This window comes from Ornithorhynchus anatinus, chromosome 6, assembly GCF_004115215.2.
Source record: "Ornithorhynchus anatinus isolate Pmale09 chromosome 6, mOrnAna1.pri.v4, whole genome shotgun sequence".
In the NCBI taxonomy this organism is placed as follows: Eukaryota; Metazoa; Chordata; class Mammalia; order Monotremata; family Ornithorhynchidae; genus Ornithorhynchus; species Ornithorhynchus anatinus.
This window is the reverse complement of record NC_041733.1, coordinates 3,643,162-3,787,340: the sequence shown is the minus strand read 5'-3', so window position 1 is coordinate 3,787,340 and position 144,179 is coordinate 3,643,162.

The window sequence follows — 144,179 nt, the reverse complement described above, 5'->3', positions numbered from 1 at the left end:
AAGCACGCAGGATAGTTCAACAGAGGTTGAAGGTATAGTCACAAAGTCTCATCTCCTCCAAGAGGCTTTCCACCAACCCCTATTTCACATCCTTCCTCTAGCCTGAAACTCCCTCCCCTTGCCCGTGCTCCAGAACACCATTCTCTCCACCTTCGAAGCCTTATTAAGGTCACCGCTCTTCCGTGCGGGCATCTCACCCCCTCCAAGAGAACTTCCCCGATTAAACCCTCTTCCCGACCCCACTTTTCCCCACTTGCTCTCCCTTCCTTGTCACCCGTTGTGCAGTTGAGTCTGTACCCTTGAAATACTTGATATGCGCCCCGCCCTCAGCCCCACACCACTTACGTACATGTGTCCAGAAAAACAGCGTGGCCTAGTCGAAAGAGCATAGGCCCGGTAGTCACAGGACCTGGGTTCTAATTCTGGCTGTGTGACCTCGGGCCGGTCCTTCAACTTCTCGGACCCTCAGTTCCCTCATTTGCAAAATGGGGATTCAATACTTGTTCTCCTTCCCTACGTGCATTGTGAGACCCCCACGAGGGACCCGATTACCTTGTATCTCCCCCAGTGCTCAGTACGGTGTTACGTACTTACGGTCGACAGTAAGAATTTAACAGATACATAATTAGAATATTTTTATCATCATTATTATCCCTAATTTACTCGTGTATACTAATGCCCGTCTATCCCTCTTTACCAGAAGCTCCTTGTGGGCGGGCAACATGTTTTCCAACCCTGTTGTAAGATCTGCTCTGAAGTGCTCAATACAGCTCCCTGCATTCCGTAGGTGTTCAATAAATATGACTGGCTGATTGATTCGTCTCTGCTCTTGCAAAGCATGCAGTATAAGTTTAAAATGTGTCAGAACCGTTCCCCATTATTATTGATTTCTGTCCTTTCCTGAACTAAAAGCACCGTTATTAGATGAAAACTGATGATGATGGTGATGATGATGAAGTGCTTTATCACTCACTGTATGTGTGTGTGGTTGTCCCTCTCAGGATGGCACCTGGAGAGTTTGCAGTACTCCGCCAGTCTCGCTACGGGAGGGAGAGTCAAGCAGGGGCCTTCCCGTTCCATTCCTAGCTTGGCCAGTGGCTAGCGAGTGGAAGGCCATCGGCTGGAAGTCAAAAGTCACCTGTGCTGGGCAGCAGCAGCACGGGAGAGAGTCGAGGGCGGAGACTCTGTCCACGGAAGAAGGCGATGGTAAACCACCTCCATATTCTTACCAAGAAAATCCTACAGATAACAATAATAATAATAATGATGTTGGTATTTGTTAAGCGCTTACTATGTGCAGAGCACTGTTTTAAGCGCTGGGGTAGGTACAGGATAATCAGGTTGTCCCCCGTGAGGCTCACAAGTCTTAATCCCCATTTGACAGATGAGGGAACTGAGGCGCAGAGAAGTAAAGTGACTTGCCCACTGTCACACAGCTGACAAGTGGCAGATCTGGGATTCGAACCCCTCACCTCTGACTCCCAAGCCCGGGCTCTTTCCACCGAGCCGCGCCATACACTGCCGGAACGAATGCAGACGGAGGCCGGGGGTTCCGCGACAGATGTGTCCATGGAGATGGATCGGAAGCTACTCAACTGTGTAAGATAAGTACGTGTAGTTGTTCTTCTTGGTGAAATACAACATTGTAGTAGGAACGTTTGCCTTTCGCATGATGAAACCTGGATTTAAGCTTTTAATGGGTGAAAGGATAATGGGGACATCTGGAGGACAACGGTCTCAGTCTGGCCAAAAGCTGAGAAATTCATCTTCCCTGGCTGGGCTAACACCAATTTAAGTCTTCTCCCCCCGTTGATCGCCTGTGGGTGCAAATCCGATGGTCTGTTTGATGACTTGTCCTGGAGCTGGTCTTCGAATTGCCATTCATCCAGGGTTGTGTCATCGTCATCACTGTTGGTATTTATGACGTGCCTATCGGGTGGGAAGCAATGGGCTAAGCACCTGGAAGACTACAACGGAAGCCAGCCACGAAGAACTGTCCTCCAGGAACTTCCCGTCTATTGGGACGGAAGGATAACCCATACAGAGAAATTATGGGCGATGAATCGGCTACTCCCGGACGGGTCCACTTTTAATTTATAGCCGCTTTGCAAAATGGGATATGGGATCAACATCGCAATGACCTTCGTGGAAAAGGATTTATGATGTTACTTTAAAGCTCTCCAATATATTATGAAAGGTGAGGGTTTGTCTCAGTCAAAATATATGATCTGAGCTGAGGTTTGTCCCATATTCTTTATTTCTGTCTCCATGCCGGAAGGCAAAGAGATGACGGAGGGTTGGACTGGGTGAATAGTGTGCGTTTTGAACCATCTCAGCACACGAACTTAATATTCTAGGTTGGGCCATAGGAGATCATTTCCAGAGTTGATTCACATTGGCTCTATTGAAATAAAGGAAAGGATCCCAGTCTCTTTCCATTAGATTCCAATTGCCTTTTCTTGTCTAGACTTTCCATTTCCTCTGGACTCTAAGCTGTTTTGAGCGGGGAATGTGTCTGTCAAGGCTGTTAGATCGTACTCTCCCAGTGTTTAGTACAGTCCTCTGCATAGAGTAAACACTCAGTAAATATGATTGACTCCCTCCTCCATTCAATAAAAAGCTGTGTATGACACTGATACATACATAAGTGACACGTGATACATAAGTGACACTTCAGTATCATTTTCCTCTTGCTCACCCCAGTACCTTTGGCCTTTTTAAATAACAAAGTTGCTTTGCTAATCCAAATTCAGCGTCTGCGCAAACAACCCTAACCAGAAATGCGTATTTTGGGGTAGATTTAATAATAACAATACTTAAGGTATTTATTAAGCGCTTACTATGTGCAGAGCACTGTGCTAAGCGCTGGGGTAGACACAGGGTAATCAGATTGTCCCACGTGGGGCTCACGGTTTTCAATCCCCATTTTTTCAGATGAGGTAACTGAGGCACAGAGAAGTTAAGTGACTTGCCCAAGGTGACAGAGCAGACCAGTGGCGGGACCGGGATTAGAACCCACGGCCTCTGACTCCCAAGCCCGGGCTCTTTCCACTAAGCCACGTTGCTTCTCGATCATCGATCTAAGCCTAATCAGTCTTCTACCTGCCCATTATTTTACCCAATAAAATGTTACCCACTGTATGAAAACTCGATCTGAGTTTTTAATATTAAAATCAAGGCTTAAATCATGTCTTATTTTTGTTTAAGTAAGAAAATGAAATATTATGCCGTGGATGGTTGTGCTTTTATTTCAAACTTAAAAAACAACTGGAGTAGTTTTGATTTGGGACTCAAATCACTAAGGTTGTGTACGCCTTGTGAATCAGCAAGGAGAGACTCATTCACCCTGAAATCCTGGATGGCGATAATCTGCTGGTGTCTAAAGAGTTTAAAAATTCACCCGTGTGAGAAAAGAACTGGGTCTGATGTAACTGTATTGTTTCCTACTTCAGGGCTTAGTACAGTGCTTGGCACATTGTAAGAGCTTTAAAATATTAATATTGTTATGTGGTTTGGACAAGTGAGAGGGAAAGACCATCCCTCTTCAGCAACTCGAGTTGCTTGTATCCACCCCAGCGCCTAGTTCAGTGACTGGCCCATAGTAAGCCCTCAACACATGCCATCATCGTCATCATTATCATCCTCACAAGAAGGTTGTACCATATTTTGTTGTCATGTTTAACGCCTGTGGCCTCTGGCTCTGTTTTCTCTCTTTGCTTACTTGTCTCCCTTTCCTTATGAAACTTTACTTCAGTAAAGTACCAGCTGAACTTTTTATTTGTTGTCATCCTTCACATCTGTGAATTGACCCAAATAAAGTTAGGGGACAGGGTCCAATACACAATAAGAGACATGAATTAACTATTGTCTAAATGCGATACATTGACTTATTTCCTCCAATCTATAAACCTGAGGTTATTTTAGAAAGACAATCGGTTCTGTGCTCTGCTTTTATTTTTTTGAAATCACATTTGTTAAGTGTTTACTATGTATCAGGCACTACTGTCCTAAGTGCCGGGGTAGATACAAGCTAATCAGGTCGGACTCTATCCACGTCCCACGAAGGGTTCGCCGTCTTATCTCCACTTTACAGAAGAACTAACTGAAGCATAGATAAATTAAGTGACTTTCCCAAGGTCTCACAGCAGACAAGTGGTGGAGCCAGGGTTACAACCCAGGTCAGTCTGACTCCCAGCCCTGTGCTCTTTCCATCAGGCCATGTTGTTTCTCGTTTATGAAAGCTAAACCAAAATGGGGTTAGAGAAATATGTAAACCAAATAGAATGTAAGCCGTACTATATAGTTACCTTTGTATTGGTTATCGGAGAAGCAGCATGACCTAGTGGAAAGACTGTAAGCTCATTTGGAGCAGGGAATGTGTCTGTTAATTGTTATATTGTCCTCTCCCAAGCATTTAGTACAGTGCTCTGCACACAGTCACCGTTCAATAAATATGATTAAATGAACGAATCTTCAAGTCTGAGAGTCAGGGTACTTAGGTTCTAACTCCGTTTCTGCCACTTGCCTGCTCTATGACCTTGGACCGCTAATTTCTCAGTGCCTCAGTTCCTTCATCTGTAAAATGGGGTTCCGATACCCTTTCTCCCTCCTTCTTAGACTGTGAGCTCTGTGTGGGCTAGGAACTCATTCATTTTTGTTACCCCAGTGCTTAGAACGGTGCTCAGCTAATCATAATAATATTTGTTAAGTGCTTACCGTGTGCCAAGCTCTGTACTAAACACTGGGGTAGATGCAAGAGAACTGGGTTCCACAAAGGAACATTTATCAAGTATCCCAATTGTTAGTATTGTTTTAGAAAAAGTCACCAGTGATGATAAACTTCACCTGTGATGACATGTATGACAGAAAAGGTCCGCGTGGGGCCCGCGATCCCAGCGTGGCCTACAGGATAAAACACGGATCTGGGAGTCACAGAGTCATGGGTTCTAATCCCAGCTCCCCCTCTTGTCTGCTGTGACAATCTGGGCAAGTCGCTTCTCTTCTCTGGACCCCACTTACCTCATTCGCTAAGTGGGGAACGAGACTGTGAGCCTCAGATGGGACGGGGACTGTGTCTAACTCGAGTTGCTTCTATCCACCTCAGCGCCTAGTGTAGTGACTGGCACAGAGTGAGCACTCAACAAATACCATCATTGTCATCATCATCACCCTCACAAGAAGGTTGTACCCTATTTTGTTGTCATGTTCGATGTCTGCGGCCTCTGGCTCTGTTTTCTCTCTTTGCTTCCTTGTCTCCCTCTCCTTATGAAACTTTTGCTCATCGAGAGCCTCGCCTTCCATGCTGCCGAGAAATGCACACACCCGCATCATATAAGCTGTGTACAGATTTACACGTGTGCATAGATCTACATCTTTTGCAAGTGGAAATGAAGCTTCTGATGGTGTGGTTTTTGTCGGCGTGTGTGTGTGCGCGTGTGTGCTAGGTTACGAACAACTTGCAAGCTTTGAGGTGTTTCTTCTCTTTTCGCCACTGTACCTGTTACCTCCAATCAATCGGTCGATCAATCGGTCGTCTATATTGAACGCGTACTAGGTGCGGAGCACTGTGCTGAGCGTTCGGGGGAGTACGATACAAGAGAATTAACGGACACGTTCCCTGCCCACTACGAGCTTACGGTCTAGAGGTACCTCTAGTACTTGGGCTCTGTTGTTTCTTCCCCTTGGCAGCCCAGTCCTTCCCAAGTCTCCGCTTCAAATCGGAAGGTCCCGTCTTTGGCCGCTTTCTCCCGAGTCTCCTGCTGAGATTTGGCTTTTTTCTGGTTTTTTTAAACCATTCCTTCCTCGTGCTTGTGGTTATTCCAGTGGAGATCAGAGCTGTAGCTTGGATATCCTTTCACGGTCTAGTCTCCTCACTTAACCTGCCTGCTAAAGTGCAGCAAGCATTAAGGCCAACGGGAGAGTCGGGTTCCCAGCATCTCACTGTCGATCGATCGATCGGTCGTATTTATTGAGGGCCTACTATGTGCAGGACATTGTACTAAGCGTTTGGGGGCATCCAATGCAATTAGCGGACGTGTTGCCTGCCCACAGCGAGCTTACAGTCACTGCCTGGAATGCAGTCTGCGCTGTCAAGTTAAACAGCAGCGATAGAGTTTCTCTTGTCTTGCCTTATGCCGTCGAGTCATCCGCAGGGGAAGCGGCGTGGCTCAGTGGAAAGACCCCGGGCTTCGGAGTCAGAGGTCATGGGTTCGACTCCCAGCTCTGCCACTTGTCAGCTGTGTGTCTGTGGGCGAGTCGCTTCACTTCTCTGTGCCTCAGTTCCCTCATCTGTGAAATGGGGATGAACTGTGAGCCTCACGTGGGACGAACCCATTACCCCGTATCTCCCCCGGCGTTTAGAACAGCGCTCTGCACACAGTAAGCGCTTAACCAAAGCCAAATACCAACATTATGATCTGCGACCCGCAGCGACGCCCCAGACGCATCTCTCCCAGAGCGCCCCCCTCCATCTGCGTTCGTTCTGTTAGCCTCTCCATAGGGTTTTCTTGGGGAAAATACCAAAGCGGTCTTCGACCGCTTCCTTCCACACAGTAGACCCGAGTCTCCGCCCTCGACTCTCTCCGGCCCCGCCGCTGCCCAGCACAGGGGAGTTTTGACTTGTAGCAGACGGCCTTCCACTCGCTAGCCGCTGCCCAGGCTAGGAAGGGCATGGCCATCCCTCTGCTTGACTCTCCCTCCCGTGGTCGAGGCTGGTGGAGTACTGGAAACCCTCCAGGTGCGACCCCGAGAGGGGATAATCTCTCTAGAAGACCGATATGGTGTCTGAAGTAGGTTTTGGCCCTTCGAGACTTAAGATATGTCGCTCTGATTGATCCAGTCGACCTTCAGCCGCTGCCGCATCTCAACGGCCCCTCAGCTCCACATCCCTTCGCTCTCCCGAAAGACACACTCGATTTCTTGATTTGTTTCCTACCACCTCGATCATCCTCTCTTCATCAGACAGTGGTTGCCTAGGTGACAGGTAAAAGCTAAATGATTGTCGTCAACCTAGGCTCAATGTCTGAGGGGGCCCTCGTTGTTTATGGCTGTATTCGCTTGCCTGTCATCTTTTTATAAAAACGTGCTTTTACCCCTCCCCCCCCCCCCGCCCCGCATCCAAATGGGTAATTTCATGTGCATTCAGGCAGCTAACTACCTTTTTCTTCCTGCAATTATTCAATTTCATCCCATTACATCCCAGGAACGGTCACAGTTCCCTGCAGCCGATTCACTTGGGTCAGTTCGACGCGTCCCTGAGGTTTTAAGAGTTCGAGCTTCGGGACGGCCTTCGCTGACCCGTGCTTCCTGCGGGTGGTGGGATCCTTGGCTGAGTCGGCAGAGTTCCGCGGGCCACACGTGTAGCAGACTGTGTCCGAATCAGGTTGAGAAGCAGTGTGACCTAACGGATAATAAATAATCATAATAATGTTGGTATTTGTTAAGCGCTTACTACGTGCCGAGCACTGTTCTAAGCGCTGGGGGAGATACAGGGTCATCAGGTTGTCCCACGGGAGGCTCACAGTCTTCATCCCCATTTTACAGATGAGGGAACTGAGGCCCAGAGAAGCGAAGTGACCCGTCCACAGTCACACAGCTGACAAGCGGCAGAGCTGGGATTCGAACCCGTGACCTCTGAGTCCCAAGCCCGGGGTCTTTCCACTGAGCCACGCTGTCTGGCCGTTAAAAGAACCTGGGTTCTAATCCTGTTTCTTCGTCTGTTCTGTAATGTCGGGCAAGTCACTTCACTTCTCTGGGCCTCAGTTCCCTCATCTCTGAAATAGGGATTAAGACTGAGAGTCCCATGAGGGACGTGGACTGTGTCCAACCTGACTGGCTTATATCTACCTCAGGGCTTAGTACAGTACCCGGCGCATAATGAGCGCTTAGCAAGTGCAGTGAAAAGAAAAACAAAACAGAGCAAATACAGAGCGGTGTAGTTCAAACCCAAAGCTAAAGCAAGTCATCTCCTGGTTGGCGCGTAAATTTTTAGAGAAGTAGCATGGCTCAGTGGAAAGAGCCTGGGTTTGGGAGTTAGAGGTCATGGGTTCGAATCCCAGCTCCGCCACTAGTCAGCTGTGGGACTGTGGGCAAGTCACTTCGCTTCTCTGGGCCTCAGTGACCTCATCTGTAAAATGGGGATTAAGACTGTGAGCCTCACGTGGGACAACCTGATGACCCCTTTTCTGCCCCAGCGCTTAGAACAGTGCTCGGCACAAAGTAAGCGCTTAACAAATGCTAACATTATTATTATTAGTATTAAAATGGGGACTTTTTAGAATCAGTGAATAAAATTTACTGATTGCCTACTGTACTTTGAGCTCATCACGGTCAGGGCTTGTGTCTTTATATTGTACTCTCCCAAGTGTTTAGTATAGTGCCCTGCACACAGTAAGAGCTCAATAAAAACAACTGATTGATTGCAGAACAGTAGCACTTAGCAAACGCCAGACATTCATCTCCAGGTTTACACCTGAATGATATATTTTTTAACACCTAAAGTTCAGGGATGATTTGCTTGTGTAAAAGAAACTGCACAGAAGCGTTTGAAGCGTGTCTGTGTGGATGTGTCCGAATGTGTGCTTTTCCCTTCGATTTAATTCCGCACTGTATTGTTTACACACGACGGATTTAGAGCATGAATCCTGGGAAAATTTCACGCGTGCATTTGGTAACAAGTCATACGTTCAAGACCATTCCTTATTCCCCTTCGAAACAAATATTCCTAAAAGCAGATTTTCCGAAGAATCTTATGCCCACACTTGTAAATTTTGGAGAGGGATACTGTATCTCTACTCTTAACTTCTGGATTGACTTACAGTACTCTTTCCAAATTACACTTCGAAGATGTTGTTTAAAAACTTTTATCAAACTCAAAAATTTCCCCAGCAAATCTCCTCCCGAAAGGCTTTCCAAGTGATCCGAATGTTTTTGATGGATGCTTTCCCACAGCCCACCTCTCTCCAAAATCATCCTGGATTCTTGGACCAGCTTGCCTTCTCCCCATCACTGCTCTGCATCCTTTCTTGCCCAGTGTTGGCTAAGTTTCCAAGGAATTTGGCTGTTCCAAGCCATGACAGTGGAATACCTTGACTACATTTACGTCCAGGACTGCACCTGGAAAATTACTTGCTCATAATTGCACAGAGAGAGGAGAAGACTTGGTATTGACTCAAGCGGACCTGGTCTCCATGGCTATTCTAAGAACACTGCGTTTCCACTCTCAGCTTGTACATAAATCATATTAAAGGTCACTGAAAGATGCCTTGGTTCCTGTTTTCTCACTGAGCAAAGGGATGTTCTAAGTATCTTTTTTTTTTTTTAATGTGGGAAAAATAAACACCCTCAAGAAAGAATGTGAATCCATTCAATAAAATAGAGTTTGAGACGCCAAATAGGCAGACACAGAGACTGATATTCAAGTCTACCATTTCAAAAGCTACTCTAATTTTTTGTTCTTTGGAAGATGAGGTACACAAGACAGCCCCTCGGATGGATTTACTGATCTCCAGGCTGGTGTCAAGCCAAGACGAAGCCATTCAAGAAGTGGGTCTTTGCCAAATGAAGATGAATAAACTGAAAAACACTCATTTACACCTCCGAAAGGAGGCAAGGGTGGCACTATATCATGCCGCTTCCATTCCTTGGAGCGATGAAAGGATAAAGCGTCTTCGACAACTGATAATGATATTTCAATATTGCGTCTTTAGAAACTCTTCTGGTTTCCACCTTTGCGGAACACCAGCATTTTCTTTAAAATCCTTAATCTCGAATCCATATCTAGAAGGAGGTCGTGGGTTCTAATCCCCGCTCCACCACTCGTCTGCCATGTGACCTCGGGGAAATCACTTCACTTGTCTGCGCCTCAGTTACCTCGTCTGTAAAATGGGAATCGAGACTGTGAGCCCCACGTGGGACGGGGACTGCGTCCAAACCCATCGGCTTGTATCCATCCAAGGGTTTGGGACAGTGTCTGGCACACGGTAAGCACTTAAGAAATACCATAATCATTATTATCATGATCATTATTACTATAATTGGACAAGTTGGGGCAATACAATCAGGACCAAAAGAAGCCACACATATGAGCCGTTAGACCTAATGGTAAGGTAATTCTTCGGGAAATGTTTTCTCCAACAAAGAGGGAGAGAGAGCGTGTGTACGTGTGTGTATCGTGTGTCAGTGGGTCTGTCCGGTGCGGGCAAAATTCAGACTGAAAGCCACATCAGGTTCACAGGTTGATTTATTCTTCCCAACCACTGAAAAGGAAGAACTGATCTAATCTTATCATTGCACAAGAGGCTGATCAATTCAAGTTTTTGGCTTGCTTATAGGAGTTGTAAATTTAGATGGAAGCAAGCAGAAAGCGTTCATTAAACAGAAAAGGTCGTAGTGATTCTTGAAAGGAACTCTGGGCGGTCAGTATTTATATTTGCAGCTCTCGGGGACTGACTCAAAGTCATCAAGGCACCCGCCAACTTCATAATCACCCATCCCCACTGCCGTTGCTTTGCATTTTCCTTGCGGTTTCATTTTGTATCATAACCAAGCAGCTCCAGGGGGTCATTTTCTGGGAGCATATCTTGTACTGGATCGGCTTTCTGTGTTGTGCTCAAGACACCGGTGTTATTCATTCAATTGCATTTATTGAGCGTCTACTGTGTGCAAAGCACTGTACTGCCTGTTTGCTACAACAAAAGAGTATAAACAAAAGTTTATACTGCCAATTCCAAGACAAAGGCACTTTTTACTATCCTCAGACAACTTTCTAACACTCACGTTTTTTTATTTATTTTTATTTTTTTAGTGGTATTTCTTAGGCATTTACTCTGTGCCAGGCACTGTTCTAAGCTCTGGGTTAGACACGGGCTAATAAGATTAGACGCTGTCTCTGTTCCGCATTCATTCAGTCGTATTTATTGAGCGCTTACTGTGTACAAATAATAATAATAATAATAATGTTGGTATTTGTTAAGCGCTTACTATGTGCCGAGCACTGTTCTAAGCGCTGGGGTAGACACAGGGGAATCAGGATGTCCCACGTGGGGCTCACAGTCTTAATCCCCATTTTACAGATGAGGTAACTGAGGCACAGAGAAGTTAAGTGACTTGCCCACAGTCACACAGCTGACAAGTGGCAGAGCTGGGATTCGAACTCATGACCTCTGACTCCAAAGCCCGTGCTCTTTCCACTGAGCCACGCTGCTTCTCTACAAAGCACAGTACTAAGTGCTTGGGAAAGTCCAGTTGCAACCATAAACAGTCACATCCCTTGCCCACAATGAGCTTACAGGCTACTTGTCAGCTGTGTGACTGTGGGCAAGTCACTTAACTTCTCTGTGTCTCAGTTACCTCATCTGTAAAATGGGGATTAACTGTGAGCCTCATGTGGGACAACCTGATTACCCTGTATCTCTCCCAGCGCTTAGAACAGTGCTCTGCACATAGTAAGCGCTTAACAAATTCCAACATTATTAGAGGGAGGGAGACAGACATCAATCCATCTAAATGAAATTACACACGGGGCTCACAGTCTTAACCTCCATTTTACAGATGCGATAACTGAAGCACAGAGAAGTGAAGTGACTTGCCCTCCGCAGGCCTGTGGTGGAGCTTGGATTAGAACCCAGATCCTCTGACTCCCAGGCCCGGGCTCTTTCCAGTAGGCCACACTGCTTCTCACTTCGTATTTCCACCTCCTGTGTATCTGTGAATGACTGTACTTGGCGGGGTATCATTCTGAAGACGCCCTGAGAAAGGAGAATGAACCACTCTCCGAAGCACCTCAGTTTAGACGAAAGCACCCTGCGAGCGGGGGTTGGGTATTCTGTCACTGATGTCCTCTCCCAACCATTTAGGATTATCATCATCATCATCATCAGAGTACTTTTTAAGTGTTCAATAATAATAATAATGATAATGTTGGTATCTGTTAAGCGCTTACTATGTGCCGAGCACTGTCGTAAGAGCTGGGGAAGATACAGGGTAATCAGGTTGTCCCACGTGAGGCTCACAGTCTTCATCCCCATTTTACAGATGAGGTGACTGAGGCTCAGAGAAGTGAAGTGACTCGCCCACAGTCACCCAGCTGACAAGTGGCAGAGCTGGGATTCGAACTCATGGCCTCTGACTCCCAAGCGCGTGCTCTTTCCACTGAGCCATGCTGTTACTATGTGCTTACTGTAGAATAAGTGCTGGGGTAGATACAAGATGATTAATCATTAATATTTACTGAGCATTTACTGTGTGCAGAGCACTGTACTAAGCACTTGAGAGAGAGCACTGATACAGAGTTGGTAGCCACACTGGCTGCTTATGATCTAGGGGTGGAGACTGTAACTGCTCAATAAATGTTCTTCATTCACATCAAGGCATAGCCCGATCGCAATTACCGCCGTTAAACAACGATGCGGACATCCATCGCTAGCCACGGAAGTCTCATCTTCTGTGCGTGTGTGCGTGTGTGTACGCAACTGTTTTCAGGAATAGACAGGAAATGTTCGAGAGAAGAAATCAAGATTGTCGAGCCACATAAAGTCGCTCCGAGGAGGCAAAGTCCAGACTATTTGATGCGATTCCAATAAAGCTATTCAGGTAAGAGGAAAAATGAAATCGAATGAAATGCCGGTCAGGTAAAAGCCTCCACACCTCAGGTATAATAGTGTTAAGTGAAAATCCGAGAACATCGAGGCCATTTGGATGGTGATTTTGTTTCCGAGGAGATAAATAGCAGCGCCCTCTTGTTGCATTTAAATTACGATGAGAAACATTTTCTAAATGCACTGCAATCAATGACACAGAGTCGGCCACGCTGTGGACTGAATTAATCTAAATCAGCCGTTTATTTGCTTTTCACTCCCACTGTGTAGGACTCTTGGTTTGGATCCCGGCTACCCGGAGTCTTTGATTGGAGCAGTGTTTGGTGTAAGGAGGTTTCCTGCACCTAGTGAAGCTATTATACTTCAGTCATTTGAAAACAACAATGTACTCTTTAATCAGCCCCATGCGAATAAACTGCTGCCGGAAGAAACTGGGGGGAAATAAGGCCAATTTATAGGGAAACTAACCGTTTCAGGATCCAAAGATCCCCTCCGTTCCTTTTGTGCTCGACTCCCTTGTGGCCGAAGGAATTGTCCTGCCTCTAAATCTGTTTAAAGAGCGGCTTGATAAGACGTCCCGAGAAGGGTGAATGCCGCCTTGAGAGACGGGTCAGAAATCGGTCCTTTCTAGAACAACGAAAGATCGTATTAAGAAAATGCCTTAAGACTATAAAATCCATCTCCCCTCTCCAGAAAAGTGCGCATAGATTGCGCTTCACGTTGTCCCCCAAGCGTCATTGGAACTGATCATTTCTTTTTTATTTTTAAGTCAAAGAAAGAAGCAGCTCGGCCTAGTGGATAGAGCACAGAACTGGAAATCAGGAGAGCTGGGTTCTGATCTCGCGTCTACCATCTGCCTGCTGTTTGACCTCGGGCAATTCACTGAAGATTGAGAGATTCGCCCCAGCTGAAACAGCGAATGAATGGCTGAGCTAGAGCCAGAGGACTATGATAGAGCCACCAGATTGTACGAGGATCCCAGGCTGGGGTTGCTTGGTACCCAACAGCCGAAATCAGCTGAGGACGCTGCGGTGTTGGACGCTACTTAAAGAAACCAAACTGTGAGTTAGAGGATTTGGGTCAACTGAAGGAAATGTCTGTGGCCGAATCATCGCCTGCTGCACGGCAATAATAATAATAATGTTGGTATTTGTTAAGCGCTTACTATGTGCGGAGCACTGTTCTAAGCGCTGGAGTAGATACAGAGTGATCAGGTTGTCCCGCGTGAGGCTCACAGTCTTAAACCCCATTTGACAGATGAGGTAACTGAGGCACAGAGAAGTGAAGGGACTTGCCCACAGTCACACAGCTGCCAAGTGGCAGAGCTGGGATTTGAAATCTCCTGAACGATTTGCAAAGCATAACAGAAATAAGCCACCAATTCCTATCCACAAGGAGTATACAACCTCCTGGGGAAGACCAAGGGGATGATATTTAAAAATTATCAGAATAACTCATTACTTGAACAATTCTTGAGATAGATATATGATCTGCAAGAAGCAGCATGATCGAGTGAAAAGACCACAGGCCTAGGAGTCAAAGGACCTGGGTTCTAATTCATTCATTCATTCAATAGTATTTATTGAGCACTTACTATGGGCAGAACACCGTACTAAGCGCTTGGCATGGACAAATCGGCCCCAGACAGAGACAGTCCCTGCCCGTTGACGGGCTTACAGTCTAGAGAAGCAGCGTGGCTCAGTGGAAAGAGCAAGGTCTTAGGAGTCAGAGGTCGTGGGTTCTAATCCCGGCTCCGCCACCTGTCAGCTGCGTGACTTTGGGCAAGTCACTTGACTTCTCGGTGCCTCAGTTCCCTCATCTGTAAAATGGGGATTAAGCCCGTGAGCCCCAAGTGGGACAACCTGATTCCCCTGTATCTCCCCCAGCGCTTAGAACAGTGCTCGGCACATAGTAAGCGCTTAACAAATACCAACATTATCATTATTATTATTATTATTATTAATGGGGTGAAAGATCTAAACCCAGCTCTGTCACGCACCTCCTGTGTGACCTGGGCCGAGTCACTTGACGTCCCTGTAAAATGGGAATTCAAAACCACTTCTCCCTCCTACTGAGTTTGAGAGCCTCATGTGGGAGATGGATTGTGTAGAGAAGCAGCATGGCTCAGTGGAAAGAGCCCGGGCTTGGGAGTCAGAGGTCATGAGTTCGAATCCCAGCTCTGCCACCTGTCAGCTGGGTGACCGTGGGCAAGTCACTTCACTTCTCTGGGCCTCAGTTCCCTCATCTGTCAAATGGGGATTAAGACTGTGAGCCCCACGTGGGACAACCTGATTCCCCTGTGTCTATCCCAGGGCTTAGAACGGTGCTCTGCACAGAGTAAGCGCTTAACAAATACCAACAATGTGTCTGACCTAATTATCTTGTACCTTCCCAGCACTTAGAACAGCGCTTGACACATAGTAAGTTCTTAACAAATGCCAAATGTGTCTCATGAATTTTATACACACTTGCGGAGGTTTTTTTTTTTTTTTTCCACACACGCACAAGTGCTTACTACAGTACTCCGCACACAGCGCTCAATAAGTACAACATATATAATATATAAGGTTATACAACGGATATATACATATGCACAAATATATAAAGTTGAGATTCATCGAGCGAGAGAGAGAGATCACTGCCGAAGAAGAGAGCTTCATTTGGACTATGTAGTTGGATATGAATCCGATAGGCTCTTCATTCGTATCTGTCAGCTTCACTGTACAAATTTAGGATGTAGCTGAACACAGAAATGCTAATGATGTTTTCCCCAAGAAATCTGATTTCTGCTTGATAAACTCTTTCAAATTAGTTTCAGATAATTGCTTTGTCAAAATCTTTTCACATGTATCTACCGTCAATCTTTGCGGCTCAGTGAGCTATCACAAATTACATCCGGTCGGATTCTCCGGTTAAAATAATTAAAAAGTCACCCTGAGGATGCTGGGAGTTAGGGCTGCTTGGCTCTCCACCACGTGTTCAGCGGGACGGTCCGCCGACGAATCTGACCACCGATGTGCTTTGTTCCCCCATCGTTCCTTTAATCCGTCGATCGATCAGTCGATCACATTTAGTGAGCTGTTTCACCTATCGTTCCTTTAATCCATCGATCAATCAGTCGGTCGCATTTAGTGAGCTGTTACTGGGTGCAGAGCACTATGCTGAGCGCTGGGGAGGGGCCAGTACCGCAGAGTTGGTAAACACATTCCCTGCCCGCAACGAGCTCACAATCTAGAGGAAGAGACAGACGTTAATATAAGTAAATAAATGATGGATATGCGAGTAAGCGCTGTGGGGCTGAGGGGGGTCGATGAATAAAGGGAGCAAATCAGGGTGACGCAAAAGGGCGTGGGAAAAGAGGAAGTGAAGGTTTAGTCAGGGAAGGCCTCTTGGAGGAGACGTGCCCTCCGTAAGACTCCGAAGTGGGAATAGTCGTCTATCGGATATGAACAGGGAGGGCACGGAGCGGGATGTGGATTAGAGGTCAGAGGTGAGATGGACGAGATCGAGTTACGTCGACCATGACCATGGACTCCCCAGGTTTCACGAGCGGAACAAGACTTGTCCATCGTTTATGAAGGACGGTTCCATCGGCAACATTCTCTGGGAAGAGAGGAAAGGCCCGGGATGGGGCAGACACAGGGTGCGGGGAAGAAAGCAAGGAGAATTCACCCACCGGGTTGTCAGCCCGTGCGTAACGGAGACCTCGCTACGGGGGTTTTCTCGGTGTTAAATAGATGGTGGGAGGGGAGCTCTCTGTGGGCTGGGAACGGGTCTCAGTCGACCCATCTTTCAGGAGTATGTACTGAGGATTTACTTCAGGCAGAGCATCGTACGGGGGACCTGGGGGTGTACGATGGCATTAGTAGACGCGACGCCTACCCGCAAGGAGTTTATAATCTAAGTTCCTAGTATATCTCTGTACTATCCCAAGCACTCAATACAGTGCATTATAATGATAATGCTGGTATCTCTTAAGCGCTTACTATGTGCCGAGCACTGTTCGAAGTGCTGGGGTAGATACAGGCTCATCAGGCTGTCCCACGTGAGGCTCACGGTTAATCCCCATTTTACAGATGAAGTAGCTGAGGCCCAGAGAAGTGAAGTGACTCGCCCACAGTCACACAGTTGACAAGTGGCAGAGCTGGGATTCGAACCCATTCCCTCTGACTCCCAAGCCCGGGCTCTTTCCACTGAGCCGTTATGCTCGGCGGGCACTCCATAAATACCGTTAATTACTACCCCTTATCCACTCAAACCACCATCTCACTGGGGCAGCTCCAAATAAAACCAGGTTGTGAAGATCTGTGGAAATTCTTGGAAAAATTCTAGAATTCTAACCCAGGGCTTCCTCGGCCAAGGCCCAGAACCTTTTCTGCTTTGAGATTTGCCTTGGCGATTTGATAAGAATGTTGGTATTTGTTCAGCGCTTACTCTGTGCAGAGCACTGTTCTAAGCGCTGGGGGAGATACAGGGTAAGCAGGTTGTCCCACGTGAGGCTCACAGTTAATCCCCATTTGACAGACGAGGTAACTGAGGCACAGAGAAGCTAAGTGACTTGACACAGCTGACAAGTGGCAGAGCCAGGAGTCGAACCCGTGACCTCTGACTCCGAAGCCCGGGCTCTTTCCACTGAGCCACGCTGCTTCCCTGTGATAATCCACATGACCTCAGTGTCTCAGGTTTCATATTAATGAGGATAACCTCCAGCGGCAAGAACATTTTCACTGCAAGCTGGCAGACCTGCCAGCATCTGGGCACGTTTGCATCTGTAATGATAGCCTCAGCAGGATGTGAAGAATTCCCACACCCGCTTGTCCAAGCGGATGTGTCCTCCAAGAGCAATTAGTCGGGGTTGAACTTGATTGATAGTGATACATCCCTGGAAAAAAAAAAAGCAACCTCTGCAGAGTGGGGCGGAAGACTACATTTCTGTTATCGCCTTGACCATCTGTTTAACGGTCTAGCTGGCATGCTGGGCATTAATAATTCAGCTACCCTCTCCAGAGAAATGCGGAGTATAATGTGGTTTTGCCCCCAGATACATTTCCCGCCCAAAATGAATTTCATAAAATTTGGTTGGTAAGCAGGCGTTCGGCCGGTTTGGGTCGAACCTCACAGTCGTAGATCCCGATCTGTTTCATTCTTACCCAAAGGTTCCCTTCCAGCCCCGTCAGGTAGAAAATGCTGAAGAATCCTCTTCCTCTTCAAATGTCCCATGCGGCAACTGGAAGGTCAGAGCGCAAGTTATTCCGTGGGAGCAGAAATCGAGACCCCCCCCGGACTATTCATTCATTCGTTCAATAGTATTTATTGAGCGCTTACTATGTGCAGAGCACTGTACTAAGCGCTTGGAACGAACGAGTCGGCAACAGATAGAGACGGTCCCTGCCGTTTGACGGGCTTACGGTCTGATCGGGGGAATGCAAACCTTGCTTTAGGAAATGGGATAAATGCTGGATTTGGGATTCTATGTTTCTGGGATTGTACGTCATCATCATCATCATCATCAAGAAGCAGCATGATCCAGTGGATAAAGCGGAGCCGGTGGAGTCACGAGGACCTGGGTCCTAATCTCGGCCCCATCGCTTCTCTGCTGCGTGAACTTGGACGAGTCACTTGGCTTCCTCTGTACCTCAGTTTCCTCATCTGTATAATGGGGATCAAGACTGTGAGCCCCATGTGGGACAGGGACTGCGTCCAACCCGATTTACTTGTATCCACTCCAGCGCTTAGGAAAGTGCCTGGCACATAGGAAGTGCTTGGAGAAGCAGCGTGGCTCAGTGGAAAGAGCGTGGGCTTTGGAGTCAGAGGTCATGAGTTCGAATCCCAGCTCTGCCACTTGTCAGCTGTGTGACTGTGGGCAAGTCACTTCACTTCTCTGTGCCTCAGTTCCCTCATCTGTAAAATGGGGATTAAGACTGTGAGCCCCACGTGGGACAACCTGATTCTCCTATGTCTACCCCAGCGCTTAGAACAGTGCTCGGCACATAGTAAGCGCTTAACAAATACCAACATTATTATTATTATTATTATTAAAAAAACACCACAGTTATTAGCATCATTATCATTATTTACTAAGCGCCTCCTGTGGGCAGAGCACTGTAGCTAGCGCTTGGGAGAGTTTAATACAGCAAAGTTGGTAGACACGTTCCCTGCTCGCGAGATGAGGAGGAAGCCAGTATTACAAATAAAGAATTTATAATATAGAATTTCTAATCAATCGATGGTATTTCCTGAGCACTTATTGTATGCAGAGCACTATACTAAGCGCTTGGGAGAGTACAATAGTTCAGAATTAGAAGCAGCGTGGTTTAGCAGAAAGAGCACGGTCTTGGGAGTCAGAGGTCCTGAGTTCTAATCCCGGCTCCGCCACTTGTCGGCCGTGTGACTTCGGGCAAGTCACTTAAATTCTCTTTGTCTCAGTTCCCTCATCTGTAATATGGGGATTAAGACCGTGAGCTCCGTGTGGGACGACCTCATTACCCTGTATCTCCCCCGGCGCTTAGAACAGTGCTTGGCACGTAGTAAGCTCTTAACAGAGACCAGCATTATTAATTAAGGATCCATTCCCTGCCCATAATGAGCTTATTCATTCATTCGCGTTAACTGAGCCCTCACTGCGTGCAGAGCACCGTACTAAGCGCTTGGAACGTACAATTTGGCAACAGATAGAGACAATCCCTGCCCAACGACGGGCTCACGGTCTAGAGGGGGAGAAAGACATTAGTATGAATGAATAAATAACTCTGCATTATTCTAGACGGTAATCTTGATGAGGGCAGGGCGTGTACCCGTTTCAAGGTCATATACTAATGATAATGTTGGTATCTGTTAAGCGCTTACTATGTGCCGAGCACCGTTCTAAGCCCTGGGGTAGACATAGGGGAATCAGGTCGTCCCACGTGGGGCTCCCGGTCTTAATCCCCATTTTACAGATGAGGGAACTGAGGCGCAGAGAAGCGAAGCGACTCGCCCACAGTCACACAGCCGACAAGTGGCAGAGCCGGGATTCGAACTCATGAGCCCTGACTCCGAAGCCCGTGCTCTTTCCACTGAGCCACGCTGCTTCTCCCAATTGCTTAGTACGGTGCTCCGCACACAGTAATCACTCAATATGATTGATTACTACATAAAAATAGGTAGACGTGTACATAGATAGGTACCTAAGTGGTGTGGGGTTGAGGGCGGGGTGATTATCAAAGGCCTAGATGTCACAGATTCAAGTGCCAAACCGGGATTTATTCTTTGTCGTCTGTCCGTAAAGAGTTCTGCGTCCCTCCCGCCGGTGAAATGGGAAGCTGTTTGCATACAGGAACGTGTCTTGTGGCTCGGTTTCGGTAAGCACTTAACAAGTACGACTGAATGAATGATTGAGTGAATGAATCTGACGTTTGCTTTCACATCCATCTAAGACACCTCTTCTTAAGCATTCTTCTAGGCTGAATGCGGAAGATGGGGAACGCAACGGAGACCTCCACGACAGCGGTGAGGATCATGCTCGTCGCGGGCAGGGAACGAGTCTACCAACCCTGGGGCGCTGTACTCTCCGCAGCGTTTGGCATAGCGTTCTCCACATAGAGGAGCGGCGTGGCTTAGTGGAAAGAGCCCAGGCTTGAGAGTCAGAGGTCGGGGGGTTCTAATCCTGGCTCTGCCATTTATCGACAAGTCACTTGGCCTCCCTGTGCCTCCGTTACCTCTTGCGTAAAATGGGGATTAAGCCTGTGAGCCCCATGTGGGACAACCTGATTACCCTATAGCTACCCCAGCACTAAGAACGGTGCTTGGCACCTAGTAAGTGCTTAACAAATACCATCATCGTTATTGTGAGCCCCGCGTGGGACAACCCGATCACCTTGTATCCCCCAGCGCTCAGAACAGTGCTCTGCGCGTAGTAAGCGCTTAACAGATTCCATGATTATTATCATTAAGGGGTATCTGGGAAACAAATATGGCAATATGGGGAATTAGAGCTCCACAAATCCCACTGATGATGATGTGATTGCGGGGAATATGATGAGCAGCAAACTATGGCCTCCTCATCCCCAAAACCGGTCCGGTGTGTCCCTTGGAGATTTCCAATCTGCTACGTTATAAAGGCTTCGAAGGCAGCAGGGTGTATTTACTAGTTCTATTGTTTTGTCCTAAGTGCTGATTCAGTGCTCTGTAATGAGCACTCGATAAATATTATTGATTGCTCTCAGGCCAGAGCAACTACTCTGCGCCAGAGACTCGGTTCTCTCACCTGTAAAATGGGAATTAAATCCTACTTAGATCGTGAGCTGGAAGTGGAGCAGGAACTCTGTCTGACCTGATTCCCTTATACCGGCGCTTAGAGCAGTGTTTGCCGCAGAGTAAGTGCTTAACAAACATCACCATCAAGTCACCTGACAACCCAGGAGCCTGGGCTGGTTCCAGGTTCGATCGGGACATCTGGGGTCAGATTCTGTGACGGAGCCAAAGAGTGTCAGTGGTCCAGACTACTTGCCGTCTTCAAGAGATGGTGTGCAACCTGATCAGCTTGTACTTAGAGCTTAATAATAATGATAATTACGGTATTTGTTAAGCGCTTACTATGTGCCGAGCACTCTTCTAAGCACTGGGGTAGATGCAGGGGAATCAGATTGTCCCACGTGGGGCTCACATTTTTAAATCCCCATTTTTACAGACGAGGTAACTGAGGCAAAGAGACTAATAATAATGTTGGTATTTGTTAAGCGCTTACTAGGTGCAGAGCACTGTTCTAAGCGCCGGGGTAGACGCAGGGGAATCAGGTTGTCCCACGTGGGGCTCACAGTCTTCAGCCCCATTTTACAGATGAGGGAACTGAGGCCCAGAGAAGTTAAGTGACTTGCCCGGGGTCACACAGCAGACAGGTGGCGGAGCCGGGATTAGAACCCGTGGCCTCTGACTCCCAAGCCCGGGCTCTTTCCGCTGAGCCACGCTGTGAATGCTTACCAAATACCATAAAAAATGATGCAGTCTGTTCTGTCACAGGTATCCCCAAACCTACTCTGGTGATGATATGGAAACAGAAACTCCATTCTCATGGCTGAGAGGAGAGAAAATATCTCAATTAAGTTGTTTGTGTCTTCCCTGAAGACACACTGTCTAGTAGACCAGTCTTACATCCAGATATTCGAAGGCTGTTCCAAAATTTTAGAAAGTATAAAATCATTCCAAAATACGGAGCCCCACTCTGAACTGGTCAGACTTCCCCGTTCACTCAGGAATTGTTTGGACGTCCAGGATGGAGCGTGCTTGGTTTTTGCTCCCCACTATTCTGAAGTACATAGTTTACATGTATTCTGAGAAGCAGCGTAGCGTAGTGGATGGTCGTGGATTCTAATCCCAGTTCCGCCACTTGTCTGCCGTGTGACCTCGGGCAAGTCACTTCCCTTCTCTGGGCCTCTGTTACCTCATCTGGAAAATGAGGATTAAGACTGTGAGCCTCTTGTGGGACAACCTGACTACCTTGTATCTACCGCAGAGCTTCAAACAGTGCTTGGTACATAGTAAGCGTTTAACAATTACCATAATTATTGTTATTACTATTTTACAATGATCAAAATAATCACAATCATCATAGGCATAGTTTTATTTGTTAAGCATTTGCTGTGTCAAGCACCGTACTAAACACCGAGGTAGATACAAGATAATCAAGTAAGCTCATTGCGGGCAGTGAATGTACGTGTTTATGGTTACATTGCGCTCTCCCAAACGCTTAATGCAGTGCTTCGCACACAGTAAACGCCGAATAAAAACGATTGCGTGAATGAGTGAACGTCAAGCCCAATTCCTGTCCCATATGGGACTCAGAGACTAAGAAGGAAGGAGAACAGCTATTTCATCCCCATTTTCTAGGCAAGAAAACTGAGACGTAGAGAGAGAAGTTTCGTGACTCACTCCAGATCACCCAGCAAGCAGCTGGTGGATCCAAGATTGGAAGCGTCTAATGCCTTTCGCCAAATTTGGTCTCCCGAATCAGCCTCGGCGGGAGGAAGTCTTTGATAAGGCCGACCTCGGTGTCCTTGTCAGCATCCTACCTCCCTCAATAAAAATGGTTTTATCAACCAAAGCTAAAGGAGAGATTTTCTTTAATGGCTAAAGGGAATCAATTTAATTGTCCAGAACCTCCCATTAAGAGTATTTTTTTTTTTAATTGCAAATCTTTACAAAGTAGGCTCGGATACCGAGGTTATAAATTACGTCGTATTCATCCAAATGCTATTGGAAATGAAAGAATTACATTCGACAGTGCCAGAAATCTTGGTTAAAAAGTGTAAAATTATTCTCTAATAAACTAACACAGTCAAATAGAGCAAATCGCTTCTGACCGCAGGGATACGGAAAACAATTAGCAAAATGTTGAGTTAATATAGTATACTCTTAGATCCCAGAAGTCAATCGTCTTCTTTATTTCTCTTTTGAGGGAGAAGCTTTTTCTGTTCTACTGATAAATAGCCCCCTAGATCTTAAAGCAGTGTAATAATAGTATTGCAATTACATCTTTATTTGCCCAGCCCTTAAGTGCTGAATAAATCTTGAAACTGCAATATAATTTCAAACGAATTTGGCCTGAGATAACTGTCCTGAATTATTTACCGCTGCTAATGTACCGTAGATTTACCTGACTAATTTTATATAAACAGTCATATCCAGCCCTGAATTCCTTATGAAGTAACACCCTTCCACGCACTCAGTCAAGCGATCAATCGGTGGTACTTCTTAAGTGCTTACCGGGTGCAGAGCACTGTTCTAAACACTTGGGAGAGTACAATATAGCCCTATAACAGACACATTACCCTATTTATTTTGTTAATGAAATGTCCATCGCCTCGGTTCTATTCAGTCGCCATCGTTTTTACGAGACGTCCTTCCCCTCGACTCTATTCATCGCCATCGTTCTCGTCCGCCCGTCTCCCCCGATTAGACCGTGAGCCCGTCGAACGGCAGGGACCGTCTCTATCGGTTGCCGACTCGTTCATTCCAAGCGCTTAGTACACTGCTCTGCACATAGTAAGAGCTCAATAAATACTATTGAATGAATGAACATTCCCTTCCTACAACAAGGTCAGAAGATATTGGCCACTGGCTCTGGAAACAGAGGGAATCAGAAAGATAAGATGTAAAGGAGCAAGCAGATTGTTTTAAAGACTGTGGTAAGGAGATCCTGTTGCTGAGGCGGATGGGCAACACTTGGAGATCTTTGAGCACAGGAGAAATGGGAATTGAATATTTTTTTTTTTCAAAATGACGTGAGCAGCTGACTGAAGGACTGTAAACTGCTTGTGGGCAGGAAACGTTTCTGTCCCTTCTGTTGAATTATATTCTCCTAAACTGTCACTAAAGCGCTCTGCACACAGGAAGCGCTCAATAAATACCACTGATCAATTTATTCATCCAGCCAACCTACTGTACTTCATTCTCATCTTTCTCTTGCCACCGTTCTCTCTCCCTCCCTTCTACCCTCGTCATGTAGGCCAATATTCTTCCTGTCGTCCAAGCCCTTCTAAAATCACACCTCCTCCAGGGAGCCTTTCCTGACTAATTCTCATATTCCCGCCCTCCATTCTTCCCTCCTGCTGTTTCAGCAAATCCTCCTCAACGATGGGGATGAAGACGGTGAGCCTCACGTGGGATAACCTGATTACCCTATATCTACCCCAGTGCTTAGAACAGTGCTGTGCACATAGTAGCGCTTAACAAATACCGGTTTTTTTTGGGTTTTTTGGACACCTATCCACCCAGTTGAGTTTATGTTCATGTATTCATGCTTTATACGCTATTGCTATCTTTAACTCATTTTAGTCTCCCTTTTATTTTCGAGAGCAAAGATTGCATCTACTAATTCTATTATACTCTTCCAGGATTTAGAAGAGTACTCTGCATGTAACGGGCAATCGATGAATACTATCGCCGGATCAGTTATCTGTCCTGATATTTGCCGCCTTTTGGAATGGCTGGGATTTTCCAGTTTCTTCTGAGTCTAGATAACTCAGCCAAGCTAAAGCTTGCTGCAAGTGCTTTTTTTAATGAAAATCATGCATTTCCCTAAAAAAAAAAACTATAAGCAAAAAGGATAATGAATAGGTCTTTTTCACAGTCTCCTTACAGGTGAGAATGGGCGGAAGAAAGGGATCTAATTTTGTTCCAGGACCCGAAGGCAAACTCTTCTGGTTTGCGACTCAGGGCCAACAGAGCTTGCAGAAAAAGCGAGAGGTCGCGGCAGGAGGAGGTGGGGGTGAGGGTTGCGTCCTTCCACCCTCCCCCTCCCGGCCCCCTGAGATTTGTTTTTTTGGCTTGTTTCATCGCTACAAATGCAGTAAAAAGAAGCAAGGAGCTTCTTGGACTGCAAGGAGAATAGCAGATGCACACATAGAACACAGAAGGTAGAAAGATAGAAGTTCCCCGTTCTCTCAAAGAGAGACGAACTAAGCCCACATACCCACATTCTCTCTCTCCGTCTCTCCCTCTTCCTCGCTCTAGCTCTCCCGCTCTCCCTCCTTCTTTTACTCTCTCTTGTTTCAAGGTATTTGTTAAGCACTGGCTACGTGTCAAGCGGTGTTCTAAATTCTGGGGTCGAAACAAGTGAATCACTTTAGACGCAGTCCCTGTCCCACATGGGGCTCACAGCCTAAGTAGGAGGAAAAACTGAGGCACGGAGAAGTTGAGTGGCTTGCCCAAGGAAACACAGCAAGCATTTGCAAAGCTGGGACTAGAACCCAGCTGCTCTGATTTTCAGGCCGGTGGTCTAGCCATTAGACCACATTGCTTCTCTCTCTGTCCCTCTCTGTCTCTGTCTTTCTCTCCATCTCTCTCTCCACCTCCTCTCGGGGTGGAAACCTTCTTATTCATCCCACCCCCAACCACACAACTCTTATGTTCATGCCTTTAAGTCGTTTATTATAAATTACTCATTTATTCATATTCATATCTGGCTCCCCCCTCGACTGTAAGCTCGTTATGGGCAGGCAATATGTTTGCATAACTCTATTTGCCCGTAAACACCCCAGAGCTTAGTATAGTGCCTGGCACATAATAAGTGCTTAACAAATACCGCTATCGTTATTATTATTATTTTTCTGTAGCTCACTTCTCTCATCTACAAAATGTAGAATCAATCCCTGGTCTCCCCGCTATTTGGACTGTGAGCCCATGTGGGAACAGTGATTCTGTATCTACCCCAGTGTGGCTCAGTGAAAAGAGCCTGGCTTGGGAGTCAGAGGTCATGGGTTCTAATCCCGGCTCTGCCACTTGTCAGCTGTGTGACTTTGGGCGAGTCACTTCACTTCTCTGCGCCTCAGTTACCTCATATGTAAAATGGGGATTAAGACTGTGAGCCCCACGTGCGACAACCTATTCACCTTGTATCCCCCCCAGCGCTTACAACAGTACTTTGCACATAGTAAGCACTTAACAGATGCCATCATTATTATTATTATTATTGTACTAAGCAGTGGGGTAGGTACAGCAAATAGGGTTGGACGCGGTCCCTGTCGCACGTGGGGCTCACGGTCTCACTCCCCGTTTTCCAGATGAGGTCACTGAGGCCCAGAGAAGTGAAGTGACGTGCCCAAGGTCACACAGCAGGTAAGTGGCAGAGCCAGGATCGGAACCCATGTTCTTCTGACTCCCAGGCCCATGTTCTAACCATTAGGCCATGCTGCTCTATGGCACTCTCCACCTCTCACCATCGCCTCCTCCTCCTTTTCCCACCTCCCCTGGCAGCCGGGATCTCCCCGACCCACCGCCGGCTCGCCCCCCACGGCCCCCGCCAGACACAAGCTCATCGTTTTGACCCGCCGCCCTCGGCCATATTATGTTTTTTCATTTATTGCTCTTCACTTCCTGAGGCAGGGCCAACCCCAACTTAGACCTTAAAGGCAAAACAACAGGCTACGCTTGTGAGTTCGGTACCAAATACGGATGGATCCGCTTGAGGTGAATTTCGCTTATCGCTTTCAGATTCGTTCCCACTTGCAATTCAAGGGGGAAAGGGGTGGGAGACGTGGGAGGAAAACCTTCCCTGCAAATTGCCACGCGCCACCGGCTTCGCCCGACTCCGAGCCACCGACAAAATACATCCTATTGTTAACGGGATCCTGAGTTTTGATTTATAAGAGTAAATTACCCAAAGTGGCACTTCAGCACCGTAGTTTATTAAGAGTTGTTATTTGCTACATTGAATTATCTCTTCTGTGCTGAGAGTGCCATTTAGAGCACTAGAATCAGAATCGATATCTTCTTAACATTTTATCAACATTACAATAGCTCGGAAGAGCCGGGTGAACAATACGGAGGCAACCTGTAATTTAAGCAAGTGAGCGCGGAAGGGATGAGTAATATTCCCTGTGGTTAATGGTCATTATCTTCATCATCGCAGCTTTTCTTTCTCCTGAAAGACGTGGGGTTACAGACAATGGCTCCCCCAAATACGGGCACCGTCATGCTGCTGCGGTTTCTCCCTCTGTCCTTCCGATCTGATCTTCCTCTTTGCTCCATTTACCGCCTATCGATCTCAGTTTTGTCGCAAGCCGGAGTTCCCCCCGTCCCGCCCCCTTCCTCTCCGTCTTCTTTTCTCTTTGAGGAAGCCGGATCGATAAATGTCACCCTCAGATGATCTTTCGAGGATCCCTACTCCCCTTTCAAAAGGGTGGGAGACGTCACTTCGGGAAGATTATCTAGTAGTGAATCCCTATATTTTTCTCTTTTCCTGTTGAACTACCTTGACTCATCACTTCTCTTGCTCTCCATCCCCTAACAACGTATGTAATAATAATGTCGGTATTTGTTAAGCGCTTACTATGTGCAGAGCACTGTTCTAAGCGCTGGGGGAGATACAGGGTAAGCAGGTCGTCCCATGTGAGGCTCACAGTTAATCCCCATTTGACAGATGAGGTAACCGAGGCACAGAGGAGTGAAGTGACTCGCCCACAGTCACACAGCCGACAAGCGGCAGAGCCGGGAGTCGAATCCATGACCTCTGACTCCCAAGCCCGGGCTCTATCCACTGAGTCACGCTGCTTCTCTTAACACAAACACACATATAAACACACACACACGTATACACATGTATATGCATATATATATATATATATATATATATATATATATATATATATATAGTATATATAAATCACACCTCCTCCCCATATATACATATATATATATAAATAATGTATATTGTATTTATTAAGTGCTATGTGCCAGGCACTATACTAAGCGCTGGGGCAGATACAAATTAATAAGGTTGGATATCGTCCATGTTTCTCATGGGGCCGACAGTCTTAATGCCCGCTTGACAGATGAGGTAACTGAGGAAAAGAGAAGTTAAGTTGACTTGTATAAGGTCACAAAGCAGGCAAGTGTCAAGCCGAGATTCGGTCTATAATCAATTGCCTTATGAAGCTTCAGTACTTCGGAGTTATTCATCAAATAACACGGAAGCAGCGTGGCTCAGTGGAAAGAGCCTCGGCTTCGGAGTGAGAGGTCACGGGTTCGACTCCCAGCTCTGCCACTTGTCAGCTGTGGGACTGTGGGCGAGTCACTTCACTTCTCTGAGCCTCAGTTACCTCATCTGTAAAATGGGGATTAACTGTGAGGCTTCGGTGGGACGACCTGATTACCCTGTATCTACCCCAGCGCTTAGAACAGTGCTCTGCACATACTAAGTGCTTAACAAATACCAACATTATTATTATTATCCAATATTGATACCAAAATTCACACGTCATCGGTCCGGAAAGCTCTCCTTGCCCTCTGTTTTCTTCTTATCTTTTAAATATACACATATATATATATATATTTTTGGTAGCAACTGAACTTTTACTGGGCCTCAAGGCTTCTAAGTATTTCAGAGCAGAGTTTATCTCCTCAGTGAGTTTGAATTGAATTGGAGGCAGTCATCTGGCTGGGAGAGGGGTGATATGACCCAGTAATAGAAGTCATAGTAAGAACAGTAGTATTTACTGAGTGCATATTTGATGCGATGAACTGTACAATCACTTGAAAAGAACATACGGAAGAAATGACACACTCCTTGTCCACGAGAAGTTCCCGTCGTAATGGAGGAGATGAACGTAAAAATATTTATAGGCAGAATTAGTAACAACTCGTACAATTGAATGAATGCAAGTACAAGAGTGCTGCGGGTGGGTATAGATGAATGTGTAAGTTCCCAGAGTTGGCTAACGGGTTTATGCGGCCTAAGGTGTAAAGAAATTCATCAGAGTAGACTTGTGGGAGGAGGTGTGATTTTAAAGGGTTTGGATATGGACAGGGCTGTGGGGGTCTCAGATTTGGAAAGGGACATTCCAATCCGGAGGGAACCGAGTCACAAGCAAAGAGCAGCTAGAGGATGGGCTTGGAAGACACTAAGCCAAGTTGGGGAGACGTGATAATAATAACCGTGGTATTTGTTAAGCGCTTACTATATGCCGAGGATTGTACTGAGAACGGGGGGGGGGGGCATACGGGAAAATCGGGTTGGTTACAACCCCCGCTCCGCATGAGACCCACAGTGTTAATCTCCATTTTCCAGATGAGGTCACTGAGACCCAGAGAATTGAAGTGGCTTCCCCAAAGGCACGCAGCAGACAAGCGACGGAGCAGGGATTAGAACCCATGACCTAGCGCTCATACATAAACTGGGGCAGGTCGGTGGAGACTCTTGAAGTCAACTGTGAGGAGCTTTTGTCTGATATGGAGAGTCCCAGGAACCCACTAGTGTTTTTGATGAGAGAGATGTGGGACAAGAGCGGGAAAACCGACCAGGGCCAGGGCAGGCGTGGGCGACGGAATTCATAGACAATAACGGGGACGTTAGAGAAGGATCACAGTCCGACATCAGGCAGGAACATCTTGGCTTAATGTGAAATGGAATCCTTCAAATTGTTCCAATATCCTTTGACTTCTCCGTTCTTTCCTAGCTGACCCTGACTTTCCTTGCAGTGCATTAACCTTTATCTTTGTTCTTTCACTCTTTTTAGCGTTCTAAATTAGAAAACTCCCATCTGCCGTGTTAAATTATATGCGGCCCTGTGTTGGGCCAGAAGCACATATTTCCTTTAGACAGAATAATAATGTTGGTATTTATTAAGCGCTTGCTATTTGCCGAGCACTGTTCTGAGCGCTGGGGTAGATACAAGGCAATCGGGTTGTCCCACGTAGGGCTCACGGAATTCAACCCCATTTTACAGATGAGGGAACTGAGGCACAGAGAAGTGAAGCGACTTGCCCAAGGTCACACAGCTGGGATTAGACATGTACAAAAAGCTTCCAGCTTTGGCCAAGGTGGCTAATTTAGTCTGCGCGCTGATATTGTGTGTTGCTAAGGACGTAATTAAGCACTCGAAAACGGGAGGCTTCAAGGTGCTGGTGGATGAGGGACACCACTCCAATGAAGAGTCCAGTGGATGGACACCCTTACTGAAAAAAAGAACCCATCACAATTAGGTGAGATATGCATGAGAATGATAACATTGGCATTTGTTAAGCACTTGCTGTGTGCAGAGCACTGTTCTAAGCCCCGGGGTGGATACAAGGTAATCGGGTTGTCCCACGTAAGGCTCACAGTCGTCATCCCCATTTTAGAGATGAGGTAACTGCGGCCCAGAGAAGTGAAGTGACTCGCCCACAGTCACACAGCTGACAAGTGGCAGGTCCGGCCTTCGAACCCGTGACCTCTGACTCCCAAGCCCGGGCTCTTTCCACCGAGCAGCGTGAGAGGCAGTGTGGCCTAGGGACAGAGGACCTGGATTCTAATCCCGGCTCCACTGCTTGCCTGCGAGGTGACCTTGGGCAAGTCACTTAACTTCTCAGTGCCTCAGTTCCCTTATCTGTAAAATGGGGATTCAGGGTGTGAGGCCTGTGTGGGATGGGAACTGTGTCCAACCTGATTCACTTCTGTCTACCCCAGTGCTTAGAGCAGTGCTTGGCACATAGCACTAAACACATACCATAATTATTATCCATGTAAAGTGTTCTCGTCCGTCCGTCTCCCCCGATCAGACCGTGAGCCCGTCAAACGGCAGGGACCGTCTCTATCTGTTGCCGACTCGTTCATTCCAAGCGCTTAGTCCGGTGCTCTGCACATAGTAAGCGCTCAATAAAAACTATTGAATGAATGAATATACTCACAAAACCGATGAGATCTGTAAAAAGAGTAGGGTAGAACTCAGTTTTGAACTAGGCTTTAAGTTGCTTGAAGGCAGAGATTGTGTCTTTCAGCTCCGTCGTCTTGCACACTCTCAACTGCTCATTACAGTGCTCCGCCCACATTAAGTGCTCAATAAATGCTATTGATTAATTGATAGAATCAGCCAATTAATTTTCCCCCTGTTTCAGTGTGAGATAAATGCTATAGATTGATTGTTGGTTTTTTTAAAGAAAGATCTAGTGTGCTTCTTCAAAAAGTAATAGTTTCCAGGCCATCGTGGAAGACTAGCTAGGCATTTTGTTGGGATTAATAACTCATTCACACCACAAGAAGACTGTGTTAAGGCGGCATTTAGGCGTCCGTGCTCCTCCCAAAGTGTAGAGCTCATTACAGAGGAGAGCCCTGCTTATCCTTAGCCCTCTTGAACACAAATAACAATTGATAATATTAGTATAAAAAGAGCTGAAAAACCAACATTCTTTTGAGGCTGGGGAATTTTGTGGATAATTTCAGAATTTCCGGTGGCTAAAGGGAGGGAAGATGTTTTGGTAATTGATAGACGATTATTTGAGAGCAGGGAAAAATCAATAGAACTGCATTCATAGTTGTTTGTTTTTTTCCAAAGGGATACTGAACTAAGATTTCTTGATGATCCCTGAACCAGACGTTTGTAAACGAGGTTTCCAGCCCTCTTAGCCAAGTCTGCGGAGGCCTCCCGCTGCGAAATCAACCCTCTGGTCATTTAGGAATACTAATTTGGGGAAGCACCCAAATCTGTATTTATAAAAAGGACTCGCTTCGCATCTTCGAGGAACCCGGTGAAAGGCCGTCGTGACTTCTACGCCGATCCAGTTTCTTCCCAAGTCACGCGGCTCCTTGCCTCCCGCCTTCCAGCACAGGGCTTCCTCCCACCGGGCCCTCAGACCTCAGAAACAGAAGATAAAAATGTGAAAGGTGATTTTTTAAGGTCACTCTGGTCTCTCCCAAGGAGTGCGTGTCTTGGGATTTTGACACTTAACTCGGTGTGGGGATTAGTAGAACCAAAGCTCTGCCTTGCAGTGGCTAAAATGAATGACTGTGATGAATGTCGTTCAGTCTCCCGACAAATCTATCTCACTCAGCGCCGCGCTGAAGGCGGGGAGCCTTGCCATTCATTTGCTTTTGTGCTCCGATTCTAGTGTTCTTCCTCCTACCTAGATTGTGAGTCCTAGGTGGAACGGGGACTCGGTCTGACCTGATTGTCTTGTCAGTCAAACCCCTCTGATGAAAACATATAATGATGATGATAACGATAATAGAGATCCTGACACTGTTTATCATTCCGATAAATAAGTGATGTTTATTGAACACTCACTCTGTGCAGAGCACTGCTCTGAGCACTTTGGAAAGGATGGTACAGCAGAATTGGCAGACGTGTTCTCTGATCGTAATGGGTTTACAGTCTAGAGGGAAAGACAGATGTTGATATATATATATATATATATATATATATATATATATATATATATATATGGCAGAGTATAAAATTTAAAGATATGAAGAAAAGTGCTGTGGGGTACGGGATGGAGTAAATGACAGGTGGCCAAAGGTCACAGACCAAGTGCATAGATGAAGTAAGATGGAGAGCCAGTTGGAGAAAAGAGGGCTTGAATTGGAGAAGATTAAATAATCCTAAAGCTCCGAAGACGCGGAGAGTGGTGGTCTGATGCGTATTCACTCATTCATTCAACCGTATTCACTGAGCACCTACTGTGTGCAGAGCGCTTTACGAAGAGCTTGGAAAGTACAGTATGGCAGTAAAGAAGCAGCGAGGCTTAGTGGAAGGAGCATGGGCCTGGGAGTCGGAGGTCATGGGTTCTAATCCCGCCTCGGCCACTGGTTTGCTGTGTGACCTTGGGCAAGTCATTATTGAATGAATGAATGAATGAAGTCACTGAACTTCTCTGTGCCGCAGTTAGATCATCTGTAAAAATGGGGATTTGATAAAGTAACAAAAAATGAGCCCAACGTGGGACAATCTGATTATCCTGTATCTACCTCAGCGCTTAGAACAGTGCTCAGCACATAGTAAGCGCCTGACAAATACCATTAATAACAAATAGAGACAATCCCTGCCCACAGTGGGCTTACAGTCTAGGCGGGGAGCTCCAGGGAGTGGGGAGGATGTGTGCAAGGAGTCGGCAGCGAGATCGACTAGACTGAGGGACAGTGAGCAATCAGGAACTGGAGGAGTGTGCAGTTGGGGGAGAGTGGTTTGGATCAGTAATAATAATGATATCGGTATTTGTTAAGCGCTTACTATGTGCCGAGCACTGTTCTAAGCGCTGGGGTAATAATAAATGGTAATGTTGGTATTTGTAAAGCACTTACTATGTGCCGAGCACCGTTCTAAGCGCCGGGGTAGATACAGGGTCATCGGGTTGTCCCACGTGAGGCTCACAGTCTTCATCCCCATTTGACAGATGAGGTAACTGAGGCCCAGAGACGTTAAGTGGCTGGCCCGAGCTGGGGTTCGAACCCATGTCCTCTGACTCCCAAGCCCGGGCTCTTTCCACTGAGCCACGCCGCTTCTCTACTCTCTCAGTTCTACTAATCTCAGTAAGGAGAGTAGGAGCCAAAAAGAATAGGAAGGGAACGCAATAATAATAACGTTGATTTTACTTGTTGTTCACTGTATGTCGTAACAGGTTATATCCATAAATTAGTATACCTATAATTCATTTTAATGTCTTTCTCCATCTCTAGGCTGTTAGCTCCTTGCAGGCAGGGAACTTGTCTACCATATCTTGCCCACCGGAAGGGCAGTGTGGTCTGGTGAAAAAGGTATGGGCCGGGGAGTCAGAGACCCGGAATTCTGTTCCCAGCTCTGCCACTTGTCTGCTGTGTGACCTGGGGAAAGTCCCTCAGCTGCTCTGAGCCTCAGTTTCCTCATTTGTAAAATGGGGATTTACTCTTGCTCCCTCCTACCTAGACTGAGAGCCAACTGTGAGACTGAGACTGTAGTTTCTCCAGCACATGGAACAATGCTTGGCACAAGGTAAGCACTCAACAAATACCATTGGTTTCATTGTTGATATCATTATTATTCTACTACTATTATTTCTGTCATTATTTCTGTTATATAGTGCTGCCCGAAGCACCAAGTACATTGCTTGGCACACAGGAAGTGCTCAATAAATATGACTGATTGAGGATAAATGCTAAGGTAGGTATATAATCAGTCTCTTGTCCGACATGGCCTCCACAGACTAGAGAAAGAACAAAGTAATCCACTAAAAGCCATAGTTCATATCTGGATTAGAACCCAGGTCTCCTGACTTCTACTTCCATGATATTTCTATTATTATTATCATTATTATTATTATTATACTATTTGTTAAGCACTGACTATGGGCAGCGTGACTCAGTGGAAAGAGCCCGGGCTTGGGAGTCAGAGGTCATGGGTTCGACTCCCGGCTCTGCCACTTGTCAGCTGGGTGACTGTGAGCGAGTCACTTCACTCCTCGTGCCTCCGTTCCCTCATCTGTAAAATGGGGATCAGCTTCCCCTGTATCTACCCCAGCGCTTAGAACAGTGCTCTGCACATAGTAAGCGCTTAATAACTACCGACATTATAATTATTATTATTATTACGGGCCAGGAACTGTACTAAGCCAGGGGTGGATACAAGCAAATTGGAGTGGACACAGCCCCTGTCCCACGTGGGGCTCACAGTCTTCTCTCCATTTGACAGATGAGGGAAACCGAGGCCCAGAGAAGCTAAGTGACTTGCCCAAGGACACAGAACAGGCCACTGGAAGAGCTGGGAATAGAACCCAGGTCCTCTGACCCCCAGGCCCCTGCTCACTCCACTACGCCATGCTGCTGCTTCACTTTCTCCCAGGCCACTCTGCCTCTGCGGCGGGCCGGGCCGAAGGAGGCGTTTGAATGAGTAACTGAACCACCAGAAAGGTTTAAACCACTAATTGGCCCAGTTAAATATTTCAAACATGTTCTTCATATTTGGAATTTGCAGGCTTTATTAAAAATCTTTAAGCATCATTTAGCTCATTGTGAGAGACTAATATATATTTGGAAAAGATAATATGGCTTAGTATGTCATCATGCCAAATAAACAGGGAGGGCGTACATTTAATATCCACTAAATGGAGAGTCTTTTTTTTTTCGCCCCCTGTGGAAAATATTGCTCATTCATTCACTAGGGATAATGAAGCCAGTTTTTGTTCTCCTTATGCTTATTAAAATCTAATAAATGGATTGGTAACAATGATCTGATTATAATTATGTAAGAATCATTTTAATTGGGATATTTAAATGCAGATTTGAGATTCGCTATTCATCCGTTGATTGTAGCAGACTGCTGATAATTTAAAAAGAGACCTCCATAAAAACCCAAAGCCTGACCCTTTCTTTTAATGCGAATTATTCACTAATGTTAAGAAGAAGAAGAATTGTGGTATTTGATAAGTGCTCGCTGTATGTTAAGCCCTCTGCTAAGTGACGGGGTGGATAAAAGTTCATCAGGTTGGACACCGTCCCAGTCCCAGAGGGGGTTTCTTTTGAGGCACGGCATAACGGATAGGCCCCGGGCCTGGGAGTCAGAAGGTCATGGGTTCGAATCCCGGCTCGGACGTGTGTCTGCTGTGTGACCTTGGTCAAGTCACTTTACTTCTCTGCACCTCACTTACCTCATCTGCAAATGGGGATTGAGACTGTGAGCGCCCTTTGGGACGGGGACTGTGCCCAACCTGATCTGCTTGGTACCCGCCCCAGGGTTTAGTTCGGTGCCCGGCACATGCTTAACAAATGCCATTATTATCATTACCATCATTATTATACCTTGCCAGGCAAAAATGAAATATGGAATCGGGGGAAATGATGACATCCAGAAATTCCTTTGAGACTAGCACCTGGGAATATACATTATTTCCATAGTGCTTTCCCAAGTGCTTAGTACATCGTTAAAATCCTCCCTTTCTTCTTCTTCCAGACTACTGACGTGGTTTGTTAGCAGTTTATTATGTCCCCCGCGGACCAGTGGATCCGGCATCTCCCCGCTCCAGTCCTTCCTTCGCTCTGCTGCCGGCATCTCTTTTCTAACAAAAAGTTGAGTCCACATTTCCCAGATCTTCAAAAACCTCCAAACAAAGCCCACCCGGCATTAAGCAGAAACTCCTTAAGATTTCAGCTTTAAACCTCTCGGCTTTAAACCTCTTATCCCCTTCCCCTCCCGCCTTACCTTTCTGATTTCCTACCACAGTCCAGCCCACGTCCTTCTCTCCTCTCCCACCAAACTACTCGCTTACCTCGTTCTCTTCTACCACGTTGCGGACTCCCGTCTACCCATTCCGTTATACCGTACTCTCCCAGGCGCTAAACGCGGTGCTCGGATACATAGGAAGTGCTCAATAAATATGATCGATCCATCGATTGACTGCCCACGACCTCCCTCGGGCCTGGAACTTCCTCCCCCGTCGTTTGTGATTGGCGATCACCGTCTCCATCTTCAAAACATTGTTAAAATCGCACAGTCTCCAAGAGGCCTTCCCTGGCTGACGGCACATTTCCCAAATTCCTTCTGCACCACTGTGCACTTGGAGAAGCAGCGTGGAGGAGTAAGAATCAGCACGGCCAAGTGGGTAGAACGTTCATTCATTCATTCATTCAATAGTATTCATCGAGCGCTCACTATGTGCAGAGCACTGTACTAAGCGCTTGGAATGTACGAATCGGTAACAGAGACAGTCCCTGCCCTTTGCCGGGCTTACAGTCTAATCAGGAATTATAATGTCGGTATTTGTTAAGCGCTTACTCTGTGCAGAGCACTGTCCTAAGCGCTGGGGGAGATACAGGGTCATCAGGTTGTCCCACGTGAGGCTCACAGTCTTCATCCCCATTTTACAGGGGAGTAACTGAGGCCCAGAGAAGTGAAGTGACTTGCCCAGAGTCCCACAGCTGACAAGTGGGGGAGCCGGGATTCGAACCCATGACTCTGACCCCCAAGCCCGGGCTCTTTCCACTGAGCCACCTGCTTCTCTAACGTCAGCCTGGGAGTCAGAAGATCATGGGTTCCAATCCCAGCTCCGCCATTTATCTGCTGTGTGACCTTGAGCAAGTCACTTCACTTTGAGAAGCAGCGTGGCGGAGTGGATAGAGCACGGGCCTGGGAGCCAGAAGGTCATGGGTTCTAATCCCAGCTCTGCCACCTGTCTGCTGTGTGACCTTGGGTAAGTCAATTCACTTCTCTGGTCCTCAGTGACCTCATCTGGAAAATGAGGATTGGGACTGTGGGCCCCCGGGGGAAAGGGACTGTGTCGAACCCGATCTGCTTGCATCCACTCCGGCACTTAGTACAGTGTCTGGCACAGAGTTGAGCGCTTAACAAATACCATAATTACTATTATTATTATTCTCTATGCCTCGGTTACCTCATCTGTAAAATGGGATTTGAGTCTGTGAGCCCCATGTGGGACAAGGGATTGTGTCCAACCTGATTTGTTTGTATACGCCCCAGTGTTTAGTACAGTGTCTGGTACATAAGAAGTGCTTAACAAACACCATAATTATTATTATTGTTATCATTATTCTTATTATTATTATCATTATCTATACCGTTTAAGACTTGAGAAGCAGTTTGGTGTAATGGATAGAGTGCGGGCCTGGGAATCAGAAGATCGTGGATTCTAATTCCGGCTCTGCCACTTGTCTGCTCTGGGACTTGGGCAAGTCATTTCACTTCTATGTGCCTCTTTTCCCTCATCTCTAAAATAGGGATTATTCATTAATTCATTCAGTAGTATTTATTGAGCGCTTACTATGTGCATGCACTGTACTAAGCTCTTGGAATGTACAATTTGGCAACAGATAGAGACGATCCCTGCCCAATAACTATCTAAACTGTGATTAATACTGCGAGCCCCTGGGACAGGGACTGTGTCCGACCCAATTTGTTTGTATCCACCTCAGCACTTAGTACAGTACCTGGCACAAAGTCAGTGCTTAACAAATACTATCATTATTATTATTATCGATATTCACATCACCCTTGGCCCCCCAGTACCTATGTAGATATCCATCATTTATTCATTTTAACGTCTGTCTCCCCCTCTAGACTATAAGCACCCGATGGACAGGTAATGTGTCTACCAACTCTGTTGTATTTATTCTCCCAGTCTTAATATTCATTAATTCATTCAATAGTATTTATTGAGCACTTACTATGTGCAGAGCACTGTACTAAGCTCTTGGAATGAATGAATCGGTAACAGAGACAGTCCCTGCCCTCTGATGGACTTACAGTCTAATCGGGGGATTAATACAGTGCTCTGCACCAAACGAGGACTTAATTAATACCACTGACTCATTAATCGACTGTAGATTGGTGAATTATCTGCCCCCAGCTATCAACGCCCCCAGCTGAGAAGCAGCGTGGCTCAGTGGAAAGAGCACGGGCTCTGGAGTCAGGGCTCATGAGTTCAAATCCCAGCTCTGCCACTTGTCGGCTGTGTGACTGTGGGCGAGTCACTTAACTTCTCTGTGCCTCAGTTCCCTCATCTGTAAAATGGGGTTTAAGACTGTGAGTCCCACGTGGGACAACCTGATTCCCCTGTGCCTACCCCAGCGCTTAGAACAGTGCTCGGCACATAGTAAGCGCTTAACAGATACCAACATTATTATTATTATTATTATTAATATGTTCCTTGCAAAAACCTATTTTGAAAATTTAGCTGGATCCTCTGAAGTTTAGACCAAGGCTGGGCAGCAGAAGCTGTTTATAAGCAGCGTGGCTCAGTGGAAAGAGCCTGGGCTTCGGAGACAGAGGTCAGGGGTTCGACGCCCGGCTCTTCCACTTGTCTGCTGCGTGACTGTGGGCAGGTCGCTTCACTTCTCTGTGCCTCAGTCACCTCCTCTGTAAAATGGGGATTAACCGTGAGCCTCCCGTGGGACAACCTGATTACCCTGTATCTCCCCCAGCGCTTACAACAGTGCTCTGCACATAATAAGCGCTTAACACATACCAATATCATCCTCTATTAAGTTCTAGAACTCAAACTTTTCTATTGTGCATGGGCCTTTAAGTAGAAACACTCCATACTATAGATAGTATCTCTGAATGGCATCTCTTGATGCTCTTGGCAACACTTTACTTTTTCAGAATCAGTTTCTTAATAGAGGTAGGTTTTATGCACTAAAGGTATTTCTGTTGCATTTCCTTAACGGTGATGAACTTATTTTCTGGAGAGATTAGCCCCCCAGGGCACTACGGAGGTAGCATTTGTGTTGGGGGGCTGGGGGAGAGAAGGAGAGAGAAATAAGGTTGGGTTTGAGACAATAATTAACCATAATCGATCGACAGTAGGGTTCATTTGCAGCCTCTACTGCTGGCTTAGTGGAATGTACAGAATTAATTCATTTCACCCAATAAATTAATAAATACGACTATTACTATCGCTATGACGACCCCAAGAAATGAATGATTTCCTTCTGTGTAGAAAAAAGGTTCTTTGGAGAAACTGTGCCTGCTTTTTTTTTCCCCAAACAATCTTTGAAATGAGAAGGCTCAGTTCAGTCTTCATTAATGCAATGGTTGCTTCTTCCTGGGATAGCTGCTGCAGAGTAAACTCTAAAGTCAGTGGATCTGCTGTGTTTATTCCTCTGTTTTCGGCTTCACTAATAAAGAAGCAGTGCCATTATTCCCAGGGAAAAAAAAAAAAAAGATCAACTTGAAGATGCTTCCCCAGAGTATCATTGTCCCTTAGGTTGGGCTAAATAATATAAACTTTAATGATTTTTTAACACACGCTCCGATGCTTATTCAGGCACAATTCAGACGCTCGCACTGGGATTGAAGAGAGAAAGTGATGCCCAGTGGAATTTTCATGACTGAGCATTATTAGAGAATACACAGTTCTTAGCTGATCTGATTCGGCCTCCATTTCCAGCAGATGGCAAATTTCAGTCTTTGGAATTCAATTACGGAAGTAGCTAATTAGAACTTTGAGATATTAAGAGCCCTCATAAAAAAAAAAAATTGGAGAGGAAAATAAGCTATTATAGAATACACGGGTTTATAATATTTTGTTTCACCCTTTTTAGAGAGCAGCCCGGACTATCTAAACAGAAAATGTTGCGTTGAAATATTTTCTGATTATTTTTCTTTTCACCAAGAAAGACAGGGAGCAAAGTTCTATTGGAAAGAAGGATTTGAGATCCATATCATTTCTTATAAAAGCTAATAGATTTAAAGTTGGAGGGGCAGCATTGTTTATACAATAGAAGTTAAAAAGAAGACCAAGTAGAGACAGAAATGCATATTATTAAACTAAATTGACAAACCTAACTTCCAACCTGCCCGTGGTCCCAAGTAGGGGAAAGATCTTTTATTGACCCTCCAAATTTCCTGCCAGTTAGGAAGGAAATATAATTGTGGCACTGCCTTTCAGAAGTGGGAGATTTGAGTTTATTTGCCGTTGTTTTTCTGAGATGTTCTTCCCCTTGACTCTATTTATTGCCATTGTTCTCGTCTGCCCGCCTCCCCCGATCAGACCGTGAGCCCGTCAAACGGCAGGGAATGTCTCTATCTGTTGCCGACTTGTACATTCCAAGCGCTTAGTACAGTGCTCTGCACATAATAAGTGCTCACTAAATACTATTGAATGAATGAGTTAAAGAGGAGGGTCAGTGGAGGGATATAGATAGATATAGATAGATATAGATATAGATAGATGATAGATAGATGATAGATGATAGATAGATGATGGATGGATGGATGGATAGATAGATAGATAGATAGATAGATAGATAGATAGATAGATAGATAGATGATAGATAGATAGATAGATAGATAGATATAGATAAAAAGTCTAGATAGAGAAAATATAAATAAAATAAATAAAATGTATAGATAAATATCTAGATTTAGATATGGATAGAGACCATAACAACGATAAGGGAAGAACCAATAGAAAGGTTGCGGATTATGGCAGAGGACAGGATGTTCTGGAGAATGTCTATCCATGGAGTCTCTATGAATAGGAAACGACTCGATTGCTCCACATAACTTTATATAACTATATAGATCCCGCAGTTGACATCCTAGTTTCAGCGCGGCTCAATGGAAAGAGCCCGGGCTTGGGAGTCGGAGGTCATGGGTTCGAATCCCAGCTCTGCCACTTGGTAGCTGTGTGACTGTGGGCGAGTCACTTCCCTTCTCTATGCCTCAGTTACCTCATCTGTAAAATGGGGATTAAGACTGTGAGCCTGACACGGGACAACCTGATTACCCTATATCTACCTCAGTGCTTAGAACAGTGCTCTGCACATAGTAAATGCTTAACAAATACCAACATTAATCCTAGTTCTGCCATTTTTAGGCTGTGTCACCTTGGACAAATCACTTAACTTCTCTGTGCCTCAGTTACTTTATCTGTAAAATGGAAAATGGAGATTAAGACTGTGAGGAAGTCACTTAACTTTTCTGTGACTCAGTTACTTTATCTGTAAAATGGAAAATGGGGATTAAGACTGTGAGGAAGTCATGTAACTTCTCTGTGACTCAGTTATTTTATCTGTAAAATGGAAAATGGGGATTAAGACTGTGGGGAAGTCACTTAACTTCTCTGTGACTCATTTACTTCATCTGTAAAATGGAAAATGGGGATTAAGACTGTGGGGAAGTCACTTAACTCTCGGTGTCTCCGTGAGGCCCACTGTGACACATAGACTGGAGCGGGGTGGCTATGGGAAGCAGCCTGGCTAGGTGGAAAAGAGCCTGGGCTTCGGTGTCGGAGGTCATGAGTTCGACTCCCGGCTCTGCCACTCGTCAGCCGTGTGACTGTGGTCGAGTCACTTCACTTCTCTGTGCCTCGCTTCCCTCATCTGTCAAATGGGGATTAACTGTGAGCCTCACGTGGGACAACCTGATGACCCTGCAGCTACCCCAGCGCTTAGAACAGTGCTCTGCACATAGTAAGCGCTTAACAAATACCAACATCATTATTATATCTACCCCGGCATCTGGGATGCTAGTACAAGGCCTGGAATAAAGCAATTGTGTAGCAAATACCACACACACACACAAAAAAAATTAGAAATTCAAAGTGCTAAACAGACAGTAAGGCCTAGCCACGCGGGGGAAAGAAAATAAATGCCTGTAGGGGAGACAGGAAGAAAGCTAAGGACAGACAGAGGGAAACTGTCCCACACGACAACTCCTTCCCTTTTCTTATCCCTCCTCCCTGCATCATTTTATGTCTGAGTCCTAGGCTGATCCTCCGGTCTCCGTAAGACCCGGATAATCCTTGCTCAGCCTCTGCCAAGTCCGGAGTGTAGCAGTGGGACCTGAATGCTCTGCACACAGTAAGCGCTCAATAAATACGATTGAATGAACGAATGGGGGTAGCACCCGAAGTAGAGCTCCGTCGCAAGGAGAAACCACCTTCATCACCTCTTTTCTGGCAAACCTCTTAGCAGTAACATATTAACAATGATAAGAGCCATTGTATAGGTAAAACAGTAATAAGGTTGGGATTTATTAAGTGCTTACTATGTGCAGAGCACTGTTCTAAGGGCTGAGCTAGATACAGGGTAATGGGGTTGTCCCACGTGAGGCTCACAGTCTTCATCGCCGTTTTCCAGATGAGGTAACTGAGGCCCAGAGAAGTGAAGTGACTCGCCCACGGTCACACAGCTGACAAGCGGCAGAGCTGGGATTCGAACCCATGGCCTCCGACTCCTAAGCCCGCGCTCTTTCCACTGAGCCACGCTGCTGCTCCGTATGTTGAGCACTTGCTCTGTGCCAAGCGACGATAAGGTCGGACACAGTCCTTGGCAAGGGTTCAGAGCAGCGTGGCTCAGTGGCAAGAGCACGGGCTTTGGAGTCCGAGGTCATGGGTTCGAATCCCGGCTCGGCCCCTTGTCAGCTGGGTGACTTTGGGCAAGTCACATAACTTCTCTGTGCCTCAGCTACCTCATCTGTAAAATGGGGATCAAGACCGTGAGCCCCACGTGGGACAACCTGATTCCCCTGTGTCTACCCCAGCGGTTAGAACAGTGCTCGGCACATAGTAGGCGCTTAACAGATACCAACATTATTATTTATTATAAGATCGAGGTCCAGAGAGCGTCAGCGTTAGAGGAGTAGACTGTGCATATAGGGCTGAGGTAGGAAATCAGTGAGGTAAGGTAGGAGGAAGGGACTGAGTATCTTCCCACCTACAGTAAAGAGGTCCTGTTTCAGTGGGAGAGAGATGGGCAGCCATTGGAGGTTTTTGGGGAATGGGGAAATGTGGAACGAGTGTTTTTTCGTTTTGTTTTTTCTGGAAAAAGATCTAGGAAGAGTAGTAGACATAATCTCTGTGGGAGGGCTTTCAGTCTAGGAGGAAAGACAGACGCTAAAATGATTTCCCAACAGGAGGAAGGGCGAAAGGGAATACGTGAGCGAGACTTTCAGTAATAGAGTAGATACGAAGGTGTCGCCGGCGATCGTGAGTACCTAAATTGGCTTGTCAGGAGCAAAAGCCCGGCAACGTCGAGCAATTGCAGCAGCTGCTGCAGGTTAAGCTTGAACTAGGGACAGGTCGTTGGGGATTTGGGGCCGAGGTAACTAGGAGAGTAGCGGATGCCAATCAAATACGTGCTCGGGACAGACCGGCCCCGTGGCGGTGGCTGAACCACAGGTGTGGCCCACGGAGGGCTAATCGCCGTTCCAGCTGGCAGGGCTCGGCCGACGGCAGGCCGGATCCCCTCACCGGGCCGTCAGGGGATGAGGAGGGCTTGGTGAGGGGCCTCGGTTGCCGAGGGGCTCTCGGGTGGAGGAGAAATGTGGGCACCTCTCCTCCCGTAGTCGAAGTTGTAACCACTTCCCTGAGAGGAGCACGCTTAAAACTCGCGTGACGTTGGGGAAGAGGATCGGACGGCCTTAGCCGGCAGACACGACAAGTAGAGTCGACGGACCGGGCTATCTGGAGAAGCAGTCTCCGAGGCGGGCTTCCCAAGAATGAGACCCGGAGGACTTCACCTGGTCATCTTGAGGAGGAACAAGCTGAGTCCGGAGCCCTGTGTCTTTCAACCCGTCTCTTCTATCTTGGTGGGTGCAAGTGTGCTTTGGCTAAGTAAGTTTTGTTTCCTTGATGTTGATAGTCCTTGAATTGGTGTCTCCATCTCCTCTCGATCTTCATAGCTTTGAGTGAGGGGTTCGGCTATTGCCTTGAAGGAGCCCCCCCGTGACTGTCACCAGTTTTGCCCACCCCTCTCTACTCTTCCCTCTCCACCACTTCACTCCCTTTCTTCACTCTTATTCTTGCTACTTCCAATAGCCATCTGAGAGGGGAGAAGGCAGAATCCTATCTGGGTATGTGGGGGGGGGGTGCGGGGTTACCTGGATTTAATAACAATAACGTCGGTATTTGTTAAGCGCTTCCTATGTGCCGAGCACTGTTCTAAGCCCCGGGGTAGACACAGGGGAAACAGGCTGTCCCACGTGGGGCTAGCGGTCTCGATCCCCATTTTACAGATGAGGTAACTGAGGCACCGAGAAGTGAAGTGACTTGCCCAAAGTCACCCAGCTGACAAGGGGCCGAGCCGGATATCGAACCCGTGCCCTCTGACTCCAAAGCCCGTGCTCTTTCCACTGAGCCACGCCGCCTCTCTGGATTTCCACCGGACACTGGAGTTGGCTCCCCCTGAGACTGGTCACTTTCTGAGATCAGGCGCATCTACAGAAAATCCGAAGCGGGCATCTCTAGCATCTACCTCTTAGACCCACTCTGCCCGGTCAACGCTAGCCGGTGTGATCGTCCCTCCAAGGAAGCTCTCGTATGACCTGCTCCTTTCCCTTGGCCCGTTCCACTCAAGAAATGCTATGGAATGAAAGGATGGATCCCCAGCGTGGGTCTAATCACGGAGGTTTTGTAAGCAACACCATTTCATCTCCCCCTCAGTTCCACCCTGCCTATTTGAGAATCTACACCCTCTGAGTCTAAATGAAGCCGCTCTGCGATAACTGACCCCAAGGCTCTGAATTCTCTTCCCTTTCTGTCTCTGTTCCTCTCTCCTGACTGCTCCACCACCTTCTTGTCATGACGCTATTCAAGTGAATTGAATGTCAGTCACTTTCCGTGCAAGCATCTGACGTCTCCTGGCATGATTAGGTGAACGTCAATATAGTCATTTTGTACACTGTTATTATGGCTTTTTATTCTAGAGAACCCGCTTTTTCTAAAAGCCCAATGCACATGAAAAGGGAAATGAAGTTTCCACAGACAAAAGGTTATGTCTAAAACTTTGTCAAGGTTTGAGATATATATATCTATATATATATATATATATAGATATATATATATAATATATATATCTATATATATATATATATATAGATATATATATATAGATATATATACATAGATGTATGTAAATATCTATAATTAATTAATGTTGGTATTTGTTAAGCGCTTACTATGTGCAGAGCACCGTTCTAAGCGCTGGGGGAGACACGGGGGAATCAGGTCGTCCCACATGGGGCTCACAGTCTTAATCCCCCTTTTACAGATGGGGTAACTGAGGCCCAGAGAAGTGAAGTGACTTGCCCACAGTCACACAGCTGACAAGTGGCAGAGCTGGGATTCGAACTCATGATCTCTGACTCCAAAGCCCACGCTCTTTCCACTGAGCCACGCTGCTTCTCATAGATATATGTATGTGTATATATATATATATGTATAGGCACACACTATAGAATACTTTTTAGAAAAAAAAATTCTCAAGTTAACAGCATTTTAATTTTAGCAAAGCAATGGATTTCAGATTCTCTCTTCTGGATTTAGAAAGCTAGATTAATTAAAGGATAATGAGCTATCAGCCGCGGGTCTGGGAGCCAGACAACCTGAGTTAATAATAACAGTGATGGTGTTTAAGTGCTTACTAGCTGCCAAGCACTGTTCTAAGCACTGGGGTAGATACAAGGATATCGGGTTGTCCCATGTGGGGATCACAGTCTTCATCCCCACTGTACAGGTGAGGTAACTGAGGCCCAGAGAAGTCAAGTGACTTGCCCAATGTCCCAGAGCAGACAAGTTGGAATTAGAACCCTACTAGGCGGATTCGGATAACTGCTCTCCATCCTATTTAGACCGTGAGCCCCGTGGGGAACCTTATTATCTGATAGAGAAGCAATGTCGCCTAGTGGTAAGAGCCCGGCCTTGGGAGTCAAAGGGTGGGGGTTCTGATCCCGGGTCTGCCACTTGTCTGTTTTTTGACCTTGGGCGAGTCACTTGACTTCTCCGGGCCTCAGATACCTCATCTGTAAAATGGGGAATGAGACTGTGAGCCCCACGGGCTTACAGTCTAATCGGGGGAGACGGACAGACGAGAACAATGGCAATAAATAGACAACCTGATTACCTTGTAATAATAATAATGTTGGCATTTGTTAAGCGCTTACTATGTGCATAGCACTGTTCTAAGAGCTGGGGGGATACAGGTTGATGAGGTTGTGAGGTTGTCCCTCATGGGGTTCACAATCTTAATCCCCATTTTGCAGGTGAGTTAATTGAGGCACAGAGGAGTTAAGGGACTTGCCCAAAGTCACACAGCTGACAAGCGGCAGAGCCGGGATTCGGACCCATGATCTCTGACTCCCTAGCCCGTGCTCATTCCACCGAGCCGCGCTGCTTCTCTGTATCTATCCCAGCGCTTGGAACGTTGCTTGACACATAGCAAGCGCTTAACAAATACCATAATTATTATTGTTTTTATCTTTTATCTAACCCAGTACTTAGTACAGTGCTTGGCACACATGCCACTGTTATCATCACCATCACCATTATGTATCGAGAAGGCTTTCCATGAGCTCGGTGAAGTGCTCAAACTTAGGATCCAAGAAAGAGGAAACTTTTTTTTTTTTCCTTTTCAATTACTTTGTGTAAACAAAAAGGGTGATGTTGCAGGCAAGAAACTAACAAAGCAAAAAATTGGTAGCTTTTTATAGCTCCAAGAATAGATAAACATTTTTCCACTTAACTGCATTTAAACCAACTTTTTTTTTTAAAACTTGTGACATTGACTCAACTTTCAAAGGTTTCTTTTGCTCTACCAAGTACTTAAAAAACCAGTATAATCCTTTTAAGAAAATTGCCTACTGAAAAGGGGAATAGTTTTGTTGTTTCCCCCGTTAAAAGAAATGTCACCCACAGACATTGAGTATCACATGTTTATTCTGGTGATGATGATGTTGGCATTTATTAAGCACTTACTATGCACTGTTCTAAGCGCTGCGGGAGATACAAGGCAATCAGGTTGTCCCACGTGGGGCTCACAGTATTAATACCCATTTTACGGATGAGGCAATTGAGGCACAGGGAAGTGATTTGCCCAAATTCACACAGCTGACAAGTGATGGAGCTGGAATTAGAACCCATGACCTCTGACTCTCAAGCCTGGGCTCTTTCCACTGAGCCACGCTGCTTCTCTATTCTCTGCCCATTGATCTCTGCCCGTTCATAGATTACTAATAATAATATTCGTATTTGTTAAGTGCTTACTAGGTGCAGAGCACTGTTCTAAGCGCTGAGGGAGATATAGGGTAATAAGGTCATCCCACGTGAGGCTCACAGTTAATCCCCATTTTCCAGATGAGGTAACTGAGGCCCAGAGAAGTGAAGTGACTTGCCCGCAGTCCCACAGCTGACAAGTGGCAGAAGCGGGAGTCGAACCCATGACCTCTGACTCCCAAGCCCAGGCTCTTTCCACTGAGCCACGCTGCTTCCCTGTTTTCCTTTAGTGATTTCAGATTAGTGTTTTCCTATTCAGACCTCACTACCCGGCAAGGATGCGCATGTATGTGGAGAAACCCCCATGCCGGTGTGGAGTGTCTAAGCTGTAGCCTCGTGTCCAGACTCATCTCACTGCCGTGTTAGACCAGGGAATAATCGATCCGTCAGTGGTATTTATTGAGCGCTTACTGTATGCAGTGCTCTGAGCACTTGGAGGAGTAAAACACCACACTCGGTAGACATATTCCCAGCACATAATTAATTTACAATCCGGAATAACCTGAGGGAGGCTTCTCACTCAGAGGTCACAGAGGTTTTAAAAAAGGATCTTCAGGGCAGTGACTCTGAGCCAGATAGGCTGAGGAATCCATTGGAACTCCCAACCAAGCAGGCAGGTTGAGTGAGGGTTGAAAACCACCTCAGAATGTTGGTTGGTATTTGTTAAGCGCTTACTAGGTGCCGAGCACTGTTCTAAGCGCTGGGGGAGACACAGGGGAATCAGGTTGTCCCACGCGGGGCTCACAGTCTTCATCCCCGTTTTCCAGATGAGGTAACAGAGGCCCAGAGAAGTGAAGCTCTGCCACTTGTCAGCTGTGTGACTGTGGGCAAGTCACTTCACTTCTCTGGGCCTCAGTTACCTCATCTGGAAAACGGGGATGAAGACTGTGAGCCCCACGTGGGGCGACCTGATTCCCCTGTGTCTACCCCAGCGCTTAGAACAGTGCTCTGCACATAGTAAGCGCGTAACAAATACCAACATTATTATTATTATTGTCTTCATCATGTGAGCAGAAGGAACATGGCGTAGTGAATAGAGCACGGGCCTGGGAGTCAGAAGGTCGTGGGTTTTAATCACGGCTCTGCCCCCGTCTGTTGTGTGACCTTGGGCAAGTCACTTCATTTATCTGTGCCTCAGTTACCTCATCTCTTAAATGGGGATTGAGATTATGAGCCCGCTGCGGGACAGGGACCGTGTCCAACCTTGCGCACGGGAACCATTTAAGAAACGCCACAATTAATATTAGAAGATAAATTTAGCATGGAGGCCCTGATTGTGCCCTGATGGAAAACCCTCTCTCATCTCTACCTAGGTTGCAACTTGGGGGAAGAAGAGGGGCTAGAGGGAAAGTGACTGCTTAATAAGTGAAGAGATGAAGAAATAATTCCGCAAGTTAAGTAGAGATAAGGACCAGAATTAAAATAGTATATTTGTGGGATTAAGGGGCAGTCATGACAGGCCTATAAAGCATAGACAAATATCCTTGGGGGATAAGAGAAATGTTTAGAAATATTAGATTTCAGGCATCATTTTGGATTCTCTGTGAGACAACTATGGGGGTACTGAAGTCAAGGCTTATCTGCTAATGCTGCAGTTTGGAGCCTAAATATATTATGATTTGCATTTCAAAGCCTAAATCTGAGGTATCAGTGAAATGTGGAAACCTGAAGCGAAGAGGTTCTGCTCTGTGGATTGAAAAGAGATCACATGACCTTTGGAAATAACATCTATGAACATTAGACGTTTGATATTCACCCCAACCCCAGAGCGTATATATATATATATATATACACATATATTTAAATTATATATTGTAAAGTATTCACATTAATGTCTGTCTCCCCCTCCAGATGGTGAGCTTATGACGGGCAGGGATCGCATCCGATAATTCTCTCTTTCAAACACTTAGTACAGTGCTCTGCGCAGAGTAAGCGCTCAGTAAATATGGTTGATCGATTGATTACGTGGAAGCAGGCGATGTTTGTTTGCCAAGGGAGCAATCCACTTGAGAGAATATACCACTCAACAGCTAACCGAGGTGGCTTAAATACTGTAGAGAGTAACTTCATTTTAATGCTGATGAGTGAGAGGAATCAGTGACGATGATGATGATCACAATTGCTGTATTTGTTAATGACTTACTCTGTGAGAAACACTGTGCTATGTGCTGAACTACATCCTATTGGATCAGACAAAGACTTTCTCCCACATGACACGCACAGTCTAAGTGGAATTAGAAACAGGTGTTTTACCCCACTGTGCAGATGAGGAAGCAAACTAAAGCTCACAGAAGCGACTTACCCAAGGTCACACAACTGGCCAATACGTGGCAGAGCTGAGATGGCAACCCAGTTTGATCCGTGAAATCAAAAGCGAGGTGCTGTTTTGATGGCCTATCCCGGAAGGTGATCAAGTGTGGAATAATAATAATGATGTTGGTATCTGTTAAGCGCTTACTCTGTGCAGAGCACTGTTCTAAGCGCTGGGGTTGACACAGGGGAAGACGGGAGACCACATGGCTTTTGGATAATATTTGACTCAGAGTGCAAATCAGGAGACCTCGGTTTGAGTTCCGGCTCCTCCGCTTGTCTGCTGTCACTTCATCCTCTCTAGGCCTCCATTTCCTCATCTACAAAATGGGGACAAGATATGTGCTTTCCCTTTCTTACAATGTGAGACTCAAATGGGACAGGAACTGTGTACCTCAGTGCCTAGCACAGAATAAGTATTGAATAAATAGCATCATGAAGGCGCCTCATTCATTTATCATATGAGCTATTTATACATAGGGGAAGCATCGTGGTGTAGTGGACAGAGCACGGACCTGGGAGTCGAAGGTCATGAGTTCTAATCTCGCCTCTGCCACTTGTCTGCTGTGTGACCTTAGGAAAGCCACTTGACTTCTCTGTGCCTCAGTTACCTCATCTGTAAAATGGGGAATAAGACTGTGAGGCCTATGTGGGACAGGGACCATATCCAATCCTATTCGCTTGTATCCACCCCAGCGCTTACTACAGTGCCTGGCATACGATAAGCGCTTAACTAAAAGCTAAGGACTTGTATTTGGCCAATAATGAGTTGCCGTGACCTCTGCCAGTCGAAGATCCTACAATCAAGCGGAGGCAAAAACGGTAAAATAATTTAAAGATGCATAAATAGGTATAAAATTAGGGTATTTAATCATGATAATGATGGCATTTCTTAGTGCTTACCATGTGCCAAGCACTGTTCTAAGTGTTGGGGGGGATACAAGGTAATCAGGTTTTCCCACATGGGGCTCACAGTCTTAATCACCATTTTACAGATGAGGTAACTCAAGCCCAGAGAAGTTGAGTGACTTGCCCAAAGTCACACAGCTGGCAAGTGGCAGAGCTGGGATTAGAACCCACGACCTTGGCTAACAAGCCTGTGCTCTTTCCACTGAGCCACTCTGCTTCTCATTTAAGTGCTTACTCTATGTCAAGCACTGTTTTAAGCACTCTGGTAGATCAATCAGTTGTATTTATTGAGCATTTACTCTGTGTACAACACTGTACTAAATGCTTAGGAGAGTACAAAAGAAGCAGCATGGTTCAGTGGAAAGAGCCTGGGCTTCGGAGTCAGAGGTCACGGGTTCGACTCCCGGCTCTGCCACTTGGCAGCTGTGTGACTGTGGGCAAGTGACTTAACTTCTCTGTGCCTCAGTTCCCTCATCTGTAAATGGGGATTAACTGTGAGCCTCACGTGGGACAACCTGATGACCCTGTATCTCCCCCAGCGCTTAGAACCGTGCTCTGCACAGAGTAAGCGCTTAACAAATACCAACATTATTACGCTATAACAGACTGGGTAGACGTGTTCCCTGCCCACGGTGACTTACGGTCTAGAGGCACAAACTAATCAGACTGCATATGCATAACTGAGTCACTGCTTAAATAATAATGGTTTAAAAGTCAGTGGGAAGAGAGATGTTTCAAATTGACATATTTGAGGCAGAGGCACTGAGTTGGTGCCTGTAGGAACTGGACATGAGAGGAAGAAGAATTATCGGACCAAGGTCTCTTGGAGTCGGTGTGTGGAATTAACCCCAACTTGAAGAAAAATATCAAAAATGCATCACGCTATGCCTGTTACATGTGTAGGTTCTCCTTTCTCATTTCAAGAATAAAAAGGACTGAAGTTCATGGAAAGCATCACATTCTACCGAGTTCCTGCTAGACGTTTTACACTCTGCAAGTGTAAAAGCAAGACTTTTTTTTTTCCTTCTCCTTTCTCCTCCCTCCTTCCTCCTACTCTCCATTACAAATAAATCCAGAATGAACCAATGAAGGAATAAGAGTTATATTTACAGAAAAAGGAAAAGTTACATGTTTTAAAACTAAATATTCTCTCCATTCAATTGACAGGATATGACGTCCCAAGTTTTGATTATTTTTTTTTTCCACTCCAAAATGGCATCCACAGCATGTTGAAAAAATCCATTTTAATTAGGTTATTCAGATGGTACCGTAAGTGAAAGTTTTGAGCTTCTCTGAAAAGAGCATAGAAGCATGGAGTCACGGAACATTAAGTTCCATCAATTTTGTTTACTGAGCACCTATTGTGTGCCAAGCATTATGCTAAGTGGTTGGAAGAGAAAAATATTTTGTGAATATGATCTCTGTCCTCAATAAGCTTAATATCTAGCATGTTCATTCGTTAGTGGAGCCATGAATGTGTGCCCATGCCTACCTCCTAAAAGATATTTTAGGGCGTTTTAAAAAGAAACCAACAAAATCAGTGATGACGTCCCACCTCTCCTGTCTCTCCAGGGCCTGGATGGAAACGCGTTGGTGTCGGTTTTGGCCGACGTGGTCCCCAGAAGTCGGTCCGGAGCAGAGCTCTTGGCTCTGGAATTGGCAAAATCGGCTAGTGAACAACAGCCAGAAGTAGCGAAGATCATATGCCTCTCGCCATCCCCTCTCTTCTTCCTCCTGCTTTCAAGCCTCCGTGCCAGGGATGCCACAGTAAGTCCTGCAGAACAAGTGTGTGCCCGTTCGTGTTTGCTTCCCATGGGTTGTCGGGGGAACCTGCGTTCTGGAACGACGCTCAGAACACTCCTGTTACATCCAGAAGTGAGGAGCAGGGGAGTGTTGGAAAATTGTGATCGGGAATGGACGTTGAGTTCGGAGCAGAACTAGCCATTGAAAGAGATATTGAAGGGAATGTTTGATAACCGTGGACATTTCTTGGTGGCCAGTCTCACTAACAGGGACTGTGAAAACATTAGATTCCAGTTTCTGACTCTGGCAAATGTAACTGTCTTTCTTGACAGAGTTGTCAGAGTAATAATGTGTGCTTCGCATGTCATGTACTGTGAGTATCTTGAAGTTTCCAATACTCAGTTCCGTATTTAGCAGATGAGTGAAAATTCACCGACCACAGTGTCTTCAACTCTTTCAAGCCAGTTTTTCACCAGCACATGTCCTTGAGCAATAGGCTAATTTCAGTGGGCAAAGGAGAACTGAGTGTTAGCTCAGGGAAAGGGAGATATTGTTTGGTTGACGGGTTGCTGTTTGGCGATCTCTGGTCTACAGCCTCTAGACTGTAAGCTCTCTGTAGGCATGGAATGTTTCTGTTTACTGTTGTATTATACTCTCCCAAGAGTTTAGTACAGTGCTCTGCACACAGTAAGTGCTCAACCAATATGAAGGACTGAGTGGTGATGGATCTGTTATTTAAAAGGTGACCCACGGGACGCAATGTCCAGGCCGGAGTTAGAGAGAGGTTGGACATGGGCTTCTTGATGTCATCTTAGGACGTGTCGAGGGATAGACTAATTCTAAATCGGAATGTCTGATAGAAAACGAATGGCCACCCTGTTAGCTACTGTAGTATGTGCCTGAAAATAAGATAGACCTCTCCTCGTTCACACAACTTCGTCCAACTGTTCCAAGGTTTCATTCTAACAATCTGAAACAAAATAGCCCTGCTTTCTCAAGTTATAAACTCTTCGGATAGAAAACTTCCTTTTCTGTTATAAGGGTGAACAAAGGAACCCTTATTTGAAAATTCTTTCACACTTCGATGCTTCTCGAGTAGTGGATAGAGCACAGGCCCGGGAGGTCAGAAGGTAATGGGTTCTCATCCCGGCTCTGCCACTCGTCTCTGCGTGACCTTAGTCTGGTCCCTTCACTTCTCTGGGCCTCAGTTGCTCATCTGCAAAATGGGATTGACTGTGAGTCCCATGTGGGACAGGAACTGTGTGCAAACTGATTCGCTTGCATCCACCCCAGAGCTTAGTACGGTGCCTGGCACATAGTAACGGCTTAACAAATGCCACAGTTATTATTTATTATTATTAAAATACTCCATCCCGAGAGCTGAAAACATTCCCCTTTAAGCAATTCATCACATTTCTTGAATGCTTACTATGTGCAGAGCACTGTACTAAGCACGTAAAAGAGTATACTAGAACACAGTTGGTAGACACGTACCCTGCTCACAGTGAGCTTATAGGCTAAATTAAATGAAAAGCCAATTCCTGAAGCATTTGTTTTCTATCAGCTTCTTTAGTTTGGATAGTCATGAAAGCGGTAAGCGGAGGGTTGCTTTAACAGGAATCCTTGTTCGTTAAACCTGTGATATATTTACGTGTGTAAAAAACAAAGCATATCTGCCTGTCTACTGCGTAAAGACAGGCTGAGGAATATATCAACTCTCTTCACTGCTCCCAATATGCCCCCACTGCTCCCAGAATCTACAACCCTGCATTCTTTCCTCGGTCCCACTGGGATGTGACAAGGTCAATTGGGAATTTTCTAGGTGGGGATTTCCGTTTCGTTGCTGTCCATTTTGTGCAACCTGAAGACCTTATATCTACCCCAGCGCTTAGAACAGTGATTGGCACATAATAAAGACCATTATTATTATGCCAGACTTCTGTCTTGCCCTGTTTTTAGCCTCTTGTGAGTCAATGTATTCTGTCAGTTGCCCTTCTGCCCCCACCAACCCGGCAAAATCTTTCAACCCTCTGAGGAGGGATTTTAACAGAAACCAGGTCGCCTTTTGATATCCATCTCTCCCACCTCCCGCAGCACTTTTTTTTTTTACATAAGCATCTGTAGTAATAGAGAAGCAGCATGGCTTAATGGCAAAAGCACTGGCTTGGGAGTCAAAGGACGTGGGTTCTAATCCTGGCTCCGCCACTAGTCTGCTGTGTGACTTTGGGCAAGCCAGTCAACTTCTCCGTGCTCCAGTTACCTCATCTGTAAAATGGGGATTAAGACTGTGAGCCCTGTGTGGGACAACCTGATCATTTTGTATCTACCCCAGCGCTTAGAATAGTGCGTGACGTAACCATTCATTCATTCAATCATATTTATTGAGCGCTTAATGTGTGTAGAACACCCACTAAATGCTTGGAAAGTACAATTTAGAAACAGAGACAATCTCTACCTAACATCCGGCTCACAGTCCAGAAGCAAAGAGTAAGCACTTGGCAAATTCCATTAATCTCATTATTAGTTTATTTTAATGTCTGTACTCCCCTCTTGTCTGTAAATTCTTTATAGACAGGGTTTGTCTATACTTACTCTATGGTATTGTACTCTCCCAAGCACTCACTACAGTGCTCTGCACAGAATACTCAATAAATACCATTGTTCCACACTTCCACAGAATGTCACAATCTCTAAAGCTGCTATAGTATCACAAAATTTGCAGTGAGCTCCATTTTGCTTCACCAGAAAGATCAGGTGCCTGACATTTTTTTTTTCTTTTTTCTGAATGGCCTTGCCATTCTAGAACTAAAATAATTACACCTAAGTGCCCCCAATGAGCGCTAAGGCTTCCTTAAAAAAAGAACAGATTTTTGCCCAGGAGGCCTCCCCCTATCACAGAGACTTTAATTAGTGGCACACATGGCTTAATTTGACCCACTTTACCGTGCCATTTAGCCATCTTCTCCTCATAATACCGACGCCGAAGGGCAGCCCTGCGTCGCGTCGAATCTGTGGAATCTGAAGTCGAAATGGGGTCCTCGGAATCCATCGATCAGGCATATTTATTGAGCTCTTACTGTGCTCAGAGCACTGTACTAAGTGTTTTGGAGAGAACGGTACAAGAGAACTGGTGGTAGACGCATTCCCTGCCCACAGTGAGCTCACAGTCTAGAGGGGGAAACGGACATTGATATTAATTATGCATTTGTACTTTAGGGCTGTGGGGCTGAGGGACAGGTGAATAAAGGGAGTAACTCTGGGTGATGCAGAAGGGAGAGGGAAAAGGGGAAATGAGGGCTTAATAATAATAATATTTTATTGCCAGTGCCAAGCACTGCTCTAAGCACTGGGAGAGATACAAGGTAATCAGGTTGTCCCACTTGAGGCTCACAGTCTTCATCCCCATTTTCCAGGTGAGATAACTGAGGCACGGAGAAGTGAAGTGACTTGCCCAAAGTCACACAGCTGACAAGTGGCGGAGCAGGGATTAGAACCCATGACCTCTGACTCCCAAACCCGTGCTCTTTCCACTAAGCCACGCTGCTCAGTCGGGGAAGGCTTCTTGGAAGAGATGTGCCTTCGGGGAGGCTTTGAAAGTGGGCACTTGGAATGAAGGAATGACACTCAGCTGTGTGGGCCAAGACAGGAAGAAAGCTCGCAGGTCCAGGTCCCCGGCCGTGGGGAAACAAATGCTGGGAAAGGATGGGACGGATCTTCAAAGGACCGCATCCCGGGACGCCCAACCGAGCGTTCAGCCCGGTTCGGTCTGAAGCGGAGGCTTCCCTTGACTTGCAAACTGGTCCTTGTCCGGGACCTTAGAGACAGCGTGAAGCCCGACGAATGCTTCTCCCACGAAGCAGTGGAAGGAGCAAAGGATTGGGTGTCAGGCGATCTGAGTTTTAATCGTGGCTCCGTCATTTGCCGGTTGTGTGACTCCTGTCTCCCAAACGTTTCTTTTCGAAGTGTAGCTACTAGGACGATCATGTTATAATCACAGTTGACTTCTGGGATAGGAAGGAAGGTGGCTACAGTTGTCGTTTGGGATACATTTAAGACGTTGTGTGTAGGTAATCATGTGACGGCTCATACGGACCACGAGAAAGAGAGCACTGTGGATGAACACTGTTGGCTGAGCCAGCTGCCTTTAACAGAAAAACATTACCGATGAGACTGATTAAATGAACCTGAAAATCAGGGTTTACACCTTGATTTTAGCTGATTCAGCTTATGGCTCTTTTAAAAACCATCATGGCCTTTTGGGTAGAGTCCGGGCCGGGGAATCAGAAGGTCGTGGGTTTTAATCCTAGCTCTGCCGCTTGTCTGCTGTGTGACCTCGGGCAAGTCACTTCATCTGTCTGTGCCTCAACTCATCTGTAAAATGGGGATTGACTCTGTGAGACCTTCAAGGGGCAGGGACTAAATGATTGTTTTATTTTTCAGGGCTTAGCACAATCTCTGGTACATAGTAAATACTTAAAAATGTCACAGTTCTTCTTCTTCTTCTTCTCAACGACAAGCAGCCCCCAGTGGGAGGGAGTTCATTTAACAACACCCGCTAGCTGGATCTGCTGTTGACCTACGATGGTACTTGCCCTCAAGGTCCCGAAACTTCAGTCTGAGAGTTACACCCTGCTCTCAACTCCAGTGTCATCATGCGAGGCTTTGATTCATTGTATCCTTAGAATGTGTCCCCTGACCTCTGCTTCCACTTTCCCCAATTTCATTAGAGAACGCAGAAGACTCAAACCATCCAGAGCTCCAACGGATTAAGTTTTTCCAAAAGAAGTCACATGGCTTAAAGAGCCCAGGACTAAATATGGTTCTCTTCAAACTAGTTAGACGGTTGGCTGTGCCTGCAACTCCACAGCATCTTTTTGATACTTGTGGTATTTATGTAGAGAAGCAGCGTGGCTCAGTGGAAAGGGCACGGGCTTGGGAGTCAGAGGTCACGGGTTCTAATCCCGGCTCCGCCGCTAGTCAGCTGTGTGACCTTGGGCAAGTCACTTAACTTCTCTGTGCCTCAGTGACCTCATCTGTCAAATGGGGATTAAAACTGTGAGCCTCACGTGGGACAACCTGATCACCTTGTATCCCCCAGAGCTTAGAACAGTGCTTTGCACATAGTAAGCGCTTAACAAATACCACAATGTATTTAATTTTATGCGCTCATTTTGTGCCGAGCTCTGCACTGAGGGATAGAAGATAATCAGATCGGATCCGATACCTGTCACACACGGGGCTCAAAGGCAAAGAGGGAGGGGTCACAGGTAGCCCATTTTACACATGGAGGTAACTGAGGCCGGAAGAAGTTAAATGATTTGCCCAAACGATTAGAAGGCTAGTAGCAGAGCCAGCGTCAGAACCCAGGTCCCCTGACTCCCAGGCCCATGCTCTTTCCACTTGGCCTCCCTATGGCTACGTTGTCGAGCATAAGCTGTGTTCTTTTCAGCTCTACTATTATCTCTTCGTGATGTTCGCACTTAGACGCCAATATTGTGTAATGATGGCATATGCTCTGAATAGAAAGCGTAAGACGCGTCATAGAATTGTAGCATCCACCAACTTGCATTTTTTGGCGAGGAACACTGAAAAACTTGACATGTACTTTTGACCCATTAATTGCTATCAACACAACAGTCTTGAGCTAAACTGAAAAATAGCTCTGGGATTGAAAAAAAAAAAAAAACCTCGTTAACAGTGTTTGAAATGAGAGTTTCTAATGATGAGGACCATGTTTTCAAAGGGCACCTCTCAGTTAGATCCTGAAATGTAGGCTGTCAAGCCAAATTCTCTTGGAGCTTTTCAATTAGAATTTGGTGTGGGTTTTTATTGAAAAAAAAAAATTTGCCGGGACACTACTGAGTATAAATGTCCTAAATACGTAAGACATGCTGAGAAGCAACATTGCCTAGTAGAAAGAGCGCGGACTTGGAATTAAGAAGGATCTGGGTTGAAATGCCAGCCTTGCCACTTGTCTGCTGTTGACCTTGGGTAAGTCATTTAACCTCTGCGCCTCCGTTATGTCACACGTAAAATGGCGATTAAGACTGTGAGTCCCATGTGTATTTTGTCAAACCTGATTACCTCTATCTACCCAGTGTTTATTACCGTGCTTGGTATATAGTAAGCACTTAACAAATACCATTTTTTTAAAAAGGTTTCCTTATGGCTTCCACCCTCTGCACCTTAGCTATTCTAATAGAGAAGCAGTGTGGCTCAGTGGAAAGAGCCCGGGCTTGGGAGTCAGAGGTCATGAGTTCGAATCGTGGCTCTGCCGCTTGTCTGCTGTGGGACTGTGGGCAGGTCACTTCACTTCTCTGTGCCTCAGTTACCTCATCTGTAAAATGGGGATTAACTGTGAGCCTCACGTGGGACAACCTGATTACCCTCTATCTACCCCAGCACTTAGAACAGTGCTCTGCACATAGTAAGCGCTTAACAAATACCAACATTATTAATAATAATAATAATAATAAAGTTCTCATTACTTACCCTATTCAAGATGTCCCAAACCTGATGAAGGTTTGACAGTGATAATGCTTAATGATTAGTTAGTAGTATTCATTGAAAGCTTACTTTATGCTAAACACAGTACAAACCAGTACAATTCATTCATTCAGTCGTGTTTGTTGAACGCATACCGTGTGCTGAGCACTGTATTAAGCGCTTGGAAAGTACAATTCAGCAATAAATAAAGACAATCCCTACCCAACAACGGGCTCACAGTCTAGAAGCGGGGAGACAGGCAACAATACAAGTAGTCAGGCATCGATAACGTCAATATAAATAAATAAAATTAGGAATACATTAGCAGGAATTAACCCTCCCCAGAAACAGCATGGCAGAGTGGATAGAATATGGGCCTGGGAGTCAGACGGTTATGGGTTCTAATCCTGGCTCTCTCACTTGTCTGCTGTGTAGCCTTGAGCAAGTCACTTCACTTATCTGGGACTCAGTTACCTCATCTGTAAAAGGAGGATTGAGATTTTGAGATTATGAGCCACACATGGGACGAACTGTGTCCAACCCGATTTACTTGGATCCATCCCGGCACTTAGTTCAGTGCCTGGAACGTAGTTAAGTGCTTAACAAATAGCATTATTATTATTATTATTATTATTAAAAGTATCTTACAAACTGTCCCAAGCACGGCATGTTGCCAAAGTTACTGGCCAGTGCTGATTCGCTGAGAGCCTTTTCGGGAATTAGAAGGGAATTGGTTCATTTCAGAAAGAGACTTCAATATCTGCTATTGAGGAAGAGTAGCGCTCTCCCTCAAGGTTCCAGGCCTTTAGAAATTTCGATCTGAAAGTACCCTTGACTCATTTCTGACATCTTTATGCAGCCATTTATTGACTGTGTTACGAGTCCGTCACGGTTGGGTAAGTGAATTAAGAGGAATCGAGTCGCCCCACAGGAAAATGAAGCTTTTATGTTTTGGAGGTTTTCATGAAGGTATTGATTTTATGGTGAGCTTAGGGATCTGTTGTCTTAAGCCATTTAGGCGGGCATTGTTCCGACAAACCAAAAATGATCAGTAAAACGCAGTTCCTTTGTCATTGCTAAGGCCGGCGTGTCTGTGTGTGTGTTAGAAGTTAGAAGATATTACCTTTGATGGTGAAGTTCACTTAAGGGTGCTGGTGTGGCTGCAGCGATCGATGTGGGATCCACAGTCCGGCCACAGTATGCTCACATTTTTATTAATTATGGTATTTAAGTGCTTACTCTGTGTCGAGAACTGTGCCAAACACAGGGTTGGGGACAGGTTAATCAGGTCTGATACAGTTCCTGTCCCACATGGGGCTCACTATTGAATACAGAGTTGTAGCATTTGTTAAATCCTAGTTTAATACTCCACACTAGCTTAGAAATAGGATCGATCAAACCCAGTCCCCTACCCCATACAAGCTTCACAGTCTAAAGGTGAGGTGCACCCACGTTAGCGATGAAGAAACTGAGGCACGGAGAAGTTAAGTGATTTGCCCAAGGTCACCCGGCTGGTAAATAGGGGAGCTGGGATTAAAAACCCAAGTTTGCCTGGTTGTCTCCATTAGGCCAGGCTCCTCCTCTCCCAAGTGCGCAGTAGCGTGGCTCACTGGAAAGAGCACGGGCTTTGGAGTCAGAGGTCATGGGTTCGAACCCCGGCTCTACCACTTGTCAGCTGTGTGACTGCGGGCGAGTCACTTCACTTCTCTGTGCCTCAGTTACCTCATCTGTAAAATGGGGATTAAGACTGTGAGCCCCACGTGGGACAACCTGATTCCCCTGTGTCTACCCCAGCGCTTAGAACAGTGCTCGGCACATAGTAAGCGCTTAACAAATACCAACATTATTATTATTATTACAGTGCTTTGCCCAGAGTAAGCCCCAGATACCGTCACGTACGAGCGTGTGAGTGGGATAAAAAGGTCAAGGAGGTGTCCACAGGCCGATATCGTGACTGCCCTCTGTCCATATCTAAGTAGATGGAGAAAATGATCTTAATCTCACTGAATTGAGACATTCCATATACCACTTTGGGTGCTCTACTCTACTCCTTTCCTTCTCGGTGATCGTGAGCTTCCCATATCGTTCACTCTCACATTAGTAGGATATACCCAACACAGACCCGCGCGTTGGATATCTCACTTAGGGCCGTGGTCTTGGCAGTGGCCCCATCTCATCTGCATAATGGGAATAAAAATGCCTATTTTCCATACCTTTTCAATGGGGACCCTGTGTATAATCGGACCTGCTCCTGACTTTATCTTGGACCTACCCCAGGACTCAGCCCAAGTTGCAAGCAATGTGGCCTAGTAGAAACAGTGTAGGTCTGAGAGTCAGAAGACCTGAGTTTTAATCCTGACTCTGCCATGCGTCTGTTGTGTGCTCTCGGGCGAGTGACTCATTTTGCAGTTACTTCATCTGCAAAATGGGGATTAATCCCTCCTCCCTCTCACTTAGACTATGAGCCCCATATGTCCCACTTGATTATCTACTCCAGTGTTGAGGACAGTGCTCGGACGTAGTAAGTGTCTAACGAGTAGCAAAATGATTATCATTAAGGTGAATGCATAAATATTATTGTTATGAACATGGTAGTGTTGGGTTAAAAGGCATTTGCCGATTCCTTTTGTATAACCACAACCGTGCACTTAAAATCCATGGAAACCGTAGGGCGTATTAGATCTGGCTGCTTCCTCACCAGGGTATTTGAGAATTTCAAAGTCATGATCCCATAAGTTTTGGGGCTTTTTGGGGGGTAAAAGACGGGAATTGCAGAGTTTCTTCAAGCTGCCTTGGTCCTGCAGTGTATAAAATTAATTAGAAAAATGCAAGCACTGAGTTAGATTCCATTGCCTGAATGGTGAAATAAGCATGTTGTAAATGGCTGTAATTACATCCAGAGAACAATAAAGAAGGAAACCAGGAAAATGCACTCTCTCATCTCTTTAAACAAACAAATGCCTTCCCAGCAAGCATGCTGAATATGTAATTTTTTTTCCCTTAAAGTACTTCGGTTTTAAAACCGCACTGGTCGTAAACATTTAGTATGAACTGTGAAGTGTTTCGGCACAGGGAAGAACACCATAATTGAGTAAGAGGATGCAGAATTTGAAGGGAAGTTGTGGTATAAGACAGCTTCTGGAAAATGTGAGACACGGTGAAGATTTTGTAAATTGAAAAAAATGATATTGGAATATTAAGAACCAGGGCAAGGGATTAAACATGCTTTAGTTCAGTAGCCTTTTTTTTTTTTTTTTGGATTTGAAGCAGAAAGCTACCGCATTTATCAGGAATATGGCATAATTGTCAGCTGTTGCCATCGAGTGAAAACAATGCCCCAGTTTATGATCTGAAAATAAAACTGCATATTTTATAATCTTAGGAATGTCAGAATCATGAACGCATCTTGATGCCAACATTCCCTTTATGTTGGTGATTCTGCAGCGGTGCTTTAATTTTATGTGAAGACTTATTTTTTTGTCAGTGTGTAATACAGATATGCCCACGATGAGTACGAACGAGCAAATCAAGTTGTGAACATGACAAGCAGAGATCCTCTACGATGCCTTGTGCACAATTCGACTCCGTACAGTCAGGGTCCTGGTCTTTCGAAAACCCTCCCTCGAATCAGATCGGTCCCGTATTCCAGAAACACCCAGTTGAAATGCAATAATGGAAAGCAATTAAACAGTCGAATCTCTAGAGGAAACTTTCGATCAAGAGGTTTTCTCTCTTATATGAGATTTATGGGAGTAATTCAGATACCATTAATAAGCATTTAAGCATATTGATCATCAACAGTGGTATTTTCTGAGCGCTGACTGTGCAGGGCACTGTACTAAGCCCTTGGGAGAGTACAATACAACTGAGCTGGCAGACGTGTCAGTCAGTCGATCGCATTCACTGACCATTTGGAGAGCACTGTATGAAGTGCTTGGGAGAGTACAATATTACACATTCATGGCAGAGAGGAGAGAGCATGGGATTGGGAGTCAGCAGGTCATGGGTTCTAATCCCTACTCTGCCGCTTGTCTGCTGTGTGACCTTAGGCAAGTCGTTTAACTTCTCTATGCCTCAGTTCCCTCATCTGTTAAAAGGTGATTAAGACTGTGAGCCCCATGTGGCACAGGGACTGTGTCCAACCCAATTACCTTGTATCTACCCCAGTGCTTAGTACAGTTCCTGGCACATAGTAAACACTTAAAAAATGCTATAATTATCATTATTATTTCCTGAACACAACGAGTTCCCTACGCTTAGTGAGCTTACAGTCTAGAGTTCAGAATTAACTTGCAAGTGAGGGGATTTGGAACTAAAACAGTCCTTGTTTATAGCCCTCTAGACTAATTTCCTTGTGGACAAGGAACATGTCAACTAAATCTATTGTTGGTGCTCTCCTAAGCGCTTAATTCAATGCTCTGCACAGAGTAAGTACTCAATAAATACCAGTGATTGAAGAAAGAATTTTAGGGATGAGGTAGTGGGCAGTGAATACCTGGCTAAGAACCAGAGAAGCATTATAGCCTAAAGGATAGAGCACTGACTTGGGAGTCAGAAGGACCTGGATTCAAATCTCCACTCCGGCACTTGTCTGGTATGTGGCACTGGGCAAGTCTCTTCACTTCTCTGGAAATCAGTTACCTCATCTGTAAAACGGGGATTAAGACAATGAGCCCCCATGTGGGACATTGTCCAACCTAATTAGTTTACCCCAGTGCGTAGAACAGTGCTTGACACATAGTAAGTGCTTAATAAATGCCATCATCATTATTATTATTATCATTATTAACTAAAGATAGCATCGAGGGTCCGAGTGGGCAGGTCCTAATACCCAGCCCACATTGAATAATAGTAATTATAATGATGATGGCTTCAAGAGACGGTTTCATGAGAAGAAGAGGGGCTCAGTGGCAAGAGCACGGGCTTGGGAGTCAGAAGTCGTGGGTTCTAATCCCGGCCCTGCCATTTGTCAGCTGTGTGATTTTGGGCAAGTCACTTCACTTCTCTGGGTCTCAGTTACCTCATCTGTAAAATGGAGATTAAAACTGTGAGCCCCATAGGGACAACCTGATTACCCTGTATCTACCCCAGCACTTAGAACAGTGCTTGGCACATAGTAAGAGCTTAAGAAATACCATCATCATCATCATTATTCAAGCACTTATTATGTGCCAAGCTCTGTCTTAGATGCAAGATAATCAGGTCGGACACAGTCCCAGACCCACAATCTCGGGCGGAGAGCTGGAGGGAGCAGGTATTCTTACTCCCATTTTACAGATGAGGAAACTGAAGCACAGGCAAGGTTGGTGTCCTGTCCAAGGTCTCTCTCAGACAGCTGGGGCAGGAATCTGGATCGCCGGACTCCTAGCTCTGTACTCTTTCTGTTAGCCGTGCAGGGCCTGCTCTCTCTGGGTGGTTCTGAAGCCAGTCCGTTTTTCACTGTGACGCCAAGTTTTCAGTGGGGATGAGTCTAAGTCTAGAGAAGCAATGTGGCCTAACAGAGCAAGGGACTAGATAGGAGGACCTGGGTTCTAATCCCGGCTCTGCCACTTGTCTGCCGTGTGACCGTTGGCAGGTCGCTACACGTCTCTTTGTTCAGTTACCTCATCAGTAAAATGGGATTTAAGACGGTGAGCCTTTGATGAACTTCTATTTACCCCAATGCTTCCCCGGAACATATTAAGAGCTTAACAAAAACCATGGAAAAAAGGTCCGCATAATAAACCTGGCATCTCTGATTACACCTGCTAAAATCTGGTTCACACAGGACAGGTTTTCATAGACACAATCATGGTAACTATTGCCCACTGGGGCACCCTCATAGTCTTCCAAGAGTGATGGGTACCAGGCGCTGAGATTCCCGTACATTTAAACTCATTCTAAATTCAGGAGGTGCCGGCTGGCAGAACAATCCTCTTGGGTGGCGAGAGTTTGTGCTTATAATTCATATAGTCTGGCCAGAGATAGGCACTCTCCGGATCGCCTCCTTAGCGAGCCTTATTCTGATGCCCTGTCAACTGCTTGATCATATTTATTGAGCACTGACTGTGTGCAAAGCACACGGTACGATGCGCTTCGGAGAGCACAAAATAACAGTGTTGGTAGATACGTTTCCAAGAATTTAGAGCTCAATATAAGGTTTGTTTTAGGTTTTTGTTTTTTTGGTGTTTTTTTTTTTAATCAGAAAGCACTTTGATTACTTGTAATGACAGAAAGGGAAACTCCCAAGGAATTTATAACGGGATAGGGATGAAGAGAAAACAAAGCATTCATTTGTCCTTCCCAGTACTGCCATGATCACGGTTTTGATCGCCATTTTGGAAAACATTCACTTAGTTCTGTGCATCGCCATAGCGAATGAATGATCAGCCCTTTCTGAGTTCTGTGTGGACTGCCGACAGACTCCAGATCACCACCATCATTTCCTCAGCAGCTACTGAGTGTAAAGCAGTGTTCTGGGTGCTGGAGAATGCGTAGCCACAATGAAGATGCCTTGGGGCCTGCCCGCCATCTAATAGACATGGTGGGCCTGAGAGGCCAACGTTAAACTGAAGCAAGTTAGTTCTGAGTTACCCTCCCTCCTCCCCTTTTCCACAGCGGATGCTCTTCAAGCCTCTTGCAGGTCAAACCTGCCTTTTAAACTTCATCTTTCCCCCCCCCAGTCAATTTTTAAGAAAGGTATGGTTCGATTAAAGTGTGCTACCAGTTTTTCAGTATTGGGTTTGGTTTGGAGAGTACAGTCGCCTTTAGGCTGTAAACCTGTGTGGGCAGGGAATATTTCTGTTGTATTGTCATATTGTACTCTCCCAGGCTTTTTGTACAGTGCTCTGCATTCAGTAAGCGCTCCATAAATCCGTAAATATGACTGACACTGCCTAGGAGGAATCTGGTTTCAGACTTGCATACACCTCCATGTTCTAGTGGCTACAAACCTAACCTTCTGTTATTTCCAAAACAACCCCGCCCACCAAAAAACGAATCCCCAAACTGTTAAACTTTGGAATCCTTTTGTCTTTAAATAAAGTCTATCTTTGAGATACCATTGATTTATAGTTCATTGGCATGATTTATCTCCTTTTGAATGTTTTCCATTATTCTAAATGTCACTGTGTTCGTTCCTTCTCAATTGACTGATTGTTCTGGGTTCAATGGAGAGTTAATAATAACCAATAGTAATTATGAATAAAGTCATACTCTTAACCATAGCCTCTGTGACAATTACACTGTCAATTTTAAAAAAAAAAATTATTCACTACTGCACCCATGTCATGTAGGACCTGTCAATTTCTAGTAGGCAAAGAAGTTTTTATCCTGAAATTTTTATTAATATGATCCTGGCGGATCGCACGGAAAGTATGCTGATCTGAGTTTTGAACAGAACTTTTTTTTTGCACGCTAGGGGCCTTTCCAGCTTTCAATCCGGTGTGAAGTGGGTTGTAACCAGGCTGCTGTGGAGAAACACAGCACCTCATCCATAGGGATTTGCTGCGGCAACTGTATGGCATTCTGGCCCCGGGGAAATGCCGTTAAGCGCAAATTCATGCCCACTATCTGGTGATCCTGCAATTCAGTCATATTTATTGAGCGCTTACTGTGTGAAGAACGTTGTACGAAATGCTTTGGAGAGTACAGTGTGACAATAAACAGACACAGTTCCTGCCCACAGTGAGAAACAGCCCCAAGAATGACTGCAGAAGTGTTTTGTACCATTAGACAGTCTAAGAGTGGCCCATTTTTTATAGAGACACATTTCCACACCAAGATTTTATCAGTGGAGGACTGATGAGCGCTTACTACGGTGGCTTTTTTGTGGTATTTGTAAAGCCTGGCACTGCATTAAGTGCTGGGGTAAATACAAGCTAACCAGGTTGAACATAGTTCATGTCCCATCTGGATTTCACAGTTTCAATCCCCATTTTAGAGATGAGGTAACTGAGGCACAGAGGACTTAAATGACATGCCCCAAGTCAGACACCTGACAAGTGACGGGGCCAGACTTAGAATGCACGTCCATTGACTTCCAGGCTCATGCTCTTTCCACTGAGCTACGCCGCGATGATGATTTTGATATGAGGTAGTTGTCAAAACTGGGATTTGAACCCGTATCTCCTGACTCCCAGCCCTCTGCCCTCTCCAACAGATGTCATCAAAATTAAATCCAGTAGAAACTGAAACTAAGAGAAAATGGGGGCCGGTTCCCCGTCTCAAGGGTCTCCCCTTCCGCCCAGCTGCTGATCGGAACCAGCAGGGATCCAAGAAGCTGTGACAAGCACTTTCTACTGGAAATAGAAAGATGCTGCAGACTTCAGAGAGAGGGCAAAGGTCTGCATGGAACTAGACACTTCAGAAGTATCTGCCAAAATATGTTAAGGAATGGCAGTTTTGAGACATTCTCATCTTGTAAAATTTGCCTCTGAGAAACGACACAAATAAAACAATCGAGGAGATGCTTCTACACTTAATCAACCGCCCTACAGGGATTGCAATTTTAAGCTGACGACTCTGTGGGCCGTGCTTTAAACCATCCCGGCCCTGATAGGAGCGGGCTGGGAGGACAGAGTCAAGGCAGAGTAATGTCTCTTCTTTTCTTGAGTCCTCTTTTCCTCTTCCCTCTTTCTTTCCAAGACATCTTCCGTTCCGTGGGACCATCACGGCAGAATGCCCGGCGTGCTTTTTCCGGCAGCCGGTGTCCGCGACCGCTGCTTTAAATCTGCCAGACCCAGCTAGCGGCTCGAAGTGGCAGCTGTTCATCTCTCCCCACCTTCTCTTCCTGGTAGGTGCATATTTCCCTAATGGTTAGGATGAATCCCAAGGAGGGAAGCTGGCACATCGTTCATCCAGCTGTGGTGTGACCTCATTTGCCTGGACCGTAGGGTTATCTCGGGTGCTGTGCTCTTGAAGATGTAGAGGCCGCAGTGAATAATGTAAAAATGAAAGCCCACGGTAACCATAGAGAGCTGTGCGTCACTTGCCAGAATCATTCCTTCAAAAACTAAAGTGTACAGTTGAATTGAAATCTGAAAAATGTGTAGTAGATATCTGAATATAATAAAGATAATGTATTTGTTAAGCGCTTACTATGTGCAGAGCACTGTTCTGAGCACTGGGGTAGATACAGGGTAACCAGGTTGTCCCACCTGAAGCTCAGAGTTAATCCCCATTTGACAGATGAGGTAACTGAGGCCCAGAGAAGTGAAGTGACTTGCCCACAGTCACACAGCTGACAGGTGGCGGAGCTGGGATTCGAACTCATGACCTCTGACTCCCAAGCCTGGGCTCTTTCCGCTGAGCCGAATGTGCTTCGCAAACTATTCTTAGCAATTATGGTTCAGCTTAATTCATCTTATGACATTTGAAAAACAAGAGCCGTATCCTCCTCCTCCTCCCTCTCCTTTCTCCGGATAAAATGGTTGTATTTCGTTTGTCACGTCCTTGGGGACGTAGTTTAACTTTTCTCCGCCTCAATTTCCTCATCTGCAAAATGGGGATTAAAAATTGCTTGTTCTCCTTCCTGTTGAGACTCTGAGCCTGAAGGGACAAGGACGGTATTCAATCTATTTCACTTATATGATAATGATGGCATTTGTTAAGCACTTACTATGTGCCAAGCACTGTTCTAAGCGCTGGGGAGGATACAATAATAATAATGATGGCATTTGTTAAGAGCTTACTATGTGCAAAGCACTGTTCTAAGCGCTGGGGGGGATACAAGGTGATCAGGTTGTCCCACGTAGGGCTCGCAAGTCTTCATCCCCATTTGACAGATGAGGTAACCGAGGCCCAGAGAAGTGAAGTGACTTGCCCACAGTCACAGAGCTGACAAGCGGTGGAGCCGGGATTTGAACCCACGACCTCTGACTCCCAAGCCCAAGCTCTTTCCACTGAGCCACGCATATCTATCCCTATACCTAATACGATGCTTGGCACACATCCCGGCTCCGCCGCTTGTCAGCTGTGTGACTGTGGGCAAGTCACTTCCTTTCTCTGGGCCTCAGTTACCTCATCTGTAAAATGGGGATTAAGACTGTGAGCCTCACGTGGGACAACCTGATGAGCCTGTCTCTACCCCAACGCTTAGAACAGTGTTCTGCACATAGTAAGTGCTTAACAAATACCAACATTATTATAATAAGAACTTAAGGAAGAGCACTAATTATTACAATTAAATATAAAGAATTAGATTGCTTATTTAATGTTTGTGGCTGGACGTGGTACCTGACTGAGAGTCAGAGCAATCATTTATATTTATTGAGCGCTTACTGTGTGCAGAACACTGTTCTAAGCAGTTGGGAGAGTACAGTGTGAGAGTTGGGAGACATGTTTTCTTCCTGCAACCAGCTTACGGTCTAGGTGACTGTTTAATGACAGTGGGATTTATTAGGCGCTTACTCTCGGGTAAGCCCAGAGCTAAGAGCTAGGATAAATGATAAAAATGTTGGTATTTGTTAAGCGCTTACTACGTGCTGAGCACTGTTCTGAGCGCTGGGGGAGATACAGGGTCGTCGGGTTGTCCCACGGGAGGCTCACAGTTCATCCCCATTTTACAGATGAGGGAACTGAGGCACAGAGAAGTGAAGCGACCGGCCCACGGTCACACAGCTGGCAAGGGGCGGATGATCAGACCAAACTCAGCCCCTGTTCCACCAGAGCTCAGAATTGCAAAAAAAAAATGGGAAATTGAATCTCCATTTCCAGGTGATAAAGAGGCCCAGTGAAGTTAAGAGGCCAACAGAGCAGGCAAGTGGCAGAGATGGACTACTGGTCTTGCGGGGTCCACCTCGGTTTGGCGTTCTTTGCTTTAGGAAAGGTTGAGCGGGTGAACTCCTTCAAGATGATTCCCTAAAAGAGTGGTTTATAAACGCCTCCCGACCGGCTTTCTGCTTGCTTTCGGTTACGAATTGGCCCGACCCTCCCCCCAACGGCCGGCTCTGAGGAAGGGGCAGACGGACTTTCCGCTGAAGCTGACCCACACCAAATCAACATGTGTGGATTGTGGGGGTGGAGAGGGGTCTGAGGCGTATCCTGTTAAAAGATGAGAAAAATAATGTCATTTGTTACGTGCTTACTATGTGCCAAGCCCCATTTCCCCTCCCCGACGCTGGGAGAGAGGAATAGGTAGTCTTTAATAATAATGTCGGTATTTAAGCGCTTACGACGTGCCGAGCACTGTTCTAAGCGCTGGGGTAGGTACGGGGGAATCAGATTGTCCCACGCGAGGCTCACAGTTAATCCCCATTTTACAGATGAGGGAACTGAGGCCCAGAGAAGTGAAGTGACTTGCCCACAGTCGCACAGCTGCCAAGTGGCAGAGCCGGGATTCGAACCCACGAGTGTGCATTTTCAAGTGTTTCGGTGGTGTGCATTTAAGGGTTTTTAAACTTGGAGAGCATGGACCGCTTCCCGGACACGGATGTGAACCCCACGGTGGTATAATCCTCCTGGAGGAAGCCGATATCGGTCCCTCCGTGTCTAGTTATTTAACGAGAGCAGCGGACCGAGACGGAAAATCAGTGCGGCGACTTCCAAACCTTCACTGAAGCTTTCTTATTTGGAAGAAAGGAATTAGACGCATCCCCCCGGGAAGGAGTTCCAAACCAGACTGAATAATAGCACTGGAAAATCGGAATTATTCTTTTCCGAGCATTCGAGAGAATAACATCCAGGTTATTCTTAGTGTAGTGCCGCATTACGACTGTAAATGAACTGATCTTCTTTTCGGTGGCTCCCTCAAATAGCAGTAGCGCCGGCGGAAACAGCCACTGATCTGTGTGTGTTTTGTTATAAAGCGTCCTGGTTTGCGAATCGATTTGCGACTGTGTTTATTGACCTTGCGTCGATGCGAGTTCCATTAAGAGAAGCGGCGTGGCTAAGTGGCAAAAACAGGGGCCTGGGAGGCAGAGGATGTGGGTTCCAATCCTGCCTCCGCCACTTGTCGGCTGGGCGACCTTGGGCAAGCCACTTAGTCTCTCGGTGCCTCAGTTACCGCATCTGTCAAATGGGGATTAAGACTGAGTTCCGTGTGGAGCAACCTGATTACCTTGTATCTACCCCAGCGTTTAGAACAGTGCTTGGTATGTAGTAAGCGCTTAACGTATACCATAATTATTATTGAGTCTTACATCACCACCCGCACACATCTCCCCACCACAGGGGCTTTCCAAGGAGCACTGTGGCCTAGTAGAAAGAGCAGGGGGCTGGGAGGCAAATGACCGGGTTCTCCTCCTAGCTCCATCATTTACCTGCTGTGTGCAATTTTTGCAATTCTGAGCTCTGGTGGAACAGGGGCTGAGTTTGGTCTGATCATCCGCCCCTTGCCAGCTGTGTGACCGTGGGCCGGTCGCTTCACTTCTCTGTGCCTCAGTTCCCTCATCTGTAAAATGGGGATGAACTGTGAGCCTCCCGTGGGACAACCCGATGACCCTGTATCTCCCCCAGCGCTCAGAACAGTGCTCTGCACATCGTAACTCACTTAACTTCTCTTTACCTCAGTTTCATCATCTCTAAAATGGAAATTAAATATCTCTTCTCCCTCCCCCTTAGACTGCAAATCCTACGTAGGACAGGAACTGTTTCCAACTCGCGTATCTCGTCTCTATCCCAGCGCTTAGTACAGTGGTCGGTGCATAATAGCAGCGTGGCTCAGTGGAAAGAGCCCGGGCTTGGGAGGCAGAGGTCATGGGTTCGAATCCCAACTCTGCCCCCTGTCACCTGTGTGACTGTGGGCAAGTCACTTCGCTTCTCTGGGCCTCAGTTCCCTCCTTTGTCAAATGGGGAGGAAGACTGTGAGCCTCACGTGGGACAACCTCATTCCGCTGTATCTACCCCAGCGCTTAGAACAGTGCCCTGCACGTAGTAAGCGCTTCACAAATGCCAACACAATAGGCACTTAGCACGTACCGCTATTCTTCTTATTAGGAACAGAGCGAAAGTCATAGGGCTGAAACGCTGGATGTGACGCTCATGACTTCCCAGGCCCCCTAGGATTCCGACGTCGTTCTCCGCTTAGCGGTTTTAGTTGGGCTTCCTCATCAGAGCTATTCACGATGAGCCACTTGCCCCAGGAGCTTTGTGCCTACATTCTTCTGGATGAGGGAGAGACTCAACATCCTTTTAATTCCAGTGATTTGGTTTGATTTCTTCCAGTTCTGCCCTGGGCCATAGGCTAGCAGAGCTTTTAGCTGACTCTTTGTCGATGTTCTTTCTACCCAAAGCAGCTGCTTCCTAGATGTTGGAGTAGCAAGAAACAGTGATGAAATGAATTAATGACCAACGGGACAAGCTGACTCGAAGGAACGTGCTCTTGCTGTGAGAATGACTTAGGTCAGCTCTCTTTCTTTTTCCCCCTGATCCCAGCCTGTTATAAGGCATCCGATCAGCGTTGGCTATAATAATAATAATGTTGGTATTTGTTAAGCGTTTACTCTGTGCAGAGCACTGTTCTAAGCCCTGGGGGAGATACAGGGTAATCAGGTTGTCCCACGTCAGGCTCCCAGTCTTAATCCCCATTTCACAGATGAGGGAACTGAGGCACAGAGAAGTGAAGTGACTCGCCCGCAGTCACGCAGCTGACAAGTGGCAGAGCCGGGAGTCGAAGCCATCACCTCTGCCTCCCAAGCCCGGGCTCTTTCCACCGAGCCACGCTGCTTCTCGTGGCTCAGGTAATCGAGTAAACCTTGTTGGATTTCTCCAGGGAGCATGGCTAAACCAAATGGCACCTTATTGATTTTAATATATTAAAATTATAATAATAAATATAATAATGTATAATAAATAAATTATAATAATACTGATAATAATTGTACTTAAGTGCTTGCTATGTGCCGGGCACTGTAATAAGCACTGCGGTGAAGACAAGCAAATTAGGTTGTACACAGATCCCGTTCCACATTTCAATCCCCATTTTACAGATGAGGTAGCCGAGGCACAGAGAGGTGAAGTGACTTGCCCAAGGTCTCACAGCCAACGCGTGACAGAGCCGGAAAACGATATGAATTGTGCACCGAGTGGGTGCAGAGAACTGTCCGTAAGAGCTTTGGGACATTGATAAGTAACAGAGTGCTTACAGGGTATGTCAAAAGTGAGTAGACAACCAGAAAGAACAGTAGGTAGGAGAAATGAGGGCTTAGTCAAATGAGATAGGATTTTATTCGTTCAGTCATATTTATTGAGCACTTGCTATGTGCGGAGCACTGTACTAAACGCTTGGAAAGTACAATTCAGTAGCAGAGAGACAATCCCTGCCCACACCGGGCTCACAGTCTAGAAGAGCAGGACTTTGGATGTGAGGAGGGTGTTGGACTGATGATTAACTCATCATTGTTGAGCCCTACTGTGGGCAGAACACTGTACTAAGCGCTTGGGAAAGTAGAAGATGACAATAAACGGTGACATTCCCTGCCACCACTGAGCTTGCAGTCTGGAGGGAGTCTAGACTGAGCCTGATGCAATGAGGGCTTGGATCAAAGCAGTTAGCGGTGTGGATGGAGATGAAAAGGAAGAGTCTAGGGAGGGTGTGAGAGACGAACCGACAGGATTTGGCGATAGATTTAACGTGAGAAGAGTCAAAGAAAACACCAAGATTATGGGCTTGCGAGACAGGGAAGATGACCGTGTTGTCTACGGTGATGGGAAAGTCAGGGGGAGGTCAAGGATTGGCTTAGATTTCTGCTCCTGCAGGAACTTGAAATAGTCTTGCATAACCTTTTCCGGTTCATTCATTTATTGCCATGTTTATTAAACGCTTAATGTGTGCCGACCACTCTACTAAGCGCTTGGAAAAGTACAGTACAACAGTAAAGAGTGATCATTATGCCTCAACTTGGAAACTGAGAGCCTACAAGTTTCTTTACTTTTTGTTTTAAAATTTCTGATTGAAAGGGAATTTATGGCACTGAAACCTCATCGTGTCGCCCCACTGGACTTAAGGAGGGAGCTAATATATAATTCCATTGTACATCAGTTGTACTCTCTGACTAATTAGCAATTATAAATAATTCCCTCTAGATTAATTGCTTAGATAGCATGGAGAATGTAAATCTTTCCCCATAAGTTATGGTATTCAGCCTGGAGTAGCTACTTTTCATTTTACCCTTGGCTGGTTTGAACCTAGGTCACCGAAGTAAAACGCCATGAATCACCCACTCCAATCTAATTTTTTTTTTTCCTCCAGTCATCTGTCATTTATACCAAGACTTTCCCATTCTTTGATTTACATTTGGGTTTTATTCTAATTATCCTGAGAGGAAATGATCTCTCAAAGCTTAGTCTTAGATGAAAGAAAAGGAAACCGTGGGCTTCCCTTAGTTTCCTGTGACTCCTGCCATCTCTGGCTCCAACCCCAAAAGCCAACGCAAGCTTAACACCCTTTAATGCGTGGGGGATAGGAAATCACATAGAAAACCTAGAAGAGCTCCCATGTTGTGGGAATATTTGGGTCAGCTGCCTCTTGGAATTTGTATAAAATAACCATCTTCAGATCTAGATATGAGCAGGCTTAGAAGTCATTTTCTGGGATGAGGTAGGACATGTTATCGAGAGATCAGGTGCTGTTTCAGTGGATTCATACAGTTCTGTCGTGGTTTAGAGTTAAACATTCTTCCCCATCTGGCAGAAATTCACTCTAGAAACCCTCCCCAAACTCAATCCTGGTGGCGAAAGCAAACTTTGCCATTCCAAGTCCCCAAAAGGTGGGTGTCCCAGTCTTCCAAAGCGCTCATTAAGAAAACCATATGCTGTGACACTCACCCCCACCCATACCAAGCCAACCTGCCTGCACACGCGTGCACAGACCTACACACAAGCTTGCAGAGAACTGTACTACACACTTGGGAGAATGCACTAAAGTTCAAAAACTTGAACCCTACGCATTTGGGGTTTGGAATCCCTCAGGGAAGACAGGCATGAAACACTGACAGGAAGGAAAAGAGACTGGATAAAAGAATATGTGGATGAATAAATACTTCAACAGTAGCGAGGAGGTTGGAAACGTTACTGTGCCGAAGGACTGTGGGTGGGACCGACGAAGCAGCGTGGTCTAGGGGAAAGAGCACGGGCCTGGGAATCGGAGGACAAGGATTCTAATCTCGGCTCTGCTGTAAACCTGCTGTGTGCACTTGGATGAGTCTCTTAATTTCTCTGGGCCTCATTTCCCTGATCTGTAAAATGGGGATTGAATTCAATTCCTGTTCTCCCTCCTATTTAGACAGTGATCTCCAGAGAAGCAGCGTGGTTCAGTGGAAAGAACACGGGCTTGGGGGGCAGAGGTTCTATTTAGTTGCCATTGTTTTTACAAGATGTTCTTCCCCTTGACTCTATTCATCGCCATCGTTCTCGTCCGTCCGTCTCCCCCGATTAGACCGTAAGCCCGTCGAACGGCAGGGACTGTCTCTATCTGTTGCCGACTTGTTCATTCCAAGCGCTTAGTACAGTGCTCTGCACATAGTAAGCGCTCAATAAATACTATTGAATGAATGAATGAAAGGTCATGGGTTCAAATCCCACCTCTGCCACTTGTCAGCTGTGTGACTGTGGGCAAGTCACTTCACTTGTCTGTGCCTCATTTACCTCATCTCTAAAATGGGGATTAAGACTGTGAGCTTCACGAGGGACAATTTGATTACCCTGTATCTACCCCAGCGTTACTGCACATAGTAAACGCTTAACAAATACCAACATTATTATTATTATTATTATTATGTCGGGGAGGGACTGCGTTTTACCTGATTAGCTTGTAATTACCGTTGTTGTTTAACTTCTCTTTGCCTCAATTTCCCTCTAAAAAAAAAGTGATGAAATACTTGTTCTCCCTTATTATTTTACTGTGACCACCATGCGGGACAGGGACGGTGTCTGATCTGATTTTCAGATTTGATTTTCTAGCCCCAGGACTTAGTTTACTGCCGGACACGTAATAAGTCCTTAACAATACCGATATTATTATGATTGATATTATTATGGCACAAAATGTTGAGATAGCGATTGGGTCGGTCTTGAGGGGAAGAACAATTAATCGGGGAAGGTCTCTTGCGGGAGTTGAGATTGCTTGGGAGCCAGGAGTACACAGACTATCTCTTCCAGCCACAGCAGCACGCTTTACTCAAACCAGCTTGCGTTGTCAGAAAAGAATTTTCTAGTTCCCTCACCGAGCTCTACCCAAATGCAGAGTGAAAACATGTCTAATGGCGGAACTGAGTGAATGGTATATCGTTGAACTTCCCGCTGGCACTGATGACCTGAAATTAATGGAGAAATTCAGGGTGAGGGCTGCTGAAATTTGCAGTCACGGGGTGAATGGCGGAAACGTGGAGCCCGTCACTTAGGGATGAGGGCGGGGGAGTAGAGAATATTCTTTAAGATGCCGCAGTAGTATTTTGCGATTCCGGGAGTGCGGCTTTCTTCTGGGGAAAAGACAGGATTCCGTGGAATGATTCAACTCAGGAGGGGAATGCTAGGCCAGCTTTTGAAATTAAAGTGGCGTTGACCTGCTCACCCCATCAGAAAGTCAATTAAATCAGAAGCTTCTCAAAAACAGTCAATAATTGGAAGCATCCGATCTTTGTTTCTTTAATTAGAGCAAGCGTAATTTGGAAGAGGCCTCGGGATCTCCGGTCCCACCTTCCTGCAGCGATCAGCCTGGGTCTCCCGCCCAGTGTGCGGCCGAGCCAGGACTTGATTGGTTCCGAGATGGACCGGGACCGGCCCCAGTTTGGGTCAGGGAAGAACCTGGTCACGGGGAAAGCCTGGCGGTCATCAGTAAGAACCTGGCCCCCCGACCGTGACATCATTGACTAAAATGCATATGGCCAAATGATAGCAGTTCTGCGTGCCCGAAAAGGAACATCGTCCATTTCCCAGACCAACATCAAACCGTTTGCTTCCTGGCGACTTCTAAACTCTGGCTCATTGCCGCCTAATAATAATGATGATAACTGTGGTGTTTAAGTGTTTACTATGTACTACTGAGGCCTGTTTACTTGTTTTGATGTCTGTCTCCCCCCTTCTACACCAGGGATTGTCTCTATTTGTCGCTGAATTGTATTTCCCAAGTGCGTAGTACAGTGCTCTGCACATCATAAGCGCTCAATAAATACGATTCAATGAATGTGCCAGGCACTATTCTCCAGCACTGGGGTGGATACAAGAAAAGCAAGTTGGACACAGTCCACGGTGGGGCTCAGAGGCTCAATCCACATTTTACAGATGAGGTAACTGAGACAAAGAGAAGTGAAGTGACTCGCCTAGGAACACACAGCAGACGGGTGGCGGAGCCGGGATTAAAACCCGTGACCTTCCGACTCCCAGGCATATGCTCTATCCACTATTCCGTGCTGCCGCTTAGTACAGTGCTCGGGGACACAGTAAGGACTCAGTAAATGTGATGGACTGACTGACTCTCGGTGGTCAGTGGTATGAAGGTATTGGACTGTGAGCATAGAGATAATACAGAGACCATGGCCCTCTAAGTGGATTTATCAAAGGATGAAAAAGAGGAATAATCTAGATTTAGCTAAGCACATTTAAACTTTGGGAATCAGTCTGCGTTCAAGGGGAGGTAATTATTAATAGTTAGAAGCAGGGTGGTCCCATGGAAAGAGCACAGCTCTGCAAGTCAGAGGATCTGGGTTCTGATTCTGCCTCTGCAACTTCCCTGCTGGGTGACCTTGGGCAAGTCACTTAACTTCCCTATTCCTGTTTCCTCAAGTGAAAAATGGGGATTGAATACCTGTTTTCCCTCCTGCTTAAAGTGTAAGCCTCAGTGTGGGACAAGGACTGACTCTGGCCTGATTAATATCTTTCTACCCCAGTTTGGAACATTGCTTAACACATAATAAGTGCTTAGAAAATACCACTAATACTAATAATTAAGGGATTTATTAACTGATGTACTAAGCTCCACCACTTGCCTGTTGTGTGGCCTTGGGCAAGTCACTTACCTTCTCTAGGCCTCAGTTGCCTCATCTGTAAAATGGAGATTAAGACTCTGAACTCCATGCAGGACAGGGACTGTGTCCAACCCAATTAACTTGTATCCACCCCAGCGCTTAGTCCAGTGTCCGGCACATGGCAAGTGCTTAAGAAATACCACAATTATTATCATTAAGCATTTGGGGAGACGATAGAGAGTCAGATTTAAAACAAGGTACCGTGCCACATGGGGTTACCAGTCTAATCGTTTGGGAGAGCAGGTATTTATCCCCATTTTATAGATAAGGAAAACAGAGGTCCAGAGATTTAAGTGACTGGAACAAGGTCACTCAACAGGTTAACAGCAAGACTCAGGTCTCCTGACTCTGTCCATCGTTTACTCTAAACCACACAGTCTTTAAGGCAATCTAGGCTCAAACTGCAGAGGGTGTTAACGATCGATCACTCAGTCATATTCATCTAGTGCTTACCGGGTGCAGTAACCTCTTGGGAACGTACAGTATAACAGAGGTGATTCAACTGAACATCCTGGTTTGCAGTCAAAAGTGGCCGGGTGGAAAGAGCAAAGTCCTGGGAGTCAGAAGGCCAAATCATGTCTCTGTCACTTGTTTTTTGCAGGACTACCCTTTTCTGTGCCTCAGTTTCCACCTTTATGATATGCCCATCTCCCTCTTAAACCGTGACTCCCATAAGGGACAGGGACTCTATCTGATTCCTTCGTGTCTACCCCTGGGCTCGTCCCATGGCATGGCACATTCGAACGATTTAGGAAGCGACATCATTATTATTATCAAGCTCTAGTGATAAAATACACTCGGATTTGATGTGCCAACCAAGTTTGTCAACAGAGAGATCGGAGAGTAGAGTTTACAGTTCGCCCCGTAAAGTCTTCAACCTAAAAGTTGATTTTCATAGGCTCGATTCATTATTTTTTTTCATATCTAATGATAGTAGTGGGTTGAAGAAAATTAAGCTGTCATTTTTGATATAGTAGTGTACGAGTCACCTGTCTAAAAATGTATTAATATGTACAGTATACTATTTAACCTGGGTCTTAGAAATGCATCTTTAATATGACTGTTGGGGTGGAATTGACGGCGTGATTCTTAACCCATATTAATTTTGTGTGAGTGTGTGCGTCTAAATAGGGCAAGGTTCAAAGATCACACTAGTTACGGGGGCGAGGTTTTTATTTGTGAGTGTGGCCGGGAACACCAGCGTGATGCGGAAGATCCAGTCTGCACCGTCTGCATATCGAGGTGACTCCTTTTTGGAGGGCCATATGTGTTCCCCACAGTGTGGGCTGCTCTTTGAGGGATTCCCTGTAGCGATCGCCATCTTCCCAAGGCTTCTAGCCAATCGCCTCATTTGTGACTGTTGAATGTCAACCTCGCGTGTCTTCTAACGCCTTTTCAGGAATCAGGGTGGTCTGGAGGAAGAAGCACAGGCTTAGTCTGTATTCTGACACTGGCTTTCAGATTTTCTGCAGCATCCCCTAACACGTAGAGAAGCGGCACGGCTCAGTGGAAAGAGCACGGGCTTGGGAGTCAGAGGTCATGGGCTCGACTCCCGGCTCTGCCACTCGTCAGCTGTGTGACTGTGGGCAAGTCACTTAACTTCTCCGTGCCTCAGTTACCTCATCTGTAAAATGAGGATTGAGACTGTGAGCCCCACATGGGACAACCTGATTCCCCTGTGTCTACCCCAGCGCTTAGAACAGTGCTCTGCACAGAGTAAGCGCTTAACAAATGCCAACATTATTAACAGTGCTCTGCACCTAGTAAGCGCTTAACAAATACATTATTATGTCGGCAACAGATAGGTTGAACGAAACAGGAATAAAAAGGGGACTGCATTTGCTTACATAAATCACAAAAAAGAAATAATATTTCCTCAAAATCATTACAGGAAACATTATATGAAATGCTAACAAAATGGACTAAATATAAGAAGGGGAATAAATCTTTTCCTTAAAATTTCCATTAATATGATTTAATTATATAATTAAATCTTTCTTTATTACTTTCATAATATATAGGTAATTCTCTTAGATTTTAGCTACATCCCTAACACTGTGTATAAAGAGAAAAAGTGTAATTATAAGGGAATCAAAGATAATCATATATATATATCATCAGAGTAAAATGTTTTAATTTTGTTTATCATTAAAAATCCTGAAAGCTTTCCTACATTTTATGACATTTATGTGTGCTCTCTTTAGAGATAATTAATTCATTAAATGCATAATATACAAATTATTGGGCCTGATCATATTAGCAGGCAGCTTCAGTTTTCAGTTTCTTCAGGCCACAAGGGTAGCTTTTACCCTGGCTAGAAGAGAGGCACTACCCTTTTAATGATAAAGGAAACAATGCAGAGAAGGGGAGAGGAAGTAGGAGAGCTAGAGGAAACACTCAAGGAGAACTGTGTCACCTAAGGTTTCCTAACTCAGAAATCCATTCAGCTGGAGTTGATTTACATTCAGAAATATAAACCATATATAGCAGTCTTCAACCACCTCCCCAACACCACAATCTTGGGAAACGTCCAAGAACTCTTTGGTTACCTGGGTAGCCATTTGTGAGGTTTTGTTTATAAGCCCGAACCCAGGACAAGATGCAACACGAAACTTTGGCATAAACAATGAGTTAATTTTGGGGCCCGTTGATGAATATTTTAATTTTTTTTCCTACTCATAAAGTCATCACTCCGTGGAGCGAATCACTGGAGCAGAGACGAGTCGGTTTTCAATGTCACACTCCATAAAGCAAGTAACAGTCACATTGATTTCTCTGCTTTTTTTCTGGATGTCAAATTTCTGACAAGCCAATGGCACTGACAGCATAGGAACAGAATTCTTCCAAGGGGGATCTGAATGTCCCGTAAAACAATGCGGCCTACTCTGTGATTGTGGCTACGCTCATTTTCCTGGGAATTACTGACGGCTCCACTCCCATCTAGAAGCATCAACAAACCTCCGGGGGACCTCACCATGTTGTCCTCGAAATAGTATGACGAGTGAAAAGGGATTAGCAAAGTAGCCTTTACTTCTTCCACTCACGAAGGCACGGGATTTCAGTAATAATAATTACGGTATATGTTAAGGGCTCAACTTATGTGCCGGACACTCTACTAAGCTCTGAGGTGGATACAAGCAGATCGGGTTGAACACAGTCCCTGTCCCAGCTGGGGCTCACAGTCTCAATCCTCATTTTACAGATGAGGTAACTGAGGCCCAGTGAAATGACTTGTCCGAGGTCACACAGCAGACAAATGGTGGAGGTGGGATTAGAACCCATAACCTTCTGACACCCAGGCCCGCACTCTATCTATTGTGCTATGCTGTATTCCCTGTAAAATGGTATTTTTCAGGCTCTTCTTTCCATTAGTTACTTCAAGCCAAACCCCAGGCTCCACGGAACAGGGAGGAGATTTTACTGGAGCATTTCTCGCTTTAGTGGGATTGGGAAAAATGCTATAGAATAGAAAACCATTACTTTAAAAGAAGAGATGGGATTGGTATAAGTGTAGTTATAGTTGGGAAATGGCATGGCCTAGTGGATAGAGCACGGGTCTGGGCCTCAGAAGGATCTGGGTACTAATCCCAGCTCACGTCTAGTGGTATTTCGTCTTTAAAATGGAGATTATGACTGTGAGCCCGATGTGGGACAGAGACCGTGTCCAACCCAATTACCTTGTATCTGCCCCAGCACTTAATAGAGTTCCCGGAACATAGCACTTAACAAATACCACTATTATTATTATAATTATTATCATTATTATTTGAACCCCAAACTGCAGCTTCCTCATTCCAACTGGCGATAAGTTCATCTCCCTTTCGTCCGCTTGGATAATCTCACTTTAGGATCGTCCAAGTCTTTGAATCAGACTGCTTTTCAAAGAAGTGCACAAATGATATCGCAGAGGCAGTCTTGATTTTAAATATCCTTCTCACGGTGTTGTTGCCTTAATTACCTCGTCTGCGCTCTCTCCCACACGTGACTCTTTAATTTCCAACAAACTGAATGAATATTGCAATGGCCTTTCAGAACCATTAGTTGTTGGTGATTTCGAGTGGTGAGTGTTGATTCCTTAGCTTAAGGTGCTCATCGTGGGATTCAGATTGCCCAGAAAAGGCACAGGTGAGGAGCAGGTTGGGAATATCCTCACAGCACAAACAACCCAAACGTCCATCAGAGGAGAGTGAAACATGGGGTGAGAACTCAACAGTGCAAAAATTACCTAGCTAAGGCAGATGATTTGAGGGTGAGCTTTAGGGCTCTTTTCATCTCTCTTCTGCTGGTGATTAACTCCCATTAAAATTAATGGGAGTTACACGCTCATATCAAGAATAAAATAGACCCTATAATTAGCAATAGTTTAATCCTAACTATCAAGGGAGCAGTTGCCCAGAATTAATTAAACACTTTAAAACAACCATGTGGAATGCTTATATTAATACAAAAATAAGATGCAATTCAGGTCATTATGGAGCAGGGTAAGAATGTAATATGTTGCTTGCTAGTTTTTTTTCAGACCTGAACCACTTAATTCCAGAAGATTGTCACAAAATGCATAATTGGTCAGCCATTTTCGTAAAGATCCTGGTGCTTTCAAATATCTAACGTGAGGAAAATGGAACTGATTTTTTTTTAAGCCTTATATAGTTCGCTCCCAAACACTCTGCTCTGCCCACAGTAAGTGCTCATTTTTTTTAAGCCTCTAGACTGTGTGCTCTCTCTTTACTGTGAGTTTGTGGTGGACAGGGAACGTGTCTACCAACTCTGTTGTACTCTCCCAAGTCCTACAGTGCTCTGTACATAGTAAGCACTCTGTGGAAATCATTGATTGGTTGAAATTTTATAGATCTTGAGCAAACTAAACGTCTTGTTAGATCATTTATAGTTTGACTATCCATCACAGTGCACCCCAGGAAAGCCCAATTATCAATCCCTTCCCTGAGTTCAACCCACCCCATCCCTGAGCTTTAGAATACAATCTCAGGAAGGTTTCACTTCTGATGTGATCACTGTGCTTCTCTGTCTGCTCAGTGAGCTTTAGAATACGATCTCAGGGAGGTTTCATTTCTGATGTTATCATTGTGCTTCTCTGTCTGCTCAGATTTTGCATTCGTTTTGGCTGCTTGACTCTCTGGGTTCAAAGGGTCAGCTTTGTACCCGCTATGTTTATTCTTGAAGGATTTAGTCTCTACAGGCTGAGCCACATCCTCTCCCGCTGCGTAACTGCCTTCCTGAAGAAAGATCCTTTTCTAAAGCTGCCAGAAGCATTTACCTGCCCCGGAAAATACTTGCTGGGCGACTCTTATTTCTCCGGTCACTCATTCTCAGTCTTTTTTGTGGTGCTTCCCACCCCCTAACTGTGGGTATCCCTCAAGGGTCAGTTCTGGACCCCCTTCTATTTTCCATCTACACATACTCCCTTGGAGAATGAATTTGCTCCCATGACTATAACCACAATCTCTACGTGGATAATTCCCAAATTACCTCTCCAGCCCTAATCTCTCTCCTACTCTGCAGTCTCTATTTGGATGTGCTAGTGACACCTCAAACTTCCGACGTTTGAAACAGAACTGATCTTCCCACCCAAGCCCTGTCCTCCCCCATCTTCCCCATCACTGTGGACAACACTACTATTCTCCCCGTTTCATAAGGCTGTAATTTGGGTATTGGTCTTAATGCTGTCACCACATTTATTCAGTCTGTCACCAAATCCTAGTGGAAAGAGTGCAGGCTTGAGAGTCAGAGGTCATGGATCTTAATTCCGACTCCGCCACTTGTCGGCTGTATGACCTTGAGCAAGTCACTTACCTTCCCCGTGCCTCAGTCACCTCATCTGTAAAAGGGGGATTAAGACTGTGAGCCCCGAGTGGGATAATCTGATTACCTTGTATCTCCCCGGTGCTTGCAACGGTGCTTGGCACATAGTAAGAGCTGAACAAATACCAGCAGCATCATCATCGTCACTAAAGTCCACCCTGAAACCTTGCCAAATTCCCAGCCTCCTGTAAGAAAGGTGATATTTGTTAAGCGCTTACTATGTGCCGAGCACTGTTTTAAGGGTAATCAGGTTGTCCCACGTGAGGCTCACAGTTAATCCCCATTTTACAGGTGAGGTAACTGAGGCACCGAGAAGTTAAGTGATTGCCCACGGTCACACAGCTGACAAGTGGCAGAGCCGGGATTCAAACTCATGACCTCTGACTCCCAAGCCCGTGCTCTTTCCACTGAGCCACGCTGCCGTCTTTCTCCACTGCCCCGGAGTGGACAGGGTGACACAGAAGGGAGTGAGAGAAGAGGAAATGAGGGGCTTAGTTGGGGAAGGCTTCTTGGAGGAGATGTTCATCTAATAAGGCTTTGAAGGTGAGGAGAGGGATCATCTGTTGATTAGGTAGAGGGAGGGCATTCCAGGCCAGTGGCAGGTTAAAAAAAAAAAAAAAAAACACTCTGAGGGAGACAAGTGAGCATATTATTTCCTCACAGTAACATCTTCCCTCCAGCATAAGCTTCTTAGGGTGATACTTGGGAATCACAGATTGCATTAAAAACAGTGACATTCCATTGATCAGACGGTAAACCCGTCAGTGGGCAGGGATTGTCTCTATCTATTGCTGAATTGTACATCCCAAGCGCTTAATAATGATAATAATAATGTTGGTATTTGTTAAGCGCTTATCATGTGCTGATCTAAGCGCCGGGGTTGATACATGGTAATCAGCTTGTCCCACGTGAGGCTCCAGTTAATCCCCATTTTACAGATGAGGGAACTGAGGCAGAGAGAAGTGAAGTGACTAGCCCACAGTCACCCAGCTGACAAGTGGCAAAGCTGGGAGCCGAACTCATGACCTCTGACTCCGAAGCCCAGGCTCTTTCCACTGAGCCACGCTGCTTCCTAGAATGCTCTGCACATAGTAAGCGCTCAATAAATACTATTGAGTATATCACACAAGCATCTTCATTAGCATGTGTCATAATTAAAATGGAGATGCAATATTACAATTTACAGGGAAGGGAGCAATCATTATGCACTATAATATTAAAGTAAGCCATAAAATATACCTCACTCATTTAACTCTCAAGAAAATGTAGAGATATAGCTTTCCTCTTACTCTCGGGTGTTCGAATAAATCTTCTTCTTTACACTCCTCTACCAGCTGCCATTGTGTGTGGAGAACTTTTTTTTTTTTTTAGTAAAACTGGCAGCTCTATTTTTTTTTTTCATGTTCTTAAATTATTATTTCATGGTTTTTCATCAGGAAAAGGTTAGGAGTTTGTGGATTTATGATATGAATTGATTTGGCGAAAACAAGAGAAGGGGAATTTCATAGTAAGAGGGGAAACTAAAAAAATCAAGCACTTTCCCTTTCAACCAAACATTTAAGAGCAAATCAACAACATTAAAAATTATGTATCACAAATGCCTGTTAGCAGCAAAATGGAAGCTACAATAACACTCTCTGATCCCTGATATATAATGATTGAAACGTTAAAAACTTTCCATCGATTCCCGATTACCCATGTCACTGAATTTAAGATTTACCAGGCTTTTGTGTCTCAAGTCTGGGAGAGCCTCACCTTTTGTTATCATTTGTCCCAGTTAGAGTGGTAGATTATACTCTCTTTGAGAAGAATGTATGCGAGAGGAAAAGCATTTATATGGTAATCAATCCAACATTTCTCTTTGTGTAAAAAATGGAGCACAAGTACGCCCATCTAGCTAAGTTTATGAGCACAAAGAGGCAGATTTTTAGTCAAGTTCATTTTTCCATGGGCAAATGATATAAAGAGATTCATTTTTGGATAGTAAGAATGGTATGTTTTTGGTGTTTTTTTGAAAGACCAAATTGACAAAAGAAAATCTATTTTTTCTGGGACTCTTGTGTTCGTTTTGGAATTCAGACCCATCCAAATTTTGAATCCCTCACTGACTACTTATAATGGTGCTTTGCAACCGAATGAAATTCAAAATTGAGAAGTTCATTGTGAAAGTAAAAATTCTAGTGCTTTCTTCCATTACTAGGTGTTTGGTGCAATCCTTTTTTTTTTTATTTCATAACCCTCAAAATCATTCATCCTCTATCTTGGTGAGATTTTACGTTTTACTTTGAGATGCTTTTCCTCACAACTGGTGCTTTTCTGTCTTTTATGGCTAGAAGCTCAATTACTTTTTACTCGTGCTATGGCATTTACTCAAAGTTTGGGTTCATGGAGAAGTTTAGTCATTTCCAAGCTTATTCCGGGGTGAGACCAGTAAATCTGAAGAACTTTTAGAGTGATAATAGAGGGTTCTGGTCGCTAACTTTTTCACTTTCAGCCTGGGTCCTAGAAACTGTTTTAAAGGATGGGAAGAGGTGGGCTTTCTAGAACAACAGCGGTGATGCAGAGGTGAGCTTGCCCAAGGGGCCGAGCCGTCAGGCAGTACCAGAACACAGCATGCCCTAGTGGAATGAGCACAAGGCTGAGTGGGAAGGACCTGGGTTCAAATTCCGCCTTGTGTCCATTCCATCTTGTTTCTACACCTGCATTTAATGCAGTGCTAGGCACAAAGTGAGCACTCAGCAAATATGGCAGTTATCATGATTAAGCACAGGCACACGTCTAGTTGATAATAATAATGTTGGTATTTGTTAAGCGCTTACTATGTGCCGAGCACTGTTCTAAGCGCTGGGGTAGACATAGGGGAATCAGGGTGTCCCACGTGGGGCTCACAGTCTTCATCCCCATTTTACAGGTGAGGGAACTGAGGCACAGAGAAGTTAAGTGACTTGCCCACAGTCACACAGCCGACACGTGGCAGAGCTGGGATTCGAACTCATGAGCCCTGACTCCAAAGCCTGTGCTCTTTCCACTGAGCCACGCTGCTTCTATAATAATAATGGTATTAAGCGCTTACTATGTGCTGAGCACTGTTCTAAGCGCTGGGGTAGATACAGGGTAATCAGATTGTCCCATGTGGAACTCACATTTTTTAATCCCCATTTTTACAGATGAGGTAATTGAGGCACAGAGAAGTTAAGTGGCCAGTCCAAGATCACACAGCAGAGAAGCGGAGGAGCTAGGATTAGAACCCACGTCCTCTGACTCCCAAGCCTGTGCTTTTTCCGATTGACTGCCTTCCCTGGTGTCTGACTTTTAGTCCCATTGCTGACCTCACCTCTTTTTTGGCCATACGAACTAGTCTGCCTTTCCCCTTTATTTTCTTGACATCTCTCCTCAGATTTTTTTCCAGTTTTAATCTTCCCATACATTCCCCACTTCCTTCTGGAGAACAACTGGACTATATAGTTAATGTTTAATTTGTAGTTTAGTTTATAGTTACTGTATGTCCATAGTATATAGTCAGCGCTAAGAACAGTGCTTGGCACATAGTAAACGCTTAACAAATACCATAGATTATTATTATCATTATTATTATTATTATGTAGTAACCTGAGCAAAAGTGTCTTAGGTTACTATATGAATGGAAGGGTCAAACCTTGACCTGCAATGCCCCTTCGTGCGTATTTACATTTTGAGCTATTTCCAGTGTTGAGTGTTCCCCACCCCCCCCGGGCACTGCTTTTAGTGAAACATTTTTAATCCAACTCAAGTCTGCATATGTGAATATTTTAATAATGATGGTATTTGTTAAGCGCTTACTATGTGCCATGCATTGTTGTAAATGCTGGCACTCTTTTAAGTGCTGGGCAATGTTCTAAGTGCTCGGCACTGTTCTAAGCACTGGGCACTGTTTTAAGCAACATGGCCCAGTGGATAGAGCACGGGCCAGGGATTCATAATATCTCAGGTTCTAATCCCAGCTCTGCCACTTGTTTGCTCTGTGATCTTTCCTTCATTCATTCAATAGTATTTATCGAGCGCTTACTATGTGCAGAGCACTGTACTAAGTGCTTGGAATGAACAAGTCGGCAACAGATAGAGACGGTCCCCGCCGTTTGACGGGCTTACGGTCTAATCGGGGGAGACGGACGGACGAGAACGATGGCGATAAATAGAGCGGAGGGGAAGAACATCTCGTAAAAACAATGGCAACTCACTTGGGCAAGTCACTTTACCTCTCTGTGCCTCTGTTACCTCATGAGGATTTTAGACTGTGAGTCCCATGGGGGACAGAGACTGTGTCCAACCTGATTTGCTTGTATCCACCCCAGCGCTTAGTACAGTGCCCGGCACATAGTGAGCACTTAGCAAATACCTTCATTATCATAATAAAGACGGAGCCCCATATGGGACAGGGTTTGTGTCTAACCCAATTTGCTTATATTCACCCCAGTGCTTAGTATAGTGCTTGGAACACAGTAAGTGCTCAGTAAATACTACGATTATTATTATCGTCATTATTATTTAGAATGCCCCACTGTCCAAGGGTCAGCATTCCCAATGGAAGACCTCGGGTGTAGAGGGTTCAACCAGGAGTTGCTCTTACCTGACTGTCTGGTATATCGTTGTCTTGTACTCTAAACCAAGCTCTTAGAACAGCGCTCTGCACACAGTAAACGTTCAATAATTATGATTGATGGACTGGATTCTCCTGGAGGGCAGGTGTCTTTGGCTTCCAGTACGAAAGGACATGAATCGGTCTGCCTGGAAAGTGAAGACAAAAATCCCCACTTACTGACCGAAAGCCCTGTTTGAGATTCGGAATCTCCATGATAATTGAAAAAGGAAGAGTCTATTCTTCAACTTTCTGACCCCTGGCAAACTGGCTCCGATTCCCAAGTGCTGTTATTAGATGGAGTACCTCTAGACTTCTGTTTTTCATCGCTGTCAAGGTGAAGACCTTGAATATTAAATGTAGCCTGAGAATTCAAGTACATTTCCGGCGGCAGATTGAATAAGGGACCTCCAGATTAGATCTGAAAGAGAACAACCAAGAACAGATTTGAGGAGTGGAAAAGAAAAAGAGACGATCAGAAGTTGGGCTTTTAAGTGCGGGCTTTTGAAAAATCATACTCGGCTAACCAGATGTTTTTTGGTGGGAAAGAGAACATCTCGGAATGATTACTGTTGATTACCTCTGGTGATTGCATCAGTGTTCCAGTTAATTAAGGATAATTGTATGGCTGACAAGCCAGACAAGACCCGCAGTTATCCACATGACCTGAACGGACAGCTTAATGATAAGTGTTAAGCGTACAAAATGCGTCAAATGTGACTGATGTCACAAACAAGCATTGTGGCAAAAGTTACAGCTTAATATGGTAGGCGAAAATTGTCGGTGCCCGACAGGAATAAATTTTGGAAAAAGAAATGACTTGGTGTAGGGAATGGGTACCCTGTTCCCAGTCAAGGATGGGAAGGTGAAGTCGAGACCAGAGATGGTCTTGATTTTGGATCGCATCGGTTGGCCTCTGTCGTCATAGCCTCATCTCCCCCAGTGAGGAGTAAATCCATCAGAACAGCAGATGGGAAGGTCTCGGACGATGAAGAAAATCCAAATCCACTCATGAAAGGACAATGAAGAAGCATGGCCTATTGGATCAGGCACGGGCCTGGGAGTCAGAAGGTCACGTGTCCTAATCCCAGCTCCTCCACTTGTCTGCTGTGTGGCCTTGAGAAGATCGCTTCACTTCTTTGTGCCTCAGTAGCCTCATCTGTAAAATGGGAATTGCGACTGTGAGCCTCACGTGGGACAGGGACTGTGTCCAACTTGATTTGCTTATATCCACTCCAGCGCTTAGTACGGTACTTGACTCATAGTAAGCACTTAACAGATAGCACAATTATTATCATTACTATTATTATTATTATTATTTATGTGTGCTCAATGTAGTCAGGATTGCAAGTCCTACGCTGGCCTTTTCAGCCATTTTTTATAGTATCTGATAAATGTTTACTACGTGTCAAACACTGTTGTAAGCACTGGTGTGGGTTCAAGCTAATTAGGGGAACACAGTCCCTGTCCTACAAGGGGCTCAGAGTCTTCACCCCATTTTGCAGATGAGGTAACTGAGGCACGGAGAAGCTATGTGACTTGCCCCAGCTCACACAGCAGATAAGTGGCCGAAGCGGAATTAGAACCCAGGGGTTTCTGACTCCCAGACTCTTGCTCTAGCCACTAGGCCATGCTGCTTCCTTGTAGAATAGAAGAAGAAGAAGAAGAAGAAGAAGAAGAAGAAGAAGAAGAAGAAGAAGAAGAAGAAGAAGAAGAAGAAGAAGAAGAAGAAGAAGAAGAAAGAATGATGATAATTATGGTATTTGTTAAGCACTTACTATGTGCCAAGTACTGTTCTAAGCCCGGGGGTAGGTACAAGGCATCAAGTTGAACTCAGTCCCTGTCCCACATAGAGCTCACTGTCTCAGTCTCCATTTTACAGATGAGGTCACTGAGGCACAGAGAAGTGAAGTGACCTGCCCAAGGTCACACAGCAGATAAGGAGCAGAGCTGGAATTAGAACCCACGACCTCTGGCTCCCAAGCCCGTGCTCTTGCCACTAGGTCATGCTGCTTCTCCGGCTTGCTATAAGCTTGCTGTGGGCAAGGGCTGTGCCTCTTCTATTGCTATATAGTACTCTCCCAACCGCTTAGTACAGTTCTCTTTACACAGTAAGCACTCAGTAAATACGACTGACTGAGGGAGTGATGGGTGGCCCTGTTGGCATGGAAACTGAGCAGCTTCTCTCCCAGGCGAAAAACATCAGCTTTGCGACATTTAACAGTCTGGGAGTTACGCAAAAAACCCATGTTTTAACACCCCCACAAGGACGGTTTTCTACATAACACTAAGGGCAACACTCACATAAGTGAGAAGCAGCGTGTCTCAGTGGTAAAAGCACGGGCTTGGGAGTCATAGGTCATGGGTTCTAATCCCAGCTCCACCGCTTTTCAGCTGTGTGACTTTGGACAAGTCACTTCACAGATCTGCGCCTCAGTTACCTCACCTGTAAAATGGGGATTAAGACTGTGAGCCCCACATGGGACAACCTGATCACCTTGGATCCCTTTCCCCAGCACTTAGTACAGTGCTTTGCACATAACGTTCAAGAAATGCCATCATCATTATTAAGTGCTTAATAAATATTATTATCATTGCTATTACTCTGTTCTTAGCTATCTGCCATTTGTGCTGATAGACAGGGAGGGATTCGTAGTCACCGGCAATGTTTGTTGAAAGGCTCCTCGCGATTGGGTATTGAGAGGAATTATAAGAAAACTAGATCATCAGGTTCCTTCCTTTTGATTTTACGGTGGAATCCTTTCAACTTGCCCTTTGGTTTGCCAAATACGGTCAGTGTGGGGGTTAGAAATTTCAAGCCTTGAATGTTTTTATCTGACTTTACTGAAACTAATCAGTTTCTTGGATTTAAAAAAAAAAGCTCATCGTATCGATAGTCCTTTAAATTACATATATATTATCTATTTGAACCTGAATTTAACTAGAAATTGGGAAGGAGAGCTGCGGAAGGGGGAGAAGCAACCTTCAGAATTTTCTTCCTGCAAATGTTCAAAGCGGTTCCAGAGAGGAAGCGTGCTAGCATGATTAATTGGATGACGTGTGAAAAATCTTTAGAATCTGATCATTAAATGTAATTAATGTCAAGGAAATGATAATTTATTATTCTGTTTACTGGTCATATTGCCAGCATTTGATATTCCTCGAGAAGATGATCGTGTAGCATTTAATGAACCGGAATCTTCCTCAACCTTTAGTTTCTCCGTGATTATATATTAGATCTCTTCAGAGGTTTTGAACAAAAATACTGTTTAGGAAGTTATATGTCAGTGGATCAATTAGAAATTTTGCAAGTATGAACATTCTTATAAGAAGTTACAGTACTGCCAGCAATTATATTTTATTGAGTGCCCACTGTGTCCGATGCATTGTACTGACACTGTAAACTTGTGGGCAAGGATCCTGCTTAACGATTCTATCGTAGTGAGTGGGTTGTATGTATTGAGCACTTACTGTGTGCAGAGCACTGTACTAAGCACTTGGGAGAGCACAATATGACAATAAACTGACGCATTCACTGCCCACGGTGAGCTTACAGTCCAGAGGAGAGACAGACCTTAATATAAAAGCATAAAATTACAGGTAGGTACGTAAGTGCTGAGAGGCTCCATGGGGATGATTAAAGAGAGCAGGTAAGGGTGACACAGAAAGGAGTAGGGAGGAGGAAATAAGAGCTTAGGGAAGGCTTCTTGGAGGTGTTGGGCCTTCAATAAAGCTTTGAAGGAGGGGAGAGCAAACGTCTGTCCGATATGAGGAGGGAGAGTGTTCTAGGCCAGAGGCAGGATGTTGGCAAGACGCCGGTGGCGAGATAGATGAGATCGAGGTCCAGTGAATAGTGGGCATTAGAGGAGCGAAGTGTATGGGCTGGGTTGCAGTAGGAGAGTATCAAGTGAGGAAGGAGGAGGTAAGGTGATTGAGTGCTTCGAAATCAAGTGTGAGGAGTTTTTGTGTGATCCGGAGTAGATGGGCAACCCACTGGAGGTTTTCGAGGAGAGGGGAAATATGGGATGAACATTTTTATAGAAAAATGATCCGGGAGGTCAGCAACGAGGCTGATAGAGTAATAAAGGCAGGATAGGATAAATGATTGGGATGGAGAGGAAAGGATAGATTTTAGCGATGATGTGAATGCAGAACTCACAGGATTTAGTGGTGGAATGAATATGTGGTTTGAATGAGAGTCAAGGATAATGCCAAGGTTATAGGCTTGTGAGACAGGAAGGATGGCGGTGCCCTCTCCAGTGATGGGAAAGTGATGAATAGAAGGAACAAGTTAAGGTGACCTAGAAGGGAGTGGGAGAAGAGGAAACGAGGGTTTGGTCAGGGACGGCCACTTGGAGAAGATGTGCCTTCCCTAAGGCTTTGGAGTGAGGGAAGGTAACCGTAGGATTTAAGGAGAAAGGGTGTTCCAGGTCAGAGGCACGATGTGTCCGGAGGGTCACCGACAAGATAGACGTGATCTGGTACGGTAGGAAGGTTGGCATTAGAGAAGCAAAGTGTGCAGGCTGAGTTGTGGTAGAGTAGTGAGGTGAAGTAGGAAGGGGCAAGGCGATTGAGTGTTTTAAAGCCAACGGTGAGGAATTTTTGTTCGTTGCTCCACTACTGCAGAGTTGCTAGAGGCAATCTCTGCCCACGGAGACCTTACACTGTTTCCTTATCTATCCCTGAAGCCTTCTGGGTTTCCTTGGCTAGAATCAGTTTTCTTTCTTCCTTGGTATTCAGGCCTCAGCATTTGATTCTCATATCTTCAGGCCTCAGCATTTGATTCTAATTTAGCAATGACTTCATGTTTTGTTTGGACAGTCAGATACTGTATTCTCATAAATAACTGGATTTTTATTGAGTTTTTGGATTAGGTGACCAGGTCTGTCTTTAACATAACAAAAACTACACCCATGAAATAAGGAACAAATGGCAGTTTCATTTTGAGGCCATCATAATGGGCCAGCCCAGGGGTGTGGCTAATTTACTTACTTTTCCTATCTTGGTGGCTAAATGGATTGCTTTCCTGAAATTCCATCTCCTCCAAGAAGTCTTCCCTGACTAAGCCCTCTCTGCTGCTTGGAATTCCCTCCCTCTTCCTATCTGACAGACCATGTCTCTTCCTGTCTTCAAAACCCTACTAAACTCCCAGCTCCTCCTCCTCCTCCTCCTCCTCCTCCAACTAAGCCCTCCTTTCCCAGGCGTATCCCTTCCATTTATTGAGTTTTTGGATTAGGTGACCAGGTCTGTCTTTAACATAGCAAAACTATGCCCATGGAATAAGGAACAAATAACAGTTTCATTTTGAGGCCATTATAATGGGCCAACCCAGGGGCGTGGCTAATTTACTTACTTTTCCTAACTTAGTGGCTGAATGGATTGCTCTCCTGAAATTCCATCTCCCCCAAGAAGCCTTCTCTGACTAAGCCCTCCCTGTTGCTTGGAATTCCCTCCCCCTTCCTATCTGACAGACCACCTCTCTTCCTGACTTCAGAGCCCTACTAAACGTCCAGATCCTCTTCCCCCTCCAACTGAGCCCTCACTTCCCAGGCATATCCCTTCCTTCTGCATCACCTCTGCACTTGGTTCTTTTCTCTTTAAGCACTTTGATACTGATTCCTTCCCCAGCGTCACAGCACTTACTCGCGTATCCATCTGTAATTTATTTTAACACCTCTCTTCCTTTATAGCCTGTAAGTTCCTTGTGAACAGAAGCAGCCTGGCCTAGTGGAAAGAACAGAGGTCTGGGAGTTAGAGGACCTGGGTTCTAATCCCAGCTCTGTCGTTGCTTGCTACGTGGCCTTGGACAAGACAATTAATAATAATAATAATAATGTTGGTATTTGTTAAGCGCTTACTATGTGCAGAGCACTGTTCTAAGCGCTGGGGTAGACACAGGGGAATCAGGTTGTCCCACGTGGGGCTCACAGTCTTAATCCCCATTTTACAGATGAGGTAACTGAGGCACCGAGAAGTGAAGTGACTTGCCCACAGTCACACAGCTAAGTGGCAGAGCAGGGATTCGAACCCATGACCTCTGACTCCAAAGCCCGGGCTCTTTCCACTGAGCCACGCTGCTTCTCCACTTCTCCGCTCCTCAGTTTCTGCAACCATGAAATAGGGATTCAATATCGTGTTTTCCCTCCTCCTTAGAGTATGAGTCCCATGTAGGACAGGGACTGTGTCCAAACTGATTTATTTGTGTTTACACCAATACCATAATAACAATATCTATTCTGTTGTAATAATAATACCTGTTCTGTTTACTGTTCACAGTAAGAGCTCAGTAAATACCACTGATTAATTGAGAGCTCAAGCTACTCTCTACCTAGAGGAATTGCTCCTTCTAGGCTATCCTGTGAGGCTTCACCCCAGTTTTTATTCATTCATTTATTTGGTCATATTTTCTGTGTGCAGAGCACTGTACTAAATGCTTGGGAGAACACAATACAACTATAAACAGACACATTCCCTGCCCACATTGAGCTTGTCTGTTTGGGCTATTGATTGAGCAGTCAGTCTTCATGCCTGAGCTCAAGTCAGCTCTTAAGCACTAAAATGGCTTGAAAGAGATAAATACCAAAATGGAAAACAATCAAAAGAGGAATCGGATAAATCAAAAAATAACCCCAAAAAGCAGTCAATGTCGAGGAGATTTGCCTGAGGGTTAAAAACCAGTAAATATCCAAAATAATTATGATTAAACATGAGGGGCTTTCTTCTCTATATAGGAGCTTCTTAGTGGAGTGCTTATGAAGTATACAAAAAAATGAAGTGAAATCTCCATCACACCTCCTCCCCCTTCAGACAAGTAAGCTTGTTGTGGGCAGGGAATGTGTCTGTAATATTGTTGTCTTGTACCCTCCCAAAAACTTAGTAAAGTCCTCTGCCCACAATACGCGCTCAATAAATATGATTAAATTCAGGCCTGAGAAAAAGGTCTTACTATTTCTTTCCTTTCCTTCCATCAGAGGCAGATCTTGTCATTTCTTCTACCACTTTAGGATTACAGTTCCTTTGAGCTGAAGGGTCAATTATTGTCCTCTCCCCAGGCTTCCTATCCTTGTCCAGTTCTAACCCTTACTCCCACTCCAGTGACATAATAGAGCTTCTTTTTCTCTAATGGGCATAATTTTCCCTGTTTGAGTTCACCCCTTAATTTGACATGCCAATACCCACTCGCTTCTTCTAGACATGCTTAAATTCCACTATCTATGGTAGCTTTGCTGCTTAAAAAAAATCAGATCATCTGAAACCATGGCTCCAGGGGAATATTTGGGAACACTGAAGCAACATTCAAGACTCAGATTTCCATACTCATGTTTCCTTCCTAGCAAAGAGCTACTAAATGCAATAAGCTCAATTAAACACCTTAAAAGCTTGTATTTTCCAAAAGGGGTCAGCCACAGAGAGGGGTAAATCGCCTGTTATTCCTAATAAAGTTCGTAAACATGGCAATTTACAAGCCACTAAATTTTAATACAGCATTCATGGAATTAATTGCGACTCATTGAACATTCACAGTTACAATTTCTTTCCAGAATAAATGAATTCATTAACTTGTTGGCTTTCAATCTATTCCATGAACGAAAATACTTCTGGAGAATAGATCTCTCTGATGGTTCGATTAAATAAAGAGACTGCTCCTTTGAAACTGCTCCACAACCCCAAGACTGTAATGGTTTCCACGTTTGTGATTCAAGGAAATGGTCAAAAATCCACTTAAAAAAATCCTGGACTGTTCTGAAGGTAATATCCTAGAGTTTTTTTTTTAAAATATGTCTCTGAAAATAATAATAAAATGCAATGATCACTCTGTTTATCAAGCAATTACAGTTTGTAGATATAAAGTCATCAGGTCAGACCAAGTCCCACATCCAAAGCAGGCTCACAAACCACCTTATCCCCATTTCACAGATAAGGTCACTGAGGTCTAGGGAGTTGAAGTGATTTTTCCAAAGTCTTAAAACAGACCAGTGGCAGAGAAAGTCTCTGACTCTCAGTCTTGGCATCTTCCACTTAGCCATGGTGATTCGTGTGCATACCATCACGTAGGATAACTTGAAAGAAGACTCAATCTGTGTCTTCCCTAGCAAGGAACATGTTCATTAGCTCCTTCTGCCTTCTCTTTGCTTTTATCCTCATACAGCTCCTTCACATAACCTCCAGTGCAAGCTTGATATCTACTATTAAAAGTAGAGTGAAACTGTCGTGTTTAGTTTTTCTCCAGATGTGTCCTTTCCTCTTCTCCCACTCCCCTCTCTGTCTCCCTGGCTAACTCCCTTTATTCATTCCGCCTCTTAGCCCTGCAGCATTTATGTATATATCTGTAATTTGTATATTTATATTAATGTCTCCCACTCTAGACTGTAAGTTCACTGTGGACAGGGTATGTATCTGTTTAATGATAATTATGTTATCTGTTCAGCTCTTACTATGTACTGAGCACTGTTCTAAGTGCTGGGGTAGATACAGGGTGATGAGATTGTCCCATGTGGGGCTCACATTTTTTAATCCCCATTTTTACAGATGAGGGAACTGAGGCACAGAGAAGTGAAGTGACTTGCCCGAGGTCACACAGCAGACAGTTGGCGGAGTCGGAATTAGAACCCATGACCTCTGACTCCCAAGCCCGGGCTCTTTCCGCTAAGCTACACTGCTTCTCTGTTTATTGTTGTACTGCATTCTCCCAGGTGCTTTGTACAGTGTTTTGCACTAAGCTCTCAATAATAATAATAATAATAATGTTGGTATTTGTTAAGCGCTTACTATGTGCCGAGCACTGTTCTAAGCGCTGGGGTAGACACAGGGGAATCAGGTTGTCCCACGTGGGGCTCACAGTCTTAATCCCCATTTTACAGATGAGGGAACTGAGGCACCGAGAAGTGAAGTGACTTGCCCGAAGTCACACAGCTGACAAGTGGCCGAGCTGGGATTTGAACCCATGACCTCTGACTCCAAAGCCCGTGCTCTTTCCCCTGAGCCACCCTGCTTGACTGGTTGATTTTGATGTGCTCAGAGAGGGAATCAGCCTAAGCCATAGGGAGAGAGACCCGGTTTTAAGATACGTGCCAGTATTATGTTTTTGCAAACTGAAACTCCTCTCTCTCACGCCACCCCCTTCCTGGAATGCTTTCCACATTCCTCCTCCAACCCGATAACGAGAACGTTGCAGGAGAAAGGTAGAGGACAAGTGTTAAAGTCTCGCAGCATCGTGGGATGTCTCTTGCCCCAAACATTGTGGGATGTGTGCTCTCAGCAGTCACTGAGAATGCTCAGTCAGATATCCCGAGTTTTTCTAACAGAGTTATCTGGGGCATTTCTAATTCCACTACCATCAGGCAAGGTTTGCTAAAACAGTTTGTCAGGCTCCAGGAATCTTGGACTGTCCAAACAAAACTGGTATATTCGATTAGGCCCATCTTAAGATCATGTGGCAGAGGCCATTTTGTTTTTCCGGAAGGGAGGAAATGTTTATAATTGCTTTTAATGAATTTCTAAATTGGTCATGGTAGTAGAAGGAATGGTATTTTTTTGGAACTCCCATTATATAAAACAAGATGCATTGAGGACTTAAGAGAGACAAAAGAAATAATAATGGTGGTATTTCTTAAGCTTTTAGAATGTTCCAATCACTGTACTAAGCTCTGAATTATTATGGTAATTATGGTATTATGGAATTATGGTGATTACGCTGCTTAAGTGAAGCAGCGTGGCTCAGTGGGAAGAGCACCGGCTTCGGAGTCAGGGGTCATGAGTTCGAATTCTGGCTCGGCCACTTGTCAGCTGTGTGACTGTGGGCAAGTCACTTAACTTCTCTGTGCCTCGGTCACCTCATCTGTAAATTGGGGATTAAGACTGTGAGCCTCATGTGGGACAACCTGATTCCCCTGTGTCTACCCCAGGGCTTAGAACAGTGCTCTGCACATAGTAAGCGCTTAACAAATGCCAACTTTATTATTATTATGGTACTTGCTAAGTGCTTACTATCTGCCAAGCACTGTTCTAATCGCTGAGGTAGATACAAGTTAATCAGGTTGGACACAGTCCCTGTCCCACATGGGCTCACAGTCTTAATGCCTATTTTACAGGTGAGGTAACTGAGGCACAGATCATTTAAATATCTTGCCCGAGATCACACAGCAGACAGGCAGCAGAACCTGAATTAGAACCCAGATCCTTTTTTCTCCCAGGCCTGCGCTCTGTCCTCTAAACCACACCGCTAAGAGACCTGTTCCCTACCAACAAGTATTTTACACTCTAATGGGGGAGACGGGCGTAATATATATAGCATAATCAATAATAATGAGTCTCCCCCAAGGGGAATTTACAATTTTCCACAAACTACAAGGCCTATTATTTTACTCCTTAAAGGTTCAAGACATTGTAGTTGCCTCAGTTGATAGTGGAGCAAAGCTTGATGACCCCTTGGATTATTGTAAGATCATAATCCCATTGCTGTTCACTTCTTGAGAAAGGTCCATCATTAATTAGTCATTCCATCTATTGCCAGTGAGTAAATATCTGATTTAAACCTCCCATTTAAAAATGTTGCTGCCGGATGCCTTGCTATTGGAAGATAGGTTGTAATCAATCAGTGGTGTTTAATGAGCTCTAAGTGCTCAGCACTTGGGAAAGTACAACATAGTAGAACTGGAAGATAATGATAATAATAATTGGGTGTTTACGTGCTTACTGCATGCCGAGCAATGTTTTGAGCGCTGGGATAGATACGAAGGCATCAGGTTGTCCACTTGAGGCTCCCGGTCTCAATTCCCATTTTCCAGATGAGGGAACTGAGGCCCAGAGAAGTGTAGTGACTTGCCCAAGGTCACACAGCAGACAAGTGGTGGAGTCGGGATTAGAACCCACATGCCCTGACTCCCAAGCCCGTCCTCTTGCCACTAGGCCACGCTGCTTCTGATGACACGAGATCCCTGCCCACAAGGAGCTTACAGCCTATATGGGAGCTTAGAGTTATCAGTTTCACTCAATAATGTTGGTATTTGTTAGGCGCTTACTATGTGCAGAGCACTGTTCTAAGCGCTGGGGTAGATACAGGGTCATCAGGTTGTCCCAAGTGAGGCTCACAGTCTTCATCCCCATTTTCCAGATGAGGTAACTGAGGCCCAGAGAAGTGAAGTGCCTTGCCCACAGTCACACAGCTGCCAAGCGGCAGAGCCGGCATTCGAACCCATGACCTCTGACTTCCAAGCCCGGGCTGTTGCCATTGAGCCAGGCTGCTTCTCGTAAGTAATGAGTGCCAAAAGAAACACAAACACCATCTTCACAGAAACCAACTGGCTCCGCGAGACCGATCGTTCAGTGTTTTTAATGGAGATACGATGCTAAAAATAGCATGTTTGCGTCTGGATCTTTGGAGGTTCGCGTGGTAACACTGTAAGGTGCAGATGGCTAGAAAATAATGTGCAATCTCCTGCCGAGACCGCTGAGATAACGAGAAAATTCCATTCACGGAAAAGATAGTGTGTATTGTTCAACCATATGTGTGATTATGTTCCAATCATACCCGTAGTGCATCCCTGTTGTTAGGGAGCAAATTATGAAGCCCATTAAGGATGCCCCATGTTAGAATTCATTTCCGCACTTCATATAAATTAGGCTTAGGGGAATAATGATCTGTCGATATTCAGCGCGCCATTAGATCATCAGAAGGCAACAGGTTGGGTTGGAGGGTTCCTGTGGCCGCTAAACGCTTCTTCACGGAATTAAGTTTTTCATTACTCAAATGGTGCATTATTAAAAAAAAAAAATACATTAGCCCGAAAAAACACTGCTGGGATTAGAGGCTGGAACTCGAATTGAGAGAAAGTTGTTGAGGGGGAGGAGGAAGAGGTTTAAATAAGAAATCAAGATAAAAGAATAAGCGCTTGTTCATGGAATTAAAGTTTTCATTACTCAAATTGTGCTCTATTAAAAAAAAAATGCATTAACCTAAAAACCACTGCTGAAATTAGAGGATGGAACTAGAATTGGAAGTTGTTGGGGGGGGGGAGAAGGAAGAGATTTAAATAAGGAATCAAGATAAAACGATAAATGCTTCTTCATGGAATTAAGTTTTTCATTAGTCAAATTTGCTCTACTAAAAAAATGCATTAGCCAAGAAACACCGCTGAGATGGGAGGATGGAACTAGAATTGAGAGAAAGTTGTTGGGAAGGAGGAAGGGATCTAAATAAGAGAGATAAAAGGCAAAACCCTTGAAATGCTTTGAAAGACGAGAAGAGATTACTGCGTCACCCCCCTGCAGATTTCCATGAGCCACCCAGTTTGCAGGGACTCCTCCTATATTTTCCGTCCACACTGTCTTCCAATTCAGCGCTCACTGTGTGCAGAGCATTTCCTTCTCTAGCTGTTGCTCTTCTGTAAGGCACAAGGCTTCAGTGGAAAGAGGGAGGGCTTGGGCAGTCATGGGTTCGAATCCCGGCTCTGCCACTCGGCAGCTGTGTGACTGTGGGCAAGTCACTTCACTTCTCTGTGCCTCAGTGACCCCATCTGTAAAATGGGGATGAAGACTGTGAGCCTCACATGGGACAACCTGCTTACCCTGCATCTACCCCAGGGCTTAGTGCTCTGCAGATAGTAAGCGCTTAACAAACACCAACATTATTAATTTGATGCTCAACAGTCTCAGGGACATGGAATGAGAGGACCGTTCAGATGAAATTGGGGCACTGCTCCTGCTTTCTAATCCCTTTACGGCCCTTCGCATCCTGATTGGATGAGGGCATTTCCAGGTTTTGCTACCTATCCCACTCTGATCCGGGAGCCTCCGGACGGACACCGGAATCACTGTCTCTCTCATTCCAGTAAGCAATTCAGCTGTTAAAGTTCAATCAGGCTCAGGGCCCTGTTAAACAAAACACCATGCTAGGACTGTAGAAGTGAAATCAATTTATCCCCTACCATTTGAAAGCCTATACCGATTCATTCAATCGTATTTATTGAGCACTTACTGTGTGCAGAGCACTCTACTAAGCACTTGGAGAGTACAATTCAGCAACAGATAGAGACGATCCCTACCCAACAACGGGCTCATATGTTCCAAAGTGAAATATTTTCAAAGGTCCATCTACTGTGCAATGAACAGAACCACGTCAGTGGTGAGAAAAAAATGATTATACTGAATTGTCAACTCCTTGTGGACTAAGAATTTGTCTAAAAAAAAATTGCTCGTAATTACCTTTTTTAAAAAAAACACAAAACAGTACTTCTTAAGTGCTTACTATCTGGCAGTCACTGTTCTAAGTGCTGGTTTAGATGGAAGGTAATCAGGTTGGATACAATCCATTTCCCACTTGGGACTCACAGTCGTGATCCCCATTTTAAAGATGAGGTAACTGAGGCACAGGAAAGTTAAGTGACTTGCCCAAGGTCACGCAGCAAACAGGTGGCCGAGTCGGGACTAGAATCTAGGTCCTTCTGACTCCCAGGCCCATGCTCTATTACTAGTTCATGACCCTTCTCCAGTTCATTCAGTCGTATATATTGAGCACCTGCTGTGTGAAGAGCACTGTACTAAGTTTTGAGAAGTACAATTCAGAAACAAACAGAGACAGTCACTGCCCACAGCGGGCTCACATGTCATCGTATTGTACTCTCCCAAGTGCTTAGTTGAGTGTCTGCAAATAGCTGTTCAATAAATGCCATTGATTCATTGACAAATTGAATTTGATATGGAAGAAATGAGTTAATGGAATAGGAGGAGGAGAAGTACATTCTAAATAATCAACAGACTTGTGGGCGCTGGTTATTAAAAAAAGTTGGTATTTGTTAAGCGCTTACTATGTGCAGAGCACTGTTCTAAGCGCTGGGGGAGATACAGGGTAATCAGGTTGTCCCACGTGAGGCTCACGCTCTTAATCCCCATTTTACAGATGAGGGAACTGAGGCAAAGTGAAGCGACTTGCCCAAGGTCACGCAGCTGACAACTCGCGGAGCCGGGATTTGAACCCGTGACTTCTGACTCCTAAGCCCAGGCTCTCTCCATTGACCCACGCTTCTTCTCTGTTAGAGTAGTGCCTCCCAAAAACATTCAGAAAAACAGTTTGGTTTTTTTTGTTAATTTGTCGATTCGATCAATGTCATTCATTCAGTTGTATTTATTGACCACTTACTGTTTGAAAAGCACTGCATTCAGCGCTTGGGATAGTAGAGTAAAACGAACTGACACATTCCCTGCCCACAACAGCTCACAATCTAGAGGGGGAGACAGACGTTAATATATACGTCAATAAAAAAAAATAAATTGCAGATATATACATATGTGCCGTGGACAGAGAGGGACAGTGAATGGAGAGCGCAAGTCAGGGTGACGCAGAAGGGAGTAGGCGAAGAGGAGAGAAGGGCTTAATCAGGGAAGACTTCTTGGAGGAGATGTTTTTAATAAGGCTTTGAAGTGAGGGAGAGCATTCATCTGATAGGAAGAAGGAGGGCATTTCAGGCCAGAGGTAGGATGTGGGCAAGAGGTGGGTGGTAAGATTAACTAGATCGAGGTAAAACGAGGTTAGCGTGAGAGGAATTAAGGGTGCGAGTTGGATTATAGGAGGAGAGTAGTGAAGTGAGGTCGGAGTGGGCTTTGAAGTGCACCGTTTAAGGGGCATTAAGTGCTTTTAAGCCAATGGTGCGGAGTTTCTGTTTGATGGGGAGGTGAATGGGCGACCTCTGAGGTTTCTCGAGGAGCGGGGAAACAGGATCTGAACGTTTTTGAAGGAAAATGATTTGGGCAGCCGAGTGGAGTATGGACTGGAGAGGGGAGGGACAGGAGGCAGGGAGGTTGTCTCCCAGCCGATACAATAATCAAGGTGGGATAGGACGAGCGCTTACATTAATGCGGTAGCAGTTTGGATGGAGAGGAAGGGGCAGGTTCTGGCGGTGATCAGGAGGTGAATAGAAGGACTGTGTTTGGGCGGGAAGATAAGTTCAGTTTCAGGCATATTAAGTTTGAGGTGACAGGAGGACATCCAATTAGAGGCGTCTCGAAGGCAAGAGGAAATGCGAGACTGGCTGCGGTAGCCGGTGCTGTGGACTCCGAATCGTGAGGGCAAATCCTGCTGCTCTAGCCCCAGCTCCCTACGGACTTTTGTTTTTATTCTGTGAGCTGTTGATTTGCCCTTGACCCTTAGGATGTGTGTGAGCATCAGGGAGAGAGAATTACTGGGTCGGGAGGGGCAGTAGAGATTCCAGGACACTTTAATTTGGCCTCATCATTCTGGTGAACATATTGCTTAGATGCCGGTGGTTAAAACAGTGTGGCTCAGTGGAAAGAGCCCCGGCTTGGCAGTCGGAGGTCATGGGTTCGAATCCCGACTCTGCCACTCGTCAGCTGTGTGACTCTGGGCAAGTCACTTAACTTCTCTGTGCCTCAGTTACCTCATCTGTAAAATGGAGATTAACCGTGAGCCTCTCGTGGGACAACCTGATTACCCTGTATCGACTCCAGCGCTTGGAACAGCGCTCTGCACATAGTAAGCGCTTAACAAATACCAACATTATCATTGTTAAAGACGGAAAGGGCATCCAGCAATCAGTTGATGGAATTTATTGAACATTTACTAGGTGCGAGCACTGTACTGTCAATCAGTGGTATTTATTGAGTGCTTATTATGTGCAGAACACTGTACTCAGCTCTTGGGAGAATCCAATGCAACAGAATTAGCAGACATGTTCCCTGCCCGTAACAAACTTACAGCGTAGAGGGGGGCCGGCGAGATCTTCTCTTGCATCCTCGCTGCCCAGAAGGGGGGTCCCCCTCCTTGCCGCATCTAGAAGGCATTTAGTCAAGGGTGGAAGAGGGAAAAAAGAGGCACATGAAGGACCAGAACCCAGGAGCCGTGGCTCCCAGACAGCGTATGAGCGTTACGGGCCTGTGGTCTCCGTTTTTGCCAAATCAACTCGAGAGGGCAGCAGGCTGAAGGATGTACAAGGACAGGTACACGGGGATCCGAGCCACCAGCCGGAGGAGGCTGGATGTTCAGAGGTTTCAGGAGGGGCAAATGATTATGAATGGGAGTGGGTCTGAATGTAGAGGGGTGAAGGGAGACACGGTGGACCCTGTCGGGAGCCAAGAGATGAGGGGCTGCTGCAAGAGGCCGGCCTTCCCCAGTCCACCACAGCCCCAGCGGACTGATCCTCTCACAGGTCTGCACCCTCTCCCCTACCTCCAGAAAAGAATAATAATAATAATAATGTTGGTATTTGTTAAGCGTTTACTATGTGCCGAGCACCGTTCTAAATTCTAAGGTAGACATAGGGGAATCAGGTTGTCCCACATGGGGCTCACAGTCTTAATCCCCATTTTACAGATGAGGGAACTGAGGCCCAGAGAAGTGAAGTGACTTGCCCACAGTCCCACAGCCGACAAGTGGCAGAGCTGGGATTCGAACTCATGAGCCCTGACTCCCAAGCCCGTGCTCTTTCCACTGAGCCACGCTGCTTCTCTGAAAAGAAAAGAAAACCAACGCCAGCCAGACCTAAAATGGAGGTTGAAGGAAGGACGGCCCTAGATCCGTCAAACGCAGCCCCGCAGCCGACGAGAGGAGTATTACGGTGGGAGAAGTACCGAGTGCTCGGGAGAATACAGTACAGCAGAACTATAGACACGTTCCCTGCCCGTAGCCTTTAAAGTGCTCAGCCTGAAGCTCCTTCTTAGGACTAAAGTGTGGCTGTTTTTATTTCTGGTTGGCAAAGGTTGAGCTTGGATCAGACCCTTGGATCTCTTTTGAGGGTGAGAGATGGTTGGTGTCTTCACTCCCCCGGGGTCACAGTCAAAGGATAGTGGTTGTTATGAGAGGGGATCCAAGCCCACCTTCTGCCCTCTTCTCCCCACCCACGTGGGAAGGTTACGAGAACTGCTACTTCTGATCATCAGATTCGATTTAATGATTTAAGGGATGATAGCGAGGAAGGGACTCAGAGAAGGCACCAGCTAGTGCCTTCCCAGAGCCTTAAGACTGTATGTCCGTCAGTCTCCACCGAATCGTTCTCGGATTGAAGCTATTTTCTATTTAGCTTTATGAATTCATTTCAAAACTGTCCCTTGATGAGATCGTAGGGCAGAAGCAAGGCCGGATATACTAATTTGAAAACTATCGCTTGACTCCCGAAACCCACGCCTGTAGTTTCCCGGAAAGTCTACCAGGCACCGATTCGCTGGGACCCCTTTGAATTTGCAGACCTAGGGCCTAATGCCATCTGAGACAACTTTACTGCCAACAGAGATGATTATATCTGAATGGCTCCTATATTGATATTTCATAGTTGGAACATCAGTGCAAATGTTACTTAGACAACTGGCTAGCGATCTCTTGGAAAGGAGGAAGAAAAAATAATAATGCTTTTTTTCATAAAATCGGTGAACTTCCTCTGACTTTAGCTGCTGTAGTTATTGCCGCTGCTGCTCAGAGAAAGCTGTGTCCTCCAATTTGCTGAGGAAAAATAACAATTTCCTTGTCTCGGAGACTCAGGCAACATGCGGGGGCAAGAGGTCAATGCGCACAGTGTGTCCAAGGAGGCTTTGGGTTTGGACCTTTAAAAGGAACCTCATGAACACAGAACCACCTCTTTCTCGCACTTCATCTCTCCGGTAAATGGGACAGGATGAATTTGGATCTGTCTGTGACTAGGGAACTGAGATAAAGCAACTTAGGTACTTTTTAAATAACTGACACATATCACCTGTGTTCAGTTGCATTGAAATATTTAAGAACCAAGCTTCAGAATGGTCAGCAGACATTCGAAACCTCATCAATCACCTCACCCAACCTATCCACGGTCTTCATCCACTCTACACCTTTCCATATTCAATCATATTTGTGAGTTGCCCGACAGTGAATAGGGAAATGCAGTAAATGCATGGAATAGTTTAATATTTTTATTAATGTATTAATAAAAAGCTTAAAAATAGGAAATATATAAAACATTTTATATAGACATATATTATAAAATATAAAATATATATTAAAAAAAAGTTTTATTGCTATTGTTCTTGTCTGTCCGTCTCCCCCGATTAGACCGTAAGCCCGTCAGAGGGCAGGGACTGACTCTATCTGTTACCGATTTGTCCATTCATTCAATAGTATTTATTCAATAGTATTTATTGAGCGCTTACCATGTGCAGAGCACTGTACTAAGCGCTTGGGATGAACAAGTCGGCAACAGATAGAGACGGTCCCTGCCGTTTGACGGGCTTACAGCATTCCAAGTGCTTAGTACAGTGCTCTGCGCATAGTAAGCGCTCAATAAATGCTATTGAATGAATGAATGAATGAATAATAGAATCAACCAACATAGTCCCTGTCCTCAAAGGGCTTGCAAATTAGTTAGCAATATTGGATTGTTTTACTGTTATTCTTTCCTCCTCTGTATGTCTGGTATAAAATCGCCTGCTCCCACGTGTGAGCCACCTTTAGGCCAGGGGCTGTCTGAATTTATTATTTTTTGTGTGTCTTTCCAGTCAGAGAATAGTATTTATTGAGCACCTTCTTCGTTTGGTGCTCTACATAAGGGCACTTAATGAATATTGTCAATTGCAGACCAGTGAATGAAGAGCTTGAGGGAAGCAATGCGGCCTAGTGGGAAGGGCACAGAGTAGGAGTTCGAGGCCCCGGGTTCTGATCCCAGGTCCGTCACTTGTCTTCTGTGTGACCTTTAGCAAATCCCTTAACTTCTCTGTGCCTCAGTCACCTCCTCGTCAAAATGGAGATTACTATGTAAAGCCTGTGTGGGATAGGAACTATGTCCAATCCAATTAGCTTGTATCTATCCCAGAACTTGGTATAGAAGTGCTTAACAGATATCATTAGAAAAAGAGAACAGAAGGCATATCTATCCCAGAATTTAGTATATAAGTGCTTAACAAATATCATTGGAAGAAAAAGAGTACAGAAGACATAAAAGAAAGAGACACAGCTTCAAGGAGATTGTAGTGTTCGCTTAAAGAAGCAGCGTGGCTCAGTGGAAAGAGCACGGGCTTTGGAGTCAGAGGTCATGAGTTCGAATCCCAGCTCTGCCACTTGTCTGCTGTGGGACCTTGGGCAAGTCACTTCACTTCTCCGTGCCTCGGTTCCCTCATCTGTAAAATGGGGATTAAGACCGTGAGCCCCACGTGGGACAACCTGATTCCCCTGTGTCTACCCCAGCGCTTAGAACGGTGCTCGGCACCTAGTAAGCGCTTAACAAATACCAACATTATTATTATTATTATTAAAGGAAGTGCTAAGCCATAGTTGTGAGAATAAAAGCCCATTAATAATGTTGGTATTTGTTAAGCGCTTACTATGTGCAGAGCACCGTTCTAAGCTCTGGGGTAGACACAAGGGAATCAGGTTGTCCCACGTGGAGCTCACGGTCTTAATCCCCATTTTCCAGATGAGGGAACTGAGGCACGGAGAAGTGAAGTGACTTGCCCACAGTCACCCAGCTGACAAGTGGCAGAGCTGGGATTCGAACCCATGATCTCTGACTCCAAAGCCCATGCTCTTTCCACTGAGCCACGCTGCTTCTCTTCTCTTTGCCATTAGGCAAAGAGGCCCAGTCGAGAGATTATATTTCCTGCGTCTTGCCACCAGATATTGCCATGCAAATAATCATGCATCTTTGGGTTCTCTTTAAATCAGACATCGGTTCTATGACTTTTATTTATTATGAGGATAAGAAGCTCGGGTGTGATGAAAAGCCCTGTCCTTCAGATCTGCCTCCTCCTTCTTCCTTTATATAATAGGGTTTTCTCTGGGTCCTTGTTGGGAGAAGGGGACTATAATCAAGTGAAGGAGATGTTAGGAGGCAATCTAGGATGGACCCAGATAAGCGGCGTGGCTCAGTGGAAAGAGCACGGGCTTCGGAGTCAGAGGTCATGGGTTCGAATCCCGGCTCTGCCACTCGTCAGCTGGGTCACTATGGGCAAGTCACTCAGCTTCTCTGTGCCTCAGTTACCTCATCTGTAAAATGGGGATTAACTGTGAGCTTCACGTGGGACAACCTGATGACCCTGTATCTCCCCCAGCGCTTAGAACAGTGCTCTGCACAGAGTAAGCGCTTAACAAATACCAACATTATTATTATTATCATTATTATTATAAGGCTTTGATACGTGGAAAAATGTGCTGATCAGATTTCATATGCCTGGAGAAACAGCATGGCTTGGTGGTAAGAGCACGGTCTTGGGAGTCAGAGGACGTGGGTTCTAATCCTGGCTTCCCCACTTAGCTGTGTGACTTTGGGCGAGTCACTTCACTTCTCTGTGCGTCAGTCACCTCATCTGCAAAATGGGGATTAAGACTGTGAGCCCCACGTGGGACAATCTGATCACCTTGTGTCTACTCCAGCGCTTAGAACAGTGCTTGACATATAGTAAGTGCTTAACAAATGTCATCATCATCATCATCATCATCATCATTAGATGCATCGTGCACGGTTTGAAATGCATTTTGGGCCTAATGCTACAGACCATGAGTCCGGGGGTTTGGGAGAGCCAAGGTCCATCACTGGCTTGGTCACCGGCTGCTACGTCCTTGGGAAAATCACTTAACCGCTGTGGATGCATTTTTCTCATCTAGAAAATGGGTATAAAGTGGAAAGAGCCTGGGCTTCGGAGTCAGAGGTCATGGGTTCGACTCCCGGCTCTGCCACTCGTCAGCTGGGTGACCGTGGGCAAGTCACTTCACTTCTCTGGGCCTCGGTTACCCCATCTGTAAAATGGGGATGAACTGCGAGCCTCACGTGGGACAACCTGATGACCCCGTATCTACCCCAGCGCTTAGAACAGTGCTCTGCACATAGTAAGCGCTTAACAAATACCAACATTATTATGATTATTCCTCTAAGACTGTGATCTCTGGATAGTGCAGGGTTTGTGGCTAATCCCATCATTCCAGGACTTAGTAAACACTGAAGTCAATAATTGGAAAACCATATTTTTTGAAATGCATTTCAATTTTCCACCCAATACACAAACTACCTGGTTACAGTTCTGTGCAGCTTCGATTATTGTTGGTTCAAGTGCATGGGTGCCTGCGTTAGCCACAGAGTTTTCTTTTCCCTCAGACCAGCTCCAGCAGTTATTCAGACTCAGATGTACTTAACATCCAATTCCTAATGGACGGATGAAGACAAACAAAACAAATTAGTAAATATGTGTGTTGTGATCAGCTCGTCAATAATTAAATTGCAGGTCTAGTCATTTAATCACGCCTTCCCCTTCAGAGAAGGCAGGGTGTTATAGATTTTTCAGGAATGCGTCTTCCGTAGTAGGAAAATAAGCACCGAAAACCATTTGGATGAATAGCGTATAGTAGGAGGGTTCCTTCCTAAAACATTGATTTTTTTTCTAATTCTAGAAATATTCATTTCATTGTCATGGGTACTAACATTTTTGGGGGCGGGGTGGGCGGGGTATGCTATGTGTTAAGCGCTTCTTGTGTCAAACACTGTGCTAAGCACTGTGGTAGATACAAGTTAATCAGTATGGACACATTCCCCGTCCTGAATGAGGTTCACAGCGTAAGGAGGATGAACAGAACCGAGACACAGAGGAGTTGAGCAACGTGCCCAGGGTCACACTGTAAGCTATTGGCAGAAACAGCGGGGCTCAGTGGAAAGAGTCTGGGCTTGGGAGCCAGAGGTCATGGGTTCGAATCCCGGCTCCGCCCCCGTCAGCTGTGTGACCGTGGGCAAGTCACTTCACTTCTCTGGGCCTCAGTTCCCTCATCTGTAAAATGGGGACGAAGACTGTGAGCCTCATGTGGGACATCCTGATTCCCCTGTATCTACCCCAGCGCTTAGAACAGTGCTCTGCACATAGAAAGCGCTTAACGAATACCACCATTATCATTAGGACCCAGATCCTCTTACTCCCAGGCCTGTGGTCTTTCCACTAGGTCATGCTACTTCTCTATATTCACTTGCTACATGTAAATGCATATTTCTAAGTGAACAATTTTCCCACGAGCATAGGTAGGAATAATGATGATAATGATAATAGCAATAATAAAATCATAGAACTGTCTAATTGGTTAAGCACTTACTATGTGCTAAATACCGGGATAGTTACGGGGCAATCCGGTCAGGCATAGTCGTCTGCCCCACGTGGGGCTCAATGTCTAAGGAAGATGGAGGAACAGGTAGAGAAACCGTGTGGCCTAATGAATAGAACATGATCCTGGGAAGCAGACGGATCTGGGTTCCAATCTCAGCTATGGCACTCGTTTGATGTGTGACCTTGGACAAATCACTTTACTCTATTCCTCAGTTATGTTACCTGTAAAATGGGGATTAAGACTGCGAGCCCCACGCGGGACAGGGAATGTGTCCATCCGGACAAACTTATAACTGCCCCAATCCTTAATGGGGAAGCAGCGTGGCTCAGTGGAAAGAGCCTGGGCTTCGGAGTCAGAGGTCATGAGTTCGACTCCCGGCTCCGCCACTTGTCAGCTGGGTGACTGTGGGCGAGTCACCTCACTTCTCTGGGCCTCAGTTCCCTCATCTGGAAAATGGGGATTAACTGTGAGCCTCACGTGGGATGAACTGATTAACCTGTATCTCCCCCAGCGCCTAGACCAGTGCTCTGCACATAGTAAGCACTTAACAGATACCAACATCATTATTATTACTACAGTCCCTGACACATAGATCTTAACGGGGGCTTAACGGATACCAATTAAAAAAAGGTATCGAATCCCCATTTTACCAAAGAGGAAATTGAGGCACTGAGAAGTTAAATGACTCGCTCAAGGTCACCCGGCAGGGAAGTGGCCGACCTGGGATTAGAACCCAGGCTGCCCGACTCTCTGTCCGGTGTTCTTTCCACTAGCCCCCACCGCTTCTCAATCCTTGAAGAGGAGAGCAGCAAATTTTGCCATCATAAGAAGGGGAAGGCTGTAATGGAGATTGAAATGATCATAATAATAATGTTGGTATTTGTTAAGCGCTTACTATGTGCCGAGCACTGTTCTAAGCGCTGGGGTAGATACATGGTGATCAGGTTGTCCCACGTGAGGCTCACAGTTAATCTCCATTTTACAGATGAGGTAACTGGGGCCCAGAGAAGTGAAGTGACTCGCCCACAGTCACACAGCTGACAGGTGGCAGAGCTAGGATTCGAACTCATGACCTCTGACTCCCAAGCCGGTGCTCTTTCCACTGAGCCACGCCGCTTCTCTTTCTGCATGTACTCACTGTTCACGTGCTGGGGATTGGGGAAGCGGCTTTTACCTTCGGGATCTGCTTTTCAAGTAATTTCCTATCTGGGCTGACTACGGCCCAGAGAGGTCATCCCGGCCCGCCCCACGCACCGTAACCCGTTGCTTGGCTTTCTCATTTTCAAGCCCTCCCCAGACCCTTGCCTTTAATGAAAGCCCCACTGTCATATTGCCAGCCGTGGCTATGATTAGTCACTGTCACAACTGCCCAGCCTCGACTTTATTGCTGTCCTGCTCTCCTTGGACTTCTCTCTGGAGCCATGGGCTTTCTCTGATGTGGGAGACTCCCAAATCCTGGGAGAGAAAAGGGAAAAGTCCCCCAGCCATTTGTACCACCGTGTTCCATTCAGGAACATAGAGGACCGTGAACGAGGCTCACGCCAGTTTACGGTGGAGGGAAGACTTTGGGAAGGTGACGGTCTCAGGACGGCCGAATCGTACGTTCCAAGCGCTTAGGACATAGTAAGCGCTCAACAAATACTATTGAATGAATGAACGAAAGGATGGGTATGCGGGGAAGAACGGGATGCTCTTGTGGGAAGCGGCGTGGCTCAGTGGAAAGAGCCTGGGCTTCGGAGTCGGAGGTCATGGGTTCGGCTCCCGGCTCTGCCACTTGTCGGCCGTGTGATCGGCTGTGCGACTGTGGGCAAGTCACTCCACTTCTCTGTGCCTCAGTTCCCTCATCTGTAAAATGGGGATTAATTGTGAGCCTCAAGTGGGACAACCTGATTACCCTGTTTCTACTCCAGCGCTTAGAACAGTGCTCTGCCCATAGTAAGGGCTTAACAAATACCAACATTATTTTGTTTATTGAATGAGAAAATGGCCAGTCCATTATCTGAGAGCTGAGCGGGTCCTGATGGCAGAAGACCCATGGAGCGTGGTGTTTTAATCTTTCATAGCTGGTTAAACGATTCCCTCAGGAGGAGCAATTAAAAATCAGTTACAGAGAATTCAGGGATGATTCTTTGGAATGGCGACCTATCATAACCCGTGTCTGTGTCCTCGGCCTTTGGAGTTGCCTTAGGTGATCTGGTACAGTGCCGAAATACCTTGGGTTCGTCTTTCTTCTTGACTCTTCTTCTGCTTCCTGCACGATACTGGCCTGGGGGAAGGAGACTCAACTAGTGTCTGCTTTAAATAATGATTAAGCAGTAGTTCATTACCTTATTCATTCTCATGCACGCAAATCTTGTCTGATATAGCAAATAAGGGAAAATAACCCATCGCCCCATTAACATGAAAACTTATTATATACTAGATGTCACCTGTTTACTTCTAAATGATGGGTGTATCGTGCATGACCGTTTGTAATCATCCAGAATTTCTAACAAGTCCCAGGGTGACAGCCGCTAGTTAAGGTTTGATTTGATGGAGATCTAATCCTGCATATAGAGAAATGAATTTTTATGTTCACGATCGCTAGGTACCGCGGTGACATGTATGAGACCCGGCCCTTGTACACTTCCTAATTATCGTGAAGTAAGAAATAATTGAGTTTCTTGCAGTCTCTCTGTAGATTATTGATTGTTGTCCTCCTTCTAAGAGACTCTGCATTGTCCTCCTAAGCACTCCAGCAACTCAATTCCTTCTTACCGATTTCTACTTTAGAAAGGCTTCCCAGGTGTTCAACTTTTCCAAAGAAGTAGACAATGGAAATCGTGATGGTAACTGTAAAGCACGGCGAAGACGAATTCCAGAGGGGTCACTGGATTTTCAGTGGAAAGAAAAATACCCCATTTGCTATGAAGAAAAGAACATCAGACATCCTGCATAATTGAGAAGGAATTTGGTTAGTAGCATTTATTGGCCCTGCTCTTTAAGAAAAAAAAAATGTATCACAAAATAACCCATGGGTTATTATCCTAGTTATAGAAACTGCCACCATGCTGGTCCAAGCACTCCTCAACCTTGGCAAGTCTTCTCCCCGACCTCCCTCCCTCCTTCCCTCCCTCCCTCCCTCCCTCCCTTCATTCATTCATTCATTCATTCACTCACTCACTCACTCACTCACTCACTCATTCATTCGTATTTATTGAACGCTTTATTGCATACACAGCACTGTACTGAGCACTTGGGAGAGTATGATACATAATAAACCATCCCATTCCCTGCCCGCAATGGGCCTACAGTCTGGAGGGGGAGACAGACATTAATCCAAATAAATAAAATTACAGATATGTACATAAGTGCTGAGGGCTGGGAGTGGGGAAGAGCTACCTCCTGTCTCTTCTCATTCAAGTCCATATTTCACTCTGTGGCCCAAACACTGCTTCTAAAAAAAAGAGTTCAGTCCATATCTCCCCAGTCTTTGAAAAAGTTCAATGGTTACCCGTCCCCTTCTTTATCAAATCCTTTACTAACAACTTTAAGGCCCTCAGTCAACTCTTCCCCTCCTACTTAACTTAGCTATTTTCCCAACACCAACCCAGCCCTCACACTTTGCTCCTGTAAATTCAAACTTCTCACTGTCCCTCCCTCTCCTCTCTCTCACTGCCGACTTGCTCACGTCCTTCTTCTGTCTGGAGAAGGTTTCCCCTTTCATATGTGATAGACCATCACTCTCCCTATCTTCCAAACCATACTAAAAGGACATTTCCTCCAAGAAATTAACTTCTCTTTTCCCCACCCCGTTCTCTGTCCCCGCTACTGCATCACCTAAGCATTTGGGCCTTACCCCTTAAGCACTTTGATAGTCACCTCTCCACCAGCTCCACAGAGTTTTTTATACATGTCCTGCTCTGCCCCTTCCCCTATTAGTAATCTAACTCACCGTGGGCAGGGAACATGTCTACCAGCTATGTTAAATTGTGCTCTCCCAAGCACTCAGTTGAATGCTCTGCACACAGTAAGCATTCAATGAATACCATTGACTGATGGATGGATTTTAATATGTCACTTCTACCAACTCTATTCCATCCTCCCAAGCACTTGATGTAGCACTCTGCACACAGTAAGGGCCCGACAGACATCACCGATTGCTTGAAATGCAGCACAACACAAGATGATAGATGTATGACGTGCGGCATTCTTCAGGAATTTGAAGTCTTTATCATGTCCCTATAAAGTACAGACCCAGATTCACTAAGTTGTCTTCTCCCAGAAGCCCAAGATCCAAGTCCTATACTGTCAGTTTGACATCTTGAACTTAGTGAATAACGGCAGTGATTTCCCGGCGGCCTGAGGTTTGCAGCGCTCTCTCCAAACGTGCCCTAGTGTACTAGGCAGTACCCAAGGTACTTAGGGGAACTGGCACAAAAAGTGACCTGATTAAATAAAGGGAAGAAACTAGTGACCGTTTTGAAAAAGCCCATAATCCCCAATCTGCAGAAAGGTTTTCTAACCATCGTGCTAGGCTGCTCTCTGTCGATTACACTCTATGTAGTAGGACCATTTAGAGCATGGGCCTGGGAGTTGGAGGACTGGGGTTCTAATCGTGGCCTCTCCACACGACTGCCGTGTGACCTTGGGTAAGTCACTTAACTTATCTGTCCCTCATTTCTCTCATATATTAAATGGGGATTCAGATTATGAACCCCATATGGGACAGGGACTGTGTCCAACCTGACTACCATAATGCTTGGAACAGTGGCAAATCTTAAGCACTTAAAACCACAGTTGTTATTATTAAAAAAAGGCCCAGAGGAAAGGGTCACCGTGATGCTTGATCCTTTGAATGCTTAGAACAGTGTTGCATACAGAGTAGACCCTCAGTGAATGCCATCGATTGGTTGTTTTGCACCAAACTTTTAAATGACGTGCGCTTGTGTTGTGGCAACCAGATTGCTCTGATTCAAAAATGGATAATTTGACACGGCTTTTACCTGATATATTTTATCTGGAATAAAATTAGGAACTACTGAATAAATGCCCATAATCCACCACCCCAAATGACACCGAGGACGTTTACAGAGTTAGCGTTCCTTGCGTTGCCACATCCGCCATTACATTCCCTCTGAAGCTCCAACCCCCGTGCGACAGGGTTTGAGAAGCGATTCGTTTTCAGGCTGAGAAAGTTGCCTGTCGACCTGGCACCTACAATGTTTATTGAAAAGTGATTCATATTCCCTTTTCAAATAGAAATCTGGGCAAACAGAAGCCAAACTCCAGACTGCATAACTGAACGTTGCACGAATAGCGAGGAAATGGAATGAGGTTATCTCTCTTCAGACGGCAACCACTGCAGACTAGCTCAGACCATCATCTTGACATCCCGGATTGCCTCAACCCCACCTTCCTACGCTTCCAAAATCCTTCTCCTACCTTTGGGTTGTATCGGAGTTAGGCACAGGGCAGCATGGCCCTGGTGATAATATTTATTTAAATGTTTATGGTGTGCAAGGCTCTGCACTAAATGCTAGGGAAAAATACACAAAGAACAATAAGAAGAGAGGGGTTGGGTGCGTAGTAGAAGGAACCCAAGATTAGAATCTACCGGTCAGTCAGAGAGATCGTTCTTCTAACCTCAGCTCTACCACTAGCCCGTTCTGTGACCTTGCGGGAGTCACTTAACCTCTCTGCTTCTGTTTCCTCCTCTGAAAAAGGGAGATTGAATTAGTCCTTCCCACGGTGAGCCCCCGGTGGGACGGAGACTGTGTCAGATTGGACTATCTTATATCTACCGCAGTGCTTTGGTCCATAGGAAGTAAAAAATGTCATCATTAATAGACATCCTGATTTTCACTTTGAACGTTCAGTCTTCCTCCTCTCCCACAGTGCATTTTTCCAATTGAGGGAGCTCAAAATATGATGGGAGGTTTTTCTCGGATGCTGGACATTCAGCAGCACCCAGGGCCCAGTGATGACTGCTTTCCACAGAGCCGTGATTTGGTCATGATGGGTAATGATGATGATAATGATAATGATAATGCTGCTATTTGGTAAGCACTTACCATGTGCCAAGCGCTGTTCTAAGCACTGGGATAGATACAAGGTAATCAGGTTGTCCCACATGGGGCTCACTGTCTTAATCCCTATTTTACAAATGAAGCAAATGTGCAGAGAATTTAAGTGACTTGCCCCAAGTAACACAGCTGACAAGTGGCGGAGGCAGGATTAGAACCCACAACCTCTGACGTCCAAGCCCATGCTGTTTCCACTAGGCCACGCTGCTTCTCCCAAGGGTGGTGGGGAGGGCGTGTGGGATGTAGCTTTATTTATTTTTTTGGTCATTATTTTTTATGGCATTTGCCAAGTGCTCATTATGTGCCGGGCACTGTACTAAGCGCTGGGGGAGATGCTATCTTATCAGGATGGACCATGGGGCTCATAGTGTAATCCCCATTTTACAGATGAGGTAACTGAGGCACAGAAAAGTGAAGTGACTTGGTGTAGGTCACACAGCAGACAAGTGGCAGAGCCGGGATTCGGGCCCAGGTCCTTCTGACTCCCAGGCCCGTCCTCGATCCACTAGGCCATGCTGCTTGCCCACTGAGGTGGTCATCTCAGCCTCTTCTCTCCCACTTTACGCTTCCAAATAAAGGTTCCGATCCTCTGGATGCACCCTGAGGTTTTCAGATAGACTATGTCAAGAGCCGTGGGAAACAGACATCTGCTCGTTTTTCAAATAGACATTTCTCTCTCAGCCAGCAAAGTGCTAATGAAGCATTCACACTTTTACAAAGTGAAAAGGCAATAGGGGGAAGAAAGAGCCATTTTCAATCCACAGAAATGCACTTGAGTGCAGCACCGGCTTCACCTGGAGGGAATGGAAAGGGTGAAAGGCAAATTTTTCTCTCCAAAATTAAAGCCATCTTTACAGAAGTTGGCAGGGGGATAATTCCACCTTGCTGGGCATAAATGGGGGCTCGAGTCACACAGGCCGCTGGAGGGTGATGTCGCCCTGGATTAAAGCATTTTACAACCCCTGGTCACAAAATGGGTCTGCGGTAATGAAAAGCGTGACGAAACGGATAGGCCCCGAATACGACGGAGCGATCGTAGATCGAGTCCTGCTGCCTAGATGATGGGGTAACCTGGATTGATCACAGATGCCATTTTCAACTTTGAGAACGGTCCCACTGTCAGTCAATCAGTGGTATTCATCCAATGCCTACTGTACTAAGCGCTTGGGAGATAAAATGTGTAACAGAGTTGGTGGATGGATCCCCCACCCACAGGGAGCTTTGAGTCTAGAGGGTCATAGACGTGTTTCATCTATGCCGGTATAGGGTCGACAGTCTACCACTTCCACCTCCTGTGTGTCACACTTACTACAGAGAGAGTTCTGTTGCCGAACTGTACATTCCGAGCGCTTAATACAGTGCGCTGCACCCAGTAAGTGCTCAATAAATACGATTGAATGAATAAAGACAGCTGGAGTAAACAGCCATTTCAACCCCTTGTTAATAATAATAATAATAATATTGGTATTGGTTAAGCGCTTACTACGTGTCAAGCACTGTTCTAAGAGCTGGGGTAGATGCAAGGTAATCAGGTTGTCTCACATGGGGCTCACAGTTCTTAATCCCCATTTTACAGATGAGGTCACTGAGGCACAGAGAAGCAAAGCGAGTTGCCCAAGGTCACCCAGCAGACAAGTGGAGGTGCCGGTATTAGAACCCACGTCCTCTGACTCCCAAACCCGGGGTCTTGCCGCTAGGCTACACTGCTTCATCTCGCTGCTTGTTACAGCGTGGCTTAGGGGAAAGAGCCCGGGCTTGGGAGTCGGAGGTCATGGGTTCTAATCTCGGCTCCGCCACTTGTCAGCCGTGTGACTTTGGGCACTTCACTTCACTTCTGTGTGCCTCAGTCACCTCATCCGTAAAATGGAGATTAAGACTGTGAGCCCCACGTGGGACAACCTGATTACTTTGTATCTACCCCATTGCCTGGCAGATAGTAAGCACTTAACAAATACCGTAATTATTATGTTATCATAGCACTTCAACTGGATAGGCCATTATTATGGTATTTAAGTGCTTACTGTACGCTCTAGACTGTCAGCTTGTTGCGGTCAGGGAATGTCTTTTTAGTGTTGTACTCTTCCAAGTGCTTAGTACAGTGTTCTAATGAGCACCTCCCCAAATAAGGGAGGCAGAAAGAGACAGATAGCTTTTCCTCTCAAAAAACAATAGATTACCTTGGGTAAGGTCTCTAAGACTCATGGGGAGGAATTAATTGTGGTGCTCAGGCTTGGCACAGCACCACTATCTCCGTCTGGCCCCTACCAGGAGGTATATGGCAGCTGGGGCAGTGGAGGTTTCAGTCAGACATATTTATTGAGCCCTTTTGTGCAGGGCCGTCTGCTAAGCGACCCCCCCGGAGGGTACGATATAACAATATAGTAGACACGTTCCCTGCCCACAACAAGCTTACCGTCTAAAGGACTGACAACTGGCAAATAGGCAGGCAGGGATTCGGTTCATTGAACACTCAAACTGTACTTACAAAGCCTGTTTATGGCCAAGCAGAAGCAACATGGCCTCAACGTCAGGCACTGTACCGAGCGCTGGGAGAGATACAATCGAATCAGGTTGGACACAGTCCCTGTCCTTCGTGGGGCTCGCAGGCCTAATCCCCATTTTACAGATGAGGTAGGTAACTGAGGCCCAGAGAAGTGAAATGACTTGCCCAAAGTCATCGTGAGGCAGATGAGTGGGGGAGCCAAAATTAGAACCCAGGTCCCTCTGACTCCCAGACCTGTCCTCTATCGATATATCCACTGGGCCACGCTGCTTACAATCTTGAATATCTGGATTTTTATATCAGTACTCCTGGAGCTATAGACTACTGTCTATTTTCAGTTGTCCCAAAAATCATCAATGTCTTATCCACACAAAGGATGGCGAACATTCCCAGTCTCCCCAGTACACTCTGGCCTTGTGTAGGCAGGTTTTTCGGGTCAGTCGGCCAAGTGCCACTGCAGACCCATTTATTTTTATACAGTGTTCTAAACCGAATAGCGTCATCGTAGAGAAGGCAAGTTCACGGAGGGTTATTAGAGGCAACACGTCGGGGGAGTGTAATTAGGCAGATCGGCACTTTCGAATTCCCAACAGGCCCCAAGAGATGGGAGAAATTAAACTTCGCAAGGAGATTGAAAAGGTTCCAAATTGCGTTCCATGAGCTGAGCTCACCAGGAACCTTTCACGTGTTTGATGGTTCCTCGTGTGGATGAGCAAATGGTTCTACCAGCTTCAGTCTCTTCTGCAATGAAATCGTGCGGTGTGGCTTTGCAGCTGTTCTGCTGATGCCCCTCCCATTAACAGGAGATGCTAAACTGAGACTTGTGTGAGTGGAGAGGAAAAGATAAGACTGACCCCCCCAAGTCCTTCCACCCCTCATTCATTCAATCAGTTGTACTTGTCGCTCACCTTCTGTGTGCAGAGCACTGTACTAAGCACTTGGGAGAGTGCAATATAGCAGTAAAGGGACACATTCCCTGCCCACAGTGAGGTTAGAGTCTAGAGACGAGCTTGCAGTCTACGAGTTTGCAAGTATACGAGTGCCTGTAGGTCCCAGGCCCACACGTTACGCACTAAGCCTCTCTCTGAGCATGTGTCCACATTCCCGTCTCTTTGTTGCTCTACATTTCCAGCTCCTCACTCCCAACTCCACCAAAGTGGCAATAATAGAATCTGGCATTGACAGAAGATGTGACAAGGAGCACAATAGAAACTGTGCAAGAAAGCACATTTATTGTATTATAAACATCACCCAGGTGCTCACGAAAGCACATACAATCGGAGGATTTGTGGCTCTGACCAGTCTGGCTCTGGGTTCCCCACACGCATCCGGCACCGTCCTCTGCACCGTGAGGCCTTACGATATACATGATCACCGACTGACTACATTTTAATAACAGGCTTTGTTCTCGAATAGTCCTCGCAGCTTGAAAGGATAATGTGTGGTAGAGTATTCATTCTGCGATATCAAAATGTCAACCCCATAATGTTTCAGAAGGAGCCCGCACCATTTCAATAAATTGTTTTGACAGAAAAAGTTTCACAGTTAATTCACTCAGACATCTCGAGCCTTTGCGACAGGAATATAAAATCTTTATTGGCTGTTTTAAGCAGGGGGATGTTATTGACTATTAGCTATATTCCTGCCCGCCTATGTCTCTCTTGGTGTTTCTAGAGCATCTATGAAGTTAAACCTAGGTATTTTGGCAAGCGTGTTATTTAGAAAATCGAATGAAAATGTACTTCAGGGTAGTTATGAGCGCCGTGTCTTTTTTCACTTTTTTACGCTTGGATTGTTCCAAACTGCTCATGGTTTAAATTGTTCTGGGTTAGTCATATTTACTTTGTACCGAGCACTATAGTAACTGCTTTGGAGCGTACCACGTCGGAGTTGGAAGACATGTTCCCTGCCTTCAGTGAGCTAACCGTCTAGAGGAGGAGACAGGCATTCGGGTGCCATAAATTATGGTAGGAGACGGGTATTCTGGTACCATAAATTATGGTACGTACTGTGCTGGGAGGCTGAGGGAGGAGTGAATAAAGGAAGAAAATCATGGCAATATGGAAGGGAGTGGGAGCAGAGAAAATAAGAGCCTAGTTGGGGGTAGGTCTCTTGGAGGAGGAGTGCCTTCAATAAGGCTTTGAAGGTAGGGAGAGTGATCGTCTGACAGATATGAAGAGGGTGCAGATGTGGATGGACAATCACTGGAAATTCTTGAGGAGTGGGGAAACGCGGACTTAATGTTTTTGTAGAAAATTGAGCTGGGTATCAGAGGGAAGTATCGACTGGAGTGGGGAGAGGCAGGGAAGTTAGCAAGGAGGCTGATAAAATAATCAAGATGGAACAGCATAAGTGCATCTACTAACATAATAAGAGTGTGGATGGAGAGGACAGGGCAGATTTTAATGATACCACAGCGGTTGAACTGACAGGGTTTGGTGATAGATTAAATAGGTGGGTTGAATGAGAGAGGTGAGTTGAAGATAAAGCCAAGGGTTTGGTCTTGTTAGGCAAGGACGATGGTTGTGGTTTTGCCCTTGGCAGACTCCCCACTCCTCCCTCTTATTCGTTAATGAGATCTGCTAGGGGTTTCCTATGTTTCAAGCACTGCCTTAAGCACTGATGTAGATACAAATCTATCAGATCAGTTCCTGTCCCACACAGGGCTCACAGTCTAAGTGGAAGGGAGAACAGTTCGAGAAACCCCATTTTTCATTTGAGGTAACTGAGTCAAAGAAGTCATGACCTGCCCAAGGTCACATTTGTTTAGTTTTATTGCCTGTCCTCTCCCTTCTAGACTGTGAGCCCGTTGTTGGGTAGGGATCGTCTCTGTTGCCGAATTGGACTTTCCAAGCGCTTAGTACAGTGCTCTGCACCTAGTAATTGCGCGATAAATATGACTGAATAAGTGAATGAATGAACACAGCAGACAAGCGGCAGAGAAAGGATTAGAATCTAGATCCCCGGACTCGCAGGCCCATGCTCTTTCCACTAGGTCACACTACTCTTTCCCCACAAATTACTTACCCAGCAATAAACAAATTAGCAGTCACTTGAGCTCGCCCAAAAACATGAGCTCCCCTCGCTTGAAAATTTTCCAGAAAATGTGTAACCAAAAGAATTCTAGGTGCAGACTTGGAGCTGAACTAGTAATATTTGAGTGTGCCACAGTGTTCATTAAGTCTACTTATGCCACATGAATTTGTAGATTATTTTTTTTTTTTCAAAGAGCTTACTCTCCAGCTGTGTTTTCCTCATGGAGCCCTGTATTTAAGCTTTTCTCCTTTAATCTGCTTTTATCATCTAGAGAAGTCTTCGTGATTTACACCAATTTCCAAATTGGAATCCAGTTATTGCTGGCATAGTCATTTAAAAGCTTAATTATCAGTCTGAAATAAACCCCACAGGATTTGAAAAGAAAATAAAAATTGCTTGTTGTGACACGATGCTAAACATTAACCAAATCTGAAGGAGGAAATAAAAAAATGTCCACAGAATACCCTGGTTTTGAGATGAGCACCTGAGCTCATTAAAGTAAGCATTTTCTCGAGGTGGACAAAGACGTCAGTCAAGATTTTAAAGAGTGCCTCGTATTCGCTGTCTTGGAAAAAATTCAGGGAAAACTATATATCTGGTTATTATCTGGGCTTCATTTCTTTGTTAGCAAATACCAGGGTTTGAAAATTTATTGGTGATTTCTTTAAAGACATTGACTTCTTGATTAGGATTCCTTGAGCACTGATTAGAAAGCACTAAATTGAGCTCTTAGGAGAGGATGCCAGAGACAAAACAAATGTTTTTCTGCCCTTCTAGAATAAATCAATGGTATTTGTTGAGCACTTACTGTGTGCAGACCACTTGTGCTAAACTTTCAGGAGAGTACAATGCCACAGAATGGTAGACATGTTCCCTAACCACAAGGAGATTACAATCTAGAGAAGGAGGCAGACTTGAAAATAGATTATGCATATGTCCATAGGCGCTGTGAGGCTGAGGGTGGGGTGAATAGAAAGTGCTTAAGGGGTACAAATCCAAATACAAGGATGTTGCAGAAGAGAGAGGGAGTAGGGAATAGGAGGGCTCAACTGGCGAAAGCTACTCGGAGGAGATGTGAATTTAATAAGACTTTGAAAGTGAGGAGTGTGGTGATCGGTCGGATACGGAGGGCGAGGGAGTTCCAGGCCAGAAGCAGGATGTGGTCTAGGGGTCAGACGTTTACTAGGTCATATTGAGGTACAGTGAATAAGTGGTTTGACATTAGATGTATGCAAGGATTTGGTAGGAAATCAGCGCGGTAAGATACAATGGCAAAGTGATTGAATCCTTGAAAGCTGAGGATAAGACGTTTCTGTTTAATGCGGAGGTTCTTAAAGAGTGGGGAAACATGGAGTGAATGTTTTTCGTTTTGTTTTTTGCTTTAGAAATATGATCTAGAAAGCAGAACGAAGTGTGGCCATGGAGTGTGGAGACACAGGAGGCAGGGAGGACAGCGAAGGGGCCGATGTGGTAGTCAAGGCTGGATATGATTGCTCCAAGCATTTTGGATGGAAAGAAGGGTTTTATTCTAATGCGAGGGAGACAGACACAAATGATTTACGACTCTGGAGCAAGAGGAAGAACGAGGACCTAACACGTGATAGGATTAGTAGTAGTAGGATTAGGAAAATGGGAATACATGTTTTACAAGGTGAGAGAGGGTGATGAGCAGCATAGGGAGATAAAATTTTGAAAGCAGGCAAGAGACATCTTCTTGAGAGACCTCTGTAGAGGAGGAAGAGATGAGGAGGAATGCGGAGGCAGAGGAAGGTCTTAGGGAAGTTTTCCCTTAATTGTTTCTTATTGTTTTTTTCACCTCCGAGGGGTTCTCGTCTATCTCTGACGACCTCTTGCCTACATTCTGGCTCTGGTGTGGAACACCCTCCGCTTTCATATCCAACAGACAATTACTCACCCCTCCTTCAGAGCCTTGTTATTAAAAGCACACTTCCTCCAAGAGGCCTTCCCTGACTAAGCCCTCATTTCCTCTTCTCCCACTCCCTTCTGCATTGCCCTGATTCGGTCCCTTTATTCACCCCGCCCTCAGCCCCAAGCACTCACATCCATATGCGTAATTTATTAATTCATATTAATGTCTGACTCCCCCTCTAGACTCTAAGCTTGTTGTGGCCAGGGATTGTGACTACCCAACTCTTTTATAGTAATAATGTTGGTATTTGTTAAGCACTTACTATGTGCAGAGCACTGTTCTAAGTGCTGGGGTAGATACAGGGTGATCAGGTTGTCCCACGTGTGGCTCACAGTTTTAATCCCCATTTTACAGATGAGGTAACTGAGGTACAGGGAAGTTAAGTGACTTGCCTACAGTCACACAGCTGACAAGTGGCTGAGCTGGGATTCGAACCCATGACTTCTGACTCCCAAGCCCATGCGCTTTCCACCGAGCCGCGCTGCTTCTCTTTTATCACACTCTCCCAAATGCCTTTGGCTCTATTGTACTTTCCAAGTGCTTAGTAGTGTTCTTCATGCAGTCAGCACTCAATAAATACGATTAATTGATTGATAGTGGCTACTCTACAAGCAAAGTAGTTGGTGTGCTTGTTGAAGGTTGCTGTGGGGGCTTGAAGACCTTCAGGAGGGAGTCAAAGATGCTCAATAGTTAACAGGAGCCTGGGAGTCAGAAGGACTTGGGTTCTAATTCCACTCTGCTACTTGTCTGCTCCGTGATCTTGGGCAAATCTCATCTGTAAACTTATTGTGGGCAGGGAATGCGTCTGTTACTGTACTCTCCCAAACACTCAGTATAGTGCTCCAGTAACTAGAGACTGGCGGTTGGTAATAATGTTGGTATTTGTTAAGCCCTTACTACGTGCAGAGCACTGTTCTAAGCGCTGGGGTAGATACAGGGTCAGCAGGTTGTGTCACGTGAGGCTCACAGTTAATCCCCATTTGACAGATGAGGTTACTGAGGCACAGAGAAGTGAAGTGACTTGCCCACAGTCACACAGCTGACAAGTGGCAGAGCCGGGATTCGAACTCATGACCTCTGACTCCCAAGCCCGTGCTCTTTCCACTGAGCCACGCTGCTTCTCTTTTCGTACAGTGCTCTGCACCCAGTAAGCACTCAGTAAATGCAATTGAATGAACGAACGATGAAGGGACAAGGGGAAGAAGAGTCACGGTGGGGACTGAAAGAATGTGAAGGTAACGAGGTATGAGTGTGGTGGTAACTCTGAAGACTATGATTAGATAACGGTGGGTCAGAGTTGATCGAGTAAGGGATGCTTCAGCAATCAAGCAGTAAATAAATCAGTGGTATTTATTGAGTATTTACTGTGTGCAGGGTACTGTACTGAGTGCTGGGAGGTGACAGCGCCGTGGAGTCGGTAGACATGTTGTCCGACCACCACGAGCTTACAGTCTAGATGGGGAGAATGGGGAGACAGACATTAAAATGAATTACAGGTAGGGGAAATGGCAGAATACAAAGATAGGTACTGAAATGTTATTGAGCTGAGGGTGGGTGAGTTCAAAGTGTGTCGGGGTACAGATCCACGTGCTTGGGTGACAAAGAAGGGAAGATAAATAGTCGGGGAAATGGGTTACTCAGGGAAGGCCTACTGAAGCTACGATTTCAAGAAGTCTTCGAAGTCGGGGGTCGTGGCGATCTGTCAGACGTGAAGGGGGCGGGGGTTCCAGGCCAGAGGGGGAATCCGGGCAGGAAGAGTCAATGGTAGGAGCCCAAAGCGATGATTCCCCTCACGGGATGGCACCTGGAGGGTTTTCGGGACTCTACCAGTCTTGGTTACGGGAGGAAGAGTCAAGCAGAGACATACCCATTCCATTCCTAACTTTGGCAATGGCTAGCGGATGAAAGGCAATCTGCTACAAGTCAGAACTCATCTGGGCCGGGCAGCGGCGGCACGGAAGAGGGTCAAGGGTGGAAGAAGGCAACGGTAAACCGCTTCCGTGGATTTACCAAGAGAACTCTATGGCTCCACTACCAGAACGATTGCAGATGGAGATAGAGCAGTCTGGAGGAGATGAGTCCATGGAGTCGCTCTGGGTGGGAAATGACTCGACAGCATTAGACGGGGCAGCTCTGACTAGTTTCTGCCTGGGAATGGCTCTTAGAAAACACGCTGCAGCGCCTTGCTGGATTATAATCAGAAGATCTGGCTGCTATGGGAGAGAGAGAGAGAGATTGAGAGGGAGAGCATGCATTCATTCATCTATTTATTCATTCAATCATATTTCTTGAGCCCTTGCTGTGTGCGGAGCACTAATAATAATGATGATAATGTTGTTTTTTCTATGTACCAGGCACTGTTCTAAGCACTGGGATAGATACAAGATAATAGGTGTGGACCTAGTCCTTGTCCCACAGAGGGCTCGCAGTCTTAATCCCCATTATACAGAATAGGGAGGCGAGGCACAGAGAAGTTAAGTGACTTGTCCAAGGTCACACAATAGACAAGCAGTATACTAAGCACTTGGGAGAGTAAAATATAACAGTAAATAGACACACTGCCTGCCCACAACAAGCTTACAATCTAGATCAGCAAACCCACCAGAGGGCCGAGGACCTCTTGATGATGATGGCATCTGTTAAGCACTTACTATGTGCCAACTACTGCTGTAAGCACTGGGGTGGGAACAGGGTAATCAGGTTGTCCCACGTGGGGCTCACAGTCTTAATCCCCAGTTTACAGATGAGGTAACTGAGGTGCAAAGAAGTTAAGTTACTTGCCCAAAGTCTCACAGCTGATAAGTGGCGGATCCAGAATTAGAACCCATGACATGTGACTCCCAAGCCCGTGTTCTTTCCACTAAACCACGCTGCTCCCACATGTGATGAATTGCTGCATTTCGGGTGATACATGTCTGCCTTTTTTTTTTTTTTTACCTCAGAACAACTCATTCTAAATTTGCCTTAAACCGTTCTTACTTGTGTCATGAAAATATCTTCGTCGGCCTTCCTGCACCACCTCCTTATCCTCCCATGCCTTCTAAAAGAAGCCTTGTTTCCCCTTCTCATAAGTATCTCATTGGCCTTCATGTTCAAAGGAGATATCGCCGATGCGTAAATTCACCCGTGAACGTGTGCGTAAATGAAAAGACCAGTGTGGGAACAACAATTCCTGATACACTGTGCACACATGAATGTTTTTTTCTGTGGGATGAAGTAGCCCCCAAGAATAGTTCCTGATTAGCCAGCTCGTCCGCCTGTCTGGCTTTTCCCATCTCCTCCTTCCCCACCTCGTTCGATATGGAAATCTAGCCGAACTTTTCATTTGTTTGTATTCTTCTTTGCACATTCAGAACAGGTATTTGGTTTCATTGAGATTTAATGCCCAAATATTACTTAGAAGAGGATGAAAGTATTTGTGTTTCACGTAAGGTACAGAATTAGATTTCAAGCATTGCCAACAGCAGGATTCCTGGGAAATAGAAAAGTAAAATAATCTCTAATTGAGTTTTAGAACATCTCTCTGCAATTCTAAGGAAATGGTTCACGCTTCATTGGTAAATACTAAAAGCTCTCTGCTCTCCCAAAAAGGGAGAGTTATGGAGGAAGGGAAGGAAACAGAGGGGCAGAGAAAGTGAATGGGAGAGAGATGGAGGGAGAAAAGTGGAGGAAGGGAAGTACAGAAGGTATTAATGTTAATAATGTTGGTATTTGTTAAGCGCTTACTATGTGCCGAGCACTGTTCTAAGCACTGGGGTAATAGTAATAATAATAATGTTGGTATTTGTTAAGCGCTTACTATGTGCAGAGCACTGTTCTAAGCGCTGGGGTAGATGCAGGGTAATCAGGTTGTCCCACGTGAGGCTCACAGTCTTAATCCCCATTTTACAGATGAGGTAGCTGAGGCACAGAGAAGTTAAGTGACTTGCCCACAGTCACACAGCTGACAAGTGGCAGATCCAAGAGTCGAACTCATGACCTCTGACTCCGAAGCCTGACTCTGAAGTGCTGTTGGGCTGAGGTCGGGGTAACAGGTCGTTTCAGGGATACAGATCCAAGTGCACCGGTGACACAGGAGGGAGGGCGAACAGTCGAGGAAATCGGGGGTTAAGCAAGGGAAGGTCCGGCGAAGATAAGATATCAGTAGCTGCGCACACATTCCCCCAGTCAGAGCAAAGCCGTGCCTTCGATGTGGGCCTGCGTTCGGGCCCCGTGGGCAAATCCGAGCTTTCCAAACCATAAAGGACTCACTCTACCCGAGCTCCGCTGATGACCGAGCCACCGGAAAGCAGAGAGGATCGAGCAGAAATGAATGAGAAACTGCCTAGTCAAAGGGCACTGAGAATGTCATTGATGGGAGAACTCGAGGTCTCGAGGTTTCAAAAGAAAATTCCCAAAAAGCAAACCGCTTGCACCCCCGTGGTTTTTCTAATAAGAATGTTTAAAAATTTAAAATAATTAAATAAGAGGGAATAATTCATAATGCGTTGCGTTCAGGTATTATCTATACTCCACAGTTCGGGATTTGCTGTAATAAGCGTTAATGCAAAATGCATTAGACTAGAGCGGCAGGAGTCCTAGGCCGCCTGCACAAAATCGGTAATCGGATTTTAAAACTTTCCAGAGACAGTGCAGTCAAGTCCAAGATTTGCTTGGAGATTTTGTGTGTGTGTGTGTGTGTGTGTGTATGTAATATTAATCACCTAATCATCATTAAGACCTACACCTGACTCCCCAATAGTTCCAACACAAGATGGGTGGCTGGTCTCCCCTTACAGTTTAGATTTGGGAAGAACTATTCATCTTCTACTGAGCTCCTAGAGTGGGGAGAGCACAAGATCAGGAGCTTTAATAGTAATAATTGTGGTACGTTTTAAGCACCTTACCACGGGCCGGGAACCGTATCAAGCCCTAGGGTGGATACAAGCAAATCGGGTTGGACACGTTCCCTGTCCCAAAAGGGGTTCGCGGTCTCCATCCCCATTTTACAGATGAGGTAACTAAGGCACAGAGTAGCAAAGCGACTTGTGCAAGGTCACACAGCGGACAGGTGGCAGAACTGGGATTAGAACCCGTGACCTTCGGACTCCCAGGCCTATGCTCTTTCCCCTATGCCCTGCTGTCGCTCCCCAAATCTTAGGATCTCATTCTCTCTTCTCCCGCTCGCTTCTTCATCACTCTTGCTCTTGGATTTGCCCCTTTCATCCACTCTTCCATGGAAAGTGCAGGGGAAGGACTTTCAAATACCGAATCCCCAAACTCCAGTGAAATCTTCAGTGTACGCTTCTCTGTCTCGGCCTAATGCGACATTCACAGGTTCGATGATGATCTTTTAGCTTGTTTCCTTTCGGCTGGCGTCTCGTGTCATCCTCCTTCGGCATGTGCACGGGGGATACAGAGCACCGCTCTGCTTTAAGAGCAGCTCGGGGCGGGGGAACTGAAAGAGTTTCTACCTCTGGAATAAGCCAGCGACACGTCTCCGCTTGCCACGGGCTCTCCAAAAGCGGGCGAAATGGCACCGGACACGTTTGGGAAGTGCTGCGGGCTGATCCAATCCAAGGAAGTTATGGCGCTTTTTATTTTCAATGTAATAATTGCTTTTATTAATTTATTGTTAATCCCAGGCGGTCTTAAGGGGACCTGAGGTAGGGCATCATTAGTTCTTTGAAATGCCAACATTGCCACCTAGGGGCTTATTGTGGATTTTGGCATCGTTGCTGAAATAATACTAATAATACTAATAATACTCATAATAACGTTGGTATTTGCTAAGCGCTAACTATGTGCCGAGCATCGTTCTAAGCGCTGGGGTAGTTACAGGGTAACCAGGATGTCCCACGTGAGGCTCACAGTCTCAATCCCCATGTTACAGATGAGGGAACTGAGGCACCGAGAAGTCAAGTGACTTGCCCGAAGTCACACAGCTGACAGGTGGCGAAGCCGGCATTCATTCATTAAGTAGTATTTATTGAGGGCTTACTATGTGCAGAGCACCGGACTAAGCGCTTGGGATGAACAGGTCGGCCACAGATAGAGACGGTCCCTGCCGTTCGACGGGCTTACGGTCTGATCGGGGGAGACGGACCAGAACGATGGCGATAAATAGAGGCGAGGGGAAGAACATCTCGTAAAAACCGATGGCGACTAAATAGAATCGAGGCGATGTACGTTTCATTAACACAATAAATAGGGTAATGAAAATATGTACAGTCGAGCGGACGAGTACGGTTCTTAGGAGATGGGAAAGGAGAGGGGGAAGAGCAGAGGGAGATGGGGGGAGAAGAGGGTTAAACTGCGGAGAGGTGAAGGGGGGGCGGTAGAGGGAGTAGAGGGAGAAGAGGAGCTCGGTCCGGGAAGGCCTCTCGGAGGAGGTGAGTTTGAAGTAGGGTTTCGAAGAGGGGAAGAGAATCGGTTTGGCGGAGGTGAGGAGGGAGGGCGTTGGAGGACCGGCATTAGAACCCGTGCCCTCTGACTCTTAAACCCCGGGCTCTTTCCACTGAGCCACGCTGGGTGAACTGTTTCCCCGTCCAAGTGGGATACGCTGCAGATCGAGCGGAAAGTTTGAAGCTCTCCTCGGTGACAGTTCCTGGAAAAAGAAAGCGCCCAGATCCTGCCTGCAAAGGGCAGTGGGGAAGGTAGGCTGTTTCCCCACCTAACAACAAGATGAGGAAAGCCAAGTGGAGAAGTAGCACGGCCCAGTGGATAGAGCACGGGTCAGGAACGCGGGAGGACCTGGGTTCTGCTCCTGGCTCTGCCACTTAATAATGTTGGTATTTGTTGAGCGCTTGCTATGTGCAGAGCACCGTTCTAAGCGCTGGGGGAGATGCAGCGTCATCGGGTTGTCCCACGTGAGGCTCACGGTCTTCATCCTCATTTTACAGATGAGGTCACTGAGGCCCAGAGAAGTGAAGTGATTTGCCCACAGTCCCGCAGCTGACAGGTGGCAGAGCCGGGATTCGAACCCATGACCTCCGACTCCCCAGCCCGGGCTCTTTCCACTGAGCCACGCTGGTCATGGATGTGATGGGTGTAGTGTGAATGACACAAAACCCTGAGTGGGCAGTTGAGCATCACTGAGCAATCTGTGCCCAAGCAGCCGCTGTCGATGATAATAATAATAATAACGTTGGCATTTGTCAAGCGCTTACTATGTGCCGAGCACCGATCTAAGCGCTGGGGCGGACGCAAGGTAATCAGGTCGTCCCACGTGGGGCTCGCAGTCTTAATCCCCATTTTACAGATGAGGTCACGGAGGCACCGAGAAGTTAAGTGACTTGCCCAGAGTCACACAGCTGACAAATGGCCGAGCCGGGATTTGAACTCATGACCTCTGACTCCAAAGGCCGTGCTCTTTCCACTGAGCCACGCTGCTTCTCTAAGATGAGCAGATCTGGGGCGGCTGGAAGCGTCAGACAACTTATTGACTGCCGAGAGGGCATTGGGGCAATCAGGGTGAATCCTGAGGGGCAAAACCTCGGAGGGGAGCACGCGGGAAAACCCCCAAGACGCTCAGGTACGGCATTCCGAGCCGGTCGTGCATATAAAGAAGCAGCGTGGCACAGTGGAAAGAGCACGGCCTTGGGAGTCGGAGGTCGTGTGTTCGAATCCCAGCTCTGCCACTCGTCAGCTGTGTGACTGCGGGCGAGTCACTTCGCTTCTCGGTGCCTCGGTGACCTCATCTGTAAAATGGGGATGGAGACGGTGAGCCTCACGTGGGACGACCCGATGACCCTGTAACTCCCCCGGCGCTTCGAACAGTGCTCTGCACAGAGTAAGCGCTTAACAAATACCAACATTATCATTATGATATTCGCTCACTGCGACCTGACCAATCAATCGGTATTTATTGAGCGCTTATTTTTGGCAGAGTATGGTACTAAGTGCTTGGGATTGTACTATGTACTACCTGGTGGTTGATTTCGTTCATTCAATTGTATTCAGTGAGCGCTTACTCCGTGCAGAGCGCTGTACTAAGCGCATGGGGAAGTACAATACAATCATAAACAGACACATTCCCCTCCCACAATGAGATTACGGTCTAGACGTGGGGAGACAAACATGCCTGTCCACAAGAAAGTTAGTATATAAGGGGGGACAGCTACTAAGAGCTGGTACTAAGTGCTTAGTACAGTGCTCTGCACCCGGTAAGCGCTCAATAAATACGATTGAATGAATGAATGAGACAGACATTAAAATAACGACGGGTATGTACATCATTCAATCGTATTTATTGAGCGCTTACTGGGTGCAGAGCACTGTACTAAGCGCTTTGGAGAGTACAATACAACAACGGACACATTCCCTACCCACAGTAAGCTATAGAGAAGCAGCGTGGCTCAGTGGAAAGAGCCCGGGCTTGGGAGTCAGAGGTCATGAGCTCGAATCCCGGCTCTGCCACTTGTGAGCCGTGTGACTGTGGGCAAGTCACTTCACTTCTCAGGGCCTCAGTTCCCTCATCTGTCAAATGGGGATAATAATGTTGGTATTTGTTAAGCGCTTACTATGTGCCGAGCACTGTTCTAAGCGCTGGGGTAGACATAGGGGAATCGGGTTGTCCCACGTGGGGCTCACAGTCTTCGTCCCCATTTTACAGATGAGGGAACTGAGGCACGGAGAAGGGAAGTGACTCGCCCACAGTCACACAGCCGACAAGTGGCAGAGCTGGGATTCGAACTCATGAGCCCTGACTCCAAAGCCCTTGCTCTTTCCACTGAGCCACGCTGCTTCTCCAATGAACCGTGAGCCTCACGTGGGACAACCTGATGACCCTGTATCTGCCCCAGCGCTTAGAACAGTGCTCAGCACATAGTAAGCGCTTAACAAATACCAACGTTATTATTATCATAGTCTAGAGGGGGAGACAGACATGAATAGAAATACATAATTATGGAGAAGGACACGAGTGCTGTGGGGCTGAGGTAAGGCTTCTTGGAGGAGAGGTGATTTTAATGAGGCTACGATAATAAAAATAGTACTGGTAATAAAAATATTGAGTGTGAACTAGGTGCTAAATGTCGGGGCAGGTAGGAGATCCACTGGTGAGATACAATCCCTGTTCCTTATAATAATAATACTAATAATATTTATTGCCATCGTCCTCGTCTGTCCGTCTCCCCCGATCAGACCGTGCGCCCGTCAAACGGCAGGGACCGTCTCTCTCTGTTGCCGACTTGTTCATCCCAAGCGCTTAGTACAGTGCTCTGCACATAGTAAGCGCGCAATAAATACTATTGAATGAATGAATGAATAATAATAATAATAATGGTACTTGCTAAGCGCTTACTATGTGCCAGACACCGTTCTAAGCACTGGAGTAGGTACAAGTCAGTCAGGTTGGACACAGTCCCTATACCACATGGGGCTCACACTCTTAATCCCCATTTTACAAATGCAGTAACTGATGCCCAGGGAAGTTAAGTGACTTGTCCAGGGTAGGTTTAGTGAGCAAGTGATTGCATTTGTTAAGCGCTAACTGTGTGCCAAGCACTGTTCTAAGAGCTGGGGTAGATACAAGGCAATCAGGTTGTCCCAGGTGGGGCTCACGGCCTTAATCCCCATTTTACAGTTGAGGTAACTGAGGCCCAGAGAAGTGATTTGCCCCACATCACACAGCAGACAAGTGGCAGGGTCAGAATTAGAACCCAGGTCCTCCTGACACCCAGGCGTGTGCTCTGTCCACTAGGCCACGTTGCTTTGATCTCACATAGGGAAATTGGGTATATTCTTTCCATTACTCACCAAGCCGCATCTTTTGCAAGTGTTTCTGCCTCTGTCAATCCCCCTTCTGTGATCACGCCACCCCACGTGGGTCAATTCTGAACGTATCGGCTTATTTTTTGTTTAGTCAGTCGACCGTGTCTAGCACCTGAATCAAGTCTTTCATTTATCTTTCTTTTATCTCTCAGTTTTTCGGCAAAGCGGTCTGCTTCTAGGTTTTCCCCTATTGGAACGTAAGTCCCTTGAGGGCAGAGATTAATCGCTACACACATACACGCACGCACAAAAAAATAATCTCTCCGTCTCCTCTGCCTTGTGGGGTCCTTTCCATGCAGTGATTGCTCATTTACCAGCTGCCTATTGGTGGGGAGAAAAGATGAGAATATCATTATCTCGCCGTCCAGGGAAAGGATGGCAGATTCCCGAAGGATCACAAAGATATGGGGTAAAAAATAGAAGGGCCGTATAAATATTCATCGTCGTCAAGAACCACACACATCCAATCTGGGTTCGGTCTGTTCCCCATCTTCAGCCTCTCAGGAAGTGTCCCTGGGGGGGGGGTTTCCTCTTCCAGGAATAAAAGCCGCTTTCTCAACTCCCCGTATTCCTGGCGACTCGGCTTCCTACCCTCCAGCTCTCTGAGACAGGAATAGACAACGAAGCGAGTCTAGACTGGACTTCTCCTCCGACTGCCTCAGGCCTCTAGAGGCGAGTGAACGGGCGCCCTATCTTTCCGCCTCCCTCTCCCGCCACCTCCACCTTCCGTCGACCACGTTCGGAACATCGCGATATCGCTGTCCCGTGTGTCCCTTCGCTTTCCTCCCCCGGGGACGATGTCTAGGATTTGGGGACTAGCTTAGCTCCCTTCTCCCCAGCGGTGTGTCTGACTTTCAGCTACTAGTTCTGGTCAGATATAATAAAGGTATGATAAGGTAGAATAAAGGTATATAATAAAGGTATAATGTAATAATATTATAATAAGATATAATCAAGGTATTAGGCAATCTTTAGGCAATCCTGTCATGCCAGCGAGTCATTTCCAACCCATAGTAGAATAATTACGGTGTCTGTTAAGCGCTTTCGTCTTCGTTGAGCGCTTTCTATGCGCCAAGCACCGTTCTACGACCTCACGGACACGTCTCTACCCCCCCGAACGCCCGGTTCTCCGTCTGCAGTCGTTCTGGTAGCGGATCCAAACAGTTTTCTTGGTAAAAAAAAAATCGGGGAGCGGTGTACCGACGCGGCCTCCCGCGCGGTAAACTCGAGTCTCCGCCCTGTACGCTCTCCCGTGCCGCCGCTGCCCATCACGGGTGAGTTCGGACTTGTAGTAGATGGCTTTCCACTCGCTGGCCACTGGCCAAGCCAGGAATGGAATGGCCAGGCCTCTGCTTGACTCGCCCTCCCGCAGCCGAGACTGGTAGAGGACTGGAAATTCTCCAGATGTCACCCCGCGAGGCCTTATTGGGCAATGCAAGTCTCCGGATGAAATCATCGTCGTGGCCGGGGACTGTGCGGCTTAAATTGGTAGGCTGTGTGACCGTGGGCAAGTCACTTAACTTCTCTGTGCCTCAGTGACCTCATCTTGGGGATTGAGATTGTGAGCCTCGTGTGGGGCAACCTGATGACCCTGTATCTCCCCCAGCGCTTAGAACAGTGCTCTGCACATAGTAAGCGCTTTAACAAATACCAACATTATTATTATGACAGTGCTCCGCACTCAATAAGCGCTCAGTAAATTCAGTTGGTTGATCATTTTATTACTTGAATTCAAGACTGAGAAAACAACCCTCTGTCGCGGGTTATCCACTGGAAGCAACGTGGCCTCGTGGAAAAGATGGGCCTGGGAGTTAGAGGACTTGTGTTCTAATCCCGGTTTTGCCACTTGTCTGCTGTGTGACCTTGGGGAAGTCACTTAACTTCTCTGTGCCTACTAACCTCATCTGTAAAATGAGGATTAACACTGTGAGCCCCACGTGGGACAACCTGATCACCTCATATCTCCCCAGTGCTTAGAACAGTGCTTCGCACGTAGTAAACGCTTAACCGATACCACCATTATTATCATTATTCTTCTCTCTGCCTCAGTTACCTCATCTGTAAAAAGGGGCTTAAGACTGTGAGCCCCACATAGGAGCCCCAGAAACAGCGTGGCTCAGTGGCTCAGTGAAAAGAGCCTGGGCTTGGGAGTCAGCGGTCATGGGTTCGAATCCCGGTTCTGCCACTTGTCGGCTGTGTGACCGTGGGCAAGTCACGTCTCTGTGCCTCAGTTACCTCATCTGTAAAATGGGGATTAACTGTTAGCCTCACGTGGGGCACCTTTCATTCATTCATTCAATAGTATTTATTGAGCGCTTACTATGTGCAGAGCACTGGACTAAGCGCTTGGAATGAACGAGTCGGCAACAGATAGAGACGGTCCCTGCCGTTTGACGGGCTCACGGTCTGATCGGGGGAGACGGACGGACGAGAACGATGGCAAAAAATAGAGTCGAGGGGAAGAACATCTCGTAAAAACCGATGGCGACTAAATAGAATCGAGGCGATGTACATCTCATTAACAAAATAAATAGGGTAATGGAAATATATACAGTTGAACGGACGAGTACGGTGCCGAGGGGATGGGAAGGGAGAGGGGGAGGAGCGGAGGGAAAGGGGGAAAAGAGGGTTTAGCTGCGGAGAGGTGAAGGGGGGGTGGTAGAGGGAGTAGAGGGAGAAGAGGAGCTCAGTCTGGGAAGGCCTCTCGGAGGAGGTGAGTTTTAAGTAGGGTTTTGAAGAGGGGAAGAGAATCGGTCTGGCGGAGGTGAGGAGGGAGGGCGTTCGAGGACCGAGGGAGGACGCGGCCCGGGGGTCGACGGCGGGACGGGCGAGACCGAGGGACGGCGAGGAGGTGGGCGGCGGAGGATAGGAGCGTGCGGGGTGGGCGGTAGAAAGAGAGAAGGGAGGAGAGGTAGGAAGGGGCGAGGTGACGTAGAGCCTCGAAGCCTAGAGTGAGGAGTTTTTGTTTGGAGCGGAGGTCGATAGGCAACCACCGGAGTTGTTTAAGAAGGGGAGTGACACGCCCGGATCGTTTCTGCGGGAAGATGAGCCGGGCGGCGGAGTGAAGAATAGACCGGAGCGGGGCGAGAGAGGAGGAAGGGAGGTCGGAGAGAAGGCCGACACGGTAGTCTAGCCGGGATATAACGAGAGCCCGTAGCGGTAAGGTAGCCGTCTGGGTGGAGAGGAGAGGGCGGATCTCGGCGATATCGTAGAGGTGAGACCGGCGGGTCTCGGTAACGGATAGGACGCGTGGGGTGAACGAGAGGGACGAGTCGAGGACGACACCGAGATCGCGGGCCCGAGAGACGGGAAGGACGGTCGCTCCGTCCACGGTGATAGAGAAGTCTGGGAGAGGACCGGGTTTGGGAAGGAAGATGAGGAGCTCGGTCTTGCTCATGTTGAGTTTTAGGATGGCCCTGTATCTACCCCAGTGCTTAGAACAGTGCTCTGCACCTAGTAAGCGCTTAACAGATACCAACATTATTATAGGACAGCGACTATGTCCAACCTGATTACCCTCTATCAACCCAAGTGCTCAGAACAGTGCTTGGCACATAATCGGTGCTTAATAAATACTACAATTATTAGTGTTAGTATTATTATTATCCTTTCAAGAGTACACTTGCTGTCGTATACCTGCATTATTCGTAGAGCTCCATGGATTCCATTTCATCTGGCTGGAGAAGATGTGTTCTTCCCCTGAAATAGATTTTAGTTGGTGGCCTAAAATGTATATCACTGAAGAAGGTATAGAAAACTAGTTTCTCCTCAAGTTCCCGTAAGTTTTCTCCATTTGAATTACGTTTGTGTTGAAATGAAGATCACCTTCCATGCAAGAGAATAAATATCTTCCTCTGGGTTTACCACAAGCAGTAGGGAAAGACCTAGCGGAAAGAACACGGGCCTTGGAGTCGGAGGACCCGGGTTCTAATCCCGTCTCCACCACTGCCTGCCTTGTGACCTTGGATTCGACTTCCCTGTGACTCAGTTTCTTCATCTGTAAAATAGGGGTTCAGTTCCTATTTTTCCCCCTATTTAGGCCGTGAGCCCCATATTCAGAAGGGATTGACGATCGAGGATCTATTCCAGTGCTCGGAATAGAACTTGGTACACAGCGCGTGACAAGTCCGTAATTATTGTTATTACTAGGAGGTCTTGGAAGGACGATAAGCCCTCGTGGGGAATGACCTTGTCTACTTACTCTGTGGCACTCTCCCCAGTGCTTGGTACAGTGCTCTGCGCACAGGATGAATTTAATAAATACCACTGAGTGATTGAATGCTAAGGCTTTTCGCCCACGACCAGTGATTTATATTGGGAAAACCATCACTCAGTGGAAGGAGCAAGGGCCTGGGAGTCAGCTGACTCCGCTTCTAGTCACGGCTCTGCCTCTGGCCTTCTGTGTGGCTTTGAACGAGTCACTTAACCTTTCTGTGCCTCAGTTTCCTCACCTGTAAGCCAGGTTACTAACCCCCCCCCTACAACTACAGGGAACGATATCTCATCTATGTCTCCCACAGTCTGGGTCACCGATCGGCAACTGTAACTACCGACTTGGCCGTAGCATCTTCAGATCAGAACACTTCATCATAACTTCCGCTTCATTCAATCTGGGGACTTCGTGTGTGGCAAACACCGTTTGAGGTCTAAAATAGAAGCTCTAAGGAGAGATGGAGAAAAGTGGTATTTGGAGCTCTTTCCTTGTTAATTTACTTTGATTGATTTATTTGCCACCATTAAAACGGTAACACATTGGAGTCAGTTGTAATTAAGAAGCATGCATTCTTAATGAAACTATTTAACAGAAAACGGTTCAAAAATCAATATTGCCTCTTAAATGAAGATTCTAGACCATTTGTCATTCGGCTCAGAAGTGTCTGGCTGTGTGTGGCGAGTTTTTATAGACCTTAACGCTCTTCACTGCACACCCCATTTACGTATATTTCATCGCAGATCTTTCCATTTGTATCCTATATGGAGTCCTCATGGTTGCATTAACATTTATGGCTCGGAATGAGTAGAGAACAGCAGTAACAATGTCCCATATTACAGCACTATTTTCCTGTATTGAAGAGCAAATTGGAGCTTTCTCCAGCAAGATAAGCTTATCTGCATTTGTCACTGTTGGATGTCTTTGAAAATAGCTGCACTAGAAGCATTCTTCGTATGCAAATAGCATCTCTGACCTACACACACCCCTAAGATTCCAGAGCTGAAATTCTGCCCGAACAATGTGAAGAACGATCACCCCCTTCGAGTGGTTAGTTGTTTAAAGAGAAAATAATGATGAAACGGGGGAATTAACCTCTAGTATCGCGTGCATTCAGATGGGACTTTACCGGTTGTGTTTTCCAAAAGAAAAAATCATTTGATTTTCTAAATTATGTTCAAACTATCCTCTCGAGAAAAACTCGTCCATGACCAATAGCCTAATGGCCACCCTAGATTCAGAGAAAGAGTGTTTTGACTAGAACGGAAAAGGACAATCACGACCTTGCTGAAAAAAAAAAAGTCTCTGATTTTCCTCAGGCCTCTGAAAAAGAAGGAATAGAAATTAACATTTTTCCCAAGAAAAGTACATTTCAAGCATTCCTGGCACCATTATTGGAATTTGTATTTTGATGCATTTTCAGATTTTAATTAGAACACAATGCAGAAAATGTTTTAAATATGTAATTAAAATACATCTGATGCACTGTTGTGTTTTTGTAAAGTCAGCGGCATAACCAGATCCAATCCCGGTGATGATAAAAGGCGATTATAGTATGTCTTCTCTGTCGGAGCGTAATGATAACTTTAGATAGCAGAATGGCAGTTAGATAAAATTACTCAGGAACATAATTGGGGTGAAATGGTCACAGAGGAGAAGAAACGCTGATTAAAGGAAAGAAGAGGGCAATCGCCAGTAAATATCAAAATAAAAGAGGTGGATTTCGCCTGGTTTGGACATATGAAACGAACAAGAGAAAAATAAAAATATTGAGAGTTCACCAGGGTGTTGGCAAGCCAACCGTTAACATCCTGAGTGCTTCAGAGAAGACGGGGGAATTCCAAGTTCGCATCAAATCTGTTCTCGCCAGCCATTCACACCAATTTTGCGTGGTGCGAACCGGGAACTTTGGGATTTTCGAGTTTCCATTTTGGGATGCCTGTCACCTGGGAGGCTTTTACCCACTGCAAACCCCAGAGCGAAAGGGTTTGGAGATAAAAGGTGTGTTAAAGGGCAGAGTGAGAACTCCTAATATTCCCTCGGTATCCAATCGGACCATGATCTCTATCACCCTCAGTTTCCAGAGCATGGGAGTGAGACGCAGGGGTCCTGGATTCCTGTCCTGGCTCCAACACTCGCCTCCTGGGTGTGTGACCTTGGGCAAATCATTTAGCATCTTGGTGCTTCAGTTTTCTCATCTGCACCGTGAGGATAAATTATCCGTTCTCCCTTTTTTTATGATAATTTTGGTATTTGTTAAGCGCTTACTGTGTGCAGAGCACTGTTCTAAGCGCTGGGGTAGACACAGGGGAATCAGGTTGTCCCACGTGGGGCTCAAGGTCTTGATCCCCATTTTACAGATGAGGTAACTGAGGCACAGAGAAGTGACTCGCCCACAGTCACACAACTGACAGGTGGCAGAGCCAGGATTCGAACCCATGACCTCTGACTCCAAAGCCCGGGCTCTTTCCACTGAGCCCCGCTGCTTCTCCAATAATAATGTTGGCATTGGTTAAGCGCTCATTATGTGCAGAGCACTGTTCTAAGCGCTGGGGGAGATACCGGCTCATCAGGTTGTCCCACGTGAGGCTCACAGTCTTCATCCCCATTTCCCAGATGAGGTCACTGAGGCACAGAGAAGTGAAGTGACTTGCCCACGGTCACACAGCTGACGAGTGGCAGAGCGGGGATTAGAACCCACGACTTCTGACTCCCGAGCCCGGGTTCTTTTCACTGAGCCACGCTGCTGCTTTTATGATATTTGCTAAGCACTTACTATGTCAAACACTGTTCTGAGCGCTGTGGAGGCAAAAGTTAATTAGGTCAGATCCGGTCCCTACCTCGCCTGAGGCTCCAAGTCTAAGTCGGAGGGAGAACAGGTTTAGCACAGGCCGGGGAGGATACAAGATAATCGTGTTGGACGTGGGTCCCCGTACCACCAGGAGCTCACAGTGTGAAAAGGAGCAGTGTGTCCTAGTGGACAGAGCAAAGCCCTTGGAGATGGGAGCTGGGTTCTGATCCCGGCTCCGTCGCCTGTCTGCTGCGTGACCTCGGGCGAGTCGCTTCACTTCTCTGTGCTTCAGTTACGTCAGCTGTAAAGCCGGGACTGTGACCGTGAGCCCTACGTGGGACGGGGACCGTGTCCGATCTCATTAGCTTGGCTCTAAACCCAGTGCTTAGTACGATGCCCGGCGCAAAGTAAGCATTTAACAGATACAGTAAGAAAATTTCAAATTTTTTTTTTAAAAAGGCCAAAGAGAAACTAGGTTTCCTGCGTGGCTCTCCACGTTACGGAGAACTTTCATGCCAACACCCAGTCTTTCTGACACAAAGTACCCACGCGCTGTATGGCATCTAATGGGCCCATTACAAAACAACCGTTCCATAATTCACAGACTCACGTGGCAACTGAGTTCAACTCCCGTGTACCAGGCACTGATGCTTGATTAACTCTTATTTCGACCTCACTAACCTCTATATACCCCAGCGCTTAGAACAGTGCCTGACACATAGTAATAATAATAATGATAATAATGTTGGTATCTGTTAAGCGCTTACTACGTGCAGAGCACTGTTCTAAGCGCTGGGGGAGATACAGGGTAATCAGGTCGTCCCACGTGAGGCTCACAGTTCATCCCCATTTTACAGATGAGGTAACTGAGGCCCAGAGAAGTGAAGTGGCCTGCCCACAGTCACGCAGCTGACAGGTGGCAGAGCCGGGAGTCGAACTCATGACCTCTGACTCTGAAGCCCAGGCCCTTTACACTGAGCCATGCTGATGATAAAAATAATGGTATTTGTTAAATGCTTACTATGTGCCGAGCCCCGTTCTAAGCCCCGGGGGAAGATACAAGGTTTCATGTTGTCCCAGGTGGGGCTCGCAGTTTTAATCCCCATTTTACAGATGAGGTCACTGAGGCACAGAGAGGTGAAGTGACGTGCCGTAAGCACTTCATACCATTATTATTATCACCATCACATTACTATTATCACTGTTATTATTATTATCGTTATTATGAGCGAGACATAATACTATCTTTCCATCCCCATCATGACCCTGCACGGTAGCTGTAATGGCAGGAGGAGTAAGACGAGGAGGAGGACGGAAGGGAACGTGGCTGCTAATTCTCTTGTACTGAACTCTCCCGAGTACTCGGTACAGTGCCCTGCACGTAGGAAGCGCTTAATAAATGCCACTGATGGAGGAGGAGTGTGAGCACCCACTGGGTTCAATGCATCCGAAAAGCCAGAAAAGTGACCTGTTCTACGGCCGAAAGAAGTCAGCGTGAAGGGGTGCTACACTGTCCGTTTAACGGACGTGAGGATCGAGACTGGGGGAGGGGAGAGGTCAGAGGGTGGGACGGGCACTGCGCACCCTGGAACCTCAGTTGACGTAAGAGAGGAAATAATTGTGGTATATGTTAAGTGCTTGCTATGTGTCTAACGCTCTTCTTAGCACTGAGGTACTTGCAAGACAGTTTGGATAGAGTCCCTGTCCCACATAAGGCTCTCCGTCTTAATCCCCATTTTACAGAGGAGGAAATTGAGGCCTAGTGAAGTGATTTGCCCAAGGGCACACAGCAAAGTGGCAGAGGATGGATACAACATTCATAGTGATCGGAAGAATACACGAGAAATACTTTAGGATAGAAAGGAGTAAGTCCCACAGGTATTTCCGTGCAGTCCTGGACCTGCTTTGCTCTGCGTGATCGGATATTGCCGAAAAGCAGGGCCTGGGGTCTTGATTAACTCGAGAGAGTAGTTGCATCTTGAATCGAGCTTGAGTACTCGATTTGGGTCAATCGAGGCATCAAGTCATTTGAGTCAGTCAAATAGTCAGGCTTGGCTTGAGTAGATCAAGCGATCAAACACATCCAGAGCGACCAAGCGGGCCTAAGGTCAGAGAGAAAGAGGGACGGACGCAAGGCCCTGACCACTAGGCTTCCAAAGGGGTGTTTATTAGGAAATTTTAATACTGAAACATCTCTAGCTTCCCTGTACCAATTAAAGTGAGATTCAAATGGGCTAGATCCAAGGGGCCTGTCTGAGACGTTCACCCCCTCCATATTAATAGGGGTAAATGTAGAGATAAAGTCCTAAGTAACTGACACGAACGTGAGCTACTTCTGCTGTCTGCAAGACCTGTCGGTATGGATTTCCCGCCGTCCTTTTAGGTCTGAGATTTCATATTTTGCCTCAAGTGTTGATGTAAACCTCTTTGAAGAAAGTATCACCCAGATATTCTGAAGGGGAGAAAGATCCCCATCCCACCAGGCCAACACAGCCCCTGTTCCGTACGCAACAGTCTCGTGGCCCTTATGCAGTCAGATGATCAGAAAAAAGACTTAAGGCAGGAAAAGAGGTTCTGAAGTTCCAAAGAGAAGCAGCGGAAATGATCGGGTTGGCTTTATCATTTCACTTATTCTCTTTGAAAAGGAAAAGGGAAAGGAAATAAAGCAGCAATTTGTCCGTGGCTGACACAGGCAGAGCCTCCGGAGTGAGGACTTTGAAAGTCCTAGGCTATGAAAGTGCTTTTTGAAGACTGTAAATTAATAAACACTGTGTGTCTTCTGGATGAGATCTCTCTCACTCTCAGTTTTCTCTCTAATACACACATGCAGCCCCATGCACCCCAAGTCTTTAGAGAAGACCTGGAGAAAGACTAAACTGAGATGTCTGTTTATTGTTGTACTGTACAGTGTTTTGCACACAGTAAGCACTCAATAAATACAACTGAATGAATGAATGAGGCCAAGTCTGAAATAATAAGAAGAAGAATTATGGTAACAGGTGCCTACTAAGAGCCAAACAGACGAGTCAGCCCATTTCATACCCCTTTTGCAGATTAAGAGACAGAGGCACGGCAGAGTTAAATGACTTGTCCAAGGTCACACAGATGGTAGGTAGGGGAAGGGGGATTAAAAGCCAGGTCCTCTGCCTCCCCAAAATATGTTCTTTCCACTAGGCCACGCTGCCCCCCCCAATGCTGCTTTGCACTCAGCTCTACTTTTAGAGCCCAGAGGAAATCCACTTCAGATCCTGGTTCCTTCGGGTTTATTAAACATTCTTCTTCATAACCCCAGGCACACGTGACCTTTTTAATGAAGAAATCTGAAATGCGGGCAGGGAGGCATTTTCCGCAAAAATCATAATTTGGCTTTCTAATTACACTGGAATAATTTGCTCAGCAGATTTAATAAAAAAATAATTGCAGTGAGAGTGTGGGGAGAATCTCTAGTTAAAGACCAGAAAAAGTGATGTTTGAAATGGTTTCAATTTTTTTTTTTCCCATCAGCACAGATATTCAGAGTTTCCTGCTGACAATACGAAAGGCCAGCCGATAATTAATACCCTATTCAGGTAGGGAATGCGGGGAAAGGTTTGGGAGGATGACTATTAGTTACATTAGATTTTCCATTAAATGCCGTAAATACAGCAGACGTAGCCAAAAGGTGGATGCTACACACCCCCTGCCCCAGCTTTGCAAGTGAACTAAAAAAT